We start from the raw sequence: 144,179 nt of genomic DNA, 5'->3' as shown, positions 1-144,179 counted from the left end.
TGGACAGGTGTGTGGAGCAGTGAGTGTTGTGGATCAGCGCGAATGCGCTTGGGGGAGAGAAGGGTGCAGGCGGCACCAAGTATGAGAGCACAGGTGTGTGGAATACATGGAGTATTGGAATGAGTGGTGTGGAGAGAGTTGGAGTAAGTGGTACGGAGTGGTGTGCATGGTGCGAAGGTGTGGATGGGGGAAGGGTGGACCCCTTCCACGAGTACCCGGGGCGGGTAGTGTAAGTGTTAGGTAGAGGGGATAGGTAAATTGTGGTTGGATATTGGCATCTGTGGTGCGGGTGGAAGAATGGTATTTGGATGGGTGCATTAGTGTTGTGGAAATGGCTGGGCGTGTAGCCTGTTAGTGTGTGTAGTTGGTTTGGGCACTCCACCACTGTGAGGATGTCGGCCAGGTGAGGCCGCAGGTGGGCTCTGGGAGCCGGTAGTTGTGGATGGGGCCCGAGGATCCGGAGGACGGACCCGGGTAGCCCAGTGCCAGAGGGCACCGAGTGGGGTGACAGAGCCAGGAGGGGCCTTCCCAAATTAGATAGGTTAGGTAAGGAGCAGGTAAGCTCGGGTGGCAACTACAGTGGTGGAGGTGTGCAGGTGGGTAGACCTGCTGGGAGAGCTACACGTCACAGCCCAGAAATTGTGCAAGGGCACCGGGAGATGAATCGGGGGAGTGAGACCCCAAATTGAGAAGCACCACAGTTTGGTCAATGGGAATTGGTTTTTAGAACCCATAGTGTAAGTTGGCCAATGGATTGGCAGGGAAAGACCCCGGGTAATGTAAAGTTGTTAAAGTCATTTAGGAAATAGTTAGGATTGATGAACCTGTCGCACCATACGCAGCCACTTACCTGAGGTGATGATGATGACTCCACACCTGTGTTTTCTTTGTGTTGTGTTGCAGGAAATGAGAATTGCTGTGTGGATTTGTGAGACGCATCACGACGTGGATGAGACATTGGGGTGATTCCATCTCTCCCTCCTTAGGAGGGACTGATGATGAATTGGTGATGGCAAATTTTGATGTTGAGTTGGAGATGGCAAATTTTGATGAGAGTTGGAAATGGCAAATTTGATTGGTTAGGAGGGAGAGAAGACGAATTTGGTTTATGGGAGGAACGGGGAAGACAGTAGGGACGTTTGTTGATGTGTAAAGTAGATGTTTATGGGTAGTGTTGTGTTTTGTGGATACAGTAAGGGGTAAGGGAGGGGCAATGTAGGTTACCTGGTGGGGGGGGGGGGGGCGTACGGTAGGAACGTACCTGTCTCACCTGGTTCCCATGTGCCCCCAGTGTGCATTACCTTATATTGCGTGCACTTTTGCGCCCTTACCACCTTACTCACTTGTCTTCTTTTTGTCTCCCACCTCCGAGGATCTGGCTTTGGGGCAGAGAGAGAGGAGAGAGAGGTGCTGGCTCCGCAGTTGTGGGCCTGCACTTCCGCTGCTTGCTGCCTGGATCGATACACCATATGGACCGCAATTTTGCTGGCCGCCCACAATGGACCGCAGTTCTTTTGCGGGCAAGCACCACCCGTTGATGGACCTCTGGGTCAACGTGGCACCTATGCCATACAGGTGAACCACTTATAGTTGGCCCCCCTGACGGCCACAATTTAGAAATGGACGCGGTTGGCGCCTTTCTTTATTTCTAAAGAAGCCAGAAGGCCAAGTGCACTCCATGAAGGCAAGACCAGCGGCAGAACATCGGCCGGCTGCGACACCACCGGTGACTATGAACACTTTTTTGGTGCACCGGATGGTGCTGACTGTGTGTATGGGGTGGTGCTTTTGGTGCTTGGACGGGGTGCTCTGCACATTATTAAAGGCCGTAGGGCCACAGGGCACTCGTGGGTTGGTGTATCGATGCTGGCATGCGTGCTCTCTCTATGCATAACATCTGCATGTGTTCCTCAAAGAACAGGTCCTGGATCGTAGTGTAAATATCAGTCAGTCTTGTGTAAATAATGCTCCCTACCGGCTGTATGTTTAGTTTGAGAATGCTTTCCGCGATTCGGTTATCCTGTGGGTGTGTTTCTGTTAGGAGAAGGGTGCAACGTCGCAGGGGGACATATTTACTCATTTGTGAACATCTGTAAAACTGTCGCACTCAGGGTTGAGTTAATAGTAGTAGAGGGAACTACATCTGAGTGCCACACTAAAGTAGGTAAAAATTTATCGGGTCGGGCCGCCCCGAGGTAGAGAAGGGTGCAATGTTGCGGATATGGGATTTACATCCATCCATATCCGCTTGTAAATATTCCCCTATTTCCTCAATACTTCCCAACTATCCCCAATCCCCCCATTCCCTCGTCCCATTTTCTGTAAACAACACTCTGTAGACCCGACCTCCCCCTATTTCCCCCATTAAATGTCGCATCCAGGTCCACCGCATCTCACGTAGACAACTGTAGGACATCTTGCTAGTTATTCTTAGTCTATGTCAGTTAAGGACTCGTTTCCATTGATTCTGACTCTTCGTTGCACCAGAATGTGATTGTATGGCACCGTTAGGAAGTTTAGGACCTCCCAATACCTCCCCGCAGCTCTTCCTCACGGTTCAGCAACAACAACAACAACGGCGGCGGAGCGGGGAGTGCGCGTCCTCACTCCGGCTTGGTTGGTGGGGGGTGTTGGGAGTGCACCAGGCCTTTCCAACGAGCCGCCATCGAGCATGTGCTCGACGGGGTTACCAAGTAGGGGCTCGCTGTCAGCTCCTCGTCAAGGGCGGAGCCCGGTAACCCCCGCACCCAATAGAAGCGGCGGACCGGTCCCATCTGGGGCGGAGCCAACGAGCCGAGGGCGTGTGACTCCCCGCTGAGCATGCGCAGGAAGAGGGAGGTGACGTCAGATGTGCGCTGAGCTTGGAGAGAGAAGGACGCCACCTCCGAGCGCTGTGACGCCTCCCCGCATCTCTGGACTGGACCGTGCTTGATTCTGCCCCTGAGCCAAGGTGCACCTTGTGCTATCGACTGCCTGTCCTTCCCTGCCATCAATCCCTGTGTAAGTCAGTCTTGTTCCGTTTGTCTGTGGTCTGTCTGGGATAGATAAGATTGTGTCTAAGTGCCTACCTCTTCTGTGTCTTTACCTCATTACCTTGTAATCTACCCCTTTTCTCCACCACTAATTATATCCTCCTCCGGAGGTCTTGAGAACTGTACCCCTTGCGTCGTTTCATTTATCCCAGTCGTTGTGTCCTTTCCATCATTGATTTAGCGTAGCGCGATTTGGCCAACGTTCGAGTGGAATCGGGTGAGTTAGGGGTAATCGGGTAAACTGTGCGAACACGGCGGCCATTCCGCTCGGTCAAGCAACATCTTAAGCCGTGTCCGTAACAATATATTGAAATTAAATACATTGGAAATACATCAAAATCCCACACGTTTCAGTAACAAAATGGTCGCCAGTCGGCCATCTTGGATCTAATCTTGGAAAGAAAATGACGCGCATATGTAAGCCATCATTCATTGTCAGTGTGTCAAGTTTGAAAAACATTATTAAATGCATGTCGGAGGAATGGTTGACAACGTGTTCAACATCGGGTGTTTTTACAACTAAAATGGCCACCAGTCTACCAATCGGCCATTTTTGATTGGGTCGCAAAATAAAGTGAGGTGCATGTGTATTACGTTATGTGCTGTGCTTGTGCCAAGTTTGAACAAAATGGGACCATGCATGTCGAGAAATGGTTGGGGACATGTTTAAGTAACAAAATGGCTGCCAGTCGGCCATCTTGTATCTGATCTCATAAGAGAATGACGTGCATATGTAAGCCATCATTCTTTATCTGTGTGCAAAGTTTTTGCAAGATCAGTAAATGCATTTCCGAGAAAAGATTGAGAACGTGTTCAACATCATATTTTTTACAACTAAAATGGCCGCTAGTCAGTCATCTTTGATCACATCGCGAAACAAAATTATGTGCTTATGTACACCCTCATGTATTCTCTTTCTGCCAAGTATGAACAAAATTAACCCATACATCTCCGAGATATGATTGCGGACAGACGGATGAACGAGGCCCAATCCATAAGCCCCCATTTCAGACTAAGTCCAACAGGGACTAATAACTCTTATTGAGATTTAGCAATTTTTGGCATGAGGTTGAAAAGTTTATATGTTGATAAGAATCTTGTTGATGGTATTACAAAGATGTTTACATCCTAATGGGCCCCCAATAGTTTGGAGTTTTGTTTTCCTGCATGTCTCGTCGTTTCCAGCGTTTTCTCCGTTGTTTGACTTGTGACGTACATTGACCGAGTGCAATGGTTTGTGATTTTGTTCCAGTACAAAGCAGACGTTCTGGAAAACGGAGGAGATCACTCCACGGACCACCCGATGATCGATTATACACCACCTGCGTATATCACACTCCTGTTTACAGACCTGGGCGTACTCACGCCATCTGCCGTCAGCGATGAACTCATCCAACTTTATGTGTGACATGTTGGGGTCGTGCGGTCGACCTGTGGGATCGAGCTTTTGTTCTGCACATTGTAATAATGATTAATAATACTTTACTCTGCAGGAAGTGCTACATTTTCCACGTTGTGGAACCACAGGTTTGATGTCTATCAAACCACTCTACACTGTTTCCCCCATTTCAAAGGGAACCATTTGTCCAGTCGAAGTGTTTTCACTCTTGCGTCCCTCTGTGGATGACTTTCACAACTGACACGAAAAAGTTTTGTGTTACTTTGCATTGTTTCATTAAACTTTGTTGAACACAGCTTTAACATTGTTATACATGTCACATGGATTATGATCACAGACACATTTTCCAAACTCAGCCCAGATTTACAGCAGATGAGTATTTAATTGAGATTTGTGTATTTGACAGTTGTCTCCATTAGTCCTGTGGTCACTTAGTTGTAACTTTGTCGTTATAATTCATGGAGTTGTGTGTCATTGTTGTTGCAACTCGACACACCTGTGTAGTATTTTAAATTGCAGCAGATAATTCAAGTAACTTTGAATATTATGATTGATCATATCACTGGGCCTTGGAGAGTGAAGCACCGTGTCACCGGCTCTTAGCTCCCCCATGAACCTAAATACGGTCCTTAGCTCCTCCATGAACTTAAATACGGTCTGCAGCTCCTCCATGAACCTAAATACGGCCCTTAGTTGCTCCATGGACCTAAATACGGCCCTTAGCTCCTCCATGAGCCTCGATATGTACCTTAGCTGCTTCTGCTGTCTCAACAATGGATTGAGGTTGTTGTGGCTGCTCTTCGGACACCTTTCTTATCGAGACTCGATCAGACTCAGCGAGACTCACTCAGTTCAGATCCAGGCTTATTCCGATATTGCGGAAAGGACTTTACACAAAATACATTTATACTTTACAGACAGAATACGACGCGTCGTTCCATGGGGAGAATTATCTCTTCGCAGCCTCGGAGGGTCCTGTTATATACAAAACGCATTTCTTCTGATCTACAATGGTCGGAATTCTGGAGTCACTTAAAGCCAGCCTTTCTGGCGGCAAACTCCATATGATTATCATTACGGAAGACACAAAAACTGATAAGGTCCCTCCCTGAGTCCCACTAATGGAGGGATACATTCCAACTCTGCGTTCACATCCTTGGAGGTCACTGGGTCATTTCACAGATGGTTGGCTGCTTGGTCGAGGTTCTTTGCACATTTCCTTGCATGCTTTAAGAACAAGATTCACATTGAAGTACAATTTAACTAATATTTTAAAATTGTATTATAAATATGCATTATATATTTTATCTATAATCCACATGGGTCAGGGGCAAGTTTGAATTTGACTACCTGCGATAACTCGCCGACCCTAACAAATGTAGAAGTCTTCTATACCCACCAGCAGGTGTTGCTGCATTGCAGGTAAAAGCTATTTGTTATCACGTGATCGACATAATGTTTGTCACATCAATATCGAAATGATACGATGGAATCTTTCACGATTTCTATATCTCTTACCAAACTGTCTTACCTCGGGATATCGGGGACAAGTGGATTAAAAAAATTAAGGCTCGTGTGCAAACATGCTAATACCATATGAGTCTGTTTGACGACTTATCGAAACGCTCTGCCAGGCGTTCAAGAGGCTCTGATGAAAGACTGGAAGTGGAGATGCATCATTGTGTTGTAGGTTTGTCAAAAACGGTTCCTGACCGTAACCGAGCCTCCCAGCTCGTCGAAGAATAGAGCAGGCCAAGGGCTTTCCTGGTAGGTGTTCTGCATAAAGCAAGCGTTGGATGGAGTGGAGCCGGAAGGCCAACAGGCGGCATTTCACGTCGACTAGGCCATGACCACCCTCGGCCGAGGGACAACATATGGCGCTGGTTCGAAGCCAGTGGTAGCCTCCCCAAAAAAAATGCACCAGTTTCCTCTGGATAGCTTGGAGCAAAACCTCCGGTGGTTGCAGGCAGATGAACCGGTGCCACAAAAGGGTAGTGACGAGGTTGTTGACAACTAGCACGCGACCCTTATAGGAAAGGTGGGGTAGAGCTCTTTTCCATTGGCTCAAATGCCCATCTACCTGGTCAATGATCCTGTCCCAATTGTTCTGGGCATACTGAGGAGGGCCGAGGAAGACGCCCAAATACTTGATGCCATCGTTTGCCCACACTAGCTCTGCAGGAAGGGGAGGTGGTGGTAATAACGGTGGCACAGGTAAGTCATTTTTTGGAAAGGGGAGCCACAGAGCCTTGCTTTTTCCCCCAATTACACCTTAATGATGAGGCAAGGTTGAAGTCCAACAAACACTTTGCCATGGCGTCACTGTCGCATTTTCTTTTTATAATGACACATAGGTCGTCGGCATAAGCTGACAGGGTCAAAGGTGGGTGTCCTGGAGAAAGGACAAGTCCAGGGATATCCTTTCTGAGGGCGATTAAGAGAGGCTCCAAGGCGAGGGCAAATAATAGACCTGAAAGTGGACAACCTTGCCTTACCCCTCTCTGAACATTTATGGGTGGGCAAAATTCGTTGTTAACTTTGATCAAGCTGGAGGTGTTTGCATATAACAAAGCTATGTAGGCTCTAAAATTAGCACCGAGCCCGCAAGCTTGTAACACATGACACAAAAACTCATGATCAATGCTATCAAAGGCCTTTGCAAGGTCAAGAAACACCAATCCAAAATCCTTTTTGACACATTTACCAGTTAACAAATCTCTGACTAGGAATATGTTGTCGTAGATGGATCTGCCAGGGATGCCGCAACTTTGATCAGGTGACACCAGGTCCCCAATAACTGTCTTCAACCGGTTCGCAAGGACCTTGGAAAACAGTTTGTAATCCGTGCACAACAAAGAGATCGGACGCCAGTTTGACAGGTGTCGGAGATCGCCAGTCTTGGGTAGCAGGCAGAGTACTGCTCTTCTAAAACTGAGCGGTAATTCTCTGGATAAAAGAGACGCATCCAGAACATTGAGCAGCTCTGGGCCCAAAATGTCCCAGGATGCCGAAAGAAATTCGGCGGGTAGGCCATCGATGCCAGGGGCCTTTCCCGACTCCATCTCAGCAAGTGCACCGGTTAGCTCTGGAACGGTAATTGGAGCATCCAGTTCCAGACGTTGGGCCTCAGCCACGGAAGGAAGATGAGAGGTCAAAACATTCATCATTTCGTGAGAAACTGTTTTGGCCCTGAGAAGTTCAGAAAAGAAATCGATTACATTTAATCTTATGTCACTTGGATTTGTTAGGATGTTCCCCCCGGGTCCAAAACCGAAGATATAAGTCGTGCTGGTTTCTCTACAGTTTCTAGGTGAAAGAAAGACTTAGTTGGGGAATCTGAAACCTTTATATTCTGTATTCTTCGCCTAACCAGTGTGCCCGCTGCTTTTTCATGGATCAAATCCCTTAATTGGGCCTTCTTCTCGAGTAGCAACCGATAGTTCACCACGTTGCTCTCATTGGCCAACTCGCCCTCTAACCTTAAGATATCTGCTTCCAAGCAAGCCGTCGTGATGTGTTTTACGTTGGTTCAGTGTGAATTAAATTGTTGACAAAATACTCGAATTTGGGCCTTTAGGTTGTCCCACCAAAGACTAATTGAGGAGAAAGAAGATTTTTTAGTACTCATTTCAGCCCAGAAATCACGAAAAGAGTCTGTAAATAAACTATCTTCTAAAAGTTTAACGTTAAACTTCCAGCAACTATTTCTGCATGTGGGTCGAGGAAAAGAAAGATCTAAGGTTACCATATGGTGGTCTGAAAACAATGACGGAAAACAACCTGAAGAGACCGCGACGTTCCTAAAGGGTACATTAATGTACCAGCGGTCGAGTCTTGCCGAAGACACCCGGCCATTGGCACATCGACACCAGGTATACTGGGCTATGTTGGGGTGGTGCAATCGCCAAACATCCAGTAGACCGGCCGTCTTAAAGAAACGGGATAGGTCCGCATGGGACTCGGGGTGGGGTTCTGCAGAGTTTCTGTCCTTCGAAGGGTCAAAGGTGCAATTAAAGTCACCACCAATGCACACACATTGGTCGAGATCAACTGATTTCAGGTGGTTTACCATGGAGGTGAAGAAGGCCTTTCGGTCCCTGCTCTCACTAGGTGCGTACACATTGAAAATGGTACAGCGGAAGTTTTGATGTGCAAGCTGAAGGGAAATAAGCCGGCCTTTTATGACTTCCTGAAAATAGCAAGACTCAAAAGCTAGACCTGGCTTTAGAAAAAACCCAACCCCAGCAGATGAGGCTGACAGATTGCTAAAATGGCATTGTCCTTTGAAAGTTTGGCACCAGTCATGTTCCACGTTAGGTGTGATGTGGGTCTCTTGCAGTAAAAGAACATTTGCCTTTTTACCATCAAACAAGTTTTTTACTTGGGCCTGACGGAGGTGACTTGCACCCCCACCATTCATATTTAAGGTCGCAAAGGAAATGTTTTTCATTCCGTGGTAATGAAATCGCCCTGTGCTTGGGAACACTCCGCACCTGCTCGGGTAACAAACTTTCTTAACCTGTGGAATTGAGATTTCGTCAGGTCAAAATCCTCATGCGCTTTGATTAATGACTTTGCGGTGCAAATGAATTCTGCCAAGTCAGGGAAATAGTCTTTAATTACAATGTTGCGGTGACGAAACGTTTCGTTAAGGAAGGTAAAAATGAGTTGAGGGGGCACCTGTGAGTGACCTGTCATCGCTTGTGACAGCTCGGTTGCCTCAATGTCATCCTCGGACTCGGACACCAGATAACATGTCGTCAGGTTCTGGGGTATTACCCGCTGCCCCCGCGGTCTTGTCTGGAGGCACCTTCACAAGTTTCCCAAGGTGTTCCCGAGAGCACTCGTTAACACTTTGGTGGATATTTGTATCTGGGGTTGGAGCTTGGGTTTGAGATCCCAGCAAGCTCAGATTTACCGGCCCCGTTTGTACAGTTGGAACGTTTATTGAATCCATAGTCTGCTCGGTATTTAAAGGGGGGACAAGCGGAAAAACATTTCCCAGCTCGGAAATGGTAATACTTTCACTGGAGGTTTCGCACTCGGAAACTTCCAGGTGAGAGGTACAAATTTTATTTTTCGGCTCATTTACATAATGAGACTCGCTGGTGTCATTGACAACGGTATTCATGTACTCAGTTAGTGAGGGAATGTCAGAGGGACACTCGGACACATGTGCACCGGAAATGGTGCCGCCCATGACCGCCTTTTTGCAGCACCAGCGAAATTGCTTGGCACTGGTGCTCTTCGCTTTTTAGAATACACTATGGATTCTTAGTTCATGGGTTCGGGAAAGGGGGCAATGCTCGTTGTGTCAGTCACATCGGTGGGTGTCATCACATTGGAATCGGAAAGCACCGGTGTGTCAGACGACTCAGTCGGGGTGTCAGAAGGTACGGTCGGGGTGTCAGAAGGTACGGTCGGGGGGTCAAAGGGTACGGTCGGGGTGTCAGAAAGTACGGTCGGGGTGTCAGAAGGTACGGTCGGGGTGTCAGAAGGTACGGTCGGGGTGTCAGAAGGTACGGTCGGGGTGTCAGAAGGTACGGTCGGGGCGTCCGAAGGTGCGGTCAGGGTGTCAGAGGGTACGGTCTGGGTGACGGAAGGTACGGTAGGGGTAACAGGAGATACGGTCCGGGTGTCAGCGAGCACGGTCGGGGTGTCAGAAGGCACGGTGGAGGGATTGGCCTTTTTACAATCCCTTTCGTTATGTCCCGGTTCACCACACTTCGACAAGAGGCCTTAGGACAGAATCTTTTAACGTGTCCGAATTCTCCACAATTAAAGCATGTTAAGGAGGCTGACGAAGCATACATGTGGTATTCCCGATCGTCCAACGATACTTTAAAGGATATATTTAAACCTGTATCGGCTCCGCGATCCGGGAGAATCATGTACACATGCCTCCTAAAGCTCATTACGTGTTTGACACGATCACTGCCACACCCGAGCGGAATCATTGAGATTCGGGAAACAATTTTACCGTAACGAGACAGAACGGACAGGAGTTTCTCACCTGGCATGAACGGTGGAACGTTGGATATTGTTATCTTGCTCGCCGGCGTATCCATAGGGGATACCGTAATATAATGACCCCCTTTTATGGTTAGACCGGTACTAACGACGTCATGAACGAACTTTTCTTCTGACACGAAGACAACAAATTTCTGGTTCATACGTGATGCCGCTCGAACATTACCATCTCCTATGATGGATCCCACGGCAAGGATAATGTCCTCAGTAGGAGCTCCTTCAGGCGGAACACATGCGAATGCATGCTTAGCGTTAAATTTTCGAACGCCTCGTAACGAGAGCGTGTATTCGCCATACCAGCAAAATTGCCCCCCCCCCCCCCCACCCCCTTGTCCGAATCGGACAAGAAGGTATCAAACCTAAATAATTGAACTGCGGTGGACACAAGGGACAAGAATTCAGCGCACCAGCAGGTGGCGCGAACATCCAGGCGGGGAACTGTAATGCATGCCCCGCCTATCGGCCGATCGGCCACGCCCGGGGGCAAGGCGTGGCCTCGGGACATATGTGCGGGCTCTAAGCTCGAGCCCGCCCAGTGCTGATATGCGAGCTCTTAATTAAGACTCTGTTTATACCAACGCGTTGTGGCCTACCTCTCTGGCAATCGAGTCGTGTGTGCACAGCACCACACTGGTGACCCCGATTGGTTCAGCCATTGCTGACCACCGAACGCGCCATGGCTACCAACGCCGTCGCAGTCAAACTCCCGGAGTTTTGGGAAGCGCAAGCCGATGTTTGGTTTTTGCAAGCCGAAACTCAATTCCAACTCCGAGGCATAACGGCGGACGAGACCCGGTACTACCACGTGGTCGCCGCCCTGGGGCCCGGCACTGCCGCCCGAGTCGTGTCCATCCTTCGGCGCCTGCCGGGCGACAAGTACAAGGCGCTCAAACGTCTCCTCATCGCCATGTTCGGGCTCACGGAGATCGAATGGGCCGACCGCCTCCCGGACCTTCCCGCCCTCGGCGACACACGACCATCTATCCGGATGGATTCCATGCTGTCCCTGCTTGGAGACCAGCCCCCGGATTTCTTATTCCGGGCGCTTTTCCTATGCCAGCTACCTGCACAGGTACACCTCGCGCTGGCCGGTTCCAAAATAAAGGAACCCCGCGCCCTGGCTGGAGAGGCCGACAAGTATTTCGCGGCCTGCGACACGCGGTCGGTGTACGGTGCTGCCGTAGTGGATCCCGGCGCGGAGGCTCCAGCGCCCCCGGCTTCCCTCGTGGCCGCTGCTACGCCCCGTCCACTACCGCCGCCGCCACCACCACCGCCGCCGGCACGGCCGTTACCGCCGCAAACCTGGTGCTACTACCATGCCAGGTTCGGCCGCCAGGCTAAAACGTGTCGCCCGCCGTGCTCTTTTGACGGGTCGAGAAACGACCGGCACTCACTTGTGGCCATGAGCGTCGGCCATTCCGGCAGCCTCCTGTTCATCATGGACACCTTGTCCGGGCACCGTTTCCTTTGCGACACAGGAGCGCAGGTAAGCATCCTCCCTGCCTCCACGTCCGACAAGCAAACTGCAGGCCGGGGCCCCGCTTTGCTTGCCGCCAACGGTACACCCATCCGCACATTCGGGAAGCGTTGCCTCTCACTGTGGTTCGGAGGGCAGCGCTTTCAATGGTCGTTCGTGACCGCCAGCGTGCCAATGGCTTTGCTGGGCGCGGACTTCCTATGTGCGCATGGGCTGTTGGTCGACGTGAAGTGCAGACGTCTCGTACAGGCCGAAACCTTCAGCTCGCTCGCTTGTTCGCTGAGCGGCTCGTTGAGCGGCTCACTGAGCGGCTCACCGAGCAGCTTGCCAAGCAGCTTGCTGGAAGGTTCCGTCCCGGCGAGTTTAGTTTGCACGCTTCCAGCAGCGGACGACTTTACCCGCCTCCTAGCCAGTTTCCCGGCCCTCATGCAGCCCACCTTCTCAGCGGTGGCCATTAAACATGGGGTGGAGCACCATATACCCACAGCCGGGCCGCCGGTCTATGCCCGGGCACGCCGACTCGAACCCACGAAGTTCGTGGTGGCAAAAGCGGCGTTCCACCTGGCGGTCTGACACTTCCGCCATCTGCTCGAGGGCCGCCCGTTCACGGCTTTCGTCGACCACAAGCCCCTTGTGTTCGCGATGGCCAAGGTCGCCGAGCCATGGTCGGCACGGCAGCAGCGTCACCTCTCTGCCGTGTCCGTGTACACGACGGACATCCGTCACGTGGCGGGTAAAGACAACCCGGTGGCGGATTGCCTTTCCCGGTCCGTCGTGCACGCGGTCCACCTCGGGGTCGACTATACCCAGATGGTGGAAGACCAGTCCGCCGACCAGGGCGTCCAGGCCTTGTGGATCGCCGTCACGGGCCTCCGCGTCACCGAGGTGCCGTTCGACGCCACGGGCGCAGCTCTCCTGTGCGACGTCTCCCTCGGCCGGCCTCGCCCCATCGTGCCCGCTGGCTGGCGGCACCCAGTTTTCGACGCCATCCACGGCCTGTCCCACCCGGGCACGAAGGCATCCCAGAAGCTCGTCGTGGCGAAGTTCGTCTGGCACGGCCTCAGGAAGGACGTCCGCGACTGGGCCAGGACGTGCCTCGCGTGCCAGCGCGCAAAGGTCCACCGCCACACCCAGGCCCCGTTGGCCCCGTTTACGGTGCCCAAGCGTCGGTTCGACCACGTTCACGTCGACTTGGTGGGACCTCTGCCCCCCTCGCGAGGGTTCACACACCTCCTCACCATGGTGGACCGCACCACACGGCGGCCGGAGGCCGTGCCATTGGCGGTGACGTCTGCGGCTGATGTGGTGCACGCCTTCATCGCCACTTGGGTTGCCCGGTTCGGTGCCCCCTCGGACATCTTGTCCGACCGCGGCCCCCAGTTCACATCGGAGCTCTGGGGCACAGTGGCGCAAGGGCTCGGTGTCAAACTACACTGCACCACGGCCTACCACCCCCAGGCCAATGGCCTGTGCGAGCGCTTTCATCGCTCAATGAAGGCCGCGCTCCGGGCCAACCTCCGCGACGGCAGCTGGGCCGATAGGCTCCCCTGGGTCCTGCTGGGCCTCAGGACGGCGCCCAAGGACGACCTGCGCGCGTCCTCGGCGGAGCTGGTCTTCGGGCAACCACTGCGGCTACCGGGCGAATTTATCCCCGACTCCACGGCTCCTTGGTCCGTGGCGCAACAGCGCTCCACCCTACAGAAGACCGCCCGGAGGTTCGCCCCGGTGCCGACGGCACACCACGGTTGCCCGTCTTCCCACGTCGCCCTGGAGCTTCGCACGGCGGAGTACGTTTTCGTCCGGCACGACGCCCACCGGACACCGCTACGGCCCCCGTACGACGGGCCCTTCCGCGTGCTGGAGACAGGGTACATATATTTCACCATCGACATCGGCGGTGCCCCGGATCGTGTCTCCGTGGACCGCCTCAAGCCGGCCCACCTCGATCTGGACCACCCCCCGCAAGCAGCTCTGCCTCCGCATCGAGGCCGCCCCCCCGGCGGTCAGACCCCCGGCACCCCCCCAGCCCCGCCGTCCCGCTACCCCACAGCCTTGCATGCATCGCCAGGGGGCGTTTCGGCCGGGTCATCCGGCTTCCCCGCAAACCCACCCTTCAGGTGCGCGGGAATTCTGGGGGGCACGTGTGGCGGACACAAGGGACAAGAATTCAGCGCACCAGCAGGTGGCGTGAACATCCAGGTGGGGAACTGTAATGCATGCCCCGCCTATCGGCCGATCGGCCATGCCCGGGGGCAAGGCGTGGCCTCGGGATATATATATGCGAGCTCTAAGCTCGAGCCCGCCCAGTGCTGAAGTGCGAGCTCTTAATAAAGACTCTGTTTGTACCAACGCGTTGTGGCCTACCTCTCTGGCAATCGAGTCGTGTGTGCACAGCACCACAGTACTAAAGTAAATAATAAACGTGCATTATAAGCACAAAAATGGCTTACAAAGCGCCGTCAAAGCCAGTAGGCCGCACCCAAAATGGGACCGCTCTCAATCCTCTCTCTCTCGAAGACAAGGGTGCAGAACGGATGAAAACGCAATGCCGAAGCACACAGGATGGAAAAGGAGAGGGGGGGGGGCAGGGGAGGGCAGGAGAGGGGGGAAAACTCACAACGGACTCACCAAAACACAGAGCAGTTGCTCACAGCCGCCATGACGCCACGCCCAACACAAAAGGCCTGCAGGGGGCGAGAGAGAGTGAGAGAGAGAGGGTGGGAGAGGGAGAGGGAGGGAGAGAGAGAGAGAGAGATATTCTTCTTCCTCATACTTTTGAAACTTCTCGATGACATCACTGGCCAATCCCGAGCACCATCAAATCACCCCGTGTCTCCACGACCAATGACGAAGCTCGGGCTGTGGCCTGCCCGCCACGATCCTCTGGAGGCGGGGTTTAGTTGTGATCAAGAATGTTCAGGGTTCTGTCAGCAGTTGTGTCGGTTATTCAAGAGTCTTTATTATTACATGTCCCATACAAATATAAGGCAGTAAAATTCTTAAGTATTGGCTCCTCGACTTTGCAGTAACAATAAATAAAATAACAATATAGAATAAAAAAAATAGCAACAATAATAACAATATATAATAAGAATAAAGAGTAAGTAGAAGCTCTAATAATAATAGGTAGCAGTTTTTCATTAATAAAGTGATAACAGCAACAATAATATAAGAATAATAATAGTAAGTAGAGAATAATAATGGTAAATAGCAACAATAATAATAATAAGTAGCAGTAATAATAAAGTGATGAACAGTGATAATAAAATGATAACAGCGGAAGTAATAAAAATATAAGTAGTCAGTAGTGTGTAGCAGTCAGGCAGTCAGTCAGACAGGTCACCGGCAATCAGTGTTCATTGTTTATGAGCCTGGTTGCCTGATGAAAAAAACTGTCTCTTAGCCTGTTAGTTCGGGCCTTGAGGCTGCGATACCGCTTGCCAGACGGTAGCAGCTGAAACAGTCCGTGGTTGGCGTGGTTGGGGTCTTTAATAATCCTACGGGATTTTCTGACACACTGTCCATTGTATATATCTTGGATGGAGGGAAGCTCACATCCACTGATGCGCTGGGCTGACCGTACGACCCTCCTCAGCGCTTTGCGGTTGAGGGCAGTGCAGTTCCCATACCAGGCAGTGATGCACCCAGTCAGGATGCTCTCTATTGTGCCTCTGTAGAAGGCCCGTAGGATATTCGGCCCCATGCCGAACTTATTCAGCCGTTTGAGGTGGAAGAGGCGTTGCTGAGCCTTTTTCACCACTTGACTGGTGTGCTCGTTCCCAGTGAGGTCCTCGATGATATGGACGCCGAGGAACTTGAAGCTGCTGACTCTCTCAACAGCAGACCCCTTGATGGTGATGGGGTCCAGCCTCTCTCCTCTCTTCCTGAAGTCCATGATCAGCTCCTTTGTTTTCTCGATGTTGAGAGAGAGGTTGTTTTCCTGGCACCACTGTGTCAGGTTGTTGACCTCTCTCCTGTAGGCCGTCTTGTCCCTGTCGGTGATCAGGCCTATCACTGTTGTGTCGTCGGCAAACTTAATCACCGAGTTGGAGCTGTGCATGGCCATGCAGTCGTGGGTGTACAGGGAGTAGAGGAGGGGGCTCAGTACACAACCCTGCGGGGCTCCTGTGTTGAGGGTCAGAGGGGCAGAGGTGTTGGAGCCCATCCTCACCACCTGGCATCAACCCGACAGAAAGTTCAGGATCCAGCTGCACTGGCTGGGGTTAAACCCTTGGCCCCTTAGCTTGGTGTCGAGTCTGGAGGGGACTATTGTATTGAATGCTGAACTGTTATCTACAAACAGCATCCTCACATAGGAGTTCCTCTTCTCCAAGTGGGTGAGGGCGGTGTAGAGTGTTGTGGCTATGGCGTCGTCCGTGGATCTATTTTGCCAGTAAGCAAATTGGTGGGGGTCTTGGGTGGGTGGTAACATGCTTCAGATAAGATCCTTAACCAGCTTCTCAAAGCATTTGCTCACTATGGGAGTGAAGGAAACAGGACGCCTGTCATTTAAGCACGTTACCTTGCTTTTCTTCGGCACTTCGGTTATGGTTGGGTAATGGATTGTTGTTGTTGTTGCTGTTGATGTTAAACTTGAGTTTTTATGGCCGCCCTTGTTGTAGCTTGTAAAAACGTGGGGGAAAAGCCACAGGGGGGGGGGGGGGCAATCACATACTGGGGGAAACTAATCTTAACCCCCATCTACTTAACACAGCTTCACCCTCATGTGAAGACATGTAAACAACTTAAGCTCCAGTTTCCGTATTTAATACATTGAGATGTCTCCTGCTCATCCACGGTCCATGCTATACCTATAAAAATCTGCTTCCACTATGGTATTCTGTCATCTTCCCCCACAAACATAACAATATTTATTTATGTATATATTTATATATATTTAATTTTAGAGCAAAAAATATGGCACTTAGGTGGAATTTGTTTTGAAAGCCATTAACTAGACCTATTGTCCAATGTATTGTCGTGTGGATGGCTCAGTTAACACCGAGCGTCACCACGGATGAATCAAGCTTTAATGGGGGGGTTTATCCCAATTTATGGTCAACCAATACACGAGCCGGGATGAACTTCATCGGTTCCGCATCCGGTCCGGTCTGAAGAGGACGCAGGCGTCACATGCTCGCCGCTTCTTCGACTGGGCCACTGTCTGTGGCTTGCTTTTTTGGTGGTCGTGCGGATTTTTTGGCCATTGAGTCTGCCCTCCGCATAGTCCCGGCTCTGCTCCCTGCTTCGCCTACCTGGCTCCTTCGTCTGCTCGCTGTTTCCTCGGGCACGCTCTCGTGGGTTGTGTCCTTCGCAGCGGTGTGGCGGCGGTTTTCCCGCCGTGATCTTGATTTGTAGCGGCGGCGGTTGATTGCCGCTGCATTTCCCGCTTTGCCGTGATCAACCTTGGCCTCGTGATCGTCTCTTTGCTCCTGTCTGCCCTCTGCTTGGTCCCGACTCTGCTCCTGGCTTCACCTACCTGGCTCCTTCGTTTCCTTGGGCCTGCTCCCGTGCGTTGGTACCATTGTTTCACCTCCTCAACCTTGGCCTCGTGCTCGCCTCTCCGCTCCTACCTGGCATGGCTCTGCGGTACTCCGCCGCAAGGCTCCTTCTGCTCAATACCCGCTCCACCCCATCATGCATCTCTGCCATCAAATCAAATGGACTTCTCCGACGACCCAGGTACATTCACCGTGGCTCCGGTCATAAGTTTGTATATGTACAATCAGGTCACTCCATCCCCGTCCTCTGGTCGACTCAGCGCACTCCCACTCATCGTCCCAGCGCACCTAGTCACGGCAACGCACAAAATCGCATCTCCTGCCTGCGAACCCTGGCTAAATCACCTGAATTCATCCCCGCTGTTCAAAACAACATCAAGCTCACCCTGTTCAACACCCGGTCCCTCAACAACAAATGCCTCATCCTCAACGACTACATCCTGGATAACAAACTGGACTTTCTCTGTCTCACCGAAACCTGGCAACAACCACTGGACTACTACACGCTCAACCTCACCACACCCAATGGATATTCCTACATCAATAAACCACGCTCGGAGGGCCGAGGTGGTGGAATTGCCGTTATCCACCGTCAAAACATTAGGACCAGCCTCATCCCCATCGCCTCATCCTCATCCTTTGAACACCTGGCTTTTAAACTCTCTGGTCGCACGCAGTCAGTCATGGCTGTCGTCTACCGCCCTCCCAAACCACACCCATTATTCCTGTCTGACTTCTCCTACTTTCTGACCCAGCTATGTTCCCTCTCCCCCTCAATCCTCCTCCTTGGTGATTTCAATATCCACATGGACTCCACTGACTCCACAATAACCACTGACTTCACGGATTTACTCACCTGCTTTAACCTCACTCAACATGTCAACTTTCCTACGCATATCTGTGGTCACATTTTGGACCTTGTCTGCTTCACTGGATTAATTTTGCACCATCTCTCTGGCTCCGACCTCACCCTCTCTGACCACTTAGCCATCACTATGACCATCAACATCCCCACCCCAACACCAAGACATTATCGCACTATCAACTTCCGTAAGCTAAACGCTCTTTCACCTACCTCATTCTCATCCACCCTCTCTGAAAAAATGTCCACTTCTCCCTTCATTGACCTCCACACCCCTTCCGACCTCACTGACTACTACAACCACACTCTCTCCTCCTGCCTTGACCAGCTTGCGCCTGTAAAAACCAAAACAGTTTCTTTCACCCATTCTGCTCCCTGGTTTACCCCTGAACTCCGCCTGATGAAAACTCGTGCTCGCCAACTTGAAAGACTCCGCAATAAAACAGGTCTCACAGTTCACTCCCAAGCCTACAAGGACCACCTACAACACTACAAAGATGCCCTCTCCCATGCCCGCTCCGCCTACTACTCTCAAATTATCCACTCTTGCTCCGGAAACCCAAAAGCACTCTTCTCGACAATAAACAAACTCCTCCGCCCCCTGGACACCACCACCCAGTCATTCACAGTAGACAACTGCATCTCCTTCCTTTCTTTCTTCCAATGCAAAATTGACAACATTTACAACAGCTTGACCACCGCCGCACCCGCTCCCCCTCCAACCACCTGCCCCCCCCTTATCCTGCCTTCCCCTGTCTCAATTCTCCCCGGTCTCCCCTACTGACCTCTCTGAACTCCTCATAGGAATGAAAACTGCCACCTGCACTCTTGACCCCATCCCCTCCAGCTTTGTCAAGGCCTCCCTCCCTGCTCTCTCTCCACTTATCATTGCAACAATAAACTCCTCCCTGTCTACAGGCATCGTCCCACCATCCCTCAAAATTGCTGCTGTTACCCCCATTCTAAAAAAACCTGGTCTAAACCCTGACACCCTAAACAACTTCAGACCCATCTCCAACCTACCCTTTCTGTCAAAGGTTTTGGAACGCGCTGTAGCCACTCAACTCAAACATCACCTCTCTGCCAATAACCTGTATGAAACATTCCAATCCGGATTCCGCTCCAACCACAGTACTGAAACTGCTCGCCTCAAAATCACCAACGACCTTCTCCTCTCCTCTGACGCCGGCAACCTCAACATTCCCGTCCTCCTCGACCTCAGCGCTGCCTTTGACACCATCGATCACACCATCCTCCTCACCCGACTTGAATCCACCTTTAACGTTACCGGCACTGCCCTCTCTTGGATTAAATCATACCTCTCTGACAGACGCCAGTTCATCTCCATCAATAACTGCAAATCCCCCACTGCTCCCCTCCCCCAAGGTGTCCCCCAAGGTTCAGTTCTTGGCCCCCTCCTCTTCATCCTTTACCTGTCCCCCCTCGGTCACTTAATCCGCCGTCATGGTCTCCAATTCCACTGCTTCACCGATGACATCCAGCTTTTCATCTCCACCAAGTCCGTCTCCACCGACACCCACTCTATCCTGACAAACTGCATCTCTGAAATAAAATCCTGGCTTCAAATCAACTTCCTCAAACTTAACTGTGATAAATCTGAAATAATCATCATTGGCCCAAAAACGCTCACAAAATCCACCCATAACTTTGCCCTCAACATCAACGGTATCCCAGTATCCACCTCCCCTCTCATCCGGAATCTTGGCGTCATCTTTGACCAAACCCTCTCCTTCGACAAATACACTAAACAGATCACAAAGACAGCCTTCTTTCACCTGAAAAACATCGCCCGTCTCCGCTCATCCCTCTCCTCCACGGCTGCAGAAACCCTCATCCACGCCTTCATCACCTCCCGTCTGGACCACTGCAATAGCCTCCTCTATGGTTCACCCTCAACAATCACCAATAAAATCCAATACATTCAGAACTCCGCTGCCCGTCTACTCACCCATTCCCGGACCCGTGACCACATCACTCCCGTCCTTTTTTTTTTTTTTTTTTTTTTTTGTATACAATATCGAGGCTCGTGAAAGAGCGAACATTAATCACACAGAAAGACAAACCGACACATAAAACATATAACATTGGGAGCGGTAGACAAGATGGGGAGAGAGGGGGAAGGACACAAACACAACATTTGAGAGCAGGGACCGAGAGACATGGAGACATCGAGAGATCTGAGAGAGGGCGAGGGCTTTGGGGGGGGGGGGGGCGTGGGAAGGGGGCAGTGGGAGAGGTATAAAACATATGGACACTGCCAGGACTTCCAGGAAAGAAGTTGGAATTTCAAACAAGGTGGATCTGGGGTGAATTAGCGGGGGTAGAAAAGATCAAGGTTTTGGATGGGGGAAGATAAGAGATGGTGGTGAACAGCTGTTTTAAAGACCTGGAGGGAGGAGTGGGATTGAAGGGAGTGAGGGAGTTTGTTCCAGAGGCGGGAGAAAAGAGGAATGAAAGAGTGAAGGTGAGCGGAGAGCCGAGATTTCGGCAGTTTAACCATCAGAGGGTTGCTGGCAGATCTTGTGCGACCTGTAGGAATATTTGGGGGACAGAGCACAGAGAGAGCTGGGGGTGCAAGGCCGGAGAGGAGTCGGTAGAAGACAGAAAGACCACCTACCTGCCTGCGGTGAGTGAGTGAAAGGCCCTCAGAGATAGCTTCATCGCGGGAGATTCCAATAATTCTGAAAGCTTTGGTTTCAACAGCGTGAAGCCGAGCTAGGTGTGAGGCAGGAGCACCGGCCCATAGGGGAGAACAGTATTCCATTGAGCTGCGGATGAAAGCCTTGTATGTGGTGAGGAGCTCAGGTGTGCCGAGGAAGGACTTCGCACGACGGAGGATGCCCAGTCGGCGACTGGCTTTGGAGGCCAGCTTGGAAATGTGGTTTTCCCAAGAAAGATCATGGCAGATAGTGAGACCCAAAATCTTGAGCGACAGAACTTCTTGGAGAGGATTGTTGAGAAAGTAGATGGGAGGGTTGTCCAGTCGATCTTTTCGGAGAGACATAGTAAGAGTGTGAGATTTGTCAGGATTGAAAGACATGTTCCACTTGTTTGACCAGTCTGTGATTTTGTCCAGGTCTTCAGAGAGTGAGGAGGCAGCAGACTGCCGATCTGAGGGAAGAGGAATGGAGCGGCAGAGAGTGGAGTCATCAGCAAAGAGATAGAGAGGATTTTCGAGAGAGTCAGAGAGATCATTGATGAAGACCAGAAAAAGCACGGGGCCCAGAACACTGCCTTGGGGAACTCCAGCCTGAACAGGAAGAGGAGATGAGAGAAACCCATTCAGGGCCACACGTTGACGACGACTAGAGAGGAAGTCCGCCAGCCATGCGTGGAGATTTCCATGGATACCAAAGGAGGAGAGTTTGGTGAGCAGAGCGGGGTGCCAGACCGTGTCGAAGGCACGTGATATGTCGAGGGAGACAGCTCTAATTTCCTGTTTGGCATTGAAGACCTCCATCCATTGTTGAGACAGCAGAAGCAGCATGTCCAGAGTAGAGTGACCTGGTCTGAAACCAAATTGATGATCAGAGATCAAGTCATTGGAGAAGAGGAAAGATTTCATATCAGAAGCAATGATGGATTCCATGACTTTGCTGATAATTGGGAGAAGGCTGATTGGTCTGTAGTTGCTAGGATCTGTTTTTGCACCTTTTTTGTGCAAAGCGGTGATGTTGGCTGATTTCCAAGCAGATGGCAGTTGACCTTGAGCAAAAGAGAGGGTGAAGAGAACAGAGAGAGGGTGAGATAGAGCAGCAGAGCAGGATTTTAGGACCCGTGGGCTGATGCCGTCGGGTCCAGTTGCAGAATCAGAGTCGAGGGTTGACAGAAACTTTTCCACCTTGTCAGGAGGAAAGGACACGGAGTCCAGGAGCAGCAGGGTACGACTGGGTATGGTGGGTACAGAGAGGGATGGGTTTGGGACACAAGATTTAGAGGCAAACACAGAGTTGAGGCATTCAGCTTTTTCACGTGCGGAGTCAGCTGTGTAGCCGTTTGAGGTAAGGGAGGGGATGGAGGGGGAACAAACACCAGAAACGGATTTGACCAGACGCCACCAGGATTTGGAAGAGGGAGACAGATAAGAGAGTTCGGTCTTGAGAACGGAGAGATATTGTTTCCTGGCTCTCCTGAGGGTGGACACACACTTGTTTCGGGCTTTGTGAAAGGAAATGAGATTTCCTTCCGTTGGATTTGCTTTCCAGGAGACGAAGGCAAGTTGTTTCTGGGCAACAGCCTCACCACAAGATTCCGTGTACCATGGACGGGAGGAAGGGTATGACAACTGAAGACGAGATGGGATAAATCTGTGCATGAGAGAGAGCAATTTACTTTGGAAGAATTCCCAGGATGAGTTGATGTCAGAGGTGGTAGAGATGGGAGACCAGTCCAGATGATTGATGGCTGCTTGAAGACCGTGCCAGTTGGCCTGAGTGAAATGCCAGACTCGTTGACGCTGAGCAGGCTCCTTGAGGATGGTCAGAGAGATGTCCACTTTAACAAGGACATGATCAGATGATCCGATCGGAGCAGAAGAAGAGCAGCAGACATTTTCAGGGAAGTTAGTCATAACCAAGTCCAGAAGAGAAGATGTTCCGTTGACTGAGATCCGGGTCGGGAAATTGACAGATTGTGTCAGTCCCAGTGAGTCGCAGAAGTCCTTTGCTGAGGAGCCATGGCTGGTGAGAGAGGTACCCACACCCAGCCAACTGGCATGATGACAGTTGAAATCACCACATATGAGGAAGAGAGAGTTGGGATGAGTAGATAGAAGTTGGTCCATATCATCAGACAGCGAGATGTAGATGGAGTCATCACTGTTTGGTGGACGGTACAACACACATATGAACAAGAGGTGGGAGCGAAGGGGAAGCCGTAGCCAGAGGTATTCCTGGGGGTGAGGTGGAGAGAGTGCAGTGCAGAGCGAGTGAGGAAGAGAGTTTTTGATAAAGATAGCAACCCCGCCTCCAGGACGAGGCTCAGGTCTATCATACCGGAGGAGGGAGTAGCCCGGGAGAGATACTATGGAATCAGAGACATCATAAAGGAGGAAAGTTTCTGTTAAGCAGATCACGTCTGGTTTGACAGAAGCAACCTGTATGGAGAGATCAGTTAAGTTTGAACGAAGGCCCCGGATGTTTGAGGTCCATACCGTTAATGAAGAGGAAGGGGGAGCATCAGATACAGAACAGGGGGGGGGAGGGGTAGGGTAAGATGTGGAAGAGGTGGAAGAGGTAGGGAGAGCTGTTGAAGGTGTGTCAGAGATTTCAGAATAGCTCGGAGAAAGGGAAGGATGGGGCGGACAAAAGGTTTGATGGTGATTGGGTGAGCCACAATGAGGTGTTATTTGAGGAGGGGGAAGAGCGAGGCAGAAGGTTGGGGGAGATGGAGGTGAGAGTTTGAAGGGGGAAGAAGCGGGGAGGACGCTTTGAGGAGGGGGAGTGAGCGGGGGGAAATTGAGAAGCAATGAGGGTGGGGAGATTTGAAGGGGAGGGGTGAGGGGGGAGTTTGGGAGGGAAGGGACAAGGGGAGGGATTTGAAAGGGATGGGATATGGGGGAGATTTGGAGGGGAGGGGTGAGGCAGGAGTCTAGGAGGGGAGGGGCGAGGGGGCGTCTTGGCGGGGAGGGGTGAGGGAGTAGTTTAGGAGGGAGGGGGCAAGGGGGGAGATTTGAAAGGGATGGGTGATGGGGAAGATTTGGAGGGGAGGGGTGATGGGGAAGATTTGGAGGGGAGGGGTTATGGGGAAGATTTGGAGGGGAGGGGTGAGATTGGATTTTTGAAAGTGTACGATTTATGGGAAACGAACATTTATTGCAAAATGAGTTTCTTGTGACCTTCGAGTTAAAAATACTGTTACAGACGTGGCTTGGATGTTATTCACCGAGCGGTTTTGGGATGACCACGTCTGCACAAGATTATGCTCGATATTATACCCGATTGTGCCCGAACGTTGACTAATAGCGCTATGCTAGACCAATGAAGGAAAAAGAAGACACACGGCTGGAATTAATACGACACGACACCAGGGATACGGTTCTCAAAGGTTGTTATTACAATAATGCGGAAGGTTTAGATTACAGGGACAAGAGGGAAACATAGGAAGGTGGGCACTTAAACACGCTTATATTAACCCCAACAGACGACAAATAAACGGGACAAGGCTCACTCACACGGGGGTTTGATTGCAACGAAAGCGGGTAGCGATCGCTCCAGGTGCACCTGGGCTCAGGGCAGGATCACGTACGGTCCAGTTCGGTCCAAAGATGCGGGGAGGTATCGTCGCGCTGGGGGTGGCGGTGGCTTCTCTCTCCAAGCTGAGGCGCATCTCACGTCACATCCGGCGCGGGGCCGCGTATATCCGGCGGGGAGTGACACGCCCTCGGCTCGTTAGCTCCGCCTCGTGGAATCGGCACGTTGCTTCTCATTGGGTGCGTGCGGGGGGGTTACTGGCTCCGCCCCTGACGAGGAGCTGACAGCCAGCCCCTTCGGGGTAACCCCGTGGAGCGCATGGTCTGGAGCTAATCGAGCCGGTGTGAGGACGCATCCTCCCCCGCTCCGCCGCCATCTCCTCTGTTGTTGTTGTAATTGTCGTTGTAGTTGTTGTTATTGTTGTTGTTTGGGGAAGAAGATGGGAGGAGGTATGGGAAAGGTCCTAAACTCACTACTGATGCCATATAATCACATTCTGGTGCAACGAAGAGTCATAATTAATGGAAACGAGGCCTTAACTGACATAGAATAAGAATAACTAGGAAGATGTCCGAAAGTTGTCTACGTGTGGTGCGGTGGACCTGGGCACGACATTTAATGGGGGAATAAGGGGAAGGTCGGCTCTACTGATTGTTATTTACATGCAATGGGACTAGGGAATGGGGGATCGGGGAAAGTTGGGGAGTATTGGAGAAAATAGGGGAATATTTACAAGCGGATATGGAGGCCAAATTCCATATTCGCAACATTGCACCCTTCTCTACCCTCGGGGCGTCCCGACCCGATAAATTTTTACCTACTTTAGTGTGGCACGCAATGTAGTTCCCTCTACTATTAACTCTACCCTGAGTGCGACAGTTTTACAGATATTCACAAATGAGTAAATATGTCCCCCTGCGACGTTGCACCCTTCTCCTCACAGAAACACACCCACAGGATAACCGAATCCGGAAAGAATCCTCAAACTAAACATACAGCCGGTAGGGAGCATTATTTACAAGACTATGCTGCTATTTACACTACGATCCAGGACCTGTTTTTGGAGGAACACATGCAGATGTTATGCATAGAGAGAGCGCGCTTGCCAACATCGATACACCAACCCACGAGTGCTCTGTGGCCGACGGCCTTTAATAACGTGCAGAGCACCCTTCCCGAGCATCAACAGCACCACCCCACCACCAATCGGTGCAGTCACCATTGTTCATTGGAATAAAAATAAATTCGACAACCCCTAACCCTGCAGGTGTCTCTTGCTCTTCTTGTGGTGCACTTGGTGTTAGTTAACAGTGGTTCACCTTTATGGCATAGGTGCCACGTTGACCCATAGGTCCATCCCCGGGTGGTGCTTGGCCGCAAACGAACTGCGGTCCATTGTGGGTGGCCACAAACATTGCGGTCCATATGGTGTATCGATCCCGGCAGCAAACAGCGAAAGTGCAGGCCCACAACTGCGCAGCCAGCACCTCTCTCTCCTCTCTCTCTACCCCAAAGCCAGATCCTCGGAGGTGGGAGACAAAAGAAGAAACAAGTGAGTAAGGTGGTAAGGGCGCAAAAGTGCACGCAATGTAAGGTGATGCACACTGGGGGCACATGGGAACCAGGTGAGACAGGTACGTTCCTATCGTACGCCCCCCCCCCCCCCCCACCAGGTAACCTACATGGCCCCTCCCTTACCCCTTACTGTATCCACACAACACAACACTACCCATAAACATCTACTTTACAAATCAACAAACATCCCTACTGTCTTCCCCGTTCCTCCCATAAACCAAATTCGTCTTCTCTCCCTCCTAACCAATCAAATTTGCCATTTTCAACTCTCATCAAAATTTGCCATTTTCAACTCAACATCAAAATTTGCCATTACCAATTCATCATCAGTCCCTCCTAGGGAGGGAGAGATGGAATCACCCCAATGTCTCATCCACGTCGTGATGCGTCTCACAAATCCTCACATCAATCTCATTTCCTGCAACAAAACAAAGAAAACACAGGTGTGGAGTCATCATCATCACCACAGGTAAGTGGCTGCGTATGGTGCGACAGGTTCATCAATCCTAACTATTTCCTAAATGACTTTACAACTTTACACTACCCGGGGTCTTTCTCCGGCCAAACCATTGGCCCTCTTACACTATGGGTTCTAAAAACCAATTCCCATTGGCCAAACTGTGGTGCTTTTCAATTTGGGGTCTCACTCCCCCGATTCATCTCCCGGTGCCCTCGCACAATTTCTGGGCTGTGGCGTGTACCTCTCCCAGTGGGTCTACCCACCTGCACACCTCCACCACTGCGGTTGCCTCCGAGCTTACCTGCTCCTTACCCTAACCTAACTACCTGGGGAAGGCCCTCTGGCACTCTCCCCACTCGGTGCCCTCTCTGGCACTGGGCTACCCGGGTCCATCCTCCGGATCCTCGGGCCCCATCCACAACTCTACCGGCTCCCAGAGCCCACCTGCGGCCTCACCTGGCCGACATCCTCACAGTGGTGGAGTGCCCAACCAACTACACACACTAACAGGCTACACGCCCAGCCATTTCCACAACACTAATGCACCCATCCACAATACCATTCTGCAACCGCACCACAAATGCCAATATCCAACCACAATTTACCTGTACCCTCTACCTAACACTTACACTACCCGCCCCGGGTACTCGTGAAAGGGGTCCACTCTTCCCCCATCCACACCTTCGCACCATGCACACCACTCCGTACCACTTACTCCAACTCTCTCCACACACCTGTACTTGCACACCTGTGCTCTCACACCTGGTGCCACCTGCACCCTTCTCTCCCCAAGCGCATTCGCGCTGATCCACACACTCACTACTCATACACTGCTCCACACACCTGTCCAGTTGCACACCTGTGCAATCACACCTGTTCAATTCTCACACACACAGCATCATCTCAGCTAACTACTCCCTTCTGAAACTTGCGCTTCCCAGTCGTCCCTTTAAACTATTGCGCTCCCACGTCATTATCATCCATACTAATCTACCTGCGTCCCCACTACAGGTATCAGTCACCAACTAAACTTAACGTTACCTAATGTCCTCTTTCTAGATCCCTACACACATATAACCTAACCCACCCGGGCTAGTTTTCACTGCCATACACCCCATAAGCTATTGCTCCTTTGCCCCCCACCTGTGAGGGATGGTGGATTTGCCATCCCACCACATCGGGGGTCTCTCACTACCAATTTTGCACATCAAATTTCAACAAATCAAAAATTTGGCCAATCACTGCCCATCATCTGCCAATCACTACTGCCAATCCCTTGCCAATCATCAAATTTTGTTTTTCTCTAATTTTGGGTCCAAAACACTAACCTCATCACCCAGTCGACTCACTACTGCCTCTCGGTGCGCCAATTCCTGTCCAAAGCCCGGCTTCGTAAAGCCAAGCAATGGATGCTGGTTGTTTTGTGCCAGCGGCTGGCTGCATCCTGCCTTCGGTGCAGGGAAGGAGGTTTACCCGGCCCGAGATCCCACGCATCACCTCGGCGTGGAGCCATCCAATGTCCCGATCTCGACCTGCCGGCACGTCTCAACAAAACGTGGTCGCCATAACGACCCTTCCTATCGGGCTGCCAGCTCCGCCTAGTGGAGCCTGGACGCGGCCGTTCAAAGCGAGGCCCGGCACGCACCGAGGGCCCGATTCGGCTATAAGTCGTTCTAAACTCTACCCCGTCTAACGTCGATGCTTCACCTGCATGCTTACATCCCGCAGCCCGTTCCTTGCTCACACATCCAGCCGTGCCCATGCTCCTCGTACCTTTCCTTACACACCCAGGTACACCCATTCCACTCACAGCCTTGGTCACACACCTGACCACCGAACACTTTGGCACACATTCGTTGCTCGCACACCTCACCAATACACCGCTTCGCACCCCCTCCTCGGTCACCTCCTCTGTGACAATCACAGGTGTGCCCTCATTCGCACACCCAACCACGTGCCTCACCACCAACTCCAGCGTGCATTCCCACTCACGCTCTACCATTCCAGGTGTGCATCCTTCCATCCCAGGTGTACATCCTCGCTCACCTGTCACAACTAACTCACGCTCCATGTCACTCTCACTACTCTCACCACCACTCTTGACAACGCACTCACCCTTACTCTTGACAGCACACTCTTTCCCCATGCACCTGTCCGTCACACACCTTTCTCGCGCACACTCTCCCGTTACACCCTCTGTAACACTCACCACAGGTGGACACTCTTCCTTACTTCTGACAGCGCACTCTTTCCTCATGCACCTGTCCGTCACACACCTTTCTCGCGCACACTCTCCCGTTACACCCTCTGTAACACTCACCACAGGTGGACACTCTTCCTTACTTCTGACAGCGCACTCTTTCCTCATGCACCTGTCCGTCACACACCTTTCTCGCGCACACTCTTGCGCACACTCTCCCGTCACACCCTCTGTAACACTCACCACAGGTGGACACTCTTCCTTACTTCTGACAGCGCACTCTTTCCTCATGCACCTGTCCGTCACACACCTTTCTCGCGCACACTCTTGCGCACACTCTCCCGTCACACCCTCTGTAACACTCACCACCCCGCGCTTCCATGTGCTCCCTCGCACACACGCTACGACCGACTCACTCTCGCCAGCACCCTCACTCCTTGGCACGCACTTTTTCCTCACACACCCCAGAGTCGGATTTCCTCGCACACCTCCTTTTTCGCACACCAGACCTGTCGCACACTTCACCAACGGCCTCTCACGAACACCCGGGTCCATCTCGACCCCCAAGCTTCTTAAATCCCCTGGCGCATCATACGCACGACCATATTGGTCACCACTTACACCAGGTCCTCTTCCTCTTCGCTTCTCCTCCATCACCTGCGAATCCCTCATCCGGTTAATGAGCACATCATCACGATCCAAACACAGACTTTGGACCAATTCTTTTATCTCTTCTTTTATCTCTTTCTTATCCCCTCTCCGTCGCTTCTTAATTTCGCTCATCCCTTCTTCCACTTCTTCTAATTTGTGCTTCACCTCTTTTATTCCCCGGTACGTCTCCTCAAGCTCATCCTCTAAGGCTACCTTGACCGTTTCCATGTGCGTCCTCACCTGCCGGTCCTTCGTCTCCATTACCTCTATCACCTCGTCCAACCTCGTTGTCAGTCCCTCACGTACCATCTGACATTGCCTCTGTGTCGCTATCAAGTCGTTTTTAATTTCTTTTTGTGTCGCCTTTAAACCTCCTAATACCGCAGTGTTCCTTTGAACCTGCTCCACTAACTCCGTCTGTCCCACCGTCAGCTGCTCCACCTCCTGCGTCAGGACCTCTATGCCCCCTTGTAACTTTACAGTCCCCTTTTTCACCTCTTTCTCCATGCGCTCCTTACAGTGCCTCACCTCCTCGCGCACTCCTCCGACCTCCTCACTCACTCCTCTTCTGATCTCCTCTCCCATCACTTGCATCTCCTGCCCAGATGCCACCCTCATCTGCTCCATTTCCTCCCTGTGAGCATCCAGTTTGGTTTCTACCCCCATTCTGACCCCCTCTATCTGCTGCCCCATTTGGTTAACTTCCCTTTCCGCTTGGTCCCTCATGTCCCTCAATTTGCCTTCCATACTGTTTTCTAACCCCTCTAACCCTTTTTGCATCCCTTCCATTTGATTCTCTTGAGCGGCCATTCTGTTTTCTACCCCCGTTAACCCATTCTTTACTTCTTTTATCCCGTTGTCTAACTCCTCAAAATTATTGTCTAACTTCCCAATTTTCTTGTCTAACTCCGCAAAATTATTGTCTAACTTCTCACTGGTACCCCTCGCTTCGTCCCTCATTACCCCCATTTGGTTTCCCATTATCCCCATTTAGTTTTCCAATCGCTCACTATTCTTTTCCATAAGGGCCGTCATTTGTATAAAAAAAAGTTCCAATCTTCCCAGCGGCGCTACTTCGGTCGCGGGCACGGTGACCAGCGAGGCGCCATTTTGCGCGCCCGCTTCTTCGTGCGTGACGGCGCTATTTTGCGAACCTGCCGCCCTCACTGCTTCGCTCTCCTCCTGTCCCTCATTTTGGTCCTGGATCGACCCTACCTCACTCTCCTTTACCGGACCCCAGCTGTCTTGATCCGCCATAGCGCGACTTTCAAAATTCGGTTTTTATTTTTTATTTTCGTAAAACAAATTGAAATTTCGCCGTTATAATTTCGCGCGGGAAACGCGCTCCGAATCGATTTTCCCTCCCAAAATTTGGGCCTAACTAATTTAGTCCCGGGTTCGAATCCCACTCCTGACACCAATTGTTACAGACGTGGCTTGGATGTTATTCACCGAGCGGTTTTGGGATGACCACGTCTGCACAAGATTATGCTCGATATTATACCCGATTGTGCCCGAACGTTGACTAATAGCGCTATGCTAGACCAATGAAGGAAAAAGAAGACACACGGCTGGAATTAATACGACACGACACCAGGGATACGGTTCTCAAAGGTTGTTATTACAATAATGCGGAAGGTTTAGATTACAGGGACAAGAGGGAAACATAGGAAGGTGGGCACTTAAACACGCTTATATTAACCCCAACAGACGACAAATAAACGGGACAAGGCTCACTCACACGGGGGTTTGATTGCAACGAAAGCGGGTAGCGATCGCTCCAGGTGCACCTGGGCTCAGGGCAGGATCACGTACGGTCCAGTTCGGTCCAAAGATGCGGGGAGGTATCGTCGCGCTGGGGGTGGCGGTGGCTTCTCTCTCCAAGCTGAGGCGCATCTCACGTCACATCCGGCGCGGGGCCGCGTATATCCGGCGGGGAGTGACACGCCCTCGGCTCGTTAGCTCCGCCTCGTGGAATCGGCACGTTGCTTCTCATTGGGTGCGTGCGGGGGGGTTACTGGCTCCGCCCCTGACGAGGAGCTGACAGCCAGCCCCTTCGGGGTAACCCCGTGGAGCGCATGGTCTGGAGCTAATCGAGCCGGTGTGAGGACGCATCCTCCCCCGCTCCGCCGCCATCTCCTCTGTTGTTGTTGTAATTGTCGTTGTAGTTGTTGTTATTGTTGTTGTTTGGGGAAGAAGATGGGAGGAGGTATGGGAAAGGTCCTAAACTCACTACTGATGCCATATAATCACATTCTGGTGCAACGAAGAGTCATAATTAATGGAAACGAGGCCTTAACTGACATAGAATAAGAATAACTAGGAAGATGTCCGAAAGTTGTCTACGTGTGGTGCGGTGGACCTGGGCACGACATTTAATGGGGGAATAAGGGGAAGGTCGGCTCTACTGATTGTTATTTACATGCAATGGGACTAGGGAATGGGGGATCGGGGAAAGTTGGGGAGTATTGGAGAAAATAGGGGAATATTTACAAGCGGATATGGAGGCCAAATTCCATATTCGCAACAATACGTTTAAGGACGCTGGATGGAGGATGGAGTGCAGGAGAGTTTAGGGAATGTAGAACAAAGGCACTATAGGAGATGGATATTTTTTTTGGGATGAATTGATTTGGTGAGCAAGTCGAAAGCAGCCTTTTAAAGAAGAAGAAGAAAAAGGTGTTATAAAATATGACGGAATACATAACTTGAGGGGAAAGTGTAAACATTGAAGGTTAATGAGTGAAAACTATCTGGGGAAATGGGGGAGAAACACGTGGTCGAAGAACGAACGAACGAATAAGAATGAATAAACGAATGAGAACAGAAAAGGAAATGTTTTTTTTTTTTTTTTTTTTTTTTTTTTTTTTGAGTTGAGATTTACACAAGGAAGTAGGCTATGGGTGAAAAGACTGGGAATACAGAGAACGAAAGTTATTGGATCACAAACGACGGACCACTGAGAGAAAAACAAAGCCTCAAGGTTGTACAGTGCACACTGTACAAGGCCTTGCTCGCGACACGGCAAACAGACGATCTATTTATGAAAGATAAACACCGAGAAACAACCAAAGTTGCACACAATAACTTCACACACCGAAAGATAAATACAGTTTCGACAAAATACAATTGTGAACAGACTTAACTTCGAAAAACGTGGAGACCGTGTGGAGCTTCGAAAATCCCTGCCGCCGTCTCCAAGATCTCGCGAGATCTCCAACGTTTTTCGAAGTTAAGTCTGTTCACAATTGTATTTTGTCGAAACTGTATTTATCTTTCGGTGTGTGAAGTTATTGTGTGCAACTTTGGTTGTTTCTCGGTGTTTATCTTTCATAAATTGATCGTCTGTTTGCCGTGTCGCGAGCAAGGCCTTGTACAGTGTGCACTGTACAACCTTGAGGCTTTGTTTTTCTCTCAGTGGTCCGTCTTTCTCTCATTTACGTCTCAGTGGTTTACAAGCTTCACTGGCTCCCCATCTCCCAGAGAATCCAGTACAAAATCCTCCTCTTGACCTACAAAGCCCTCCATAACCTGGCCCCATCCTACCTGGCTGACCTCCTCTCCAGACACACTCCCACCCGCAACCTCCGCTCTGCTGGTACCAACCTCCTGACCCCCCCCCCCCCCCCATCCGGACCAAATTCAGATCCTGGGGGGACAGGGCCTTCTCCATCGCTGCTCCCACCCTCTGGAACTCACTACCTCACACCATCAGAGACTCCTCCTCACTCACCACATTCAAAACATCACTCAAGACCCACCTGTTCAGCACTGCATTCAACATTCAACCCACAGCATTTAACCCCTGACTATCACTTCTCCTTCTCCCTCCTTTTGCTTTAAATATTTCCCTATTGATTCTTGTCTTTTTGCAATTGTTGTTTTCATGTTTTGTTATGCATTATGTTTTGCACTCTGTCAAAGCGCCTTTGGGCTTCATGAAAAGCGCTATACAAAATAAATGAATTATTATTATTATTATTAACTTTGCCGACTTACCTTCACGGCCGCAGGCGTCTTCAACCTGAAATCAATAATTCAACCAAAACAGATGTGAAATGTACAGGGGAAAATAATGAAAGGATTTATTTTAATAAATATCGGGACAGGGACACGCGATGATAAAACTAAATCCTAAATTGGGACGTCCCTGCACAGACTTCAGATACTGTTGTAGCTGCTTCCAAACTCCTTTCTCAGCGAGACCTCTCGATTAAGAATTAAGGAAACCTCACTGAGTTCAAACCGAGATTTATTCAAATATCGCGGAGAGGAAAAACCAACACTATTACAAACTTACATGCAACAAAACACACACAAACGACGCATCGTTCAGTCGAAGGAATTCTCTCTGGCCAAGACTCGCAGTCTTCCTGTTAAATAGAAAATCATACCCTCTTATCTTCCAGTTGGAATTTACGAAGGCTTAGTCAAGTCAGAACCCTGGCACCACTGCCATCTGCTTGTAATCATGGAGCGACTCAAAAGTTTGCCCAAGATGACAATCACATGGGAGGGAGAGAAAACCCATTGTTTCTATCCATTTAAGGTCAATCCTTTGACCTATTCCAGCTCCCTAATGGAGTGCTGAACACCAACCCCGTGCTAAGTCAACATTCTTGCCTCGTGCCATTTGACAGGGTGACAAAGGTTGACTTCACAGATGTCCGGTAATTGTTAGATCTTGGTTCCACACATTCCTTTGCACGCTTTGAGAACCCTCCTTACAAGATTCACATCGAAATGCAATTTAACTGTTTTTTAGCAATAAATTGTCCCAATACATATCAATTATATATATATATAATTCCACAATACGAAACAGTGGGAGAGGATGAATAAAATAAATGTCTCGTTGTGTTGTGGAATGTGGTGCATCTTATCTATCTGTGGTGAGTCAGAACTCGTCAGCTTCGAGCGCCGTCATCCGAAACGGCTCCATGCTTGGCGGGAAGTAGGCCTCGATGCCCCTCGCCAGCTGGTCCAGTGCACACTGCCTGGCAAGCCTCACTCGCACGATCGTCGCTCGCCAGCAAGGTCCCGTACGTGAACAACAGGTCAGGATGATCGTCGGCGCACCACCGCCTCTCCAACGTCCTTCGTAATCACATTTGTGGATCACAAGGGAAATGGTCCAAACGGGAGAAGAAGGCAAAGAGGTCCTCGCAGGAAAGAATCCAGTATCAGAGAAAGAAAATGTCTGCCGCTCCAACTGTTTTGTCCGGCCAGCTCTGACATCAGCTCGCTTCCTCTCCAACGAGTGCGGAGCTTGTTGGTCGTTGTTTGCGCCTTCCGCACTGATTGGCCGTGGTCTCATCGGTTGGTGGGCAATCAGTGTGTCGCTCCTTTACCTTTCTCACCCCCAACCACAGAGAAGCTCTCTGCCCTTCCTTTTGACCAATCACACATCCTCCCCAACTCTGCCAATCGGTGTGGTGTTTGTTGCTCGCCCCGCCCCCAGCCAATCACTAGTTCTCCTGGGTGTGCCTCCCAGCCTGCCTTGCTCGATATGTGTTGCCATGGTGTACCACTGCATGGCCGCTACCTGCTTGTCTTTCTGGTCAGTTCTTATGGTCAGTCATTGTCAGGGTGGGATTTAATTAGCATGTGCCCTAAGGGCCTATCTAAGTGTCTATAAGAGTGCGTTTCCATACGGGACAAAGGAATGATCACCAGGTCTGACACACAGGGGAATTATCTTAGTCCTTAGAACTATTTATCAGGCCCCTTTCCTCGTAATGGGGATGAAGACCCACCTTAATCCGACAAACCGCCTAAACACAGAACTTATTACAGGTGAGATCCTCTGGCACGACAGATGAAGCATGATACCTATTCAGATCTACCTAAATCTATATATTCCCCTACCCCAAAATTCATAACACAGGAACAGTATCCCCTACAAGGTTCACTGCAGGCGCTACCATTCCAGTCTTAGCACTTACTGTCTCACACTTTATTAACCTATGAAATAAATCAGGAGGGCTGTGGGAAGTCAGCCAAAGCTACCTACCTGTGTCGGGAGTGACTCCTTGATCGTAACAGAATTCCACCACCAGATTAAGAATGACAAACGTTTATTAAATACCAATTACACAGCTGGGAGGGAGCAAGACATCTACAGCATGAAAGGACAACATGCCACGTCAACCTTCCTAAAGACACATCGATTCGCAGTTCATTTATATAGAGACACGCTTTATCAGAGAATCTCCGCTAGAGTCCGGGAGGACAAAGGAACTGGCTGAGGGTCCTCCCACCGGCATCCCCAGTGGGCCATGTTCCCCACCGTCATCCGTCCTTTCGTCTTGGAGGAGTGAAGCACGCACCGTTAGGATCCGGACCAGATGTGTTTTCAAGGCTCTGAGGTGACAGGAAATATAACTCACTGAAGGGGGATTGCATTCCTGGTCCTGATAAGGCCATAAAATGTATGAGGACGTTCTGATGAGTTCCAGGTGTTGAATGTACCTTTCAGCCCACTTTCTTATTTAAACTTAAATCCAGAGCACATTTATCGTAACTCAAGCGTCAATTTGATTATACGAAGTATAGTTAATGTTTTAACAGTCTATCAGGAAAGGTCTATGTCTACAATTCAAGCATCCCACGTAAGGTTGCACATTTCACACACATATAATCCGCCTTCCTGCCCGCGGCTCGAGGCGCCGTTTGCGGATCAAGGAGAGAGTTTTACGACTAGGCTATCTGGCCTGTAAAGAACGCACGTATACAACAAAGCCATCTGTTCTGCACAGATGAAGCGTGTATTTTCTCATTTTAAACTATGGCAAAGCGAAAACCTTTTTATTAACTATGAAATAACATTTTCAAACAACATTTATAACAGAGCTCATGCAGTAACAAATCAGCTACCTGACAATTAACCTTCCTCTTGTCTCGTCGAGACAAAGTATCTCAAGAGACAACCTGCCGCATCGGGCTTTATTGAAAGACAATCGTGTAATGCAGGTATCTCCCAAGGGCATACCGTGCGCCCATAGCGCCTCGCCCGTGCATTTGGGGAACGTGTCGTGTGGTGCGTGCTTGGAACCTGAGGGCTCAGAACATGAAAGTCCATTAACGTTTTGGATCCACAATGAAGGCGTCTGGTCCAGATGAGGTTCTGCCCCGCCAGGGGGCCCGTCACTTCCCCTGCGGAACTTGCTCCCCCCACCCTTTGCAGACGCGGTCCTTGCAGATCTTCGAAGTTAATCAACGATCATGCCCATGAGATCTCTCACATGCTGCTGTTCTGGGGAATACATAATGTTGTCAGTATCTTGTGTCTCAAGTTCCTGGTCAGGGTACAGAGCGTTAAAATCCGAATCACTTGAAGCAAAGAGATCCGAAACATTTGAAGCAAAGAGAGGGACTTCCTTTATGTCAAAGTCTCCCATGGACGCCTGGTCGGCTTGCGGGTCTAGGATATCCATGTCGGGTCCCTCGACTGCCAGACCCAGCGTCGCAATCAGATCCATAGTTGGGTCGGAAGGGGGTGTACAGCTGTGAGCTTGTAATACATAAGAGGCGTTAGCCAGTACACGCAAGGGGTTTACAACACAAGTATCACAGTCATCACAAACATCAATACAGGCATCAGCCAGTTCCCACAAGGGATTTTCAACACAAGTATCACAGTCATCACAAAAATCAATACAATCTTCTGAAGCGCCGGTCACATCTGCCTTGTTGAAGGACCCATTCAGGTCGACGGCCTCTGTGGTCAGAACTATAGTCGTTGTCGGCGGCTTCTTCATTTTCCATCCTGTAAAGTACTTTCTCATACAGAGGAGGACTAAAGATTTCATTAGTGCCCCCCAAATTACTACCCCGATTATCACGGCCAGTGCGGTCAATAACCACTTCACTATAGTGCCTGTCCATCCCCAGAACCAGTCAGTGAGCCAGCTAAATTTATAAGAGTTCTCGCGCGCGATCCGATCGGTCGTCAGGGCGTGGCTAGTTTCCCTTAGTCTCACTATTGCGGCTGACACTCCTTCGGATGGATCAGGTATGTAAGTGCAACATTTTCCCTCTATTATTCCGCATACCCCTCCTTTCTCTGCCAGGAGCATGTCCAAAGCCACCCGATTCTGCATCACCATTGTACGCATGTGAACTACCGTGTCCAATAGTATGTCATGAGCCGTAGCGGTGTCGTTTGCCACCTTTTCTAGGGCCAAAGCCAATTTATCTATCCGGAAGCTGTTCATGGCTGTGCCCGCACCTGGGAAGAAGAAACCTAACACCTTTTCCCATAGGCTCCCGTGTAGTTTAGTGGTTCCATCTTCGTTCATGACTGACCTCTTATGTCGCCTGTCCAGGGACTTTGGGTCTAGCTCGTCCAGTATCTCAACGTCAGGAAGGACTGAACCAAGATAACATGTGCCCCCCCCCCCAATTATTTGGTAAATAGGGGTAAGCCTTGTCGCCGCATATAAACATTGTCCCATGGGGTGGGACCAGGTGGGTGGATAAGCACTGGAGTCCCTTTATCACCCCATTAATCCTACTAACCCCCCTAGAGAATGTTATAGCCGTTATGTTGTGGTTGTGTTTATCTTGCAGTACTATTCGTAGTGTAATCCCAGCGCTCCCTTGTCCCAGCTTCCCGGGGAGAGTGTAGGCGCATTCTGATTCTCCCATAAGCAAGTGGCCGGAACCCTGGAGGCAGACCATCCCTTTCTGTGGTTTGACCCAGACGGGGGCAGGCCTCTCGGCCACATGGGCAATCATTGAAGGGCGATAATTAAATTGCCGATTGCAACTCTTGCCGTTGCCAACCCCTTCTCTTTCCAGCGTGGTGACTAAACATGGGGAATCGATAGGTTGTGAGCAAAGGTCATTGAGGGACAGAGGTAGCACTATCATGTGTATTCCTGTGGTGCCTGCTTGGGGAAAGTGCATGCACGACCAGCAGTGTGTCCTATTTTGAATTGTCGCCACCTCTCTTGCCACTTTCCAATATGTGTTTTCACCCTTCTTTGGGGCCTTGTCCTGGGGGTGCGGCATGAGTATGTATTTGATGCATGGTGGTCGGGGAGTCGATAATTGTATGGTCGTAACTTCACATATCAATATCAGGGTGGTATTTCTTTCTAGTAAAGCGTCCGTGGTTAAAGTGTTCGGACCTTTTTCCCATTCAAATCCTGCTCTGGCGGAACTTACTGTTGGTCCAACTTTTCCTCCCCGTTTTACTTGCCTCCGACGAGAGAGGGCAACTTGTGTTGACTTCGTTCCGTTTGGATTTGTCCTTTCCGCCCTCCACATTATATATATCCACGGGGGGTCCTTTGGTGGTATTAGACAACATGGTACGTTTATCTTCTGTCCCCAAGTAACGCTTTGATAATGGACGTGAGACTTAGAGGTTAGGTTTTCATATAATTCTTCAACATATGCCACCATGTCCGCCCACTTGAGGGGTGGGGTGGTGGGCGCTGTGAAGGCGGGGTGGTATAATCCTAGCAGTGCAAGTGTAATTAGTCCTATATGTCTGTGCAGCTCCTGCCCCATCCTGTGTGACGGTGGGTGTGGGTAGGGCCAACTTACAATGTGTGGTGTGGATCCACGAGGTCTTGCCCTCGCAAAAGACAGCGGTTGGTGTAGTCGGCAATACCTGGAATGGTCCCGTCCACCTTTTCCAGGGCGTTCTTGCGGGTGAAGTGCTCCACGAACACCTGGTCTTTTTCCTCTGGTGGAACACCTGGTCCACAAGCGCCCTGGGAACACCTGGTCACCAATTTCCTAATCCACTTTTTCCAAGTGGATCCAATTTTATCCAATATTCGATTTTAAATTCAATCCAATTTTCTCTAATCCTTCTCTCAGCATCCCATTTGCCTGTTTCCTACATCAATAATAAATAAAAAATAAACGAAAATTATTTCAGCTAGAGTTTCAACTAGAATTACCACAAACAAACCACCATTAACCTCCATTAACCTCCCCCTATTATTTATTTATTTTCGCGAATAAACAAATAATAGAAATAACCTGGTCTATTTATTGGAAATATGTCTTACTGTCTGGTCAATTCCAATTCCAATTCTGGTCAGTTCTGGTGTCTGCTCACACACAATGTTTTTCTCACCCACTGTGATTCGCTCAAAATAGATTCTCACTGTTGTTATGTCTGAAATTCGTCTCATGAAAACCCATTCAAGAGTCCGGTGTAACAGACAGACAAACACATAGACACGCTGAAGACCCCAGGGTACCCATAAAACTAGCTTGTCCCCAGATCCACAAAACAAAACTTGTAACTTACTCAATTTTTTCTTTTCAATTTTCATCCCAATTGTCATTCCCTGTGCAAATTAGAACACTCCGGACTTTGTCAACAACTGAACTTCCAAGGCAACAACGATAACACACACCACCTGTCATTCACAGTAGACAACTGCATCTCCTTCCTCTCATTTATCCAAAGCAAAATTGATGACATCTACAACGGCTCAATCACCACAACCCGCTCTATCCTGACAAACTGCATCACTGAAATAAAATCCTGGCTTCAGATCAACAACAACCAACAACGACCTCAACCACCCATAACTCTGCCCTCAACATTGATGGTTTCCCAGTATCCACCTTCCCTCACATCCGGAATCTTGGCATCATCATTGACTAAACCCTCTCCTTTGACAAATACACTAAACAGATCATAAAGACAGCCTGCTTTCGCCTTAAAAACATCGCCCGTCTCCGTCCATCCCTCTCCTCCACGGCTGCAGAAACCCTCATCCACGCCTTCATCACCTCCTTCCCACACACTGCATCATTTAAGCTGACTACTCCCTTCTGAGACTTGCGCTTCCCAGTCGCCTCTTATACTATTGCGCTCCCCCGTCATTATAATCCACCAATCTGTTACGTCCCCTACTACAGGTAACTCTTCCTCAGCGAGCTTACACTGCCATATTTACCTCCATGGAACAGTTGGTGGTCCTCCCAAAGGTGCATTCCGATGTTTAATACAATGACACCTGAGCACTCAATTAGCCCTCCATCGTACCACAGACTTACAATCAGACAGACAGACAGACAAATAACAGAGGCGTGTCACCAGCCTCAGCACAGGACATCACCTCTCCAGACAGGCACAATATAATCCACAGTATCGAAATGCCAACTTCTATCTGGAGCCTCGCAAAGCCAAAAGTCGGGCATGTTCACTGCATTTCACGCAATTGCAACCTCCAACCACACGGGGTGTTCCACCCTGCTCCATGCTCCATGCATGCTCCAAGCTCCACGCTCCATGCATGCATGCTCCACCATGCAACCCGATCTCTACTTAGTGCGCCCCCCATAATCAGCAAGTTATAATAACCACAATACACCTGGGCACCCACCTCTTGATACCACAACTTAATCCATGTTACTTGCATCTCTTTGCATCCTCCCAAATGTCCTCCATTTAACATGACTATCCCCAGAGCTCGATCAAACACGTCACTGTACTCGGCCCGGTTAAATTAAATTCAAAGCATACTGTACCTGACGCTTCCGGTCGGCACCGGAAATCTGTTTATTTATTGAGTCCCCTGAATCACCTATTAAGACGTCAACGACAACTACAACCACGAAAAACAGAACTCAATATTCTCTGTTCACTAATTACGTACCTGATTTCAGTTTTAACCAACAATATATGTCCTTTCTTTCCAGATTTAAGTTCTATATCCTGCCGTTAAAGCAACACCCAGTAGATTGACTCAGCCTGTCGTTCTTCCAAGGTTAGTGAATTACCTCTGACCTCTTTCCCTTGCATATCTCGAACAAAGGTCAAATAAACTTCAAAAGGTCAAACTTCAAACGAAGAAAGGTGGTACAAACGTCGAATTGGGGTAACCAGCGCTTTCATCCCACAAATAATACAAGTCCGGCGACATCCCGCCCCTGCAAGAACTCCACATCCGGACAGACAAACGACCATTATTGAGGCTCCACATTGCAAAATGCTAACACCCTACGAATCAAACAACCGTCAACAATCCGCCCAGGAACTTCCGTGGGAGGCGTGCTTTACCATGCAGCACCCTCACTACCTGGTGCACACCTTTCGCACGTCCCTCCTCGTTCGCACACTTCATCAACACACCTCCTCGCGCCCGCTCCCCCTGCACTCTCCTGCGCGCCCACGCAACTGCAGCCCCCAGGGCCCACCCAGAGTGCCCAATCCACGACCCACAATCTTCTCAAGGCACACACCTCCTTGAAATCCATGCCTCAGAAATATAACTCCACAGACAGACACAGCAATGAAACCACAACCTCCGCTCTCCCTTCAGATCAAAGGTGTGTATTTCGCACCTCTGACCGCATTTCACACCATGACATAATTTCACACCAGCAAAACTGTAATCTTTCTCATTACACGACCCATTGACTCCCAAGGTCACATCGGCCTCAGGGATATACTCATACAATCCACAAGTCACCAATACACAATATAATCGTTAATCGCATAATTCCTGCAGGCAATTCAAGAAACCCTTTGCCAACCATTCACGGTCCTCCCACCGTGCAGGGCACATCCTTTTTGAGTAGGCAGGTTATCACCTGCACTCTGAGCAAACTCCGTATTCTAAATTCAACTTCTGAATTCAGTTGAATTGACTGAATTCTTCAATCTGCCATTGAATGAACTCTTCAATTCAAGTCAAACACACATTTCAATTCAAATTCTGGATTTAATTCAACAAATTCCAAATTTCTGCCCGACTGCCGCTCGAGAGGCAAAGGCAGCCCATCTTGTAACCATCTCCAAGAAACCGCTTCATATCAACGTTCCTCCGAGTGCTCTCCTGACCCGATTTATATCAAATCGCTCCCAAACACTCCCAAACAAATGAAAATCCGGACTCAGTTAAGGACCTCACCTGGTCCCTCGGATAGACGCTAAAATCGACATTCCCGGCCTGGATTTCCCGCACGTCGAGCAGACCACTTACAAAGCTTCACACCGAAACCCTCTGCCTTGCATATGTCATACAGACAAATACATTGGCCAGATACACACGTCAATTAATATCCCAATATACATTCATTCCTCATTCGTATACCAGTGAGTCTCCCAGACTTCGCGCGAACACCAGATCGACTCAAATCATGCCCCTCCTCCAGCCACTCCCATGTACAATCTTTGTTCATTCATATTACGTCTCTCATTCAAGGAAAAAGGATTTTTGGGACGGGTTGGACGGGGTGGGTTGAGGTGGAAAGGGTATGGCAGGGCGGGGGGTGTTGGGGTGTTGCCTAGAGCCCCGGGACTGAGCTCAGGTCTTGGGGGGGTGGGGGGTCTTGGTCCGGATCTTGGACCAGAGGCATCAGCCGCTTATTTGCTTGCTTAACTACCTCCCTGATTGTTTTATCCTGAACTTTGTCTGCTTGCTTCCTTTGGCTCTGAAGCTTCAAATTCCTACAATGCAGCTCCTGCTTCAATTTTCAATATTTCAAAACCCACTTCCGTTCTTTCTACCTGGATTTCTGCTGCTTATTTCCTCTGTCCCTAAAGTTTTAGCTCCTTTCCTGCCCTCCTGTCTAGAACTTTGTCTAGAGCTTCCTGGCTTGACCTAGTAGTCGTCACTACCCTCTTGTCCAGCTTGTCTGGTACCTGCGCGTTTCCCTATTCCTGGCCATGTTCCTTTGGCCCTCTACGTTAGCCACAGCCCTTCTTTCCCTGGCATGCAATGGCATACCCCATCTTGTCTCTGGGCTGATCCTTCCTGGAAAGTTCTCGGTCACCGGTGCAGCCTATGGCTGTCCGACCTCACTTTTCCCCCTCCTCCTTGCTAACTGTAACGTTATCCTTACTGTTATCCTGCGCAAATTCTATCCTTAACGTTATCCTTAATGTTATCCTGCGAAAATTCTATCCTTAACGTTATCCTGGTGAATTTAACAAAGGCTTGTCATTCTGAGGCTTGAAAATAGCCTTTACTTACTATTTTCGTTCGGAGAGCAGGCAGGGCAGATGGCAAGGGAGCGGACTGAGCCCGTTCGAGGGAGGGAGGTTCAAATTTGGAAAAGTAGCCCTTTAATACAAGACAATGCTCACCTTAAAACAAATCAGCGTGCCGGCGCCGGCCTCAGGCAGCCTCCCTCCTGTCGTTCGGGGTCCGCTCCTCTCGTCCTCTCGCTGCTGCAATCCGAGTCACGGCACCATGAAATGTCGGGAGTGACTCCTTGATCGTAACAGAATTCCACCACCAGATTGAGAATGACAAACGTTTATTAAATACCAATTACACAGCTGGGAGGGAGCAAGACATCTACAGCATGAAAGGACAACATGCCACGTCAACCTTCCTAAAGACACATCGATTCGCAGTTCATTTATATAGAGACACGCTTTATCAGAGAATCTCCGCTAGAGTCCGGGAGGACAAAGGAACTGGCTGAGGGTCCTCCCACCGGCATCCCCAGTGGGCCTTGTTCCCCACCGTCATCCGTCCTTTCGTCTTGGAGGAGTGAAGCACGCACCGTTAGGATCCGGACCAGATGTATTTTCAAGGCTCCGATGTGACAGGAAATATAACTCACTGAAGGGGGATTGCATTCCTGGTCCTGATAAGGCCATAAAATGTATGAGGACGTTCTGATGAGTTCCAGGTGTTGAATGTACCTTTCAGCCCACTTTCTTATTTAAACTTAAATCCAGAGCACATTTATCGTAACTCAAGCGTCAATTTGATTATACGAAGTATAGTTAATGTTTTAACAGTCTATCAGGAAAGGTCTATGTCTACAATTCAAGCATCCCACGTAAGGTTGCACATTTCACACACATATAATCCGCCTTCCTGCCCGCGGCTCGAGGCACCGTTTGCGGATCAAGGAGAGAGTTTTACGACTAGGCTATCTGGCCTGTAAAGAACGCACGTATACAACAAAGCCATCTGTTCTGCACAGATGAAGCGTGTATTTTCTCATTTTAAACTATGGCAAAGCGAAAACCTTTTTATTAACTATGAAATAACATTTTCAAACAACATTTATAACAGAGCTCATGCAGTAACAAATCAGCTACCTGACACCTGTTCTCCTTAACATGCAAACCCCCTTAAACAATCATGCAGTCAAATATTTACAATGATTAGAACTGGTCGTTCCTGCGGAGGGAGGAAACCAACAACACTCAAAAAACCTAACTTCACCACAAACTTAACCTTAAACTTGCAAAAACTTCAAAAACTCTATTGAACATTTATACAACCCCTTCCTACAGACCATGTCCCCCGGTGGATGCCACAAGATGCAACCTTACCTGCGGGGCCATCCCAATGCACCCCTAAATTTCCGCGGGCCCTGTCCTGGTGTTACAGGTGAGTGACATGGCTCGGTGGATTTCACTCACATTCATTCAACACAAACCCATAACCATTCATTCTCATTCCAAAAATCATTACTAGCACTCATTCCACTCCCCTGCAGGTGCAGGACCATGACATAGATGTCATATTCGTGTGTGCATTTCCCTCAACTAGGCAGCGGGGAGGTACCGCACAATCAAGATGGTGGGGGCGCTTCAGGCTGTGGTGCCCGCAGTCCAAACACAAGTCACTTGACTTGCAAGTTCATTGCCCCCCCCCCCTTTACCTCTGGCCCCGTGGCAGTCAAACAGCCCCTTTCCGCCATTACCCGCTGGTGGGGGTCTCCACACACCAGGCTCCATGGCCTCCTGCTTCAGTGCAGCTCACACGGGTCGCTGTGGGTCTCTTACACCAGGGTGCCCAAACAGACCCTCCACCGATGGCTCCAATTTCCACATAACACTGGCTGCCAGGGGTAATTGCCGCAGAGGGGGGTCGCAGTCATCGCTCCTCCTAGAGCTTGATCTGTACCTGCAGACACGCACACCTTCCCCACCCACAAAATCCCCAAAACACATTTCCTCCCCCACTGCCATTCAATTTTCCAACACATTTCCCAAAGAAGATGGTACCAAAGAGATGTTTCCAACAGTTGTTACCATGGCCTGCTTCATGTGAAATCCCCATTCACATTTCAATCACAGTACATCTCAAAACACATTTCAAAAATCACCACTCACTCATATTTCAATTTCCAAACTCACGACCACATAAAAACATATCACCTCTACACATAAACAAACGCCACCCACATGACACTGTGTAGCACACAGTCCATCCCCCCCTCACCGGCCATGTCATTACTCTCACCCGTCCCCAACTCCAAATTACATGTCCCCAATTTAACAAGCAAGTCCTGAAGCCTGGGACAGTAACCATCAAAACACCTACCTCAAGTGCAGGTAGTTGCAGGTTGGTCGGGTCCGAGAGTGCCATCCACCACACCTAATTTCCCCCTCACCCTTACAATCCACCCAGGGGCCTCCCGACCCATGCAGGAGCTCAATCTATCCCCTTGAACTATCTGTGGAAGGGTATGCGGGCCCATCTGAATTTTGAACACCACATCAGTCACCTGCCGAAGCACCACACCGGGGCCCTTCGCGGGTGAGGTGAGTTTTGGACACACCCCCTTCATCCTCTGGGGCCAGTCGAACCAAATAATGTCTCCGGAAAGGAACCGAGGTGTGTTTGTCCGAATGTCATACCGCACTTTCATATGCGAGGAAGCCAAGCCAATTTGCTTCCTCGCAAACTCGTGAGCCTTTTCAATGCTCTTTTTCAAATTGGTTGCATAGCTTTCCACAGATGCTTCACCCAGTTCCTCTGGTGACGGTCCCATCAACCAATCTGTGGGGACACACATCTCCCTACTGAACATGAACAATGGGCGGGGGTGCACCGAGTGGTCACATGCTGTGCGGTCCGGTATGCCATCAGTATAAAGGGGAGGTGCTCGTCCCAATCCTGCTGGTTTTCAGATGTAAAGTGGGTCAATTGGGTCAACAATGTTCGGTTAAACCTTTCCACCATCCCATCCGATTGAGGCCTAAGGGGGGTTGTCCTGGTCTTGTGAATTTGGAGGAACTCGCATACCGACTGCAGGAGCATGGATTCAAAGTTCTGGCCCTGGTCAGTGTGTAGCTCCCTGGGAACACCAAATCGGGAGAAGAATCCCTCAACTAAAACTTGAGCTACCAGCCGTGCTTCCTGGTTGGGCAATGGGTAGGCTTCTGGCCACTTGGTAAAGTAGTCCATTGCCACCATAATGTACCAGTTCCTTCGGCGGGTGGCTGGCAGGGCCCCCACCACATCTACTGCCACCCGCTCAAGTGGTGCTCCTACATTGTACACCTGGAGAGGGGCATTGCGCTTACATGGGGGTCCCTTCTTACCGCGGCAGAGGTCGCAGGAATTCACCCAATCTTGAATGTTCCTACCCGAATTCACCCAGTAGAACTTCTGCCACAATTTGGACAAAGTTTTGGCCATGCCCAAATGTCCCATCGTCCTAGTCCCATGTACGTGCCCCATAACCACTTCCTTCAATTTGTTTGGTACAATTATTATCAACCAGGAAGCTACATCGCCCGTTGGTGTGACCCATTTCCTAAACAAATGGCCATCTTTCAACCCCAACATCTGCCACTGTGCCCAATAGGCCTTTACCTGGGCCCCGTGTGGAGCAATCTCCTCCCAAGAAGGTATTTTGTCCTCCTCTAGCCAATGAAAAAGGGGCCCCAAAACAGGATCCTCCCTTTGACTCTCTCGCCAATTCACATCGCCCAATTCAGGTGGGGGTTGTGGCAAAGTTTGCCTGGTCACTCTCGCTGCATATAGGCATGCATCAATTTGATCCTGCCCAATTGGATCCTTGGCTTCCTGTTCCTGTCTATCACAAAATTGGCACTGTGCCTCCCAACAGGGGCACCGAGAGAGAGCATCTGCATTGGCATATGCTTTGCCAGACCGACCTTGCACAGTGAAATGATACTGCTGCAGCCTCTCAAGCCACCTTGCAATTTGTCCCTCCGGCTCTTTGAACCGAAGAAGCCATTGCAAGGAGGCATGATCCACTTGGATCACAAACTCCCTCCCATAAAGGTAAGGGTGAAAGTGACCAACTGCAGACAGTAGGGCCAATAGTTCTTTGCGGGTAATGCAATAATTGAGTTCGGGCCTCGAAAGTGCCCGACTGTAATACGCAATAACCCTCTCGACTCCCTGTTGCATTTGTGACAACACAGCTCCCAATCCTTCCTGACTTGCATCTGTGTCCAGGATGTAATTGCCATCATCCGTCAGGGTATACCAAAACTGGGGCCTCTACCAGATGTTGTTTTAAGTGACTGAATTCCTTGATGCAGCTCTCTGACCATATCAATCTGGCTCCTTTCTCCGTCAATTTGTGCAAGGGTCTTGCAATTTCTGTGAAGTTTGCCACAAACCTCCTGTAGTAAGAGCAGAGGCCCAAAAATCCTCTGACTTCCCTTACATTTTTGGGGATGGGCCACTCTTTTACAGATTTTACCTTTCCAGGGTCAGTGGCCACGCCGCTCTCGCTAATCAGGCAGGTCACCTCTCTTCTGAAAATTTCACACTTGCTCGGATTTAATTTCAACCCAGCACCCCTTAACCTCTCAAATACCTCTGACAATTTTTTAGCCACATGTTCAAATATGGGAGCTTGTGTTACGTGTTCCTCCCCAAACCCCGGTCACGGTGTACCTCCGAGCCCCGAGAGGAGTCACGGCAGAAAGATGTGTTATTCTGTGTGTCAAAGATCAATGGTGAAACCACACCAATTGTTACCAACAAACAAGTATTGCATTAAGGTCACACAAGAAAAACAGCACAAAAACAATAGTAATCAATTGTACAACCAATATATCATTCCTATGATGGTACCATCAGTTTCGTACAATATAACTCACTGTGCTCCAAGTGAGTGAAAATAACATTCCCAATGTCTCTGTCCCAGCTTCAAACCAAAGTCGATCCACGCTCTAGTGATCGTCCAAACGATGTTGTATCGAGACCACAATCCCGCTCGGTTGATAGTCACACTGCCAAAGTTGGGCAAAGGTACCCTCAAGAGGCGACTGGGAAATCACACCTTCGGGTATGGATGTTCAACGGCTCCCCACACGGCGAACCGCAAATTCCCACTCGAAATCCACGTTACACATGCAAACCAGGCCAACGGCTGGATGCGTTGAAATGGTTGAAGCGAGGTGAAAAGCCTGGAGCGATCCGAAATCAGGCGCGAGGCAAAATGGCCAACGGTCCATTCTCGAGACGTAACGGCACTCCAACGATTCTCTTCGGAATCAACCGCAAAACCTGTCACGCAGGTTTATCTGTCACAGCGATAACAACTCTGTCGCAGGAATCCCTTTCCCAGGAAACCCAAAGTTCACTCGTGACCCCCGTTCGCCAGCGTTTGCTCAAAACCTCAACGCAGCTCGGCTCCTTGTCCACCTCACTCACTCCGCCTCTTCTTCATCTCCTTATTCCTCTTCTTCTTCTGGTTCCCGATCCAGTATCCGGTTTCTTTTAAAACACTAACTTTTTTTTACCTTTTGAAAACAGTTATCTCTAATTCACTTAAATGATAACAATAATAGTACATGGAATCAAAAATGTTTACAGTGGATGAGAACCACAACAACGGAAGTGACGAATCTGTAACACTTCCCCCCCCTCAAGAAAGAAAGTTGGAACATAGTGAAAACTTTCTTTGCATGCAAAAACTCTTTTAACAAACAAAAGTAAAACTCACCCCCAAATGATCAATTCACATGAGCAACAATAATTAATATTCCCCAAAAGAAAGCAACAAAACTTCCAAACAACCTACGTGTCTGAGGACACGGGTGAATTGCTCTCGCGAGATCACGGCGAGGTCACGTGTTTTCGAAGCAGTTCTACGTGCTCACGCTTTCGAAGCTAAGTGATCTTTCACATTTGTGTTTTTGGCGTATCTTTATCTTTCTTTCGGTGTATGTACCTATTGGGGTGACTTTAATAGGTTTCTCGGTGTTGGTTTTTCATACCTGTGTACAGAATCGTCGGTTTTTTTCGTATCGTGTATTCTGAGGCCTAGTGTAGTGCTAGTAGTATTAGGCTACCGTGTCCTCAGACCTTGGCTTGAGGCTTTTGTTTTTTGTCTCAGCGGTTCTTCGATCGCGCTGCAACTACTGTCGGTCTCTGTTTTTCACGGTCTTTTCACCCATACTCCCTTGTTTTAAAATCTCAAAAAAAAAACCAAAAATTTTTTTCCCTTCCCTGTTCTTATCCACTTGTACGTTCTTATTTGTTCTTTCGTTCTTCATTCTTTTGCTCTTTCGTTCTTCGTTATTTGTTCTTTCGTTCTTCGACCACGTTGTTCGAGATCACGTGATCAAGTTGTTAATACATGTTTCATCTGTCACCTGAAGAACTTTATTATTATGTCATATTCTACAACACTTTTTTCTACTTCTTCTATAAAAGGATGCTTTCGACTTGCTCACCAATTCTATTCATTCAAAAAAAAAAATTCCATCTCTTACAGTGCATCTTTCATTCATTCCCTAAACTCTCCAGAACTCCACCCATCCTTCAGCGTCCTCAAACGTATTTTTGACTCGAATGTCTCAAGAAACTCATTTTGCAATAAATGTTCGTTTCCCATAAATCGTACACTTTTCAAAATCCAATCTCACCCCTCCCCTCCAAATCTTCCCCATCACCCATCTCTGTCAAATCTTCCCCCTTGCCCCTCCCCCCCAAATCTTCCCAAACACCCATCCCTTTCAAATCTCCCCCCCTGCCCCTTCCCTCCTAAACTCCCCCCACACCCCTCCCCTCCGAGACTCTCCATCATTCCTCCCCTCCTAGACTCCCCTCTCACCCCTCCTCCTCAAAGCGTCCTCCCCGCTTCTTCCCCCTTCCAACTTTCACCTTCATCTTCCTCAACCTTCTGCCTCACTCTTCTCCCTCCTCAAATAACACCTCACTGCGCCTCACCCAAACACCATCAAACCTTTTGTCCGCCCCATTCTTCCCTTTCTCCAAGCTATTCTGTAATCTCTGACACACCTGCAACAGCTCTCCCTACCTCTTCCTCCTCTTCCACATCCTGCCCTACCGCTCCCCCCCCCCCCCTGTTCTGTATCCGATGCTCCCCCTTCCTCTTCCTTAACAGTATGGACCTCAAACATCCGGGGCCTTCGCTCAAACTTAACTGATCTCTCCATACACGTTGCTTCTGACAAACCAGATGTGATCTGCTCAACAGAAACCTTCCTCCTTCATGATGTCTCTGATTCCTTGGTATCTCTCCCAGGTTACTCCCTCCTCCGGTATGATAGACCTGAGCCTCGTTCTGGAAGTGGGGTTGCTATCTTTATAAAAAAACTCTCTTCCTCACTCGCCCTGCACTGCCCTCTCTCCACCTCACCCCCAGGAATACCTTTGGCTATGGCTTCCCCTTCGCTCCCACCTTTTGTTCATATGCGTGTTGTACCATCCACCAAACAGTGATGATTCCATCTACATCTCGCTGTCTGATAATATGGACCAACTTCTATCTACCCATCCAAACTCTCTCTTCCTCATATGTGGTGATTTCAACTGTCACCATGCCAGTTGGCTGGGGGTGGGCACCTCTCTCACCAGCCATGGCTCTTCAGCAAAGGACTTCTGTGACTCACTGGGACTGACACAATCTGTCAATTTCCCAACCCGGATCTCAGTCAACGGAGAATCTTCTCTTCTGGACTTGGTTATGACTAACTTCCCTGAAAATGTCTGCTGCTCTTCTTCTGCTCCAATCGGCTCTTCTGATCATGTGCTTGTTAAAGTGGACATCTCTCTGACCATTTTCAGAGAGCCTCCTCAGCGTCGACGAGTCTGGCATTTCACTCAGGCCAACTGGCACGGTCTTCAAGCAGCCATCAATCATCTGGACTGGTCTCCCATCTCTACTGCCTCTGACATCAACTCATCCTGGGAATTCTTCCAAAGTAAATTGCTCTCTCTCATGCACAGTTTTATCCCTTCTCGTCTTCAGTTGTCATACCCTTCCTCCCGTCCATGGTACACGGAATCTTGTGGTGAGGCTATTGCCCAGAAACAACTAGCTTTCGTCTCCTGGAAAGCAAATCCAACGGAAGGAAATCTCATTTCCTTTCACAAAGCCCGAAACAAGTGTGTGTCCACCCTCAGGAGAGCCAGGAAACAATATCTCTCCGTCCTCAGGACCGAACTCTCTTATCTGTCTCCCTCTTCCAAATCCTGGTGGCGTCTGGTAAAATCTGTTTCTGGTGTTTGTTCCCCCTCCATCCCCATCCCTCACCTTAAATGGCCACACGGCTGACTCCGCACGTGAAAAAGCAGAATGCCTCAACTCTGTGTTTGCCTCTAAATTTTGTGTCCCAAACCCATCCCTCTCTGTACCCACCGTACCCAGTCGTACCCAGCTGCTCCTGGACTCTGTGTCCTTTCCTCCTGACAAGGTGGAAAAGTGTCTGTCAACCCTCGACTGGACCTGACGGCATCAGCCCACGGGTCCTAAAATCATGTTCTTCCGCTCTTTCACTCCCTCTCTCTGTTCTCTTCACCCTCTCTTTTGCTCAAGGTCATCTTCCATCTGCTTGGAAATCTGCCAACATCACCGCTTTGAACACAAAAAAGGTGCAAAAACAGATCCCAGCAACTACAGACCAATCAGCCTTCTCCCAATTATCAGCAAGGTCATGGAATCCATCATTGCTTCAGATATGAAATCTTTCCTCTTCTCCAATGGCTTGATCTCTGATCATCAATTTGGTTTCAGACCTGGACACTCCACTCTGGACATGCTGCTTCTGCTTTCTCAACAATGGATGGAGGTCCTCAATGCCAAACAGGAAATTAGAGCAGTCTCCCTTGACATATCACGTGCCTTCGATACAGTCTGGCACCCCGCTCTGCTCACCAAACTCTCCTCTTTTGGTATCCATGGAAATCTCCACGCATGGCTGGCGGACTTCCTCTCTAGTCGTAGTCAACGTGTGGCCCTGAATGGGTTTCTCTCATCTCCTCTTCCTGTTCAGGCTGGAGTTCCCCAAGGCAGTGTTCTGGGCCCTGTGCTTTTTCTGGTCTTCATCAATGATCTCTCTGACTCTCTTGAAAATCCTCTCTATCTCTTTGCTGACGACTCTACTCTCTGTCGCTCCAGTCTTCATCCCTCAGATCGGCAGTCTGCAGCCTCCTCACTCTCTGCAGACCTTGACAAAATCACAGACTGGGCAAACAAGTGGAACATGTCTTTCAATCCTGACAAATCTCACACTCTTACGATGTCTCTCCGAAAAGACCGACTGGACAACCCTCCCATCCACTTTCTGAATAATCCTCTCCAAGAAGTTCTGTCACTCAAGCTTTTGGGTCTCACTATCTGCCATGATCTTTCCTGGAAAAACCACATTTCAAATCTGGCCTCCAAAGCCAGTCGCCGACTGGGCATCCTCCGTCGTGCGAAGTCCTTCCTTGGCACACCTGAGCTCATCACCATATACAAGGCTTTCATCCGCAGCTCAATGGAATACTGCTCTCCCCTCTGGGCTGGTGCTCCTGCCTCACACATAGCTCGCCTTCGCGCTGTTGAAACCAAAGCATTCAGAATCATTGGAATCTCCCGCGATGAAGCTATCTCTGAGGGCCTCTCACTCACTCACCACAGGCAGGTTGGTGGTCTTTCCGTCTTCTACCGACTCCTCTCTGGCCTTGCCCCCCCCCCCCAGCTCTCTCTGGGCTCTGTCCCGCAAATATTCCTACAGGTCGCACAAGATCTGCCTGCAACCCTCTTTTGGTTAAACTGCCAAAATCAAGACTCTCTGCTCACCTTCACTCCTTCATTCCTCTTTTCTCCCACCTCTGGAACAAACTCCCTCACTCTCTTCAATCCCACTCCACCCTCCAAGTCTTTAAAACAGCTGTTCACCACCATCTCTTATCTTCCCCCATCCAAAACCTTGATCTTTTCTACCCCTGCTAATTTCACCCCAATTCCCCTTTTTGAAATACCAACTTCTGTCCTGGAAGTCCTTGGTGTCCTTGTGTTTTATACTTCTCCCTCTCCCCCCCCCCCCCCCCCCTTCCCATGCCTCCTCGCCCCGGGCCCTCTCCCTTCCACACATCTCCCTGCTCTCGGATGTTGTGTTTGTGTGCTCCCCTTTTCTCCCCATCTTGTCTTCCGCTCCCTCTTTTTGTGTATTTTGTTTGTCTGGTCGATTTGTTTGTGAAGTAAATGTTAGCTCTTTCACGAGCCTCGATTCAGTATACAAAAAAAACAAAAAAACAAAAAAAAAAACAGGAATTTCCACAGTTAGTTCACTCTGGATAAAGCATCAACAACGACATTGTCCCTGCCCTTTACATGCTCAATTTCCAAGTTGAACTCCTGCAAAGCCAAACTCCATCTCATCAACCTCTGATTTTTATTTTTCATTTAAGGGGTTGTGATCAGTGAAGACTTTTATAGGAAAGGTAGTAGTTCCCAGATACACCTCATAATGCTGAAGCGCTAGCAGGAGAGCAAGGGTCTCTTTTTCCACGGTGACATAATTTGCCTGATGTTTGTTAAACTTTTTCGAATAGTAGCACACCGGGTGATCCACGCCATCACCATCTTCCTGTAATAGAACTGCCCCAGCCCCCACATCACTTGCATCAATGGCCACCTTGAATGGTTCTTGAAAATCCGGGGCTGCTAGGACAGGAGAGCTCATTAATATTGCTTTGACGTGGGCAAAGGCAGCTTGACATTTGTCATCCCAAACAAACTTGGTCTCTTTCCTCGGCAAATTCGTTAAAGGGGCGACCACATCAGAAAAATTCCTGCAGAACCGCCGGTACCAACCAGCCATACCCAAGAAATCTCATAAGCTCCTTCTTCCCTTTTGGAACTTGGAAGTGATCAATGGCTTCTCTCTTGGCTGTCACCGGTTGCACCTGACCCTGACCGACTACATGGCCTAGGAACACCACCTGTGCTTTTACAAACTCACTCTTAGATAAGTTGATGGTCAACCCTGCCTTGGTCAGTTTCTTGAAAAATGCATGAATTTGTTTAATATGATCTTCCATGGTCATGGTGTGGATGAGGACATCATCCAGATAAGCCTCCACCCCCTCAAGGTCTGCAATGAGCTTATGAATCAGCCGTTGAAAGGTAGCAGGCCCGTTTTTCAATCCAAAGGGAAGAACCTTGTACTGATACAACCCATTTGGTGTGACTAAAGCCGAGATTTCCTTAGCTCTATCAGTAAGAGGAATCTGCCAATACCCTTTCAGCAAGTCAAATTTAGTTACAAATTTAGCTGGGCCTATTCTATCAATACAGTCATCAATCCTCGGGATGGGATATGAGTCGGTCTTGGTCACTGCATTAACCCGTTTTAAATCCGTACAACAGCGAAAACTGCCATCGGGTTTTGGAACCAACACACATGGTGAGCTCCATTCACTGCTGCTTGGTTCGATGATGTCATTCTCCGACATATACTGAACCTCCTTCCGAGGATACTCCATCTTCACAGGGTTCATCCGATAGGGGTGTTGCTTCACAGGAGTGGCTTCCCCCACCTCAATATCATGATATACCAAGTCAGTACGACCAGGTACATCTGTGAACAAATGTGCAAACTAAAAAATTAGGCTGGATAGTTGTCCTTGTTGTTCCCTCGTCAAATGACCTAATTTCTCATCTAAATGACTCAACACTTCCGTGTTCGTCGATCTGGAACAAGCCTGGTCATCAAAGTTATCAAACTTCACACCGGCCCCAACCTCTGGATTCTCTTGCACCCCGATGACAGGCACGACAGGTGAGACAGGAACCATTTTCCCCACAGGCTTCCTCTCATAATATTGTTGCGGATATGGGATTTGCATCCATCCATATCCGCTTGTAAATATTCCCCTATTTCCTCAATACTTCCCAACTCTCCCCAATCCCCCATTCCCTAGTCCCATTTTCTGTAAACAACACTCTGTAGACCCGACCTCCCCCTATTTCCCCCATTAAATGCCGCACCCAGGTTCACCGCATCTCATGTAAGACAACTATAGGACATCTTGCTAGTTATTCTTAGTCTATGTCAGTTAAGGATTCGTTTCCATTAATTCTGACCCTTCGTTGCACCAGAATGTGATTGTATGGCACCGTTAGGAAGTTTAGGACCTCCCAATACCTCCCCGCAGCTCTTCCTCACGGTTCAGAAACAACAACAACAACAACAACAACAGCGCGGCGGCGGCGTGCACAGGGAATGCGCGTCCTCACTCCGGCTTGGTTGGTAGGGGGTGTTGGGAGGGCACGAGGCCTTCCCCACGAGCCGCCATCAAACATGTGCTCGACGGGGTTACCAAATAGGGGCTCCCTGTCAGCTCCTCATCAAGGGCGGAGCCCGGTAACCCCCGCACCCAATGGAAGCGGCGGACCGGTCCCATCTGGGGCGGAGCCAACCAGCCGAGGGCGTGTCACTCCCCGCTGAGCATGCGCAGGAAGAGGGAGGTGACGTCAGATGCGCGCTGAGCTTGGAGAAAGAAAGACGCCACCTCCGAGCGCTGTGACACCTCCCCGCATCTCTGGACTGGACCGTGCTTTATCCTGTCCCTGAGCCAAGGTGCACCTTGTGCTATCGACTGCCTGTCCTTCCTGCCATCAATCCCTGTGTAAGTCAGCCTTGTCCCGTTTGTCTGTGGTCTGTCTGGGATAAAATATGATTGTATTTAAGTGCCTATCTCTTCTGTGTCTTTTACCTCACTCTACCTTGTAATCTACCCCTTTTCTCCACCACTAATTATACCCTCCTCCGGAGGTCTTGAGAACTGTACCCCTTGCGTCGTTTCATTTATCCCAGTCGTTGTGTCCTTTCCAATCATTGATTTAGCGTAGCGCGATTTGGCCAACGTTCGGGTGGAATCGGGTGAGTTGGGGAAGAATCGGGGGAACTGTTAGGTCGCGGTGGACCATCCGCTCGGCCCATCATAACATCTAACCGCGTCCGTAACAATATTTCTTCAGTCGGTTGACATGACACAGCTGCCGCTTTTTCCGTCGGTCGGGAGTTGTCACCACGTAATCTGTTTCATTAACCCTCCTTTCGATTGCATAGGGACCAAAATATCGAGCCTATAGTGGCTGACCTGGAACAGGAAGCAACACTAACACTCGGTCCTCAGGACTGAAATTTCTTATCTGAGATTTCTTGTCATGTCTCACTCTCATTTTATCCTGTGTCACTTTCAAGTTTCTTCTCGCAACTTCACAAGCCTTTGCCAATCTGTGCCTAACCGTTGACACATACTCTACCACTGTGACTGTGACTCCTCCTGTAGCCACTGTTCTTTCACTAATTTCAATGGTCCTCGAACTGCGTGTCCAAACACAAGTTCAAAAGGACTGAAACCCAATGACTGCTGAACAGATTCCCTCGTAGCAAACAACAATAAGGGTATTCCCTCATCCCAATCCTTGTCACATTCAAAACAATACGTTCTGATCATATTCTTCAATGTCTGGTGAAACCTTTCCAAGGCCCCTTGGCTCTCGGGATGGTAAGTACTTGATCTTACTTGCTCCACTCCCAACAGGTGTACCACTTGCTGAAAAAGTGTTGACATGAAATTGGAACCCTGATCAGACTGGATGACCTTAGGTAGGCCAACCAAAGTGAAAAATTTAATCAAGGCCTTCGCAATAACTGCCGCAGTATTTTTTCTAAGAGGCACTGCCTCTGGGAACCTCGTGGAAGTGCACATGATGGTCAGCAAATACTGATGTCCAGCCTTAGTTTTAGGTAAAGGGCCTACACAGTCAATAATGACTCGGCTGAATGGCTCTTCAAAAGCTGGAATTGATTTTAAAGGGGCGGATGGGACTTTCTGATTAAGTTTTCCTACCAGCTGGCAAGAGTGGCAAGATTGACAGAACTCCGCCACATCACGTCGCAATCCTGGCCAGAAAAAAGGTACCAATATTCTGTCACATGTCTTGTTTACTCCAAGGTACCCGGCCAAAGGTGTCTCATGCGCCAAACTCAATATCTCCTTCCGGTACGGCAGTGGCACCACAATTTGGTAATGAACTTTCCACTCATCATTTGCTGGCACCTCCGGTGGTCTCCATTTTCTCATGAGTATTTCCCCTTTCATGAAGTAACCAACAGGAATCTTCATAGCCTCTTCCTCTGTAACGGCTTTATCAATCAAACTCCGGATCTCCGAATCTCCGTGTTGTTCTTCAACAAGTCTCTTTCGGACCAGCACCGTTTGTTCAACCTCATTCCCAGATGTCTCCGACGGACACTCCATTTCCTCTTTTGTTCCAGATGCCACCTTTTCCTTCGGTTCCTTGATGTCACTCCCTTTCCTATTATCTCTTCCAGACATTTCCTCCAATATCGCTAAGGAACCCAAATCCACATGGCCTTCCTTCTCCTTCTCTTCAGAGCGCTTCCTACCCATAGCACGAATCACGGCACAGGATGGAAAGATACCCGGGATCTCCTGCTCTAACTGTGCGGTGTTATTTTCTATACTGGGCTTTTCAACCAACATTGGATTACCAGAAACTCGACCACCGGCCAAATCATTCCCGATAATAAAAGAGATTCCCTCTACAGGAAGAGTGGCTTGTAACCCCACAGTGACCGGTCCTGACACCAACTCAGACTCTAAATGGATGACATGAAGAGGAGCTTTAACATAGCCACCAACCCCCCTGTAAAAGAACACTAACACCAGTTGCCGTCTTCTCTGACAATGGCAAAATGCCTTCAAGCATCAAAGATTGATGTGCTCCTGTGTCCCTCAATACTCTAACAGGTCTCTGGTTCGTTAAGTCTCCATCCAGTGACACAAACCCCTCTGAAAGAAAAGGTTTGTAACCCTCTTGGACAAGGTCATTCTGTGATGCCGTAACTTTGGCATGGGAACCTTCACAAGGCACTGTCCTCCAAGGACGATTTCTCGCATTGGCCAATGCATTTGGAGTTGTACTAGTTTGACTCCGCTCATGATTTTTCCTTTTCAGGGCGTAACATTGGGACATCAATTGCCCAGGTTTCTTGCAAAAAGCGCAAGTAGGCCCGGAGGAAAAACTTGTGGTCCGCCTCGGGCCCCCCGGAAGATAAGTTTGTCTTGGAACTGTCGTCTTCCGATCCCTAAAAGTCGCGGTATCAGATTTGTCCCCATAGTCCTTTCTAGGCCGCCTCCATGAAAATCTGTTCTACGAACCTCATTTACCATAACTCCCTACCATTAGAAAGAGGCTACACAAATTTGATCTACATGGGAGGTGTGCCAGGAGGAAACCTTTGCTGTCCAGAAAGAACATCAGGGCAAGACTAAAGTTTGCCAATGAACACCTCGGCAAAGACCAGCACTTTTGGAACAATGTGCACTGGACAGATGAGTCAGAGGTAGAGCTATTTGGCCACAGTACCAGAAGACATGTTTGGCGAAAACCAAAGACAGCATTTCACCACAAGAACCTGATACCAACTTTAAAGCATGGTGGTGGAAATATTATGGTTTGTGGCAGCTTTGCTGCATCAGGGCCTGGGCAGCTCACCATCATAGAATCCACTATGAATTCTTCATTGTATCAGAGGGTGCTTGAGGATAATGTGAGGCCATCTGTCGGAAAGTTGAAGCTCAACCGAAGGTAGACCTTGCGACATGACAATGACCCGAAATATACCAGTAAATCCACCAAGGAATGGCTGAAAAGAAAGAAATTGAGGGTTCTGGAATGGGCAAGTCAAAGCCCGGATCTAAATCCCATCGATATGTTGTGGGGTGATTTGAAACGAGCTGTGCATGCAAGAAACCCCTCAAACATCGCACAGCTGAAAGAATTCTGCATGGAGGAGTGGGCAAAAATTTCTCCCAGTCGATGTCAGAGACTGGTGGACAGTTATAAGAAACGCCAACTTGAGGTTGTTTCTGCCAAAGGGGGCAATACCACCTATTAGAGCCAAGGGTGTACTTACTTTTTCCACATGCGAAATTTGCATTTATGTTTATTTAAATTATACAATGGACTACAAAATGTAAATGTTTCATGATATTTGTTATATTATATCACCTTTATCTATCAATATTGTTGAAATGAAGATCAAATAGCTGTATGTTGAAATATGTTGAAAAAGTCAAAACTTTACATGGGGTGTACTTACTTTTTCACGTGACTGTATGCCGTCAATGGCCCTTTGAGAGCAAGTACGCCATTTGTAATGCCGAAGGGCAAACACGTGAACTGATACAACCACTGTCCGGATTCAAAGCCTGTAAAATTATATTGTCTTCTGCTATCGGGATTTGATGATACGCACTCCGGAGATCGCGAGTGCTGTACACGGAATACTGGGCGACCTGTCAAACCAGAGAATCCAATCCCGGAAGTGGGAAGGCATCCAGGTGCGTAAATCTATTTATGGTTTGTGAATAATCGATTACCATGCGCTTGCGATGATTTTCGGACTGGACGACCAAAACTTGCGCACGCCAAGGGGATCGGCTGGGCTCGATTATGCCTTCGCGGAGGAGTCTGCTAGTCTCCTCAGAAATGAATTGCGCATCAGCCTGGGAGTAGCGCCGAGATTTGATCGCGACCGGGGCGTAATCCATCGTTAGATTCGGGAATAAGGTCATCGGTTCAATAGACATCCCTGCCAGGGCACAGACTGAGGGCGTGGCATCTCCCCCAAATGTCATCTCTAAGCGGCCGTGGCATTCGAGAAAATCGTGCCCAGTAGAATTTCGGCGCATAAGGTGGGCAATACCATTAGGCGAACATCAGGATACATTGTACCATTAATTACTGGCTTTACGCGGCATTCACCCTTAATGCACATCCACAAAGATTGTGATGCCATGAAGATACGGTGCGATCCTCCCAGGATCGGCCATCCGTGACGGCGGAGAGGCCCATATCGACGTAGCTCTCGGTCGACCAAAGCTCCTGCTGATTGTCCCTCAATCAGGACTGGTGCGATGGCTCTGGACAACCCATGAGGTCCGGGCTGCGTCGGGGTAGCCAGGGATGGTGCGCAAGCCATGCGCATCGAGTTGATGCCGGCCAATGTTGGTCGGGAACGCCGCCCGCGTGCAGATCGACATACTTTTGCAAAATGACCTTTCCAGCCACAAGTATGACAAGTCACTTCACAGGCTGGGCACGTGGTACGGAGATGATTTCTATTGCCGCAGAAGAAGCACTTAGCGTTTCCCCCCGGCCGAGGTAGTCACTGCGAGACTCGTACCTTCGGCCGCGAGGGCCTCTGCCATCTCAGGCAGCGAGTCGGAAGCAGTGCACTCCACAGCAGCATCGGGCTCCTAGCGCCGTTCCTCAGTGAGTCCCGCTGTAACGTAAGGCCGACCGTATACTTCCGATTGAGCCTGAGCTTCATGGAGCACAAGAGCCTGGTCGAGGGCCTGCTTCAGCACCAGGTTCGGCTTTTCCAGCAGACGTTGCTGGATGCTTGAAGAGTAAAGTCCAGAAATGAACGCATCGCGCATAAGGTCATCGCACATTTGCTCATGAGTTCTGACCTCATGAGCACATTCTTTGCCGAGGCGCTGTAATTCCTGGGCGAAATGAGTGAGGGATTCCGATGCATCCTGCTTCTTCGCGGCGAGCTGGTATTGCGTGTGAATGACATTCCGCGGCTTGATATAGATGGCGCGCAGCTCCGCTACGGCGAGGTCGAATGTCTCGCAATGGGATATGTAGTCGTGGACGACGTGTGTCACATGAGAGTTAAGCACCGCGCGCTTCGCCTCGTCTGTGATGTTGTTATGCCCTTGCAGGTAGCTGGTCAGCAGAATAAGCCAGTGCTTGAGCTGACTTGGAGCTTCCGCCGTTTGTGGGTTCGCTCCGAACGTGGGCAGTGGCAAAAGCTTGTGGGTCATGTTGATCTTGAAGAATGGTAGAAGATTCGATTCTGATTAAGTGTTGTAAATAATCAGATCTACAACAGTGTCTGCAAGATGAGTTTAATCTGAATCGAACTCCAGCAATATCTAAAAGAGAATTGGCAATCATAGGATCAATATAGGGCAATCATATAAGCAAGAAAGAGTATCACATTCAAGCACAAAGCAAGCGATATGCAAAGTAGTTCCTTTCCCATTCTAAGCATACACCTGGATAAAGCATGATAAATGTCTCAGGACTGCCCTTCACACTTCGGAGCCAAGTTCTTATCGTGGCCAAGTAGTGGTCAGTAGTGGTAATGGCACCTGGGTCGCAACTTGGATACAATTTCACCACAAAAACTGTCTTGGAGAGTTCCTCATGGACTTCATGGCCTCCTTGGCTGAGGAAACCTTCGAGATGAGGAGCAGCTTAGAACTAGTAGAAGCAACAGGATTAGCCGATACTTTGGGATATTGCTGGCGGAGAGTCACCAGTTGTACACCTGCCTCGTCTTCTGAAGTATATCCCTATGACCATGAGTCACCTGTGGAGAGTCACCAGTTGTACACCTGCCTCATCCTCTAAACTAAAGTATATCCCCCATGACCATGAGTCACCTGTGGAGAGTCACCAGTTGTACACCTGCCTCGTCTTCTGAAGTATATCCCCATGACCATTAGTCACCTGTGGAGAGTCACCAGTTGTACACCTGCCTCATCCTCTAAACTAAAGTATATCCCCCATGACCATGAGTCACCTGTGGAGAGTCACCAGTTGTACACCTGCCTCATCCTCTAAACTAAAGTATATCCCCCATGACCATGCGTCACGGGCATGAACTTCAGAATGAGCAAGAATGGGTCGTGCTGGAAGGGAACACTCCATGGTCTTTACCTGAGGTGGTTTGTACATGCTGGTGATTGCAGCTACCTGTCAGCAAAAATTATCAATGATCATAACAAAATATATCCGATGAAAAAAGAAAAAGGGAGATGAAAACCAGAACATTCCCAGGAAGTAGTTTTGATAATGCAACCAATGGATTCTTTTCCAAAATGCCAAAAGTTTAGAGAAAGGAGGGGTACTTCGTGATGCAGCACCCCCTACCCCCCCCCCCCCCCCCCCCGTTTTTTGAGCGGAAAGCACGTCATCGCTAACAAGTAACGACGTCACACCGAAAACGTCGATGCAGAAGCCGTGTCACGTGACGTGACGTGGCAATCGCGAGAGATCGCATCACCGCCCGATCCAGGGGTGCACTAGTTTTTCCATTTTGTTTCCTTTCTTTGCCGATGGTTTTGTACGTCTTTGTCTCCAACGGGAACCGGCGGAGACTAAATGGTCATTTTATCGTCTCGCTTATGAAACGGTTTCACATGCCGTGCGAATACCGAACGATTGAATTGCATCGCTGAAGGAAGGTTATGCGGTAGGATTTTGCGCAGAGGAACTACATTCGCCGTGTTGCGTGTCGGGCGCAGCTTGGAGGAGGAAGAAGAATATTTAAGGAGGAAGAAGAGGGCCTGAGCGTGTGTGAGGTCGGGTGCGGTTGCCTATCCTGCAGCTGAGAGGTGCAGTGGGTACGAAGAAGCCGGCATCATGGCTCAGATTCTGCCCATTCGCTTCCAGGAGCATCTCCAGGTGGGTAGGGTTTGGCGGCTGCGTGGTTTTACGATGACCGAGCGTCCGTGTCCCGGTTTGACAGCGATGTGTCCGCGGCCTTTCCAATGCTAGATTTCGCTCATCCTGGTTACTCACAGTCACACCCCCTCCGCCCTTTACAATTCCCTGGCGGAACACAAGACGCACCTTGATTGATATTTTAATGGTCGGATACGTTGATGGGATCTTTTTGAAGGAGACTTAGTTAACGAGCAGAGGCCAGGAATCCCACCTGACACGACTATGAATGACTCACAACATTGTGTGTGTGTGTGTGTGTGTGTGTGTGTGTGTGTGTGTGTGTGTGTGTGTGTGTGTGTGTGTGTGTGTGTGTGTGTGTGTGTGTGTGTGTGTGTGTGTGTGTGTGTGTGTGTGTGTGTGTGTGTGTGTGTGTGTGTGTGTGTGTGTGTGTGTGTGTCTGTGTCTCTGTGTCTGTGTCTCTGTGTGTGTGTCTCTGTGTGTGTGTCTCTGTGTGTGTGTCTCTGTGTGTGTGTCTCTGTGTGTGTGTCTCTGTGTGTGTGTCTCTGTGTGTGTGTCTCTGTGTGTGTGTCTCTGTGTGTGTGTCTCTGTGTGTGTGTCTCTGTGTGTGTGTCTCTGTGTGTGTGTCTCTGTGTGTGTGTGTCTCTGTGTGTGTGTGTCTCTGTGTGTGTGTGTCTCTGTGTGTGTGTGTCTCTGTGTGTGTGTGTCTCTGTGTGTGTGTGTCTCTGTGTGTGTGTGTCTCTGTGTGTGTGTGTCTCTGTGTGTGTCTGTCTGTGTGTGTCTGTCTGTGTGTGTGTCTCGTGTGTGTCTGTCTCGTGTCTGTCTCTCTCTCTGTGTGTCTGTCTCTCTCTCTGTGTGTCTGTCTCTCTCTCTGTGTGTCTGTCTCTCTCTCTGTGTGTCTGTCTCTCTCTCTGTGTGTCTGTCTCTCTCTCTGTGTGTCTGTCTCTCTCTCTGTGTGTCTGTCTCTCTCTCTCTGTGTGTCTGTCTCTCTCTCTCTGTGTGTCTGTCTCTCTCTCTGTGTGTCTGTCTCTCTCTCTGTGTGTCTGTCTCTCTCTCTGTGTGTCTGTCTCTCTCTCTGTGTGTCTGTCTCTCTCTCTGTGTGTCTGTCTCTCTCTCTGTGTGTCTGTCTCTCTCTCTGTGTGTCTGTCTCTCTCTCTGTGTGTCTGTCTCTCTCTCTGTGTGTCTGTCTCTCTCTCTGTGTGTCTGTCTCTCTCTCTGTGTGTCTGTCTCTCTCTCTGTGTGTCTGTCTCTCTCTCTGTGTGTCTGTCTCTCTCTCTGTGTGTCTGTCTCTCTCTCTGTGTGTCTGTCTCTCTCTCTGTGTGTCTGTCTCTCTCTCTGTGTGTCTGTCTCTCTCTCTGTGTGTCTGTCTCTCTCTCTGTGTGTCTGTCTCTCTCTCTGTGTGTCTGTCTCTCTCTCTGTGTGTCTGTCTCTCTCTCTGTGTGTCTGTCTCTCTCTCTGTGTGTCTGTCTCTCTCTCTGTGTGTCTGTCTCTCTCTCTGTGTGTCTGTCTCTCTCTCTGTGTGTCTGTCTCTCTCTCTGTGTGTCTGTCTCTCTCTCTGTGTGTCTGTCTCTCTCTCTGTGTCTGTCTCTCTCTGTGTGTCTGTCTCTCTCTGTGTGTCTGTCTCTCTCTGTGTGTCTGTCTCTCTCTGTGTGTCTGTCTCTCTCTGTGTGTCTGTCTCTCTCTGTGTGTCTGTCTCTCTCTGTGTGTCTGTCTCTCTCTGTGTGTCTGTCTCTCTCTGTGTGTCTGTGTCTCTCTCTGTGTGTCTGTGTCTCTCTCTGTGTGTCTGTGTCTCTCTCTGTGTGTCTGTCTCTCTCTGTGTGTCTGTGTCTCTCTCTGTGTGTCTGTGTCTCTCTCTGTGTGTCTGTGTCTCTCTCTGTGTGTCTGTCTCTCTCTGTGTGTCTGAGAGATCATCATCTCCACGTGACCAGCACAGCTTTTTATTTTCTTTATTATCGTCTTGAACTTGATGTCACTTTTACCTCCCCCACCCCCCATTTCCTTCATCGTGGGGGCTTCCGATATTTTATCCCCCCCCCCCCTCCCCCAACCACTGTTTCAGTTTGTTATATGTTGGAAACCCCCATTCACAATCATCACCATCGGTTATTACTCCTCATCACTGCTGTGGGTTGTCACCCTCCCCTTCTTTCTCCCCTCCCATCCTCACCTTCTCTCTCCCCCTCCCAACCTCACCTTCTCTCTCTCCCCTCCCACCCTCACCTTCTCCCCTCCTCCCACCCTCACCTTCTCTCTTCCTCCCACCCTCACCTTCTCTCTTCCTCCCACCCTCACCTTCTCTCTTCCTCCCATCCTCACCTTCTCTCCTCCTCCCATCCTCACCTTCTCTCCTCCTCCCATCCTCACCTTCTCTCCTCCTCCCATCCTCACCTTCTCTCCTCCTCCCATCCTCACCTTCTCTCCTCCTCCCATCCTCACCTTCTCTCCTCCTCCCATCCTCACCTTCTCTCCTCCTCCCATCCTCACCTTCTCTCCTCCTCCCATCCTCACCTTCTCTCCTCCTCCCACCCTCACCTTCTCTCCCCCTCCCACCCTGACCTTCTCTCCCCCTCCCACCCTGACCTTCTCTCCCCCTCCCACCCTGACCTTCTCTCCCCCTCCCACCCTGACCTTCTCTCCCCCTCCCACCCTGACCTTCTCTCCCCCTCCCACCCTGACCTTCTCTCCCCCTCCCACCCTGACCTTCTCTCCCCCTCCCACCCTGACCTTCTCTCCCCCTCCCACCCTGACCTTCTCTCCCCCTCCCACCCTGACCTTCTCTCCCCCTCCCACCCTGACCTTCTCTCCCCCTCCCACCCTGACCTTCTCTCCCCCTCCCACCCTGACCTTCTCTCCCCCTCCCAGCCTGACCTTCTCTCCCCCTCCCAGCCTGACCTTCTCTCCCCCTCCCAGCCTCACCTTCTCTCCCCCTCCCACCCTCACCTTCTCTCCCCCTCCCACCCTCACCCTCTCTCCCCCTCCCACCCTCACCGTCTCTCCCCCTCCCACCCTCACCTTCTCTCCCCCTCCCACCCTCACCTTCTCTCCCCCTCCCACCCTCACCTTCTCTCCCCCTCCCACCCTCACCTTCTCTCCCCCTCCCACCCTCACCTTCTCTCCCCCTCCCACCCTCACCTTCTCTCCCCCTCCCTCCCTCACCGTCTCTCCCCCTCCCTCCCTCACCGTCTCTCCCCCTCCCTCCCTCACCGTCTCTCCCCCTCCCCCTCGCCTTCTCTCCCCTCCACCTCGCCTTCTCTCCCCTCCACCTCGCCTTCTCTCCCCTCCACCTCGCCTTCTCTCCCCTCCACCTCGCCTTCTCTCCCCTCCACCTCGCCTTCTCTCCCCTCCACCTCGCCTTCTCTCCCCTCCACCTCGCCTTCTCTCCCCTCCACCTCGCCTTCTCTCCCCTCCACCTCGCCTTCTCTCCCCTCCACCTCGCCTTCTCTCCCCTCCACCTCGCCTTCTCTCCCCTCCACCTCGCCTTCTCTCCCCTCCACCTCGCCTTCTCTCCCCTCCACCTCGCCTTCTCTCCCCTCCACCTCGCCTTCTCTCCCCTCCACCTCGCCTTCTCTCCCCTCCACCTCGCCTTCTCTCCCCTCCACCTAGCCTTCTCTCCCCTCCACCTCGCCTTCTCTCCCCCTCCACCTCGCCTTCTCTCCCCCTCCACCTCGCCTTCTCTCCCCCTCCACCTCGCCTTCTCTCCCCCTCCACCTCGCCTTCTCTCCCCTCCACCTCGCCTTCTCTCCCCCTCCACCTCGCCTTCTCTCCCCCTCCACCTCGCCTTCTCTCCCCCTCAACCTCGCCTTCTCTCCCCCTCCACCTCGCCTTCTCTCCCCCTCCACCTCGCCTTCTCTCCCCCTCCACCTCGCCTTCTCTCCCCCTCCACCTCGCCTTCTCTCCCCCTCCACCTCGCCTTCTCTCCCCCTCCACCTCGCCTTCTCTCCCCCTCCACCTCGCCTTCTCTCCCCCTCCTCCTCGCCTTCTCTCCCCCTCCTCCTCGCCTTCTCTCCCCCTCCTCCTCGCCTTCTCCCCCCCTCCTCCTCGCCTTCTCTCCCCCCTCCTCCTCGCCTTCTCCCCCCCCTCCTCCTCGCCTTCTCCCCCCCCCTCCTCCTCGCCTTCTCCCCCCCCTCCTCCTCGCCTTCTCCCCCCCCCTCCTCCTCGCCTTCTCCCCCCCCCCTCCTCCTCGCCTTCTCCCCCCCCCTCCTCCTCGCCTTCTCCCCCCCCTCCTCCTCGCCTTCTCCCCCCCCCTCCTCCTCGCCTTCTCCCCCCCCCTCCTCCTCGCCTTCTCCCCCCCCCCTCCTCCTCGCCTTCTCCCCCCCCCCCCTTCTCCTCGCCTGCTCTCCCCCCTTCTCCTCGCCTTCTCGTCCCCCTCCTCCTCGCCTTCTCTTCCCCCTCCTCCTCGCCTTCTCTTCCCCCTCCTCCTCGCCTTCTCTTCCCCCTCCTCCTCGCCTTCTCTTCCCCCTCCTCCTCGCCTTCTCTTCCCCCTCCTCCTCGCCTTCTCTCCTCTCCTCCTCGCCTTCTCTCCCCTCCTCCTCTCCTCCCCTCCTTCCCCTCCTCTCCTCCCCTCCATACCTCCGCCAGTCTGAGCAGTTAACGTTTGTATCCCGCTCTTGGGCCATATCTGGATCCAGATGGTGAACCAAAATCGAATCGTCATTGGTCCTTGTCACACACCCAGCCTGTCTATCTCGATTTGGCTGAAGGTATCCATAACAGATATCCTTCTCTCCCTGTTCGAAAAACAAGGGTGATGCAATAATCTCCATCCACCTTTGGTGGCCCAGGTGACGAGCCTTTTCATTCATGAAACTAACCAAGTCAACGCGATGTCTTTCTATCGGTGATTCAAACCTGGGGGGTCTTTGAGGCTGCCACTACCTTTTTTTCCAACATGATTTGTCATTTCGGTGACCGCAATTGAGACAGAAATCTCAATCTGGCAAGTTGAGCAAAGCATCGCTTTCTTTGTTGGTATCGGGGCATTGTGGACTATAATCTAAAGCTTGTGGTATGACCAATTCGGTGAAGTTCCTTGTGCACAGTCATGAATGTTTTTTGAAGTTTCATGAATCTTGGCATTCCAATAAATGCATGTCCTGAAGGAGCTGGCACGGATTTAAGGGCAGAAGACGGGAGGAAAGGTGGTGTAAACGGTCCACCTGCCTTCAATGTGTGGGTAGCAGGCCTCCTTACAGAAATGCAAATAGTGATGAGCTTTGGATTCCGGCAGAGTTGTGCAGTTGGAATACCAGTCCATCAGGTGGAGGTGTATTTTACTGCATTGGGCAAAAACGCCTTGTGGACTGTAGTTCTAAATTTTCACGGTATTTATGGCTTGGTAAGATGCCCAGTCTCGAGCCCACATGGTCACCCAGGAGAAGTTATGACTCGTGGTGAGGCTAAGGGGTTGGAGACTCCCTGTTCCATTGGTTCACCATGGTAATGTCAGCGAGTTAATTTGCCGATCCTTTTGGAGTGACAGATTGAGTGTTATTTGCGAGGATTGAAAGATTTGTTCCTTCACTGCTTGTATTCAGTTCAACGTGGTTCTCTCAGGTGGCGTTTTCATCCGTGCACCTTCCAGGCTTCCCCTAAGGTTGTTGATGCACAAAGTGCAGCAGGTACGTAACAGTTGGATGATTATTTTAGATGGGAAGCCCATTGAAGTCTCGGTGGATAGACGGCTCAACTGAAGAGATTGCGGCCTGCCTGCAATATGGGGCTGTCATGGTGATAAACTTGTCAAACAGTTGCCAAAGCAGCAAATGTTAGTTGTGCCATTCACTTCTTTTTGTTCTATTAAAGATGTAATTTGGACTGAAATGTTTTATCCCCCCCCCCCCCACCCACTGATTTAGATTTTGGGTAGAAGCACTGCTGTTTGCACCTGGACATGCTGCTTCTGCTCTATCAACAATGGATGCAGGTCCTTCATATCAAACTAGATCGATGGCCGTCTCTCTGAAACAGTATCGAGCATTGGACGCATGTTGATGGCCCATCTTGTTTTTCAAACTCTGTCTTTGGCATCAAATGGCACCTCTCTGCTTACTGACTTCCTCCACTGTTACACTTTGCATTGTAGTTCCATTTTCCTCTGATCTCCCCTTCTCTTGGAAGGCTGCAGCGTTCCAAGACGGTCTTGGGCCCAATCCTGTTAATCGTTATCCATATTTCAGATTTTCTTAAATGCTGCTTACCTCTTTGCTGATGAGTCTACCCTCTGCTGTAAGATCCCTCATCTTTCAGATAGGCAAGCGGCAGCTCTTTCCTTCTGCGGACCTTGACGCAAATACAAGATGCTCCAAAACTTGGAATGTCTTTCAACCCCAGCAAATCTCACAATCGCCCTGCATCTCAAAGGACCATTTGAACCCTCCCAAAAATACTTCCTTAGTAAATCCTCTTGAAGTGATCTTTCTTGGCCAAACCATATATCCAAAGCCGATTTCCAACTGGGCAACCTCCATCTTTGCTCGGCAAATCTTAACTTTTCAATGTTTGCTCGGTCTTCATCTGCAGCTTGGAGTACTGCTTTTTCCTTGTGGCTCCAGCATCACACCCTGCACTTATTGATGCTGTGGAAATCAAGTTCCTCGATCCTCGGAATCTCAATGAAGCCGAGCCCATTGGTCTTGCATCGCAGACTGGTTAGGTGACCTCGGTTTTTTTTTTAGGTTTTTTTTTTATTATTATTTTTTAATTTTTTTTTTTACCACCTTGAACCCTCGGCCCTTTTCTTGTTCTGTCCCCCGTACATTCGTCTTCACACCCCTCCCCCCACCCCCACTCCCCGATTGTTTCTGCAGGGCACGCGTGGTCTGTCGGTATCCCATTCCAGGTGACACTTCCAAAATCCAGGCTCTGATCATCTCCCCTCATTTGTCCCTCTGCTCTCAACTGGAACCTACTTCATCAGTCTATTCAATCACATTTTTCTCTCAGGGCTTCAAAATGGCTTTTCGTCACCCTCTCCATCCTTACTCGTGATCTCTTCTAACCTCCTAAACCTTGCGCAAGCTCACACCTTCCTTTCTATGTTATCCTTTCCCTCGCTCGCGTTTGTTTTCATTCTCTAGGTCATATTCCTCTATTCTTGACGATGAACTTGTAAAATGGGTCGTGGTGTGTTTGTCTGCATTAACCGTTTGCTCTTTTTGCTGTTACTCCATTATCACCTGGCTAATTTTTCTGAAACCTGGCACACGAATGCGAGACGGGAGGCCGCATAATCACTGGTTTTGATTTTGGATCATGGGGGCTTCCAGGTGGAGTGGAGTTGCCTCCTGACACTTTGGTTCCCTACTCGTTCCTTATTTTCCAACCCATTGCTCTGAAACCCGATACAATCCTTCTACTCAAATGTCCACAGGATTACCAAGTCTTAGAATTTTTCCATTTCATATCGTTGGTTGTCCTAGTGCCCCCCCCCCCCATTCCTGCCGCTCCCCGCTCCACAAATCGTCAGATGGCTGAACTACAACCTGAAGAAATGTCCGTCATCCCCCTCACTTATTTTTGTTCCATTTCCGGTTCCTCCCAAGTTTTCCCCTCCCCTTGCTTTTTGTCCCCCGTCGCACCGCGGAGCGAAAGGGGGACTATGGTTTTCCCCTCCATGTGTGCTTGCGTGTGTGTGTGCGTGCATGCGTAAGCGAAGGTCCGCATTCGAATTTGGTGTGTGGTTGCAACCCACGTCAAAATCCCAGATGGCCGCCGCCATGTATGTCTGACGCCATGTATGTCTGAACCTTGTGAGCTGAATATCTTGAAAAAAAGCATTCTGAGTATTGCGCTGCAATACATGTCCCCTACCGGCAGTCTGTCGTCTGGAAAACTTGGGGAAATTAAAAAGGGTTATTCACCCACAGGTTCTGAATCGTTCCCAATCGCAAATTACCTCAGGGCGGGCTCACCTGTGATTCGCACTCGGGACTTCGATTTATTCACCTTGCAGACAGGTCAGCAGAAGCACGAGAAAATAAGTTGTTGATAAAGAACTTTTCGAGTCGCTAAATATCAATAATTTATTATATTTTCCGGTTCATGATCGATGTGCATATAGATGTTGCTCGGCCTGGCTCCGCCCCTCCGTAAAGCACGCGCTGTGTCACGCTGTTGACGTTCGCGAGACGAGGCTGAGGACGCGCGTTGCGGCTTGAGAACTCTAGAATAAACGAGATATCCATTTTTAAAAAATATTTTCGTTTAATTAACGATATCTGCCAAACCACGTGCCCTATCGCAAATTCCAAAAGGACATTTTAGTAGAATGACATGCTGAACAGATCTGTCAAGCTGTTGACGTTCGCGTTTTTTCCAAAGTTTTTGGAATTTTTTTTTTTTGGAATTTCCAAAATTTTTCCAAATTCCCAAAGTTTCACCCGATTTTGCTTTTCTCGTTTTGTAATGATTGGATCAAAAATGAGGGGGGAGCTCGGTTTTAAAGGTTCAAGCTTAAAAACGTCAACTCTGAAACCATGTGATGCATGACGTCATGCTCGCTGACTTTTTTGTTCGTCATGGGTATGCGATTCTGTCTGCAAAGTTTGGCCTCAATCTGTTAAGCCGTTGCAGAGAAAAAGGAACAATATGGCGGCCGAACCACCTGACCTGTGACGTCATAATTACCATTAAAATATTCTACAGACCGAGTCCCTCCTACGGTGAAAATTTGATCTCAATCGGTCCAATTATTGCAGAGAATCTTTTTTTAAAGGAAATTAAAACTTAAAATGGCACTGAATTAAGGATCATCAGAATTATCAGAATTCCCAAAGTTCAAAGTGCATAACTTTGTCAAAAATGATCGAACCGTCGTGAAGTTCGAACTTGACCTGTAACTTATGAGGAAACCATGTGCCAAGTTTGAAAGCTTTAGCGTTAAGCGTTTAGAAAAAAGTCCGGAAAACTGTTCTTTGCGTGACGGACTGACAGAGGGATGGCGTGCAAACCTATAGTCCCCTCCGGTGTACACCGGTAGCGGACTAATAAACGAACTACTAACTTCTAATCTGGTGTGTGGGTGTATCTAGGCATAAGGAAGAACGCTGTTGAAAATTTGGTCGCCACGTCAAAATCCAAGATGGCCGCCTCCATGTATGTCTGAAGCTTGTGAGCGAAATATATCACAGCATGTTTTCTGCGTCTTCCACTTTGTCAACTCATCACTTCCCCGATGGGGGACCCTAGGCATAACGCTTGTTGAGCTTGTATCATCCAGTTTGTTCCCTTCCAGTTCTTCTCTCTTTTGATATCATTCCTCACAATGTCCATTCTTCCTCTGTGATGTTATTCCTCACTCTGTCCATTCTTCCTCTGATATAGTTCCGCACCATGTCCATTCTTCCTGAGATGTTGTTCCTCACCGTGTCTATTCTTCCTCTGAGATGTTCCTCCTCACTGTCTATTCTTCCTCTGATGTCTATTCTTCCTATGATGTCGTTCCTCACCGTGTCTATTCTTCCTCTGATGTCGTTCCTCACCATGTCTATTCTTCCTCTGATATTATTCCTCACCTTGTCCCTTGTTCCTCCAAGGATCCCACTGTTGTCCCCCTCCCCATCCTGTTGGTGTGCCCCCATTTTCCTCTGTCATGTTCTAGTCCATTCTGTTCATGCTTTTTCACCATCCCTGACTTTCTAAACAAAACAAAACACCTGATAGTTGTAAGCTGCACCTTTGTCACGGTGCATACTGATGTCCTATAACGATCTGTTCCTGTTCCTGTCCTACAAAGTGAAGGAGCTATTTATTGATCGATCTCAAACCCGATTTTGCTTTTCTCGTTTTGTAATGATTGGTTCACGTAACGTACAAAAAGCGTGATTTGCGTGTTGTGCGACCTCGTCAGGATGTGGAATAGCACGAGGTTTGGGTGAAGGTTCATGTGTCCTTTTACATGAGCTTTTGTTTTGTGAAAATTTGTCCAATGTTGGGTTTCAGGATTCTTTTCTGTTCTAATTGACATTGTGCATTTGAACAATGTGCCAAAATAAAATAGTTTTGTACAAATATTGTTCCATGTGAATGGAGCTTTGGGAGTGGTTAAAGCAGGTTGTCCTGTTTTTCAGCATTCCTCGTATTTTCCTAATCGAGACCGTTTTGTGTAAATCATTTGCTGTGGACGAGGGAATTATTCCCTGTACCGGGCAGTCTTGTGTCCCCTGAGACGTGGCCACGAGGTTCTTTTGTACCCCGGTGTAGTGGCACCTGTAACGCACAAAGTTCACCTGATCCACAGCGCAGGCTGTGGGTCAGGCGCATAAACTCGCTTGGTTGCGGTCCCTTTTGATAGGTTATTTCTCCGCATTCTGTGACCTCCATCGTTGCTGATGTCGAGAGCATTTAGGGCAAATAAAGGACGTTTGTGCTGGAATGCAATGGCCGTGCCGATCACACCGAGTCCGAGTGAATAATTGATTCTGTGCGGCACGGCCTCGCTGCGCGGCATTGCAAACTAAGGAAGGCAAAGGTCTCCTCACCTGGCCACTTGGTCATTTGACCACCGTTGCTTGGTTGCGGACTCTTGTAATGCTGACTTGTATTTTAGTCAAGGCCATCTACCTATTACATGTGCAAAGTCTCGCATCACCCAATCATTTAACCCTTTGTCAAACTTCCTGTACCCACTGCAATGCTGCTTCACATGAGGCCTTTAATTTTTCAGTGAAATGTTTTGTCACTGCAGGGCTTGACTATTCGATTTTGGACTTTTTCTCGTGTCTGTACAGCTCCAAAATATCGGCATCAATCCTGCTAACATCGGATTCAGCACCCTGACCATGGAGTCGGACAAGTTCATCTGTGTGCGCGAGAAGGTTGGCGAGCAGTCCCAGGTAGTCATCATCGACATGAACGATGCCTCGAATCCCATTCGTCGACCCATCTCTGCGGAGAGTGCCATCATGAACCCTGCCAGCAAGGTCATTGCACTCAAAGGTGAATCTCCGACCTTGCTCCCTGAACGTCGTGCGTATGTTGAACGAGGTACTTTGTTTGCATATTGTAGGTGAACTCGACCCGATTTGACCTTCCACTTTACAAATGGAAGTCATTGCTTCCCAGCAAGCAAGCTACCTGTTGTGTTCGATTTGGTTGTGCAAACTACAAATCCAATGCGAGTGTTTGCATTGGGCCTGTATGATGACGTATTCTCAATTTTTGAAGGTAGTAATCTGCATGTGTTTGAGCTGACTATCTCCAGAATTGTGCTTTTACCTGTGACATGTTAACGTGAATGCTAGTGGCTCTACCGCTGATATGAGTGTGGCCTGGGGGTTGATTTCTGAGCACAGGTGTAACTGAGTTCTGTTTTTTGTTTAAATGTAAGCAAATACTGACTGGTGTCTGCAGCCATTTTTGTTACTGACTATATCCCCCTTTTGTCTTTTTATTTATTTATTGTTTTTGTTTATTTTTTTCCTTGCTCGCTTTTCTTTTAGAGGGTGAGTCCTTTTTTTTTTCTTTTTTTTAATTTTTTTGTCCTTCACAGCTGTCCTACAGACGGCCCTGCTTGTACAAGTTGGTTTTAATTGAATAATTCTGGTTTTGACTTTGGTTTTGATGTAGTTTACAAGTTCATTTTGGTATTAAACTTTAATGTTTACTCAAAACTAGGTACTTGTAGCAGTTTTTCATTATTTTTTCAATTCAAACTTCTTTTTTTTTTTTTTTAGCTTTTGCAAAAAAATATTTTAATGCCGTTGTAGATGGCATTTGAGACCATTGTACAAGGGGGGTGGGGCTGTATGGTCGTGATTGTGACGGTGGCGGTGTGGACGGGGGTTGGGTGTCGGGCCGGGCGGGGCGCGAGTTTCTCTGTCGATTCATCGGACGGCTTTTTCTCATCCTGTGAGCATGTCTTTTGCAATTCTTCCTCTTTATATATCTCTGCAGCGATGCAGAGTACTTCATTTTCAATGTGCTTGTTCCACCTTGCTTCAATCGAGCATCTCCGTTGGTTTCCTCTGCCTTCAATCGGTATCCTGAGTCGTGATTTTAAATTGTCCGATGGTTGTTTGAGGGAACGAGGGTGCTGCGTACAATGCTGGAACCTACAGTGACTTGAACCGATTTTGATTGATCTTTCTGACCATGGCCACCTTTATTCTGAACCTTTTCATTTCCATGAAGTGAGACAAAGGTCAAATTGTTTTAACTTTACATCCTCCAATTAACCCCCCCCCCCCTCCCACCCCCCATTATGTGGCTTTCCTAACGGAGGCGGCCGTGTCTCATCCACAAAGCTCCCTTCACTCGAGTGTTTGTGGTTTCGTGTCTCGTTTTGTGCATGAGCCGTGGCCTTCCTTTCCTGCAATTTTGAGCAAAGTGACCAAATCGGCTTTTGCTGTTTTAATTGGGCATTTGATCGAAGGATGTAAAATGAAAAGCTTGCTCGAGTGATCCAAGACTCTCACTTCATTAAATTTGACTTTGGTTTGATTTCAACTTGAATCTCCTTGAGGAATGTAATTGTTCTGAATGGATCTGTAGTTTCCAGCATCAAAAGGGTGGTTTCAAATACAGTACAATGAAGAATCTGATTTTTATTCCCACCCCTCTTCCCCATGATCAAACAGCTGGAAAGACTCTTCAGATATTTAACATTGAGATGAAGAGTAAGATGAAGGCGCATAACATGACTGAAGATGTGCTGTTCTGGAAGTGGATATCATTAAACACCATCGCGTTGGTAACTGACAATGCCATTTACCACTGGAGCATGGAAGGTGACTCTCAACCACTGAAGATATTCGACCGGCATCCGAGCCTTGCCGGCTGCCAGATCATCAACTATCGTACCGACGCCAAGCAGAAATGGCTGCTGCTTGTGGGCATCTCGGCACAGGTTTGCTGCAGTATTTGTAGTAATTGCTGCACAAGTGGTTCTGAACGTCACATGGTGTAATTTAAGTGTTGAGCTGGTACGTGGAGACTCGGTATCTGCGCTTTGCTCGACTGGCTCGTAGCGAGTTTTTTTTGTTTTTGTTTTTTTTTAAGATGCGGACTTTCATTGGGCAGAATGATGGGAAGGTCGGTTTGTGTTACTTGATTATGTATTTGTTGCGTCGTTAACGTTCCAACAACCCCATCAACCACCTGCAGCAAAACCGGGTCGTCGGTGCAATGCAGCTGTACTCGGTCGACCGCAAGGTTTCCCAGCCAATTGAGGGCCATGCAGCTTCGTTTGCCGAATTCAAAATGGATGGAAACACCGAGATCTCGACGTTGTTCACGTTTGCTGTGCGCAACCAGGCTGGTGGAAAGGTGCGCCGTTTGACCAGTTGCTGTGTATGATTCTTGCTTTTGTATAAATATATATATTCAGTATATATTCTTTTGATTCATTTATTTTTTATTTTTAGTTGCACATTATTGAAGTTGGCCAACCTCCAGCTGGAAACCAGGCTTTTCCCAAGAAGGCCATGGATGTTTTCTTTCCCCCAGAAGCACAGAACGATTTCCCTGTGGCCATGCAGGTAGGGTTGTTGTTGGGAATGTAGGGTCGGAGCTGTTGTATGTATGGCATACCTCACCCATTGCCACGGGTGGGTTTGTTGGGTGCAAGGCTAACCCCCGCTCTAGCAGGGAAAATGGCCTTTAAAATGCATGTTGTTGTTGTTGTTGTTTGCACCATCCTCCTTTCCCCCCTCCCCACTCTCTGCCCACCCTTCCTCCCCACTCCCTGCCTACCCTTCCTCCCCACTCCCCCCTCCCCCTCCTTTTTCTTTTCCTTAAATTTTTTTACAATCCCAACCACCCAAAAAATTGTACATTTTTTTAAAGAAAAAGTTGCTTCCAACCACAAAGTAAAACTAGATCTACTCGACATATAGAAGCAAATCAGCAAGAGAAGACCCAGTCTCAGGCGACGTTTCACCCACTTCACTGCATGATGCCTTGGGCCCAGAGCATGTGTGGTGTGGTGTGCTACTGTCTAACCCCTGCTAGTCGCGGGCGCTACGTTCCTGGAAAGTGCCATCAATTGCGAAATCACGATTGGCGGGGCATTGTTTCAATGGAAAAATGAGGGATTGGTTCCCGAATCGTGAAAATCCACAAATGTCTGAAAATCCCTTGAATGTATGCTTTTCCATTGTTTCAATGGGGAAAAGGTGATAGGTTGTAGGTTCCCAGCAGTTCCTGATTCATAGATGAAAATATTTAAAGTTTAAAATGTTTTTGACTGCAAATGCATATATGATTAGTTTCATTAAAAAAAAAACGACCACACCAGGTGCCGTTTTCAATTTACTGAAGGAATGCACTTGATCAAAAGTGCTTAACCATACCGTTCTGTGAAACTCACATTTGTTAGTTATTTTTTTATTTTTTAGATTTCAATCACGAACTCTTCAAAGATGATGAGCTTTATTGTAATCAATCCTCCACATCTACAAAAGAATAATAACATATTTAGTATGCGATCGTAGAATATGCCCTATGTAAAGCAAGCCATGCAACGGCATGCACTGATTGAGGCAGGAGAGGCCAGAGAAGGTGCTGATTGTTTTGAGGTGGAGGGAGTGGGGTGGAAAAATGTGTAATGGAGAGCTGCCTGGCATATTGCCACGTTTTGATGCAGCTCTTTGTAGGGGAGCAGCCCAGCATCCAGGTACCTCTCCAGGACTGGGTCAACATCTTGCACCCAGTCGGTAAATGCCCGCATGTCCTGGAGCCCCTCATCCAGGAACTGGGCTGTTGAGGTTGGACCTTCGCACCTCTTCCTCCTCCTCAGAGCTTTGTAATGGCCTCCATCTCGTCCTCGGTGGGTGGGTTTAGGGAACGGTACAGAATAATGGGTTTCAGCATGAAGTCCCCTTTTTGCGTTTGCATGAATGCGAGGTCCACTCCAAGGCATACTTTTCTGCACGTTGTCCTCGATCCATACTATGAGAGCCTTCAATCTTTCTATGTCGACATCCCGGACATGGGTAACCACCTTTGTACTCGATTCAGCGCTGGCTACAACACTTGCATGAACCGCCTTCCTCTTCCATATGTCGCGAATGGTGGATTAGTTGACACCATAATGCCTGCCCACAGAGGCCGCACTCTCCTTTTGAAATCCGGTCGAGCAGCTCAAATTTTTTGCTCAGGGTCATCACTTTTTTCTGCCTCTTGGTTGTCGACACATCTCTGGCACTGGTCTTGCGCTTGGGAGCCATGATTGAACAATGAGCAGAATGAGAGGAAAAAAAACAAAGGTCGAAGAATGATTGGGACTCAAGACAGTGGGTATATGTATGCATGCGGGCATTGTGGATTAGGGTTAGACTTGCTCGGGTTGTTACGGTTAGTACCACCGTGCACCGGTTAGGGTTAGTATAGCTAACCCCAACAACAACTCAGTTGTGTGAGGGGTAAGTAGTCTGTCCATTGTTTGTGGGGGATGTTATCCTATTATGTCATTGAGATGCTAATTACAGTTGGGTTAAGGTTAGGGTTAGTATAGCTAACCCTAACAACAACTCAGTTGTGTGATGGGTAAGTAGGCTGTCCATTGTTTGTGGGGGATGTTATCAGATGTCATATTGAGATGCTAATTACAGTTGTCGTTGCTATGAAGCGTTTTCATTTGATAACTTGCGAGGGATCACTTGTTTACATAACTGGTGGGGCATCCCGCGAAGCTCGGTGGTAGTGCGCCTCAAATACGTACTGTATTTTAATGCAGCCACAAAAGCCGTGAAAATGTGAATCGCACAGCCACAAATGGAGAAGCAGGTCATGCTTGTGGCTCGTAGATGTTTTTTGTGCATGTTCAGCTGCTTTGTGCATGGCTGGTAAAAGATGGGTTTTATAATTGTCATGCTTGCAGCTCATGAAATTTATTTATTATTGCGCCCGTGAAAAACCGTTAATACATGGGGCATAGGCCCACGAATGGAAACGGGTCGCAATTTATCAACCACAAATATGTGGAACTTGTGAACCCATGTATGTATACATGTATACACGTGTTTGTGATTGTGTATATATTGTTACAGACGCGGTTGTGGATGTTGGTTTACCGAGCGGTTTGGTATGACCGCGTCTGCACAGTTTACCCGATTATACTCGAACGTTGGCCGAGTCGCGCTACGTTAAATCAATTGAGGAAAGGACACAACGGCTGGGTTAAAATGACACGACACCAAGGGTACAGTTCTCAAGACCTCCGGAGGAGGTTATAATATATCGGAACGTTAGATTACAAGGACAAGAGAGACAGCATAGGAAGATAGGCACTTAATCACGGTCTTATAGTAACCCCGACAGACGACAGATAAACGGGACAAGACTGACTCACACCGGGATTGATGGCAAGGAAGGGCAGGTAGTCGGTGGACAGCACAAGGTGCACTCTTGGCTCAGGGACAGGATCCACACGGTCCGAAAGATGCAGGGAGGTCTCTCAGCGCTCGGAGGTCGCGACTGGTTCTTCTTCAAGCTCGGGGCGCATCTGACGTCACGTCCGGTAAGTGGCTGCGTATATCCGGCGGGGAGTGACACGCCCTCGGCTCGTTAGCTCCGCCCTAGATGGAATCGGCCCGTTGCGTCTTATTGGGTGCGGGGGTTACCGGGCTCCGCCCTTGACGAGGAGCTGACAGCCAGCCCCTTCGTGGTAACCCCGTGGGCGCACATGGCAATGGCGGCTAACCAAGCCGGTGTGAGGACGCACACTCCCCGCACCGCGGCCGCGCCGCCCCCGCTGCGGTTGTAGTTGTTGTTGTTATTGTTTCATGAGGAAGATGGGAGGAGGTATGGGGAGGTCCTAAACTCACTACTGGTGCCATACAATCACATTCTGGTGCAACGAAGAGTCAGAATTAATGGAAACGAGTCCTTAACTGACATAGACTAAGAATAACTAGCAAGAGGTCCTAAAGTTGTCTACGTGAGATGCGGTGGACCTGGGCACGACATTTAATGGGGGAAAAAGGGGAAGGTCGGTTCTACAGAGTGTTATTTACAGGCAATGGGACTAGGGAATGGGGGATTGGGGATAGTTGGGGGGTATTGGGGAAATAGGGGAATATTTACAAGCGGATATGGATGGAGGCCAAATCCCATATCCGCAACAATATGTATGTTGCTGCTCTAATGCATCTTAAATGAACCAACATGTGATGTGGTTGTAATTTGGGTGATCTATTGGTTCTGCGGTCAAATATATTTTTCTTTAAAAAAAATATATATATATAATTGTATAGCTTCACTGAGTTTACTAATTCTATATTGTTTCTTATCTTACCTGGACATGTTCCCACAGGTGAGCAGCAGGCACAACATTATCTATCTGATCACGAAGTATGGCTACATCCATCTGTATGACCTGGAGTCGGGCGTGTGCATTTACATGAACCGCATTAGTGGCGAAACTATATTCGTTACGGCACCACATGAGGCTACCAGCGGCATTATCGGTGTGAACCGCAAGGGCCAGGTGAAAATTCACGTTTGTGTGTGGTAACATTGTGCACCATCTCCATATATTTTGAAATCTCACCACTGTACTAGGTGTGTGCCACTCAGCACTAGGCTTTATTCCTCTAAAAGTTGAATATTTAAAGATGTTTATCAGAGTATATTTCTGTCTCTATCAAGGTAAATTTAAAATCAGAATTTTCAGGCTGCCCTTTAGGTCCAGATAGTGGTCAAATTTTGACATGTACACGACATGGCCAAGAGTATGTGGACATCCGAGCATCACACTCGTATGTGCTCGGCGAACATCTCGCTCCAAAATCATGGGCATTAATATAGAGTTGGTCCGACCCCCCCACCCCCCCTTGCTGCTATAACAGCATCCACTCTTCTGGGAAGGTTTTCCTCTAGATGTTGGAACATTGCTGTGGGGATTTGCTTCTTCAGCCACAAGAATATTAGTGTGGTTGGGCACTGATGTTGGGTGATTAGGCCTGGCTCGCAGTCGACGTTCCAATTCATCCCAAAGGTGTTTGATGGGGTTGAGGTCAGAGCTCTGTGCAGGCCAGTTAAGTTCTTCCACACTGATCTCGATAAACCATTTCTTTATGGATTTTGCTTTGTGCATGGGGACATTGTCATGTTGAAAAAGAAAAAGGCCTTCCCCAAACTGATGCCACAAAGTTGGAAGCACGCAGTCTAGAATTTCATTTTATGCTGTGGCGTTAAGATTTCCCTTCACTTGAACGAAGGGGCCTAGCCCGAACCATGAAAAACAGCCCCAGACCATTATTCCTCCACCAAACTTTATAGTTGGCACTGTGCATTCAGGCAGGTAGCGTTCTCCTGGCATTCGCCAAACCCAGATTCGTTCCTCCAGACTGCCGGAATGAAGCGTGATTCATCACTCCAGAGAATGTGTTTCCACTGCTCCAGAGTCCAATGGTGGCGAGCTTTAGACCACTCCAGTCGGCGCTTAACATTGCGCATGGTGATCTTAGGCTTGTGTGTGGCTGCCCACCCATAGAAACCCATTTCATGAAGCTCCTGACGAACATATGTTGTGCTGACGTTGCTTCCAGAGGCGTTTTGGAACTCTGTCGTGAGTGTTTCAACTGAGGACAAATTTTTACGTGCTTCACCACTCGGTGGTCCCGTTATGTGAGCTTGTGTTGCCTACCACTTCGCGGCTGAGCTGTTGTTACTCCAAGACGTTTCCACTTCACAATAAGAGCACTTAGTTGACCGGGGCAGAAATTTGACGAACTGACTTGTTGGAAAGGTGGCATGCTATGACCATGTTGAAAATCACAGAGCTCTTCAGTACGGCGCATTCTCCTGCCAGTACGGCACAACTGCATGCTTTATTATATATATATATAGATATATAGATATATAGATATATATAGATATGAAGAGCTCTATTCCAAAACGCGATAAACGCCAAAAAAAAAAAAAAGCGATTACCAGCTCAAACATTCATGAACAGATAGTCGGTCAATATCACACATTCGTTTTTTCTCAAAACGTGATATCTCCCGTTAGTTTACGCAGCCCAGTTTAGATCTTTTTTGCAAAGTGCGACAAACGCCATGCCACTTTTATTCCAAACCGCGATATTGCCTGTCGGCCAATCCACGTGGGCCGTGGGGAATTTTCCACAACATGGCGACTTCCGTTGTTTGACTGTGGCGTAATCTTCTTGGACATAATTTTCTGTAAAATGGACAGTTTTGATGGGATGGACGAAGCAGTGGTGCTTTCACCGGGAAGAAGAAAGCGTAAGTTGAATAAGGACAACCATGAACGGGAAAAAGCTAAGAAAATTCGCCATTCTGGTGCTGGTAAAGTTCCAACTGTGGCATGTAAACACACCGCTGAAAAAAATCAAAATCGTTGTCACGCTGATAAGCTCACAGAAGACGACCTCAGACTGAACTTTGACAAATTATACGGAAACTCAAAGAAAGCAGATCAGGACAGGGAATTTCTGCAGCTGATGACAATCACGTCTGTTAAGCGGCATCGCAAGAAGGTGGATACAGTTGGCAGAAGGAAAAACAGGAATGTTTCCGCGCAGTTCAGTCTGCTGACGGTGAACCACCCAGACAAGCTTCCTGTTTGTAAAGACACATTCGTCTCAGTACTGGGTGAGTTTTTGTATTGTTTCCATTGCAGATATCTTTCATCTGGAAGCTCATTGAATGTTATTCGCGTTTACTATTTGCACACCATTATGCATGCACCCAGATTCTCCACAACAGATAACATTTAAAATACAGTGAAACCTTGACTTACGAGTGCACCAACTTACGAGTTTTCCGAGATACGAGCCGTCGCTCGGGCGGTTTTTTGCTTTGAGATGCGAGCCGAGATCTGAGTTACGAGCTTACGCCACCCGCCACCAGGTGGGTTCCGGTCACGTGGTTATCTTGCTGTGCAAGCATCTCTGCCGTATATCGCTGCTGCTTTGTTTTCGCATTTTGGTTATTTTGGAAAATTTCTTAGTTTTAACCATGGGTCCTAAGAAATTGAGTGCCAAGGGCAGTACTGAGAAGAAGAAGAGGATGATGTGCTTGGATATAAAACACGCAATCGTCGAAAAACACGAGCGAGGTGTGCGTGTTGTCGACTTGGTGAGGCAGTACGATCGTAGTACTTCTACGATATGTACGATTTTGAAGCAGAAGGAGTCGATAAAGGCTATAACGCCAGCCAAGGGCGTTACGATTATTTCAAAGCTCCGGACCTCTATCCATGAAGAGATGGAGAAGTTGTTGTTTGTGTGGTTGACGGAGAAGCAGCTCGCAGGAGATACCGTGACCGAGAGCATCATGTGTGAGAAGGCACGAGACATTTACGGGAATTTGGTGCAGCAGACGGCGGGAACATCAACGGACAAGGCATCGGAAGTCATTCAAAGCCAGTCGGGGATGGTTTGATTTTAAGAAGAGGACCGGCATTCACTCCGTCGTCAGGCATGGTGAGGCAGCAAGCTCGGATGTGAAGGCAGCTGAAGATTTTATTATAACTTTTGCTGAACTGATAGAAGCCGAACGATACATCCCCCAGCAAATCTTCAACTGTGACGAGACAGGGCTCTTCTGGAAAAAGATGCCGAGGAGGACGTATATAACGGCAGAGGAGAAGAGCATGCCAGGCCACAACTTGTTGAGAGTGCCGGCGATAGCTCGCCTTCTCTTTGTGGAAGACACGATGAGATCCTTAACATCCAACAACTAATGGGACGCAAACGGGGCGCCCAGTTTAGCGGTACACACATTGATGAATCACCCTGCCTGTGATTCACCCATGACAGGTTATAGCTGGGTTGGGATTCAAACCCAGGCTGGACAGTTTAGAGTCAAGTGTGCGTACCTCCAGTCCAGGCCATCCTGCCAACTTGTATGCTGCATACAGGTGAAATATAAAGCGCGAGATATTTTTATATATACTGTATATTTAAAAAAAAATTGGTGTGGTTTTTGGCGGGCTGGAACGGATTAATAGCATTTCAATGCATTTTAATGGGGAAATTTAATTTGAGAAACGAGCAAATTGAGTTACGAGCTCGGTCACAACGAATTAAACTCGTAAGTCAAGGTTTCACTGTATTTACATAATCCACGTATGTCAGCGATCATGCATAAAAAAATTGTTAGCACCGATTCACAGCATCTCCAGGCAGATTCTACGTCGGAATCGAGGTGGTTGCAACTTTGCTGGGCTGATTAAAACAGCCACAGTCAAAATTATTTCTGTCTATCGGTTCCACAAGATTGATCCCCCTGCACCCCATACGATATTAGCCATTTTATACCAGGTATTGCATTATTCTTTTGATTTTTTCAGGGATCAGCAAGGACAGAGTGTCCCGGGTGGCCCGATATTACGCGGAGACTGCTGAGGCTCGCCCAGAAAGAAGGGGAGGCGCCCGAAAAGTAGACATCAACAACAGCAAGAGGGATCTGATCTCCAATCACATTGGAACATTCACCTGCAGGGCCAGTCATTACGGCCGTAGGGGGGCTCCAGGGCGAAAATATCTCCCCACTGACTTGAGTGTGCACAAAATGCACCAGCTGTTTGAGGCACAAAACCACGCCCAAACCAGCTACTCTCTGTACTATTCTGTTTTCTCATCCCAATTCAACCTTGGCTTTGGCCATCCTGCCACAGATGCCTGTTCCAATTGTGCCAAATACAGGATGAGAATAAAGGATCCAAACATGTCAGAAGCTGAAAAGCAAAATGAAACAGCCTTGTTCATTTTGCATCGGCGAAGAGCACGAGCATTCTATGACCAGCTGGGAAGGGACGAAGAGGACTCCATGACTGTTTGCTTCGACATGATGCAAAATCTAATTTTGCCCAAAACACCAATAGGCCAAGCCTATTATTCCAGACAACTCTACCTTTACCTGTTTGGTGTTGTTGTGCATCATGGTAAGGAGAGCAAACAGCTCAAGGAGGATGTCCACCTTTATGTCTGGCTGGAAAATCAAAACAAAAAGGACAGCAATATGACAGCTTCCGCACTGGATCATTGCTTCCGCCACCAACTCAATGGTCCGCTTCGGGAGAAAAAAAGCCTTCGCTTGTTCAGCGATTCATGTTTTGGACAAAATAAGAATATGAATATGGCATCCATGCTCTTGGCACTTCAGCAAACAATTCCTGGTCTCAGGATTGAGTACACCTTTCCAATTAGGGGGCACAGCTTTTTACCAGCAGATAGAGTATTTGGGAGAATTGAACAGAGAGTTAGGAAAGTGGACACCATCCTGCTCCCAGAAGAGTACTGCTCAATTTTGAAAACATTTGGGAATGTCTACGTGTATGGAAAGGACTGGCAGTCGTTTGATTACCGATCAGCAACCAAACATCATGTGAGGACGAAGAAAACCTTCAAAATTAGTGCGGCCCGCATGCTAGAATTCACAAATGGCCAAGTGGGTTTTAAAACCTCCTACAGTGCTGAATACTGCCACCACAGTGTTTTGAAACGGGGCAAGAAATGGGCTGAATTCAGACCTGATCCATTACCAATGCAGACCACTGTAAAAGAGGCAAAGAAGCGTGATGTGTTTTCACTCCTTGCGGAAATAGGAGCATCAGACGAAGTCCGGGCGTTCTATGATTCTGCTTTGTCAGTGGTGAGCGAGGCTGATGCAGCCAGCAGTGATGAAGAGCCCGGACAGGGCTGACCTGCATTCCAATGCAAGTCTGACATTGAGAAACGTCCATCATTGGACTTGTGGTGTTTTTTAAGAACTGTCACACTGTGGATATATAGCGTTTTGGAAAAAAACTTCATTGTTTTTGTTAATTTGTTGTGAAAAAAGATTACTAGATTTTCAGTTTGTTCTTTGATATGTTCTAATATTTGCATATTAAACATTGAAACAGAAAAAAAAGGAAGTTTGCTTTATTTTCTTTGCTGTGCAGAAATTCTCATTTTACACAAAATGCTCCAAATGGATTTATAGCGTTTTGGAAAAGAGCTCTTCATATATAGATATATAGATGTATAGATATATAGATATATAGATATATAGATAGATATATAGATAGATATATAGATATATAGATAGATATATAGATATATAGATATATAGATATATATATATATATATGTATATATGACGGGTTGGCCCCCCCTTTGGAACTCAAGAAGAGGCACCTTGAAGCAGCAAATGAGGTTTAATGAAAAATCGAGCAAACACAATATTGTGGAGCACGCCTTGAAATCGCAGGGCCCTGTCACGCAGGACCTGCAAGTCCAAGCCACACTAAAAACTCAGCAAAATACAATTTGTTATATACATGAAATAACAGAAAAAACGCTGCGCTAATTATGACCTCAGACAAGAGAGGGCCTTTGAAGACACAAAAAGGAAGATATTTCTCAGGCTTTAATTCCAAACGAGTTGGGCTTTCCAAGGCCCAAGGATGCGTTCCCATAATAAAGTTCAATGGGGTTTACATTTGGCAGTAAAACACAAGAAGCCAGGCACACAGAGATCAAGGGATACATATTACATCAAAACCCTGTTCGAGGTTAACTTACAACTATTCCCATAACTTTCTTCCTTAGAAGATGGTGAAAAAATGTCCCCAAGGTTGGATATGACCGAGCCATGAATCAACATGTTTTGCAGTGAATCTAGTTTTTTTTTTGAAGCAAGCAAAAGAAAGACACAATTAAATATATATTTCTCAGGTGCCCTGTGTCACGTGGTGTGCCCCCCATGGCCCCCCATGGCCCCCGACATATATAGATATGTATATATATATATATATACACAGACTTGGCATTTAATATGGAATATATATTTTTTCCTTGACTTGGGTTTACTTTCTTAACTCAGTATGTCAATCTGGTGAGTTTCTTTTACACTTTGGTGATTTATTTGTTAAAAGAACCATGTCACTGATTGTCTGTCGCAGCAATAAGTCAACAACAGGATTATATCACAGGTGGCGTGGCAAAATGTACGGACATGCGGGGGGGGGGGGGGGGGGGGGAGATGCATACTCTGCATGTAAATGTGTATCCTGTCGTACCACTCCAGGTGGGAGAGTATTACAAGTCCACACCCTTTACAGTACACTTCTTGTCCCCATGTTTCCAGGGCAGAGATATTTGAATTAGCAGTGGGCATTTTTTTTTTTGCTTTGTGCACATAACCTGTTTAAAATTTTAGGAGTGAGGCAGCTGTCAGTTACCTATACGCCACCCAAATAACGGTTTGGGAAAATCACTCGGGGTGACTACCCTGCCAGTCTGTGTAATTGTCCACTGCCCCTCCAACAAGGTCAGACTAGGAACATTAAAATGAACGACCGACTATGCACAGTACTTGTATGTATGTGATATTTCAAAAATCATTGAACATTCAGCTTTCATATTGCAGATATCTATCCCTAAATATTTTCTCAACATTATTGGATCACTGCTGTGATTGGCTGAATTATGATGCCATGGCAACCATCTTAGTTGGATTGTGTGTGTGATATTTCAAAAGTGATTGCTGTTTTAGCTTTCATATTGCACAGATCTATTACTTGTACCACCCAAAAGGTGAGGGACTTCACGAGTATCAGCCCATTGTTGAATTTTCACTTACGGTGGATTGTCCTCTTGCAGGTGCTGTCTGTTTGTGTGGAGGAAGAGAATCTCATTCCCTATGTGAACAACGTGCTGCAGAATCCAGACTTGGCCTTCCGCCTCGCTGTTCGCAACAACTTGTCCGGGGCTGACGAGCTCTTTGCCCGGAAGTTTAGCACCCTGTTCACTCAAGGCAATTATGCCGAGGCTGCAAAGGTGGCTGCGAGTGCACCAAAGGTAAGCTGGTGACCCATGAACGTTTCCCTGGGATAGTGATGGTGGCTCGTATGCAACCTGGGGTTGTGCCACTGACCTATGCTGATTGTTGAACTAGATCAGCAGAAAATGTTGCTGTGGATTGATATAAGTTTTATTTGTCAAGCTGACGTCTTCATTTGTCATTCCTTTGATGCAAAATGTGGCCTTTGAGTTTTGCACTGTTTTCCAACCAGGGAATCCTGCGCACCCCCGACACAATCCGCAAATTCCAGACTGTGCCGGCCCAGCCTGGGCAAACGTCTCCTCTACTGCAGTATTTTGGAATCTTGCTTGACCAGGGACAACTGAACAAGTACGAATCTCTGGAGCTCTGCAGGCCTGTGTTGCAGCAAGGTCGCAAACAGCTGCTTGAGAAGTGGTTGAAGGAAGACAAGGTGGGGGAATCTTCAGTGGTTGGGTTGTTTACCTCGGGTTTGGGAATTTCTAGCTGTCGTGGCATTTGTAAAAATACTTTTGAAGATTTGATTGAGGATATGCGACCCCCTCCGTCCTCCCCCCACCCCAATATCCACCACGTCTCAGCTTGAATGCTCCGAGGAACTGGGTGATCTGGTTCGAACTGCTGACCCAACACTTGCTCTGAGTGTTTATCTACGTGCAAATGTGCCAAACAAGGTCATCCAGTGTTTTGCAGAAACGGGACAGTTCCAGAAGATTGTCCTATATGCAAAAAAGGTGATTAGTGCAACATGCCGAGAACGATTTTAATTTGCAAGCTATTAATTTGCAATTGGTAACTTTGTAACGTCATTGCAATAGAGTTCATTAAATAGTGTATTCTGAATATGGGCTTTAAATTTGGACCCATACCCCTCTTGCTGTCATTTTCTTTGCCATGTACAGGTGGGGTACAACCCGGACTGGGTTTTTCTGCTGCGGAACGTGATGCGCATCAATCCCGATCATGGCTCTCAGTTTGCGCAGATGCTTGTGCAGGATGAGGAGCCTTTGGCAGATATAAATCAGGTTTGTCTTTGTTCTGGATCGTGGCCTACTTTAAATTGCTGTTGGGAGCAATTGCCATTCTGCTTTTTTTTTTTTTTTTTTTTTTTTTTTTTTTTGTTTCTCCATCTCGTGTAAACCCGTGTTTTGCTTCCTCCAGCTGCACGGGCTGCTTCCTTCAATTGTTAGTTGTACTGGTTCAAAAACCCCTTTTGGTAAAATTGTGAGATAGGCAAAAAAAAAAATTATTTGTTTTTGCAGGCGTTTGCTTTGGTATAGCAGTTATTCTTGCAAGATATCCGGTGTGGCCTGTTTGTGTGACAGCCATGTATTCTCGATATCCAATGGTTTCTGATTACCGCTTGTCATCGTGACTTGCATCAAGTTGCTTGTCTGTTTGATGCTACTTGGGTTGCTTGAACGATAAACAACCGTGATGCACAGGTTTCTCTTGTGTATACCAGTCTTCCCAATGATACACGTTTTTTTTTTTTTTTTTTAACTATCGGCACCATGACCTAATTGAGTTGTGGGAGGACCGAGAATGCTGGAGCAGTCGACTCATGGATGGCAGCCTTTATGGCAATTTGCAGGCGATCTCTGCGCCAGCAGCGTCTAGCGATCTTATTCTGAACATGACATAACTCCATGCCAGTTAACAATGCTGGAGCAGTCGCTTCATGGATGGCAGCCTTTATGGCAATTTGCAAGCGATCTCTGCACCAGCAGCGTCCAGTGATCTGATTCTGAACATGAGATAACCCCATGCCAGTTATGAGGATTTTTACTTTGTTTGCATCCCCCAGTTTGGGGTTTCATGCGATGCGGTCTGCCGTCCGTGCCCTGGCGGTTGTCAGCTGATACAACCGCTGGATACTTCCCAAGTTTGTTTTCACAAAATGTCTGATAAAAACTGGGATGTTTTTCACTCTAATTCCATTGAGGCAGCAAATTTTGACTTGGTCATAGATTTAGGCCATATTCAATTTTTGATTTGTTCTGTTTTTGTATTTCCTGGACCCATCAACAAAACCACATGTGACTGGGAGAATAACATCCCTGTAGTTATCTTGGGCCTAAATACTGTACTGTGAACTGATTGTTTTATTGCCCTTGCACGTCCCAATTGTTAGACTTTTGAAGGAAGCCACGTGACCTGACTAAGACTTGTTGTACAATAATACCCCAGTTTATGTCACCCCTCAAGTCATATCACAATTGTGGCATCACCTTATTAATACCACTTCTCAATATTCGTTTCAACTCCCACGTGCATCATTAGTCAGGTTCACTGTCAATAAAATATATTTCGTTCAAAATCATGGTAGATTAGCAAACCTATACATTTTTGGAAAGGTTATAGCATAAGGAAACTAAAAATCGGTTTACATTTGGAGAGATACCTGTATGGCGGCCATTTTGGATTTTCAAAATGGCCACTGTAAAATACATATTTTGTTCTATTTCTGCCTCTAATTACCCTAAAAACTTTTAAAAATATACTAAACCTATATTTTCAGGGACAAGGAATCCAATGAATATCAAATTAGTGCTATGGGGAATGGTAAGACACGAATCAAAGGTTTTGAATTGCAAAATACTGTCTTTATATTCGCGATAAGTTGCATAATCAAAATAATACATGTTATCATTTTGTACAGGCAGTTAATAACATCAAAATGTGTCGCAATAATTCATATCACCAAACATACACAGGCAGTCAGCAAAATCATATATACACATGCACTCATGCAGTCAGTATAACTTCACATCTACACAGGCAGTCAATGACAAAATATACACAGGCAGTCAATGGCATCAAACATACACGATTACAGAATATGCCATTTAGAGTTCGTCATCACTGTCCTGTGTGTCGTATCCGACAATATAGTCCGCATCATTTTCACAGTCCGTTCCACACAAGCAAAGGTCGGTCAAATTGATTGGCAAATCGAATTGGTCGAATGGTCGAATTGAATTGGTCGAATTGGTCGAATCGAATTGGTCGGAATTGGCAAATGTAAACATTGATTTTCTGATTTTCCATGTAATAACGTTTCCAAAAATGTATGTTTGCTAATCTACCATGATTTTGAACGAAAAAACATAGTGAACCTGACTAATTTTAAAAGCAAACCTTTAGTCAAGTGGTTTCATAATCTCCAAGACTGATAGATGCCAGAAGTGTGCGTGCGCGCGCTAGCGGAAACTCTACAATACGCACGTGGCACATACTCCACATACAAAAGATGTTATTTAATAAATAAAATTGAATAAACAAAATGAATCCATTATGCGCTAAATTATCCTTTGTACTAGCAACACACTCTCAATTGCAGTGATGTCCGGTGTATTAATCAGCTAAAAAAGTTTGGGGTGTGGTTAATATACGGAATTAGGAAAAAAAAAATCGGTTAAAAACAATCATTGCTGAATTTAAATTGTTCCAATTGTCATACATATACCAGTAGATCTGTATTCTACTAATGTGGGAATGTTTAAAGCTTAATCATGTTAAACCAAGTACAAGCGATCTGTGTTGCGCGTTTTTGCCCGTTGTCATGCACAGTAACCCCGACGTCATCACGTTCCTGTCAATTCTGATTGACAAACAGGAGTGAGGCATGATTGACGGGAATACCCACCTGGTCTCCAGGGCCGGATTTACAATGGCTCCAATGACGCCTTGGTGCCAGGCCCACAATTAGGAAGGGCCATCGTGACCAATTTTGTTATTTGTGATGTCTCAAAGCCAAGGCTTGCAGTTTGACATGAAGGATCTCATGATGTACCCATTGACCCCTATTCCAGATGGCATTGGTGCAGCTGATTGATTTCTGGCAAAGACAAAGAAATGGAAATGCTTCTAGTATTCACGAAGGAGTAGAAGATGTTCCAGTACCATCAGTGGAGTCTGCACTTGTGGTCCATGATTGGAATGCTTACTTCCACTACATGAAGGAGATACCAGCGTATTGGTCTGATTTGCCACAACATTTTAGACGTGATATCAAAAACAACAGATGCAGTGTTCAGCACAGATATGTATTGTGCCAATTCCGTCAAATCGATGGAACTTGAACGAAGAGTTTACAACAACAACAACAACATGCATTTTAAGGCCATTTTCCCTGCTAGAGTGGTGGTTAGCCTTGTGGTCCCCATGACAATCTTCTCCATTTCGCCCTATTTTCTGCATCTCTCCTTGTTAACCCCCTTGCCCGCATTTCTTCTTCCACCACCTTTAGCCAAGTCTTTCTCGGTCTTCCCCATCCTCTACTTCCTTCTACATTCATTTCCATCACTCTTCTCAAACAGTCACTTTCTTCAACGAACTTTCTTGCACTTGAACGAAGAGGCTGCAGTGAGAAACTGTCAAGGGTGAAAGCAGAAAGAAGCCCCCCGATTGGAAGCTTTTCTTGACAAACTAGGAGAACAAGATGTGATTAATCAATCTCTAAAGCATGGAGTCATCAGTCACATGCTAGTAAGCCCATGACCCTGAAGCAGATGGAAATTAGAACTCTGCATTCAATTCAAGAGGAAACAGGCTCCAGAGTAGTTCTATACTGCATGCATAGGAAAGACGAGGGATATAAATACATGTGATACAAGTACAACTGACAGTGATCAAGATTGATGTTCACAGATATCATTTGGTGGACACCATTATCAGTGATCGAGATTGACGATGTTCACAGATATCATTTGGTGGAGACAGCACTATCAGTGATCGAGATTGACGATGTTCACAGATATCATTTGGTGGACACCATTATCAGTGATCGAGATTGACGATGTTCACAGATATCATTTGGTGGAGACAGCACTATCAGTGATCAAGATTGATGATGTTCACAGATATCATTTGGTGGAGACAGCACTATCAGTGATCAAGATTGATGATGTTCAGATATCATTTGGTGGAGACAGCACTATCGGTGATCAAGATTGACGATGTCCACAGATATCATTTGGTGGAGACAGCACTATCAGTGATCGAGATTGACGATGTTCACATATATCATTTGGTGGAGACGGCACTATCAGTGATCGAGATTGACGATGTTCTCGTTATCATTTGGTGGAGACAGCACTATCAGTGATCGAGATTGACGATGTTCACATATATCATTTGGTGGAGACAGCACTATCAGTGATCAAGATTGACGATGTTCACAGATATCATTTGGTGGAGACAGCACTATCGGTGATCAAGATTGACGATGTTCACAGATATCATTTGGTGGAGACAGCACTATCAGTGATCGAGATTGACGATGTTCACAGATATCATTTGGTGGAGACGGCACGATCGGTGATCGAGATTGACGATGTTCTCGTTATCATTTGGTGGAGACAGCACTATCAGTGATCAAGATTGACGATGTTCACAGATATCATTTGGTGGAGACAGCACTATCAGTGATCGAGATTGACGATGTTCACAGATATCATTTGGTGGAGACAGCACTATCAGTGATCGAGATTGACGATGTTCACAGATATCATTTGGTGGAGATGGCACTATCGGTGATCAAGATTGACGATGTTGATATCCCATATCAGATATTGGTGGAGACAGCACTGATGGTGATCAAGATTGACAATGTTCACCAGTGAATGAACTCCTTGCTCTATTGAATACATTACCCAGTATACATTGTGTGGTGGTAGCTTGTTCATTTGTTAATGTGCATACATTGTCAGGTTAGTTTCACTCTATCATAGTCATAATCTTAATGACTGTTACATCACAGAGAAACATAAAATATAGAATTGGTGCATGACTTGTTTGTATTGAATCCCATGAATGTATTGCTCGTGGCTTAGCATTTTTCTATTAACGAGTGCCATTTTTAAACTTGTTATAACTGTCAGTTTGTCATCGTCATAGGTGGTATCAAATGTTAGGTATATGGTCACAGTTTATTTTAATATATGATGTGGATGAATCGTCTCATAGGCACTTCAAACAAAAGTAAATTTAGAAATTTTATAAATTGTGACGCGCAAGATATGTTCATAAGTGCAGGCATATGTAATCTAATAACTCACATGAAATATTTCTGAAGCATGATAATATTGATTTCAGAAGAACCAGCAGAAGCTAAGTTTTAATGTGGAATCTCATTTGTTTGTATCACTGCTATAATGACATAGCCTGGTGTTGGCTTAGCGGTTAGGGTGCCAGCTTGGGATCCTAGGGTCCTGGGTTCGAATCCCGGTTGATCGCTGAATTAACACCAGGGGGGTTGACTTAGCCTGTCATCCTTCTGAGGTCGGCAAATTGAGTACCAGCTTGCTGGGATGAATGATCCCGGTGTGTACCCCGGTTTAGAATAGGTGCACCTCCTTTGTAAGAGGCGACTAAGGGTTGGCGTCAGGAAGGGCATCCAGCCATAAAAACATTGCCTCAACCAGGGAACCATGATCGTCATGGGGCCCTCAAGGCTAACCGGGGAAGATGGCTTTAAAACGATCATTCATTTTTTTTCACTGCTATAATGACTGTACTACGTATGAAAGAAACATCGACCACGGTTGCATTTTGTGGGTACCTCTAAATATTGTTCCAAATTGACAAGTTTGACCCAACTCGATGTTGACATTTGATTTAATGTTCAGGATACTCTTGGGCATTAGTAAAATAGTCAGGTTTAGCCCATGGCCGAAACATTTGACTTCAATTTACACCATAGAGAAATTCATTAAAAACAAAAAAAGCAAAAGTTGTATTGAATTTTGTACCAAGTACATGCTGTTTAAAACTTCACATTTTCAAATACAAGTTTCTAAATGAAGCATATATTCGGCACAAAGTTGGTCCAGGGACACTGTTCTTTATGTTGCATCAAATTGAGAGGGTGCTGCTGCTGTAGGAAAGTTTGGTTTGTTTGAATACATTATAGTTCGTTTCCAAATTGAGAGGGTGCTGCTGCTGTAGGAAAGTTTGGTTTGTTTGAATACATTATAGTTCGTTTCCAAATTGAGAGGGTGCTGCTGCTGCTGCTGGTGCTGCTGTTGCAGGAAAGTTTGATTTGTTTGAATACATTATAGTTCGTTTCCAAATTGAGAGGGTGCTGCTGCTGCTGCTGGTGCTGCTGTTGCAGGAAAGTTTGATTTGTTTGAATACATTATAGTTCGTTTCCAAATTGAGAGGGTGCTGCTGCTGCTGGTGCTGCTGTTGCAGGAAAGTTTGATTTGTTTGAATACATTATAGTTCGTTTCCAAATTGAGAGGGTGCTGCTGCTGCTGCTGGTGCTGCTGTTGCAGGAAAGTTTGATTTGTTTGAATACATTATAGTTCGTTTCCAAATTGAGAGGGTGCTGCTGCTGCTGCTGGTGCTGCTGTTGCAGGAAAGTTTGATTTGTTTGAATACATTATAGTTCGTTTCCAAATTGAGAGGGTGCTGCTGCTGCTGCTGCTGCAGGAAAGTTTGATTTGTTTGAATACATTATAGTTCGTTTCCAAATTGAGAGGGTGCTGCTGGTGCTGCTGCTGCTGCTGGTGCTGCTGTTGCAGGAAAGTTTGATTTGTTTGAATACATTATAGTTCGTTTCCAAATTGAGAGGGTGCTGCTGCTGTAGGAAAGTTTGGTTTGTTTGAATACATTATAGTTCGTTTCCAAATTGAGAGGGTGCTGCTGCTGCTGGTGCTGCTGTTGCAGGAAAGTTTGATTTGTTTGAATACATTATAGTTCGTTTCCAAATTGAGAGGGTGCTGCTGCTGCTGGTGCTGCTGTTGCAGGAAAGTTTGATTTGTTTGAATACATTATAGTTCGTTTCCAAATTGAGAGGGTGCTGCTGCTGTTGCTGCTGTTGCAGGAAAGTTTGATTTGTTTGAATACATTATAGTTCGTTTCCGAATTGAGAAGGTGCTGCTGTTGCAGGAAAGTTTGATTTGTTTGAATACATTATAGTTTTCCAAATTGAGAGGGTGCTGCTGCTGCTGTTGCAGGAAAGTTTGATTTGTTTGAATGTGTTCTGGCTTGTTTCCAAATGACTTGTAGGAGTTGTGGAAGCACCATTTGAATCCTGAGACATGGCATCCTGGATTTGCAAATGTGATTATTCCCAGGATGGATGTGGAGATGTTCTTGTATTTTATTTCAGATCGTCGATGTGTTCATGGAGGGAAACCTGATCCAGCAATGTACGTCATTCCTGCTCGATGCTCTGAAAAACAACCGTCCATCCGAGGGGCATTTGCAAACCCGTCTGCTTGAGATGAATCTGATGCATGCACCGCAGGTACTGTCTTAGTGTGGTTTGTTTTCCAATACCACGACTTGGTCTTTGGCACAACAAATTTTTATTTTGAGTCATTTATTGTGCGTTCACAGAATAAAATTTACACGGCGTTGCAGCGTCTGACTTTAAATTTAAAGCCTTTGCTGAATCGCAACCCCATCCAGCTTACCCCCAACATATAAATGCCATTAATCTGTAGCAGGGATCTTTTATCAGTTCTTGAACTTTTTCTTTTTCCTACTTTTTATTTATTTATTTTCCTTCAAGGTTGCAGACGCAATCCTGGGGAATCAGATGTTCAGCCATTATGACCGTGCGCACATAGCACAGTTGTGCGAGAAGGCCGGCCTGTTGCAGCGTGCACTGGAACACTACACGGATTTGTATGACATTAAGCGTGCAGTAGTGCACACGCATTTGCTCAATCCAGAGGTGACTTTTTTATGGCGGTGGAGCGGCCGGTGTTTCACTGTCATTGGCTGCTTTGAATAAGCTCTTTGCTCGAGCTGTATTCTCGAGGTTCATGTATTTCTGCAATGCGTCCTTGTGTGTGATTTACCTTTCAGTGGTTGGTCAACTACTTTGGTTCGCTGTCGGTGGAAGACTCGTTGGAGTGTCTGCGTGCCATGCTCTCTGCTAACATCCGTCAGAACCTGCAGATCTGTGTACAGGTTGCGTCAAAGTACCATGAGCAGTTGGGCACTGAAGCTCTTATTGACCTGTTTGAATCCTTCAAGAGCTTTGAAGGTTTGTTCAAACATACGCATGCTGCGATTTGACAGTTTGCACAAAGTGAGGACAGCATGGGTTTTTTTTCTTTTCTTGAGCCCAAACTCGTTTTATTTAATTCATTAATTTGATGAATGAATCTTGTCGTGGTGGAAAGGACTTTTATTTTATTTTTTTGCTTGTGTGATGTAGATATAGTTAACTTGACCCAACTTGAACAGATGTTCTTTGTGATTATGCATTTGTTCTTACGTTTTGCTGTTCCGTCATTGGGTGGTGGCAGGACTTTTTTATTTTTTGGGCTCGATCGTTAACTTCAGCCAAGAGCCGGACGTGCATTTCAAGTACATACAGTCTGCTTGCAAGACCGGCCAGATCAAAGAGGTCGAGCGTATTTGCCGTGAGAGCAACTGTTACAATCCTGAACGTGTGAAGAACTTCCTCAAGGTCACTGTCACTGATTGGAACATTGAATTTGATTAATACATCCTTTTGAGAGCAACTTGGAGGATTGCAAATGACCCACCTCGTGTGTTTTATGGCTACGCAGGAGGCGAAGCTGACAGATCAGTTGCCTTTGATCATTGTGTGCGACCGTTTTGATTTTGTCCACGACCTCGTGCTCTACCTCTATCGGAACAACCTGCAGAAATATATTGAGATTTATGTGCAGAAGGTATGGCTTTGATGTGCTTTGAAGGCCAATGTTTTCTGATCCATTGAAAACTTGTTTCACTGTTTCCAATGGCAGTTTGGTGTGAGCTTTCCATTATAATGCCGTCTTCTTGGTTTTATGTTTACCTTGTGCAGGTTAACCCAAGCCGGCTTCCTGTGGTCGTTGGAGGACTGCTTGATGTAGATTGCTCAGAAGATATAATTAAGAATCTCATCCTGGTAGTGAGAGGCCAGTTCTCTACTGATGAGCTTGTAGCTGAGGTGGAGAAACGCAATAGGTGTGTCTCATAATCACACTCTACTTGCTTTTCTCTGAGGTTGCAAAAGCTTTTTAATGGTGATTAATTGTCAGAATTGGTGGCATATGATTCCATGGTCAGTAAATTTTATTTTTGACTGTTTGGATATAATGTGATTATTACACAAATGAAGTGAATTATACACAGTGCTGCACAATCATATTCCCTACCTCTTGGATGTAACCTTTGCAAAATTTAGTATATTTTCTATCGTCCAGACTCGGCAACGGTTGCTCGAGTGAGGTGTGCATGGAAGAAGTTTCGGGAACTGAGTGGCGTGCTGACGAAGAGGGGAGTGTCATTGAAGCTGAAGGGAAAGGTGTATGCTGCATGTGTGAGAAGTGTTATGATTTATGGGAGTGACATGGGTAATGAACGAAGAGCAGCAACGAAGGCTGGAAAGGGTGGAAATGCGAATGGTTCGGTGGATGTGCGGAGTATCGTTGAGAGAGAGGAAGACAAATGATGAATTGCGAAAGATGATGGGAATAGAGCCTGTGATGGATGCTGTGAAGAGAAACAGGTTGAGATGGTTTGGTCATGTGTTGAGGAAGGATGAAAGTGACTGGTTGAAAAGAGTGATGGGAATGAATGTAGAAGGAAGTAGAGGACGGGGAAGACCGAGAAAGACTTGGCTAAAGATGGTCGAAGAAGAAATGCGGGCAAGGGGGTTAACAAGGGGAGATGCAGAAAATAGGGCAAAATGGAGAACATTGTCATGGGGACCGCAAGGCTAACCCCCGCTCTTGCAGGGAAAATGGCCTTAAAATGCCTGTTGTGCTGTTGTTCTATCGTCCAGACTCAAGTTGCTTCTCCCATGGTTGGAGTCGCGAATCCATGAGGGATGCGAAGAACCGGCGACCCATAATGCCCTTGCTAAGATTTACATTGATAGCAACAACAATCCTGAGCGCTTTCTACGTGAAAACCCCTACTACGATAGTCGTGTGGTCGGCCGCTACTGTGAGAAGCGAGACCCGCACATGGCCTGCATTGCCTATGAGCGTGGACAGTGTGATGCGGAGCTTATAAAGGTGATGCAAAAAGATGGGTTGGGGTGGGTAGGTTGTGGGACTGTGTGCAACTTCAACGTTTTCTGCAACACACAAAATATTTTGCCATAATGTGCGTGAGATATTGCATTTTTGTTTGCGACAGGTGTGCAATGAAAACTCCCTTTTCAAAAGCGAGGCTCGGTACCTAGTACGACGCAAGGACCCCGACTTGTGGGCCGACGTTTTGCAAGAATCTAACCCTTACAGACGTCAGCTTATTGACCAGGTTTGTCCCCCCTCCACCGCACTTGATGATTGTACTTGTAATTGTTTTGCTTGGCTATAGTCTGCACAATAGATGTTAAAAAGTGACGGCCATTGAACTTTGTTGTGCTGCATTTTTACGTTGTTGCTGTTTCCCTCACATTCTGTTGGGTTATGGCAACTAAAGTTTAATCTTTGTTCTGAATTTGAAGTTCGTTCAAATCGTGATTTGAGGCCTTCACCATGAATTGTCTAAGCAGGTAGTACAGACTGCTTTGTCCGAGACTCAAGACCCAGAGGAGGTGTCGGTGACTGTGAAGTCTTTCATGACGGCTGACTTGCCCAATGAGCTCATTGAGCTGCTGGAGAAAATAGTTTTGGATAACTCTGTGTTCAGCGAACACAGGTGAGTTTCAGGGATAGGGTTTATGGGCCAGGGGAGGTTGATTTGTCGCTGGATGTCTTTTATATAGGCAGACGAGATCGAGTTCTTCTTTTGCACCCAAGTATACAGTGGTCTTATTTTCGTCCAGGAATCTTCAAAACCTCCTCATCCTCACTGCCATCAAAGCTGACCGCAGCCGAGTCATGGAGTACATCAACCGCCTTGACAACTATGATGCTCCAGATATTGCCAACATTGCCATAAACAGTGAACTTTATGAAGAAGCCTTTGCGATCTTCCGCAAGTTTGATGTCAACACTTCTGCGGTGCAGGTACTAACTTGGCTCAGATTATTTTGGCACATCTCTGTTGATACTTCGGTATCGCTTTAAAATGGATGTTTGTTTGTCATTGGCATTATTTCAAATGAAGATTATCTTTTGTCTGTGAAATTTACCTTTGCTTTCAGGTGCTCATTGATCACATTGGAAATCTGGACCGTGCTTATGAATTTGCGGAGCGTTGTAATGAGCCGGCGGTGTGGTCTCAATTGGCACGAGCCCAACTGCAGAAGGGTCTGGTAAAGGAATCGGTGGACTCGTACATCAAGGCCGACGACCCTTCGGCCTACATGGACGTGGTACAAGCTGCTGATGTTAGCGGTGAGTTTTGGTCGGGCATGAATGTTTTGGTTTTTATTGCTGTTTTTGATCGAGTCGGGTCTTGTTGGTCGGCCTCCATTGTGACGCCTCGTGACATTTCAGGACGTAGCTACAATTTGGGGTCGTGACTTGCTGAGAAGTGTGGCTGTTAGATTTTTCTTCCATGCTCTTTTAAAAGCAACACGGCCAAAAGTATGCAAACACCCCTTCTAATTGGATTCGGCTGTTTCAGGCACACCTATTGCTGACAGGTATTTATAATCAAGCACAAAGCCATGCAATCTCCATAGACAAACATTGGCAGTAGAACGGGCCGTAATGCAGAGCTCGGTGACTTTCAACGTGGCACCGTCATAGGATGCCACCTTTCCAACAAGTCAGTTCGTTAGATTTCTGCCCTGCTAGAGCTGCCCCGGTCAACTAAGTGCTATTATTGTGAAGTGGAAATGTCTAGGAACAACAGCTCAGCCGTGAAGTGGTAGGTCACACAAGCTCACAGAACGTCACTGCCGAGTGCTGAAGCGTGTAGCGCGTAAAAATTGTCTGTCCTCAGTTGCAACACATTACCGAGTTCCAAACTGCCTCTGGAAGCAACATCAGCACAACAACTGTTCGTCGGGAGCTTCATGAATTGGGTTTCCAAGGCTGAGCAGCCGCACACAAGCCTAAGATCACCATGCACAATGTTTAGTCAGCTGGAGTGGTGTAAAGCTCGCCGCCATTCGACAAGCATTGGAAACGAGTTCTCTGGAGTGATGAATCACGGTTCACTATCTGGCAGTCCGACGGATTGATCTGGATTTGGCGGATGCAAGGAGAACGCTACCTGCCCGAATGCGTAGTGCTAACTGTAAAGTTTGGTGGAGTATAATTGTCTGGGGTTGTTTTTCCTGGTTCGGGCTGGGCCCCTTGGTTCCAGTGAAGGGAAATCTTAACGCTACAGCATACAATGATATAGACGATTGTGCTTCCAACTTTGTGGCAACAGTTTGGGGAAGGCCCTTTCCTGTTTCAGCATGACAGTGCCCCGTGCACAAAGCGAGGTCCATACAGAAATGGTTTGTCGAGATTGGTGTAGAAGAACTTGACTGGCCTGCACAGAGCCCTGACCTCAACCCTGTCGAACACCTTTGGGATGAATTGGAACGCTGACTGTGAGCCAGGCCTAATCGCCCAACATCAGTGCCCGACCTCACTAATGCTCTTGTAGCTGAATGGAAGCAAATCCCCGCAGCAATGTTCCAACATCGAGTGGAAAGCCTTCCCAGAAGAGTGGATGCTATTATCGGAGCAAAGGGGGGACCAACTCAATATTAATGCCCATTATTTTGGAATGAGTTGTTTGAGAAGCACATACGGGTGTGACGTTGGGGTGTCCACATACTTTTGGCCATGTATTGTAGTTAGCTTTTTTAAATTTATTTTTTCGTTTTTTCTCTCAATGGACCCGAGTAGGTTTGCCATGCGAAGCTGGTTCCTGGATGCCCAGTGGTAATTGGGTTATTGAAGAATCACTTGGAATTACAGTTTACTTCTCTTCCTCTTGCTTTAATTTTGCCTCTCGTCTTTACCTGCCTGCATTTTGGCCACTACTGTAAATGTAGCTGCAGCGTACTTTTCAGTAAAACTCCGATGGATATGTACCTCCAGGAAACTGGGAGGATTTGGTGAAGTATTTGCAAATGGCACGCAAGAAGGCACGTGAGTCCTACGTTGAAACGGAGCTCATTTTTGCCCTTGCAAAGACTAACCGGCTGGCTGAGCTGGAGGAATTCGTCAGCGGCCCGAATAATGCCCATATCCAGCAGGTACACATAATGCGCTGCAACTTCCTGGTGCCACTTTTGTGCTTCTTCCTTTGACCGTTCTGTTTTGAATGTGTTCTTCTTGGCATGACTTCGCTCGATGCTACCTGTTTCCATCTCGCAAATTGCAGGTTGGTGATCGCTGTTATGATGAGAAGATGTATGAAGCTGCCAAACTGCTTTACAACAACGTGTCAAATTTTGGCCGTTTAGCTTCCACTCTCGTTCATCTCGGAGAATACCAGGCAGCCGTGGACAGCGCTCGGAAAGCCAATTCGACTCGCACGTGGAAAGAGGTCAGAGTGCATCTGTTAAAATTTCTACCTCGTGCAAGATGCAATGGCTGTATTTTTCAGTATGATGTGTGGTGGTGTTGGGTGTAAATTGCAATAATAGCGGTGTAACTGGGTTCGTACTGTGGTTCTACACGGATCCTTTTCGTGTAGACTACAAAAACCTTTTCTTTTACTGTTGCCATTTCTTTGTTTCCCAAAGGTTTGTGTAGTCCATTTTATTGTCCCCCGTCGCACCGCGGAGCGAAAGGGCGACTATGGTTTTCCCCTCCGGCCGTGTGTGCGTAAGCGAAGGACCGAATTCTAATTTGGTGTATGGGTGCAACTAGGCATATGGAAGAACACTATTGAAAATTAGGTCGCCACGTCAAAATCCAAGATGGCTGTCACCATATCTAAACCTTGAGCGGAATATCTTGAAAAATAAATGAACTACTAACTTCTAATCTGGTGTGTGTATCTACGCATAAGGAAGAACGCTATTGAAAATTGGGTCGCCATGTCAAAATCCAAGATGGCCGCCGCCATGTATGTCTGAACCTTGTGAGGAATATCTTGAAAAATAAATGAACTAACTTCTAATCCGGTGTTTTTTTTTTGTATACTGAATCGAGGCTCGTGAAAGAGCTGACATTTACTTCACAAACAAATCGACCAGACAAACAAAATATATAAAAAGAGGGAGCGGAAGACAAGATGTGGGTGTATCTAGGCATAAGGAAGAACGCTATTGAAAATTGGGTCGCCGTGTCAAAATCCAAGATGGCCACCACAATATATGTCTGAACCTTGTGAGTGGATTATCTTGAAAAATAAACGAACTACTAACTTCTAATCTGGTGTGTGGGTGTGTCCAACCCACTCGCAAATATTATCGACTCTTCCATGTTTTCTGCGTCTTCCACTTTGTCAACTGGCATCACTTCACTGACGGGACCTAGGCGTAACGCTTGTTTAATTTATTTTTGTCATGCACAGGTCTGTTTCAGTTGTGTTGATGGGGAAGAATTCAGACTGGCCCAGATGTGTGGCCTACATATCGTAGTGCATGCAGATGAGCTGGAGGAACTTATCAACTATTACCAGGTGAGGTCGGGTTTGTCCACACATTTGCAGATTAAAGGTTAAAAGACTTGCAAAACTTTAAATTGATACTTGGCTGATGTTGTGCTGGTCTACTTTACACGGCGAGAAAATGTTGCTTATTGAGCTTTTTTAATTGGTTTAATTTTTAACTAATTTTTAGCTCACCTGGAACGAAGTTCAGGGGAGCTTATGAGATGGCACGTCAGTCAGTCCGTCCATTCGTCAGTAAACACTTGCGACTTCTTCAAAACCGTTGATGAGATTGTGACCAAATTTGGCACAAATGATAATTGTTGTTGTGACTAAAGTTTCTTCATGGCATTAAAAAAAAATCGGGGTCTAAAGGGTGGATACAGTTTGAGATGGTTTGGTCATGTGCTGAGGAAGGATGAAAGTGGGTGAGAAGAGTGATGGAAATGAATGTAGAAGGAAGTTGAGGACGGGGAAGACAGAGAAAGACTTGGCTAAAGATGGTGGAAGAAGAAATGTGGGCAAGGGGGTAAACGAGGAGAGATGCAGAAAATATGGCAAAATGGAGAATGTCATGGGGACCGCAAGGCTAACCCCCGCTCTAGCAGGGAACATGGCCTTAAAATGCATGTTGTTCCCTGACGGTTTAAACAAATCTGTTTTGTTTAAAGTGTTATGATTATGTTAGCATGATTCTACATGCTGCCCTATCTTTTAACAACCATTGAAATTGGTTTAAAATACCCTGTCAGTGCAGTATACTGTTTATTCCACCAGGTGAGTGCCAGGGGTATTGCCCCTATGTTTGGTTTTAGCAAAGTGCTTTATTGCATTTTTCGATTTTGTCAAACGATGGTTTTTCACAGGACCGTGGTTACTTTGAAGAACTAATCTCTCTCCTCGAGGCTGCGCTGGGCTTGGAAAGGGCTCACATGGGTATGTTTACAGAGCTGGCCATTCTTTACTCGAAGTTCAAGCCGCAGAAGATGCGCGAGCATCTTGAGCTCTTCTGGTCTCGCGTGAACATCCCTAAGGTATGGCTCCTTGAAGGAGATTTTATTGGTTTTTGTTTTCATAATGCTGTGCTCTGTCGAATGCTTTGACGTTAGTTTGTTTTTTCCTATGCAAGTTGTGCGACTGCTCAACAGGTGCTGCGAGCTGCAGAACAAGCTCACCTGTGGCCGGAGCTGGTCTTCTTGTATGACAAATACGAGGAGTTTGACAATGCAATTCTCACGATGATGAACCATCCAACTGATGCGTGGAAGGAGAGCCAGTTCAAAGATATCATAACAAAGGTGCTCCAGCTTTATGCTCCCATGTGCTCTTCCATTAATTCTGTGGACAAGGATGTGTGGAAATATTGATGCACTTTAGGAAACAAAGGTCCTTGTAGTTGGAAGGTGGTAGTGGAGTATTTAAAGGTGATTCCTTTGTAATGCGCTTTGTGCTCGTTTAGGAATGTCAAATCTGTGAACGCAAAGCGTGGAATGTCTGGTGTCCACATGATTATGATTACTTTTTCATCCCTCCGTGCCATACCTATGCAGGTTGCCAATGTGGAGCTCTATTACAAGGCCCTGAACTTTTACATGGAGTTCAAGCCGCTGTTGCTGAACGATCTCCTGCTCGTGCTGTCTCCGCGACTCGATCACACTCGTTCTGTCAGCTTCTTCTCAAAGGTAATAACTTGGTGTTGTTGCTTGGTATCTGTATTGTGGATGCATTCGTGTAGAATCATCTGTTTAGTTCTTCTCAAAGGTAATAACTTGGCGTTGTTGCTTTGTATCTGTATTGTGGATGCATAAGTGCAGAATCACCTGTTCAAAGCATGATACTGCATAATCGACTGTCCCTGGATAGCTGGTGTAAGGTATTGCTTTTGACCTGGCAGGTGAAGCAGCTCCCATTGGTTAAGCCGTATCTTCGCTCTGTGCAAAACCACAACAACAAGGCTGTTAATGAGTCTCTCAACAACCTCCTTATTGAGGAAGAGGACTACCAGGTATGACTATTTTCCATGTTTGTACCAAGAGCTTGTTAGGTTTGTTACCTGACTCTGAATCGAGACCCCACCTCCTCTGCCCCCCCCTCCCCCCCATGGCAGGGCCTACGCGCATCAATTGATGCCTATGATAACTTTGACAACATCAGCTTGGCGCAGCGGCTCGAGAAGCACGAGCTCATAGAATTCCGCCGTATTGCCGCGTACCTCTACAAGGGCAACAACCGCTGGAAGCAGAGCGTCGATCTGTGCAAGAAAGACAGACTCTACAAGGTAGGTGGAGGTGGACGAATGGTTGGAGATGTTCTTTGTGGTTTCGTACCATTTCCTTGTAGCTACATGTGACCTGACGGTGCCCACAGGATGCCATGCAGTACGCAGCAGAGTCAAAGGACACCGAGTTGGCAGAGGGTCTGCTCGGCTGGTTCCTGGAAGAAGGAAAGCAGGAATGCTTTGCGGCTTGTCTTTTTGCCTGCTATGACCTCCTTCGTGCGGATGTTATCCTAGAGCAGGCCTGGCGGCACAACATCATGGATTTTGCCATGCCTTACTTCATCCAGGTCATGCGTGAATTCCTGTCCAAAGTAGGTTTGCGTGCACACTGGGTGTCGGGGGTTACTCACCAATTTATTTATCTGTGTTGAGTTTGCATTTTTTTTGATCGCCCATGTGCCTTTAACGAAAGTCTAATCGACTTTTTGAGTAAAATTAGGAGCAGGTTTTTCTTTATTTCCCCGAGAGTGATTAATGCAATTTGAAGCTCAACTTTTCCTCCTTTGTTTTGCTTCCGATTAATCTTTCCTCGCTCAATTTAACATTGGCAATTACCAATGCCGTGTTGCAGCTTCTGGATCCCTCCCTCTCCCTTCCCCTCTGGCAATTTCTGGAGCACTCCCCATTATTTGCTCAAACTGAAGTTTTATTTGCCTGCCTTGGCCTCCTGCTCTTGCTATGCTGGCTCTGAGCCTCTTGTGCCTCCTTTTACAGGTGGATGAGCTGAAAAACAAGGTGATTGGTTGAGCCTGTGCCCTTTAACTAACTAAAATGCTAACATGTGCTTTCAATCCATGAACTTGGTCTCTCCAAGGACTCATTGCCACCTTTGGTCTGCCTTGTCTAACCAAGTTAATCTTGACATGTAACGCACACGTCCAAGCTCTGCACACCGTATCAGGCCCATGAGCATAACGAGTTGTCCGATTTAGTCGATAGGCGTGTGCAGGAATGATACCGTAACGCCCCTCGGTCTAACCCTCATGAGCATTCTGAAACCGACTGACTGCATCTGTAGCTTTGATGGCCTCTCGTTTTCATTTGATCATGCCAGAAGAGGCTGTTCACGGCATCTTCTTTAGTTAACTCGTTTTCATTTGATCATGCTGGAAGGGGCTGTTAATGGCTTATTCTCTGGTTAACTTGTTTTCATTTGTCCATCCAAGAAGAAGCTGTTAATGGCATCTTCTCTGGTTAACTCGTTTTCATTTGACCATCCAAGAAGGGGCTGTTATCTCTGGTTAACCCGTTTTCATTTGATCATGCTGGAAGGGGCTGTTAACGGCATCTTCTCTGGTTAACTCGTTTTCATTTCATCATGCTGGAATGGGCTGTTAACAGCATCTTCTCTGGTTAACTCGTTTTCATTTGATCATGCTCGAAGGGACTGGACTGAAGGGACTGACTCTCCAAAGTATGGATGGACTGAAGGAAAAGATGAACAAGTGGAAGGAATGTATGGAGACAAAAGGTCTGAAGGTGAATATCGGAAAGACGAAGGTGATGGCAAGTGGTAAAGCTTGTGGTGAGGTGGAGAGAACTGGGAAGTGGCCATGTGCTGTGTGCAGGAAGGGTGTCGGAGTGAACTCCATTCAATGTACAATGTGCGCTGAGTGGGTTCATCAAAAATGTAGTGGTCTGCGAGGGTCATTAACCAGTGTGGCAGCTACATTCAAATGTAAGGTGTGCACAGAGGGAGCTGCAGATGGAAGAAATGTTGAGTTGGATCTTGGAGACGGCGTGAAGCTGGAAGGTGTGAAAACATTTTGCTACCTCGGAGACATGCTGAATGGAGAAGGTGGATCACTCGGCAACGGTTGCAAGAGTGAGATGTGCATGGAAGAAGTTTTGGGAACTGAGTGGTGTGTTGATGAGGGGAGTGTCGTTGAAGCTGAAGGGAAAGGTGTATGCTGCATGTGTGAAGTGTTATGATTTATGGGAGCGAGACATGGGTAATGAATGTAGAGCAGCAACGGAGGCTGGAAAGGGTGGAAATGCGAATGGTTCGGTGGATGTGCGGAGTATCGTTGAGAGAGAGGAAGACAAATGATGAATTGCGAAAGATGATGGGAATACAGCCTGTGATTGATGCTGTGAAGAGGAACAGGTTGTGATGGTTTGGTCATGTGTTGACTGTTGAAGGATGAAAGTGACTGGTTGAGAAGAGTGATGGAAATGAATGTAGAAGGAAGTAGAGGACGGGGAAGACCGAGAAAGACTTGGCTAAAGATGGTGGAAGAAGAAATGCGGGCAAGGGGGTTAACAAGGAGAGATGCAGAAAATAGGGCAATATGGAGAACATTGTCATGGGGACCGCAAGGCTAACCCCTGCTCTTGCAGGGAACATGGCCTTAAAATGCATGTTGTTGGTTGTTGTATGCTCGAAGGGGCTGTTAACAGCATCTGCTCTGGTTAACTCGTTTTCATTTGATCATGCTGGAAGGGGCTGTTAACAGCATCTTCTCTGGTTAACTCGTTTTCATTTGATCATGCTCGAAGGGGCTGTTAACAGCATCTTCTCTGGTTAACTCGTTTTCATTTGATCATGCTCGAAAGGGCTGTTAACAGCATCTTCTCTGGTAAACTCGTTTTCATTTGATCATGCTGGAAGGGGCTGTTAATGGCATCTTCTCTGGTTAACTTCTCATTTGACCATCCTAGAAGGGGCTATTAACGGGATTTTCTCTGGTTAACTTATTTTCATTTGATCATGCTTGAAGGGGCTGTTAATGGCATCTTGTTACTTGAACTCGTTTTCATTTGATCGTGCTAGAAGGGGCTGTTAGCATCATCTTCTCTGGTTAACTCGTTTTCATTTGATCGTGCAAGAAGGGGCTGTTAATGGCATCTTCTCTGTTTAACTCGTTTTCATTTGATCATGCGAGAAGGGGCTGTTAACGGCATCTTCTTTCGTTAACTCGTTTTCATTTGATCATGCTCGAAGGGGCTGTTAACGGCATCTTCTCTGTTTAACTCGTTTTCATTTGATCATGTGAGAAGGGGCTGTTAACAGCATCTTCTTTCGTTAACTTATTTCATCATGCTCGAAGGGGCTTTTAACAGCATCTTCTTTCGTTAGCTCGTTTTCATTTGATGATGCTTGAAGGGGCTGTTAACAGCAGCATCTTTCGTTAACTTGTTTTTATTTGATCATGCTCGAAGGGGCTGTTAACAGCATCTTTCGTAAACTCGTTTTCATTTGATCATGCTCGAAGGGGCTGTTAACGGCATCTTCTCTAACTCATTTTCATTTGATCATGCTATTCGGGGCTGTTAATGGCATGTTTTCTGGTTAACTCGTTTTCATTTGATTATGCTATTCAGGGCTGTTAATGGCATCTTCTCTGGTTAACTCGTTTTCATTTGATCATGCTAGAATGGGCTGTTAACGGCATCTTTTTTTTTTTTTTTTTTTTCCTTTTTTTATGCAGAGTGTCATGGGGGCAGAGTCTTTTTTTTTTTATCAGTAAAGCTCGTGAAAGAGCTAACATTTATCAAACAAACAAGCAAACAGTATATAAAAAGGGGAGCGGTCGACAAGATGGGGAGAAGGGGAGGAAGCACACAAACACAACATTTGAGAGCAGGGACATCGGGAGATGTGTGGGAGGGAGAGGGCCTGGGGGTGGGGGGGGGGGGGGCAGGATAGGTATAAAACGCAAGGACACCAAGGACTTCCAAGAAAGAAGTTGGCACCTCAAAAAGTGGATTTGGGGTGAAATTAGCGGGGGTAGAGAAGATCAAGGTTTTGGATTGGAGAAGATAAGAGATGGTGGTGAACAGCTGTTTTAAAGACCTGGAGGGAGGAGTGGGATTGAAGAGTGAGGGAGTTTGTTCCAGAGGCGGGAGAAAGAGGAATGAAGGAGTGAAGGTGAGCAGAGAGTCTTGATTTTGGCAGTTTAACCATAAGACGGTTGCAGGCAGATCTTGTGCGACCTGTAGGAATATTTGGGGGACAGAGCCCAGAGAGCTGGGGGAGCAAGGCCGGAGAGGAGTCGGTAGAAGACGGAAAGACCACCAACCTGCCTGCGGTGAGTGAGTGAGAGGCCCTTGGAGTTAGCTTCATCGCGGGAGATTCCAATGATTCTGAATGCTTTGGTTTCAACAGCGTGAAGGCGAGCTAGGCGTGAGGCAGGAGCACCAGCCCAGAGGGGAGAACAGTACTCCATTGAGCTGCGGATGAAAGCCTTGCATGTGGTGAGGAGCTCAGGTGTGCCAAGGAAGGACTTCGCACGACGGAGGATGCCCAGTCGGCGACTGGCTTTGGAGGCCAGCTTGGAAATGTGGTTTTCCCCAGAAAGATCATGGTAGATAGTGACCCAAAAGCTTGAGTGACAGAACTTCTTGGAGAGGATTATTCAGAAAGTAGATGGGAGGGTTGTCCAGTCGGTCTTTTCGGAGACATCGTAAGAGTGAGATTTGTCCTGATTGAAAGACGTGTTCCACTTGTTTGCCCAGTCTGATTTTGTCCAGGTCTGCAGAGTGAGGAGGCTGCAGACTGCCGATCTGAGGGATGAGGAATGGAACGGCAGAGAGTGGAGTCATCAGCAAAGAGAGAGAGGATTTTCAAGAGTCAGAGATCATTGATGAAGACCAGAAAAAGCACAGGGCCCAGGACACTGCCTTGGGAACTCAAGCCTGAACAGGAAGAGGAGATGAGAGAAACCCATTCAGGGCCACACGTTGACTACAACTAGAGAGGAAGTCCGCCAGCCATGCGTGGAGATTTCCATGGATACCAAATGAGGAGAGTTTGGTGAGCAGAGCGGGGTGCCAGACCGTATCGAAGGCACGTGATATGTCGAGGGAGACAGCTCTAATTTCCTGTTTGGCATTGAGGACCTCCATCCATTGTTGAGACAGCAGAAGCAGCATGTCCAGAGTAGAGTGACCTGGTCTGAAACCAAATTGATGATCAGAGATCAAGCCATTGGAGAAGAGGAAAGATTTCATATCCGAAGCAATGATGGATTCCATGACTTTGCTGATAATTGGGAGAAGGCTGATTGGTCTGTAGTTGCTAGGATCTGTATTTGCACCTTTTTTGTGCAAAGCGGTGATGTTGGCTGATTTCCAAGCAGATGGCAGTTGACCTTGAGCAAAAGAGGGTGAAGAGAACAGAGGGAGTGAAAGAGCAGAAGAACACGATTTTAGGACCTGTGGGCTGATGCCATCAGGTCCAGTTGCAGAATCAGTTGAGGGTTGACAAACTTTTCCACCTTGTCAGGAGGAAAGGACACGGAGTCCAGGAGCAGCTGGGTACGGTGGTTACAGAGAGGGATGGGTTTGGGACACAAGATTTAGAGGCAAACACAGGGTTGAGGCATTTACCTTTTTCACGTGCGGAGTCAGCTGTGTAGCCGTTTGAGGTAAGGGAGCGGATGGAGGGGGAACAAACACCAGAAACAGATTTGACGAGATGCCACCAGGATTTGGAAGAGGGAGACAGATAAGAGTTCGGTCTTGAGAACGGAGAGATATTGTTTCCTGGCTCTCCTGAGGGTGGACACACTTGTTTCAGGCTTTGTGAAAGGAAATGAGATTTCCTTCCGTTGGATTTGCTTTCCAGGAGACGAAGGCAAGTTGTTTCTGGGCAACAGCGTCACCACAAGATTCCGTGTACCATGGACGGGAGGAAGGGTATGACAACTGAAGACGAGATGGGATAAATCTGTGCATGAGAGAGAGCAATTTACTTTGGAAGAATTCCCAGGATGAGTTGATGTCAGAGGCAGTAGAGATGGGAGACCAGTCCAGATGATTGATGGCTGCTTGAAGACCGTGCCAGTTTGCCTGAGTGAAATGCCAGACTCGTCGACGCTGAGCAGGCTCCCTGAGAATGGTCAGAGATGTCCACTTTAACAAGCACATGATAAGATGAGCCGATTGGAGCAGAAGAAGAGCAGCAGACATTTTCAGGGAAGTTAGTCATAACCAAGTCCAGAAGAGAAGATGCTCCGTTGACAGATCCGGTTCGGGAAATTGACAGATTGTCAGTGCCAGTGAGTCGCAGAAGTCCTTTGCTGAGGAGCCATGGCTGCTGACAGAGGTACCCACACCCAGCCAACTGGCATGGACAATTGAAATCACCACATATGAGGAAGAGAGTTGGGATGAGTAGATAGAAGTTGGTCCATATTATCAGACAGCGAGATGTAGATGGAGTCATCACTGTTTGGTGGACGGTACAACACACATATGAACAAGAGGTGGGAGCGAAGGGGAAGCCGTAGCCAGAGGTATTCCTGGGGGTGAGGTGGAGAGAGTGCAGTGCAGGGCGAGTGAGGAAGAGCTTTTGATAAAGATAGCAACTCCACTTCCAGGACGAGGCTCAGGTCTATCATACCGGAGGAGGGAGTAACCCAGGAGAGATACTAAGGAATCAGACGTCATGAAGGAGGAAAGTTTCTGTTAAGCAGATCACGTCTGGTTTGTCAGAAGCAAACTGTATGGAGAAATCGGTAAAGTTTGAACGAAGGCCCCCGGATGTTTGAGGTCGATACCGTTGCTCCCCCTTCATCTTCATCATCGGATACAGAACAGGGGGTGAGGAGGGGTAGGGTAAGAGGTGGAAGAGGTAGGGAGAGCTGTTGAAGGTGTGTCAGATTTCAGAATAGCTTGGAGAAAGGGAAGGATGGGGCGGACAAAAGGTTTGATGGTGATTGGGTGAGGCACAATGAGGTGTTATTTGAGGAGGGGGAAGAGTGAGGCAGAAGGTTGGGGAGATGGAGGTGAGAGTTGGAAGGGGGAAGAAGCGGAGAGGACGCTTTGAGGAGGAGGGGTGAGGCTAGGAGGGGCGAGGGGGAGTCTTGGAGGGGAGGGGTGTGGGGGGAGTTTAGGAGGGAAGGGGCGAGGGGGGAGATTTGAAAGGGATGGGTGATGGGGAAGATTTGGAGGTGAGGGGTGATGGGGAAGATTTGGAGGTGAGGGGTTATGGGGACGATTTGGAGGGGAGGGGTGAGATTGGATTTTAGAAAGTGTACGATTAATGGTAAACGAACATTTATTGCAAAATGAGTTTCCTGTGACCTTTGAGTCAAAAATACGTTTCAGGACGCTGGAGGGAGGATGGAGTGCAAGAGAGTTTAGGGAATGTAGAAAAGAGGCACTGTAAGAGATGGAATTTTTTTTTGGGATGAATACATTTGGTGAGCAAGTCGAAAGCAGCCTTTTAAAGAAGAAGAAGAAAAAGGTGTTATAATATACAACGGAATACAGAACTTGAGGGGAAAGTGTAAATATTTTAAAGTTTAACAGTGAAAACTATCTGGGGAAATGGGGGAGAAACACCTGTTCGAAGAACGAACAAACGAATGAGAACAACAAATAAGAACAGAGAAGGAAATGTTTTTTTTTTTTATTAAAGTTGAAATTTTAAACAAGGAAGTAGGCTATGGGGTGAAAAGACTGGAAAAACAGAGAACGAAAGTTATTGGAGCACAAACGACGGACCGCTGAGAAAAACAAAGCCTCAAGGTTGGACACGACAAGGCCTCAAAAGACACGACACTAATTAACACGATTTTCTATACAAGTATGAAAGATTTGCACCGAAAATCTTCCTCGGGACACACGATACGTACAACACCATAAAATAAATAGTTATAATGAAAATACAAATGGGAACAATTACTTAACTTCGATGGAGAGCGTGGAAAGCTACGAATAAACGAAACCTCGCCAGCAAGACCGGAAGCGGAAGTCCAAATTGATCATGCTTGAAGGGGCTGTTAATGGCATCTTTCTTGAACTCGTTTTCGTTTGATCATGCCAGAAGGGGTTGTTAACAGCATCTTTCTTTAACTCGTTTTCGTTTGATCATGCTAAAATGGGCTGTTAATGGCATGTTCTCTGGTTAACTCGTTTTCATTTGATCATGCTTGAAGGGGCTGTTAACTGCATCTTCTGTGGTTAACTCGTTTTTATTTGATCATACTAGAATGGCTGTTAACGACATCTTCTCTGGTTAACTCATTTTCATTTGATCATGCTATTCGGGGCTGTTGATGGCATCTTCCGTTTAACTCGTTTTCATTTGATCATGCTCGAAGGGGCTGTTAACGGCATCTTCTCTGGTTAACTTGTTTTCATTTGATCATGCTCGAAGGGGCTGTTAACAGCATCTTCTCTGGTTAACTTGTTTTCATTTGATCATGCTATTCGGGGCTGTTGATGGCATCTTCCGTTTAACTCGTTTTCATTTGATCATGCTTGAAGGGGCTATTAACGGCATCTTCTCTGGTTAACTCGTTTTCATTTGATCATGCTCGAAGGGGCTGTTAACGGCATCTTCTCTGGTTAACTTGTTTTCATTTGATCATGCTATTCGGGGCTGTTGATGGCATCTTCCGTTTAACTCGTTTTCATTTGATCATGCTTGAAGGGGCTATTAACGGCATCTTCTCTGGTTAACTCGTTTTCATTTGATCATGCTCGAAGGGGCTGTTAACGGCATCTTCTCTGGTTAACTCGTTTTCATTTGATCATGCTTGAAGTGGCTGTTAACGGCATCTTCTCTGGTTAACTTGTTTTCATTTGATCATGCTATTCGGGGCTGTTGGTGGCATCTTCCGTTTAACTCGTTTTCATTTGATCATGCTCGAAGGGGCTATTAACGGCATCTTCTCTGGTTAACTCGTTTTCATTTGATCATGCTCGAAGGGGCTATTAACGGCATCTTCTCTGGTTAACTCGTTTTCATTTGATCATGCTCGAAGGGGCTATTAACGGCATCTTCTCTGGTTAACTCGTTTTCATTTGATCATGCTCGAAGGGGCTGTTAACGGCATCTTCCGTTTAACTCGTTTTCATTTGATCATGCTCGAAGGGGCTGTTAACGGCATCTTCTCTGGTTAACTCGTTTTCATTTGATCATGCTTGAAGTGGCTGTTAACGGCATCTTCTCTGGTTAACTTGTTTTCATTTGATCATGCTATTCGGGGCTGTTGGTGGCATCTTCCGTTTAACTCGTTTTCATTTGATCATGCTCGAAGGGGCTATTAACGGCATCTTCTCTGGTTAACTCGTTTTCATTTGATCATGCTCGAAGGGGCTATTAACGGCATCTTCTCTGGTTAACTCGTTTTCATTTGATCATGCTCGAAGGGGCTATTAACGGCATCTTCTCTGGTTAACTCGTTTTCATTTGATCATGCTCGAAGGGGCTGTTAACGGCATCTTCCGTTTAACTCGTTTTCATTTGATCATGCTTGAAGGGGCTGTTAACGGCATCTTCTCTGGTTGACTCGGTTTCCAATTTTTATTGAAAACATGTTCTGCAGGTGGATAAACTTGATGCTTCAGAAAGTGTGCGCAAAGAGGAGGAGCAGGCAGCTGAGGCGACACCCATCGTTTATGGTATGCTGTCTCGACCTTTGAGTACCATAGCCTTTCGAAGGAGGAATCGATTGCTTTATTGGGCGTTTAAATTATATAAATGGAGCTTGTAGCCCAGTGGGCCATTATGTAAAGTTTGACCAAAATCTCGATGTTCCACCCCCTTACGCTACCAGGGCAACAGCAGCTGATGATCACAGCAGGTCCGAATCCTGCCATGCCTCCCCCACAGCCAGGTTACCCTCCATACGGATATAGTGCACCTACACCTGGCTACACCCAACCAGGATATGGCTACGGCATGTGAAGGCTTGTGTGGGCCAAGCACCACTCCTTGTACTCTTTTACTAAGGCTCTAGCTCCTCACCCCTTCCATCCCCTGCCCCCCTGTTCCCCTTCCCTAACCCCTTCCCTCTTCTCCCTTAATCCCCTAATTCAGTCCTATTTTTTTCAGCACTGTGATAAGGAATTGAATATTTTGGTTTTTTTTCACGGATCTCCTCCCAGTCACCAATATGTATTTGTCATGGCAAGATGTACTATGGCTGCCGGTTCTGTTGAAGCGCCAAACCCCTGCGTGGTTCATCGCTTCTTGCCTTCCCGTTGTGCACCGGCCGTGCTGATTTCCACCCAGTGGATTGCCTGCCAGGGCAGAGTGGTGTTGAGGCATACCTGCAGCATTGCATTAGGTTTGCGGAGGGTTTGAAGTGATGGGGTTTCAAAACGAGTGTTATGGTATTTTGTGCAAACCCCTTTATTTTTATTTTTTTGATTTTTTTTTTTCCTGTGCTGTCGCACCAGATTGGGTTTGTGGGGGCATCCTCGGGTTATTTTTGTTTTTTCCCCCATTTTTTTTTATCCTATGAAGGGTGAGGGCATATGCAGGTTTCCAGTAGAAATGAGTCCAAATAACAGCCTTGAGTAGAACGTTTATCGGGACCCCGTTTAAATGTTTGATTCCCTTGCCATCCATTGTGGTGACGCACTCCGAGGGTGGAGTTTGAACATGGTGGTCATGTGGAGTTTGAACATGGTGGTCATGTGGAGTAGCCCATCGGAGGAAGAGGGACCATTTGGGTGCTAAGTGTAAATCTGGTAGATTGTTAATGTTTGGGTGAGGGGAGGGTGGTGGAAATGGGGGAAGGGTGGTGGTATGGGGTTACACGCTGGTTGCTGGTATACTTGTCCAAAAGATGTTAAATTGATTGTTGTATTGCAAAATGCTATGTGAAATTATTCGAATTAAACGATTTTAAAAGCAGACTTTTGCTCTTTGTGTACAATCTTGGATTTTGTTTAATGTTAATTTATCTATAATCGCGACTTTCAACAACTGAGCTAATGTTGACTTATCGATAATAGTGACCATTTGTTTCAACAACTGAGCTAATGTTGACTTATCGATAATAGTGACCATTTGTTTCAACAACTGAGCTAATGTTGACTTATCGATAATAGTGACCATTTGTTTCAACAACTGAGCTAATGTTGACTTATCGATAATGGCGACAATTTGTTTCAACAACTGAGCTAATGTTGACTTATCGATAATAGTGACCATTTGTTTTAACAACTGAGCTAATGTTGACTTATCGATAATAGTGACCATTTGTTTCAACAACTGAGCTAATGTTGACTTATCGATAATAGTGACCATTTGTTTCAACAACTAAGTTTATGTTGACTTATCGATAATAGCGACCATTTGTTTCAACAACTGAGCTAATGTTGACTTATCGATAATAGCGACAATTTGTTTCAACAACTGAGCTAATGTTGACATCGATAATAGCGACTATCTGGTTTTTTTTTGGTTTTTTTGTATACAAGATCGGGGCTCGTGAAAGAGCGAACATTAATCACGCAAAGTCAAACCGACACAAAACAAGGAGTGGTGGACAAGATGGGGAGAGGGGGAAGGACACAAACGCAACATTTGAGAGCAGGGACATCGAGAGAACCGTGGGAGGGAGAGGGCTTGGGGGGAGGTGGGAGGTATAAAACATGGACACTGCAAGGACTTCCAGGAAAAAAGTTGGAATTTCAAAGAAGTGGATCTGGGGTGAATTAGTGGGGGTAGAAAAGATCAAGGTTATGGATGGGGGAAGATAAGAGATGGTGGTGAACAGATTTTTTAAATACCTGGAGGGAGGAATGGGATTGAAGAGAGTGAGGGAGTTTGTTCCAGAGGCGGGAGAAATGGGGAATGAAAGAGTGAAGATGAGCAGATCCTAGATTTTGGCAGTTTCCCTGGTGTGACCCTGGTGTTGGGCTAGCGGCTAGGGTGCCAGCTTAGGATCCTGGGTTCGAATCCCGGTCGATCGCTGAATTAACGCCAGGGGGGTTGACTCAGCCTGTCATCCTTCCGAGGTCGGCAAATTGAGTACCAGCTCACTGGTAATTACCTGCTTGTCGTTAAAGGCGGCAAAAAGGGTTGGCGTCAGGAAGGGCATCCGGCCGTAAAACATTGCATCAAAAAGGGGACCGAAAAACAACAACAACCACGGTCCCCGAAAAAGGCCAACCCCCGCTTTGCGGGGAAAAATGGCCTCAAGGTGGTTAACCAGAAGAGGGTTGCTGGCAGATGTTGTGTGACCTGTCAATATTTGGAGGACAAAGTCCAGAGAGAGCTGGGGGGTGGCAAGGCTGGCGAGTCGGTAGAAGACACCACCAACCTGCCTGCGGTGAGTGAGTGAGTGAGAGGCCCTTGGAGTTAGCTTAATCGCAGGAGATTTCAATGATTCTGAAAGCTTTGGTTTCAACAGCGTGAAGCCGAGCTAGGTGTGAGGCAGGAGCACCGGCCCAGAGGGGGGACAGTAGTCCATTGAGCTGCGGATGAAAGCCTTGTATGTGGTGAGCTCAGGTGTGCCAAGGAACGACTTCCCACGACGGAGGATGCTGATGTGGATTATTTTCTACTCACTCTGAGATGACTGACAGAGAGAATCATGTTCTTGAAGGCAATTTATTTAATACTTGCTAAAACACATACAGTGGATGTCCACACAAATTCTCTCTCACTCGGAGAGTTCTCTGGACTATATAGTCGTGTGGGGGTTTTGATGCCGAGGAGAAAAAGCAGGTGTCTTAAAAGATCTTCAAAGTTAATTGTATCCGAGACAAGTAAACGCTGCCGCCCAGATGTCCCATTATTTCACAAGTTGTCGACTGGAAGAATGTGCGGTCTGAGATAAGATAAGTTTGCACTTTAGCCAGCAAACTGCGCAGAGTAGGTCAAAAAGGTCACCACACGAGCTTCTCTCTGCTCCAAGATCCAGCACCGTTTAAAATCACATTTCTAACGATAATATAATTTTCCCAAAGCTCATCTTCATTATTATTAGCATTAGCACATTAACAATTGTAATATCTTACTATTATCAGTTTTAGACCCAAACGGTTTGGATGTGAGTGAAAACTCAGATGGATTGAAGTCCTGACAAGTCCAAAAAGACCGACAATGCCCAGTTGGCGACTGGCTTTGGGGGCCAGCTTGGAAATGTGGTTTTCCCAAGAAAGATCATGGCAGATAGTGAGACCCAAAAGCTTGAGCGACAGAACTTTTTGGAGGATTGTTGAGAAAGTAGATGGGAGGGTTTTCCAGTCGGTCTTTTTGATTTGATTTTTTTTTGGTAAGATTTTGGTCTTTTTGATTTGGTGTGAATTTTTTTTTTTTTTTTTGCATACAAGATCGAGGCTCGTGAAAGAGCGAACATTAATCACACACAAAGACAAACCGACACAACATATAACATCGGGAGAGGTAGACAAGATGGGGAGAGGGGGAAGGACACAAACCCAACATTTGAGAGCAGGGACCGAGAGACATGGAGACATCGAGAGATCTGTGAGAGGGAGAGGGCTTTGGGGGGGGGGGCATGGGAAGGGGGGGGCATGGGAGAGGTATAAAACATATGGACACTGCCAGGACTTCCAGGAAAGAAGTTGGGTTTTCAAACAAGGTGGATCTGGGGAGAATGAGCAGGGGTAGAAAAGATCAAGGTTTTGGATGGGGGAAGATGAGAGATGGTGGTGAACAGCCGTTTTAAAGACCTGGAGGGAGGAGTGGGATTGAAGGGAGTGAGGGAGTTTGTACCAGAGGCGGGAGAAAAGAGGAATTAAAGAGTGAAGGTGAGCAGACAGCCGAGATTTCGGCAGTTTAACCATCAGAGGGCTGCTGGCAGATCTTGTGCGACCTGTAGGAATATTTGGGGCACAGAGAGAGATGGGGGTGCAAGGCCGGAGAGGAGTCGGAAGAAGACAAAGACCACCTACCTGCCTGCGGTGAGTGAGTGAAAGGCCCTCAGAGATAGCTTCATCGCGTGAGATTCCAATAATTCTGAAAGCTTTGGTTTCAACAGCGTGAATCCGAGCCAGGTGTGAGTCAGGAGCACCAGCCCATAGGGGAGAACAGTATTCCATTGAGCTGCGGATGAAAGCCTTGTATGTGGTGAGGAGCTCAGGTGTGCCGAGGAAGGACCGCACGACGGAGGATGCCCAGTCGGCGACTGGCTTTGGAGGCCAGCTTGGAAATGTGGTTTTCCCAAGAAAGATCATGGCAGATAGTGAGACCCAAAAGCTTGAGCGACAGAACTTCTTGGAGAGGATTGTTGAGAAAGTAGATGGGAGGGTTGTCCAGTCGATCTTTTCGGAAAGACATAGTAAGAGTGTGAGATGTCAGGATTGAAAGACATGTTCCACTTGTTTGACCAGTCTGTGATTTTGTCCAAGTCTTCAGAGAGTGAGGAGGCTGCAGACTGCCGATCTGAGGGAAGAGGAATGAAGCGGCAGAGAATGGAGTCATCAGCAAAGAGATAGAGGATTTTCCAGAGAGTCGGAGAGATCATTGATAAAGACCAGAAAAAGCACAGGGCCCAGAACACTGTCTTGGGGAACTCCAGCCTGAACAGGAAGGGGAGATGAGAGAAATCCATTCAGGGCCACACGTTGACTATGACCAGAGAGGAAGTCCGCAAGCCAGGCATGGAGATTTCCATGGATACCATAGGAGGAGAGTTTGTTGAGTAGAGCTGGGTGCCAGACCGTATCGAAGGCACGTGATATGTCAAGAGAGACAGCTCTGATTTCCTGTTTGGCATTGAGGACCTCCATCCATTGTTGAGACAGCAGAAGCAGCATGTCCAGAGTAGAGTGACCTGGTCTGAAACCAAATTGATGATCAGAGATCAAGCCATTGGAGAAGAGGAAAGATTTCATATCCGAGGCAATGATGGATTCCATGACTTTGCTGATAATTGGGAGCAGGCTGATTGGTCTGTAGTTGCAAGGATCTGTTTTTGCACCTTTTTTGTGTAAAGCGGTAATGTTTGCTGATTTCCAGGATGCTGGCAGATGACCTTGAGCAAAAGAGAGGGTGAAAAGAACAGAGAGAGGGTGAGATAGAGCGGCAGAGCAGGATTTTAGGACCCGTGGGCTGATGCCGTCTGGTCCAGTTGCAGATTCAGAGTCGAGGTTAGACAAAAACTCCTCCACCTTGTCAGGAGAGAAGGACACAGAGTCCAGGAGCAGTTGGGTTCGACTGGGAAAGGTGGGAACAGAGAGCAATGGGTTTGGGACTAAAGATTTTGAGGCAAACACAGAGTTGAGGCATTTGGCTTTGTCACGTGTGATGTCAACTGTGTGGCCATTTGAGGTAAGGGAGGGGATGGAGGGGGAACAAACACCAGAAACGGATTTGACCAGACGCCACCAGGATTTGGAGGAAGGGGACAGGTTTGAGAGTTCATTCTTCAGTATGGAGAGATAGTGCTTCCTGGCACTCCTGACACACACTTGTTCCGAGCTTGGTGGAAGGAACTGAGATTGCCTTCAGTTGGATTAGCCTTCCAAGAGGCAAAGGCAAGTTGTTTCAGGGCAACTGCCTCACCACAAGATTCAGTGTACCATGGATGGGAGGAAGGGTAAGACAACTGAAGACGAGATGGGATAAATCTGTGCATGAGAGAGATCAGTTTGCTTTGGAAGAATTCCCAGGAAGAATTGATGTCAGAGGCAGTGGAGATGGGAGACCAATCCAGACGATTGATGGCTGCTTGAAGACCGGCCCAGTCGGCCTGAGTGAAATGCCAGACTCGTCGACGCTGAGGAGGCTCTCTGAGAATGGCCAGAGAGATGTCCACTTTGACAAGCACATGATCAGAAGAACCGATTGGAGCAGAAGAAGAGCAGCAGACATTAGCAGGGAAGTTTGTCATAACCAAGTCTCGAAGAGAAGATATTCGATTGGCTGAGATCCGGGTCGGGAAACTGACAGATTGTGTCAATCCCAGTGAGTCACAGTCCTTTGCTGAGGTGCCATGACTGGTGAGAGAGGAACCCACACCCAACCAGCTGGCATGATGACAGTTGAAGTCACCACATATGAGGAAGAGAGAGTTGGGATGAGTGGATAGAAGTTGGTCCATGTCAGACAGTGAAATGTAAATGGAGTCATCACTGTTTGGAGGACGGTACAGAACACATATGAACAAAAGGTGGGAGAGGAAGCCGTAGCCAGAGGTACTCCTGGGGGTGAGGAGGAGAGAGGGCAGTGCAAGGAGAGTGAGGAAGAGAGTTTTTGATAGAGATAGCCACCCCACCACCAGGACGAGGCTCAGGTCTATCCTACCGGAGGAGGGAGTAACCAGGAAGAGATATTAAGGAATCAGAGACATCTTGAAGGAGGAAAGTCTCTGTTAAGCAGATCAAGTCTGGATTGTCAGAAGCAACCTGTATGGAGAGATCTGTCAGGTTTGAGCGAAGGCCCTGGATGTTTGAGGTCCATACGGTTAATGAAGAGAGGGGGAGCATCTGGTACAGGACAGGGGAGGGGAGGTGTAAGGTAAGATGAAGGATGAGAGGGGGAGGTAGGAAGAGCAGTTGATAGTGTGTCAGAGATTACAGAAGAGTTCCAAGAAAGGGAAGGATGAGGAGGATGAAAGGTTTGATGTTGAAGGGATGAGGCACAGTGAGGGGATCTTTGAGGGGGGGGGGGCAGAGGAAAGTAGAAGGTTGGGGGGGGGGTGGAGGTATGGGATAGAAGGGAGACGAAGTGGGGAGGAGGCAGCTTTCAGGAGGAGGGGGGAGGAGGCAGCTTTGAGGGGGAGGAGGGAGAATTGGAGAGGAATGGTATGGGGGGAGATTTGAAATGGGAGGGGTTGGGGGAGAGTTTTGAAGGGGAGGGGGGAGTTTAGGAGGGGAGGGACAATGGGGGAGTTTAGGAGTGTAGGGGCAAGGGGGGGATTTGGAGGGGAGGGGCAAGGGGGGAGTTTAGGAGGGGAAGGGCAAGGAGGGAGTTCAGGAGTGGAGGGGCATGGGGGGAGTTTAGGGGTGGAGGGGCTAGAGGGGAGTTTCGAAAGTGGATGATTAATGAAAGACGAACATTGATAACAAATTGGGTTTGTTGTGATTTTCAAGTTAGCAATCCGATTCAGAACGATGGAGGAGGGATGGAATGAATGTGAATTTAGACCATGTAGTGAGGGAGACGTATAAGAGATTGAATTTCTTTTTTTTGACATGGAATGAGATGGAGAGGAATTTGAAAAAAGCCTTTTAATAGGAAGAAAAACAGCGTGTTGTAATATACCATTGAATAAAACATTGAAGGGGAAAGTTTATACATATTTAAATAATATTAAAACAGAACCGTAAACAATCTTATATGCACAAAGTACCAACGAGGGGAGAGCCGAGAGGGACCACCACGAGTCACGTGGACAGGGCAAAAAGGTGGATGGCAAGGAGATAATGGGGGCGGGGCGAACAGCACACCTGAACAGAATGTACAGGATGAGACAAAGCACATGTGGAGAAAGGAAAATAAATGTTTTTGGTTGTTTTTTTTTTTTTTGGGGGTGGGGGTATTTTAAATAAATGTATTTAAAACGTGAGACAAAGAGTATTATGTTTGGGGTAGAAGGGAAAAAACAGAGCCAAGCAAAACACGATGTAGGGGACTTAAGTAAACAAGCACCGATGGGGGTACAAGGCCGCACACGAGGAGCAGAACACGATTAATTAATTACGAGTTACAGGAAATTCAAACCAAAACTAACTATAAACTAACAATAACGCATGGATGATAAAATAACGAGTTGAAATTTGACAAACACACGAATGAAAAAATAACCGCTTTGGATGCCCGGAGAGAACCAGGCCTCAAGGTCGGAAGCTTCAACAACTAGGCCGCGTGGCGTGAAATACTCGACTATTTTTTACAGGTATGAAAGGTTAACACCGATAATATAATCTCCCGAGGGAAACGCAAAAGATACACACACGTAAGATAAATACAGTTTCGACAAAAATACAAATGTGACAATTACTTAACTTCGAGCGTGCGTGAAGATCGTGGAACAGCTTCGAAAAACCGTGACCGCCCCGACAAGATCTCGCCAACTTCAATTTGTCAGGATTGAAAGACATGTTCCACTTGTTTGACCAGTCTGATTTTGTCCAGGTCTGCAGAGAGTGAGGAGGCTGCAGACTGCCGATCTGAGGGATGAGGAATGGAGCGGCAGAGTGGAGTCATCAGCAAAGAGATAGAGAGGATTTTCCAGAGAATCGGGGAGATCATTGATGAAGACCAGAAAAAGCACAGGGCCCAGAACACTGCCTTGGGGAACTCCAGCCTGAACAGGAAGAGGAGATGAGAGAAACCCATTCAGGGCCACAAGTTGACCGACCAGAGAGGAAGTCCTTAAGCTATGCATGTAGATTTCCATGTATACCATAGGAGGAGAGTTTGGTGAGCAGAGCTGGGTGCGAGACCGTATCGAAGGCACGTGATATGTCAAGGGAGACGGCTCTGAATTCGTGTTTGGCTTTGAGGACCTCCATCCATTGTTTAGACAGCAGAAGCAACATGTCCATAGTAGAATGACCTGGTCTGAATCCAAATTGATGATCGGAGATCAAGCCATTGGAGAACAACAAGGATTTGATTTTCCGAAGCAATGATGGATTCCATGACTTTGCTGACAATTGGGAGCAGACTGATTGGTCTGCAGTTGCAAGGATCTGTTTTTGCACATTTTTTGTGTAAAGCGGTAATGTTTGCTGATTTCCAAGATGCTGGCAGATGACCATGAGCAAAAGAGAGGGTGAAAAGAACGGAGTGAGGGTGAGATAGAGCGGCAGAGCAGGATTTTAGGACCCGTGGGCTGATGCCGTCTGGTCCAGTTGCAGAATCAGTCGAGGTTTGACAAAGACTTTTCCACCTTGTCAGGAGAGGACACAGCATCAGGGAGCAGTTGGGTTCGACTGGGTAAGGTGGGAACAGAGATGGGTTTGGGACACAAGATTTTGAGGCATTCGGCTTTGTCACTTGCGGTGTCAACTGTGTAGCCATTTAAGGTAAGGAGGGGATGGAGAGGGAACAAACACCAGAAAGGGATTTGACGAGATGCCACCAGGATTTGGAGGAAGGAGACAGGTTTGAGAGTTTATTCTTGAGTGTGGAGAGATAGTGCTTCCTGGCACTCCTGAGGGTAGATACACACTTGTTCCGAGCTTGGTGGAAGGAACTGAGATTGCCTTCAATTGGATTTGCCTTCCAAGAGGCAAAGGCAAGTTGTTTAAGGGCAACTGCCTCACCACAAGATTCAGTGTACCATGGACGGGAGGAAGGGTAAGACAATTGAAGGCGAGATGGGATAAATCTGTGCATGAGAGAGAGCAGTTTGCTTTGGAAGAATTCCCAGGAAGAATTGATGTCAGAGGCAGTGGAGATGGGAGACCAGTCCAGATGATTGGCTGCATGAAGACCGTGCTAGTCGGCCTGAGTGAAATGCCAGACTCGGCGACTCTGAGGAGGCTCTCTGAGAATGGCCAGTGAGATGTCCACTTTAACAAGCACATGATCAGAAGAACTGATTGGAGCAGAAGAAGAGCAGCAGACATTTGCAAGGAAGTTTGTCAAAACAAGTCTAGAAGAGAAGATGCTCCATTGACTGAGATCCGGGTCGGTAAATTGACAGATTTTGTCAGTCCCAATGAGTCGCAGAAGTCCTTTGCTGAGATGCCATGGCTGGTGAGAGGAACCCACACCCAGCCAGCTGGCATGATGACAGTTGAAGTCGCCACATATGAGGAAAAGAGTTTGGATGAGTTGATAGAAGTTGGTCCATGTTGTCAGTGTTGTAAAAACCAGAGTTACAACATTGTCTCAGATTGTGAGTTTAATTCTGAATCGATCTCGAGCAATACCTGTAAGAAAACCAACAAGCAACATATCAATATTCAGCATTCATAGGAATCAGGAATGGATTTGCAAACTAGCACAAGTAAGCCTGGAACAAAGGAATGATACGCACCATCTAATTATGCACAACATTACACACAATAAATGTCACAGGAATGATCGTAGCACTGTCTGTCTGAGTTCTTCACGGCCGCGCAGTGGACAGAAGCCGCATGACACCTGGGTTAAAATTTAGGCACAATTTCACTACAGTCAGACAGCGAAATGTAAATGGAGTCATCACTGTTTGGAAGACGGCACAGAACACACATGAACAAAAGGTGGGAGCAGAGGGGAAGCCGTAGCCAGAGGTACTCCTAGGGTGGGGTGGAGAGAGGGCAGTGCAAGGAGAGTGAGGAAGAGTTTTTGATAAAGATAGCAACACCAGGACGAGGCTCAGGTCTGTCATACTGGAAGAGGGAGTAACCAGGAAGAGATATGAAGGAATCATAGACATATTGAAGGAGGAAAGTTTCTGTCAAGCAGATCAAGTCTGGATTGTCAAAAGCAACCTGAATGAATGAAATGAATGAATGATCGTTTTAAAGGCCATTTTCCCCGCTAGAGCAGAGGTTAGCCTCGCGGGCCCCATGACAATCGTGGTTCCCTGTTTGAGGCAATGTTTTTATGGCCGGATGCCCTTCCTGACGCCAACCCTTGGTCGCCTCTCACGATGCACAGGGATACGGTGTACCTATTCTAAACCGGGGGTACACACCGGGATCATTCATCCCAGCAAGCTGGTACTCAATTTGCCGACCTCGGAAGGATGACAGGCTGAGTCAACCCCCCTGGCGTTAATTCAACGATCGACCGGGATTCGAACCCAGGATCCTAGGATCCCAAGCCGGCACCCTAACCGCTAAGCCAACACCAGGGACAACCTGAATGGAGAGATCAATCAGGTTTGAGCGAAGGCCCCAGATGTTTGAGGTCCATACCGTTAATGAGGAGAGAGGGGGAGCACAGGCTTGACTTGTCTAATAGCGACTATCTGTTTCACCAACCGAGCAAATGTTATCTCGCTAATAATAGCGTCTGTCTGTTTCAACAACCAAGCTAATGTCGACTTATCGATAATGGCGACTATCTGTTTCAACAACCGAGCTAATGTTAATTTATCGATTACTAGCAGAAGTACCCGGCATTGCCGGGTGGGGGAGGGGAGGGGAGGGGAACGGGGGGGGAGGGGAGGGGAACGGGGGGGAGTGGAGAAGAGTGGGAGGGGGAGAGGGGAGAAGAGGGGGGTGAGGGATGGGAGGGGGTGGGAGGGGGGAGGAGGGGAGGGGTGGGAGGGGGGGAGAGGGGAGGGGTGGGAGGGGGGAGGGGGAGGGGGGGAGGGAAGGGGGAGGGGAGGAGGGAGGAGGGGGGAGGGGAGGGTGAGGGATGGGAGGGTGAGGGAGGGGGAGGGGGGAGGGGGATGGGGGAGAGGCGAGGGGGGAGGGGGGAGGGGGGAGAGAGGGGAGGGGTGGGAGGGGGGAGAGGGGGGAGGGGGGAGGGGAGGGTGAGGGATGGGAGGGTGAGGGAGGGGGAGGGGGACGGGGGAGAGGCGAGGGGGGGAGGGGGAAGGGGAGGGCCAGTCAACAATGACGTTGCAGTTCTCATGGTCGGAGAGCAGCACAACAATCGCGACATCGTCCTGCATCTTTGCAAGAGCACGAAACGGATTTTGGAGACTCACCGATCCTGTGACCCACGCCCTCCAGTACCGGCGTTGCCGGGCGGGGGAAGGGAGACCCGTACTTTCCCAGCCCGCACATTCGCCCTTTCGACTCAAGCTCGTATTCGATTCGTATTCGAAATCGAAAGGGGAAATCCTTCGTATTCGAATTCGTAAACACGAAATATGAATTAAAATTTAATTCATATCGCACAAAATCGACACAAAACACGATCGCATAAAGGTGAAAAAACGCAATTGCTTTTCGCCCTGAATTACGTGCAAACGTGTGACGTGTGACGGGATGGAACATCACGTCATCGCTCTGAGCGAATCAGCGAGCTGTTCTGGCACTGGCTGAGATTAGCGGGTACTTCGCTGAAATGCGCTGAGGTAAATATGAATAAAAAATATGGATCTCGTCAAATATGGTCTTGGCCATGTTCGTCCCAGGCTCAATGGCTATGTCTATGCCAAATATCAAGCACGTGAGCCTCTCCGTTTCAGAGTCTATCGGTAACATAACACACACACACACACACACACACACACACACACACACACACACACACACACACACACACACACACACACACACACACACAAACACACACACACACACACACACACACACACACACAACCTGTGTTTTATATATACACAAAGAATTAAGTTAAGCACCCCCCCCGTTTTTTTACAACCTCGCACAGTACAAGTTTGTTGTCGTCAAAACAGTGTAATATACCCATGATATTGCTATATTTTCTGGAGAAGTGATATTATGGTCACATAAAAACATAACAATCATGCCGTTTTCAATATTTTATTCTGAATAATTTAAGGTGAAATTTTTTGGGAATTTTAGGCATATTTTCACCTCAATTTAAGTATGGAGCTATAGGTCCATCACGGACAGTGTGGATGACGTTTATGTTTTCTAACGTACAGTCATTGTTCTGAGAAGACCTCTAGCGATCTTTGCGTCAATAACGTGTGTAAGACCCACGTGATCGGATCACTGACTCAACCAATCACTTTTTTTCACTTTGATCACTCAATTTCATCAATGGATAATTGCTAATGTCATACCAATCATTATTTGATCTCACATACCTTAGAATATATGCCAATGTATACATATACACAAAGAATATATATTAGGGGGTGCTTACCTTAATTCGTTGTGTAGGGGTGCTTAACTTAATTCTTTGTGTATATATAGATTGCAGGAGGGGGTGGTGGTCGATTATGAGGGATCTGAGTGATGTTTAGTGTTGTAGGAGGAGGTGGTGGTCGATTCCAAGGGATCTGAGTGATATATAGTATTGTAGGAGGAGGTGGTGGTCGATTCCAAGGCATCTGAGTGATATATAGTATTGTAGGAGGAGGTGGTGGTCGATTCCAAGGGATCTGAGTGATATATAGTATTGTAGGAGGAGGTGGTGGTCGATTCCAAGGGATCTGAGTGATATATAGTATTGTAGGAGGAGGTGGTGGTCGATTCCAAGGGATCTGAGTGATATATAGTATTGTAGGAGGAGGTGGTGGTCGATTCCAAGGGATCTGGGTGATATATAGTTTTGTAGGAGGAGGTGGTGGTCGATTCCAAGGGATCTGAGTGATATATAGTATTGTAGGAGGAGGTGGTGGTCGATTCCAAGGGATCTGGGTGATATTTAGTATTGTAGGAGGGGGTGGTGGTCGATTCCAAGGGATCTGAGTGATATATAGTATTGTAGGAGGAGGTGGTGGTCGATTCCAAGGGATCTGGGTGATATTTAGTATTGCAGGAGGAGGTGGTGGTCGATTGTGAGGGATCTGAGTGATATATAGTATTGTAGGAGGGGGTGGTGGTCGATTGTGAGGGATCTGAGTGATATTTAGTATTGTAGGAGGGGGTGGTGGTCGATTCCAAGGGATCTGGGTGATATTTAGTATTGTAGGAGGGGGTGGTGGTCGATTCCAAGGGATCTGGGTGATATTTAGTATTGTAGGAGGGGGTGGTGGTCGATTGTGAGGGATCTGGGTGATATTTAGTATTGTAGGAGGGGGTGGTGGTCGATTCCAAGGGATCTGAGTGATATATAGTATTGCAGGAGGAGGTGGTGGTCGATTCCGAGGGATCTGAGTGATATATAGTATTGTAGGAGTAGGGTGGTGGTCGATTGTGAGGGATCTGGGTGATATTTAGTATTGTAGGAGGAGGGGGTGGTCGATTCCAAGGGATCTGAGTGATATTTAGTATTGTAGGAGGGGGTGGTGGTCGATTCCAAGGGATCTGGGTGATATATAGTATTGCAGGAGGAGGTGGTGGTCGATTCCAAGGGATCTGAGTGATATATAGTATTGCAGGAGGAGGTGGTGGTCGATTCCAAGGGATCTGGGTGATATTTAGTATTGTAGGAGGGGGTGGTGGTCGATTGTGAGGGATCTGAGTGATATTTAGTATTGTAGGAGGAGGTGGTGGTCGATTCCAAGGGATCTGGGTGATATTTAGTATTGTAGGAGGGGGTGGTGTTCGATTCCAAGGGATCTGGGTGATATTTAGTAGGGCAGGAGGAGGTGGTGGTCGATTCCAAGGGATCTGGGTGATATTTAGTATTGTAGGAGGGGGTGGTGGTCGATTCCAAGGGATCTGAGTGATATTTAGTATTGTAGGAGGGGGTGGTGGTCGATTCCAAGGGAACTGGGTGATATTTAGTATTGTAGGAGGGGGGTGGTGGTCGATTCCAAGGGATCTGAGTGATATTTAGTATTGTAGGAGGGGGTGCTGGTCGATTCCAAGGGATCTGGGTGATATTTAGTATTGTAGGAGGGGGTGGTGGTCGATTGTGAGGGATCTGGGTGATATTTAGTATTGTAGGAGGGGGTGGTGGTCGATTCCAAGGGATCTGAGTGATATATAGTATTGCAGGAGGAGGTGGTGGTCGATTCCGAGGGATCTGAGTGATATATAGTATTGTAGGAGTAGGGTGGTGGTCGATTGTGAGGGATCTGGGTGATATTTAGTATTGTAGGAGGAGGGGGTGGTCGATTCCAAGGGATCTGAGTGATATTTAGTATTGTAGGAGGGGGTGGTGGTCGATTCCAAGGGATCTGGGTGATATATAGTATTGCAGGAGGAGGTGGTGGTCGATTCCAAGGGATCTGAGTGATATATAGTATTGCAGGAGGAGGTGGTGGTCGATTCCAAGGGATCTGGGTGATATTTAGTATTGTACGAGGGGGTGGTGGTCGATTGTGAGGGATCTGAGTGATATTTAGTATTGTAGGAGGAGGTGGTGGTCGATTCCAAGGGATCTGGGTGATATTTAGTATTGTAGGAGGGGGTGGTGTTCGATTCCAAGGGATCTGGGTGATATTTAGTATTGCAGGAGGAGGTGGTGGTCGATTCCAAGGGATCTGGGTGATATTTAGTATTGTAGGAGGGGGTGGTGGTCGATTCCAAGGGATCTGAGTGATATTTAGTATTGTAGGAGGGGGTGGTGGTCGATTCCAAGGGAACTGGGTGATATTTAGTATTGTAGGAGGGGGTGGTGGTCGATTCCAAGGGATCTGAGTGATATTTAGTATTGTAGGAGGGGGTGCTGGTCGATTCCAAGGGATCTGGGTGATATTTAGTATTGTAGGAGGGGGTGGTGGTCGATTCCAAGGGATCTGGGTGATATATAGTATTGTAGGAGGGGGTGGTGGTCGATTCCAAGGGATCTGGGTGATATTTAGTATTGTAGGAGGGGGTGGTGGTCGATTCCAAGGGATCTGGGTGATATTTAGTATTGTAGGAGGGGGTGGTGGTCGATTGTGAGGGATCTGGGTGATATTTAGTATTGTAGGAGGGGGTGGTGGTCGATTGTGAGGGATCTGGGTGATATTTAGTATTGTAGGAGGGGGTGGTGGTCGATTCCGAGGGATCTGAGTGATATATAGTATTGCAGGAGGGGGTGGTGGTCGATTCCAAGCGATCTGGGTGATATATAGTATTGCAGGAGGGGGTGGTGGTCGATTCCAAGGGATCTGAGTGATATATAGTATTGTAGGAGGAGGTGGTGGTCGATTCCAAGGGATCTGGGTGATATATAGTATTGCAGGAGGGGGTGGTGGTCGATTCCAAGGGATCTGGGTGATATATAGTTTTGCAGGAGGAGGTGGTGGTCGATTCCAAGGGATCTGGGTGATATTTAGTATTGTAGGAGGGGGTGGTGGTCTATTCCAAGGGATCTGGGTGATATATAGTATTGCAGGAGGAGGTGGTGGTCGATTCCAAGGGATCTGAGTGATATATAGTGTGGAGGAATAATTTCTACTCCTGTTCTACTATTAAAACTTCAAGAAACTCGTTTTAGCAAAATCAATGTTTTATTCACTTTTGAGAGTTTTGCTGTATTCTAATAAATGTACTAATTAGATATTAATGACGTTGTCTGCCGGTCGTGGCTGTAGCTCCTTCTGTAGGTCTTTTGTTGAACCTCGTTCAGTTGTTGACCAGTCTCCAGTTGGTTGATCAGGTCAACTGGTCTTCAGTTGTTCACTCCTCTTCAGTCACTCTCCCAGTCCACTGCTTCTCCGTCACTCTCCCAGTTCTCTCTGCTCCCCAATCGCAACTTTCTCTTGGTTTTAAAGGCCCAGACTCCTTCATCCAACAGCCTTATTTGGCTCTTTTTGGCCAGCTTTCTATGTTGGGAGACTGTGAGCACTACCTTATTTCTGTTCAAGAGGTCAAATGCTCTGACCTGCTGAGGGAGAATTTGCAGCCTGTGCTCCATCTATGGAACACAGGCTAACTATTGATAGACACAGATGGCAGTCCAAGAGCGGTACACATTCTGTCTTGAATTATATTGCTCTTGTCCTATGCTCTTGGCTCATTCCTATGCTTGGTCCTATGCTCTTGGCTATGCTCCTTGCTCTTGGCTCATTTGTAAAGTAAAACATATACCACTTTTCACAAGATCACATTGAGATATATTCTAGCAATATTGTCAATAAGAATATTTATTCCCTGACAGTCCCCGGTTTTTCTCTTTTATGTTTATATTAACCATTAATCTAAACATTACCACATTAAATATTCAAACCACTAATCTGGTAATTCAATTTCCTAAGGCATACACCGTCATTCTGGAAGAATTTTGATCACAATACATTTCCTTGTTCATTGACTCTTTCTATGTTGATAATTCAATTCAACTCATTTGCATAAAGATCACAAAACATTTTCACCTTCACCAAAACGCAATAATTTCAGTTCATCATTAAAATAATAAAGCATCTGCAACATTTGGCAAAATGTTTGCCTTTAATCAAATATTGACTTTCTTTGTTTGAAAAAAAGGGGCGGATCACTTGTGTTTGAAATTCCAGCATGAAACATTTTTCTTCAAATGTCTTCATAACACCTACACTATTTGCGTAGGATTTTCTGCTGTTGTGATAGCTGGGCAGAGTCATCGACTGACCCTGCTCTCCATGCAGCATCCTTGCCACTCTTGCTGTGAGCCATAGTAGATTTGAACAAGGCCTCCATTCAGTTGTAGTCGACTTGCCTCCTCACACATCGTGAGCATGGAGCAAGTGTTGATGTGATGTTGATTTGTCAACAAGATGTGGAGCAGGGATGCCGGATGCATCCGCAATGATGATGTTGGGACCATGGTACTCAGTTGTCCATGGTCCATACCAGGAGCACACAGCAGAATCGTGCACAGCTGTTGTGAAGGAAAAGGCGCAGACATTCGCTTGCAGCTCCATGCTGGCTCCCCGGAAGTTGGTGAAGTAATGACACACGTCACCGTATCCCATAGACGTTGCAGGTAAAAATGTCGTTGTCCTGCGATTGCTGATGTGATGAATGTTCGAGGTATTCGAACAAAAGTAAGTGATCGCCCTTTTTCATATGTTGCAGTGTGATCCAGACAAATGGTCACATAATTTTCCCTTGGTGAAGGTAAACATCCATCTTACAACGGAGTATTTCTTCATCATTCTTTGAGAAAGAGGGTGTATGCCAGAATTAACTTCATTTTTCACAAATTGTCCTTTCAAACTTCTTCCCAGATGTCGTTAGCACTCCATTTGGGATGTGATCTGGTCTTCCCTTTACTCAGCCACATTTATATCTGCTCTCCACACAGATTGAATCAGATGGGGTACATTGTAACATGAAATCACTCTATTTTATAACAACTTCATACGAATAATATTCAAATCAGATATGTGTTTTTCACTACTAAACTAAGAATAGCATCCACAATTGCTTTCAGGTTCATATAATTCAAAAATTAAACTCATGCAGGTATTGTAACACAACTTCAAAGAAAATAAATGCATTAATAATGAGTATATATGATTGAAATCACAAACAGGAATATCTAATTCCCAACAAATCTTGCAAACAAGCAAACTATGCATAATGTATTATTAGCATTGTCCTCCCCGCTTTTTGTTTTTCTTTAACAGTGTAACTTGTGGTGATATGAGTTCATCGATTTTGTAAAACGGACATAGTTCACAACAAGTTGTTATGCCCTTATTTTAACTCTACTGTATTCATTTGCAACATTACTTAATTCAATCGTTGAATCTCAGTATTCATGTCGCCATAGACGTCTTCCTCTTGTGGTTCCACATTCATTTCCTCATTTGTTGCTTTGTTTATTTCCTCTTTTGTGGCTGCTTGCACTATCATAGTGTTGTTTGTTATCTTATTCAAACCCACCGTCACTAACGTTTTCAAGCAAGCCACTACTAAAACTATTGCCAATATAACCACTAATCCAATAAACAAATATTGGAGTATCTCAGCTGCTACTCCTCCCAATGTGTTTTCCAGCCATGCAAAGGCACCCCCTTTCACATAATCGTGATATTTTGCTCCCTCTCTTCTGATTGTATTGGCTATGTTATAAACGTCGCCCGAATTATCAGGTATATATGTACAACAATCTGTACCAATCACTGCGCATGTACCTCCTTTTTCTGCCAACAGCATATCTAATGCCATACGATTTTGTAATGCCATGGTTCTTGTCGCTGCCAGCTCACTTGTAAGTTGTGTCAATCCACTAGCTGTTTTATTTGCCAATGATTCTATAGCCAATGCCATTTGCCGTAGTTCATTTCCTGCCTTCCAGGTTCCATAAAATGGAAATACTACCATTCCAACCCATTCTCCCATACTAACAGTTCTTTTCGGCCTAGAATGCAGGATACGCATTGGTGACGTTGTTAACAAGCGCATGTGTGGAAGTACAAACCCAAGAAAGCATGTGCCGAACCATCCCGACGGAAGATACGGATATGCCTTATGTCCACATATAAAATATGTATTATTATATGTCCATGTGTTTTCCTTTCCCCAATAGCCTTCCCAATACAAAGCTAAACCCTTTGTGCCATTTGGTCCTAGTGGGACAGGTGTTCTCATCCAGCCTTCATCGCGACCATAACCGTGGCATGTAGAGGTTCCCATAGACCTGTTATGCGTAGGCGTTCGGGGTCTGGTGATACACATTAATCCTCTCATTTGTTGTTGAATGGTCATGTAAGAGGGCATTTCGTCCTCATCATATGCAGGTCTATAACTGTCTTTAAATTGGTCACAATTATAGCCTCCTCTCTTCCATCCCATTTCCCCTGACAATTGGCTGTCAGAATCTGATGCTATCAGGGTGTGAGGGAAACGGCTACATAACTCTTCCCAACCAAAAGGAACTGCCTCCAATGGTACTCCGATCTCACTAGAATGCGGCATTTGTGTACATATCCAACAATTACTTTCATTTGCTATTTCAGCCCTTGTGTGGGCTAAATGTAAAAAAGTATTAATCCCATGTAATCCATCGGGTTGTAAAGGTGTGTTCCTATCTTCCATCAAACTTCTCTTTTGCTGATGTCGAACCACATAATCATATATCTGTGTGTTGGCCACCAATGTGGCATTGTTGGCTTGCATTACCCGGAAATAATGCATGCAACACAGAGTCCCAACCACTAGAGAACTCATTGCTAGGATTAATATCACCATTTTCAAGGAGTATCCGAAGTAGAAGTCCCTTGCTTTCCCTGATTTGTTTGGCCTAGCAGTATAGCAGTACCCGTTATCTACCAAGGAAGTATTCCTTCACATAAGATCTCTACCAAAATTTGGTGAAAATCTGGGAGCTCCAATTATGTGAATACATATTTCTCAGGATAGGCCAGGCTGCTACCTCCAGGTACACGCAACAGGTACATGTTATTCATTTATGCAATAAACCCTAAAAACATGTATATTGTCCTAATCCGGAGTCAGATCAGATCGGGAAGTGTCAGATCAGGAGGATGAGTACAGGTGAAAATGGGCACAGAGACACGAATCACGAAAACACACAGACAAAGGCACAGTCACAAATGGAAGGAATGGCTGGAAGGCACAGTGGAACGGGGGGGGGGGGGGGCAAAGGGACAGAGGGAGGGAGGGCTAAAAGAAGGGGTAGGGGAAACGAATTAAAATGGGGAAGGTAACACCTCACCACACATGACGGGGGGTGTTAAAAAGGAAGGAAAACTAAAAAGAGAAGATGGAAAAAATTTACTGAAATATATATATATATATTTTTTGAAAAAGACAAGTGAAAATATGAAATTTCAAATGTACATCCCAGGATTCTAATTTTTAGAGATTCCGTATCCCAGTGGCATGGGATTAACTCTTATCAATTTTCATCGTGATTGAATAATGTCTAGCTGTCATCCAAGATGGCTGCCATCATAAACCCAAAAAATGTTTTCCCTAATCAGGATGTAAAAGGTAAGTTTGGAAAGAAAAAGAAAGGGGAAGGGGATGCAGAAGGGAAGAAAAAAATGGGGGGGCAGGGAGGGGGTTGGATAATGGTTGGATGGGGTAAGGGTGAGGAGTTAGGATGGAGGGGGGCAGGAAATGGAAGGAGGGAGAGGACGGGGGAAGGTTGGGGGGGGGGTGGGGCGGGAGAGGATGAAAGAGATCGTTTTGAGAGAAAAATGCGTCTGATCCCATATGTAATAAGTGGACTAGGGACTAGAAGATATTTACAAAGCAGTTGTCATGGGAACCTGCCTGCACGCATTTCAACGTCCACGGCTGGAAGTGCAAAAGAAAAATGCCTATTTTTAGACCGTCTGTCGACTTGTGCAGACAGATTTGCCTGGCGCGCGCGCTAACACGTGTCGGATGAATTTTTTATGAAAGTGCTAAACCCACTGTTGTACCACACTGGGAATTCATGTTTGAAAATCGAATCCAGCCGATTTTCCTTAGCACTGTACCACCGTTTAGATACGGTGGTACAGTGCTAAGGAAAATCGGCTGGATTCGATTTTAACGAATAACACTGTACGCTGTATAAAATTCAGTTTTTGTACAAAAATCGCTAGTTATTGAAAAATCCTCAGATAATCGTTTAAAAAAAAAAATCGCTGTTCAACTTCTGCGACAGCATATTTACTCGTCCCTCGTGACCACATCAAAGAAGAGGCTCACCACAGGAGAAATACTATAGAAGTCTCGACCTTAGGAACCCAGCAATATTTGAATCATCATACAAAAGGAACGGGCAGATATGTGACGCAGACCATTGAACTGGAATCACGTATGAAATCAAATGAATACACAAAAGCGTATTCATACACAAAATCTATTTTCAGTTTATTTTCATGACTGGACGAATGCAGCACCCTTTCGCTAACGCCCCGGGGTTCGTTAGTGGCTCTTTGAACTCGTAGAATGTACCGGAAAAAATTCAAATTACAGAAAACAACAACAAAAAAAACAATTTATTATTATTATTATTATTATTGAAAAAAAAAAAAAAATGTAATCGTCATGACTTCTGAAATCTTTTCACACCTTACAGACTCCGGGGGGAACTAATTATCCACCCACGAAGAGGTATGCCTCCATATCTCAACAAAAATACACAAAACTCAAACACTGAATAATTATCGCAGATTAACATCAGACTACACAGATAATAAACAAAAGCTTACCTTATTCTGTGGAGTTGACTCCCTTACGGACCACCAATTCTGTGGAGGAATAATTTCTACTCCTGTTCTACTATTAAAACTTCAAGAAACTCGTTTTAGCAAAATCAATGTTTTATTCACTTTTGAGAGTTTTGCTGTATTCTACTAAATGTACTCATTAGATATTAATGACGTTGTCTGCCGGTCGTGGCTGTAGCTCCTTCTGTAGGTCTTTTGTTGAACCTCGTTCAGTTGTTGACCAGTCTCCAGTTGGTTGGGGTGTATTGGTGGGGTTGGTTGGGGTTGGGGTGTATATATAGTATTGCAGGAGGGGGTGGTGGTCGATTCCAAGGGATCTGGGTGATATATAGTATTGCAGGAGGAGGTGGTGGTCGATTCCAAGGGATCTGGGTGATATATAGTATTGTAGGAGGGGGTGGTGGTCGATTCCAAGGGATCTGGGTGATATATAGTATTGCAGGAGGAGGTGGTGGTCGATTCCAAGGGATCTGAGTGATATATAGTATTGCAGGAGGGGGTGGTGGTCGATTCCAAGGGATCTGAGTGATATATAGTATTGCAGGAGGAGGTGGTGGTCGATTCCAAGGGATCTGGGTGATATATAGTATTGCAGGAGGGGGTGGTGGTCGATTCCAAGGGATCTGGGTGATATATAGTATTGCAGGAGGGGGTGGTGGTCGATTGTGAGGGATCTGGGTGATATTTAGTATTGCAGGAGGGGGTGGTGGTCGATTCCAAGGGATCTGAGTGATATTTAGTATTGTAGGAGGGGGTGGTGGTCGATTCCAAGGGATCTGGGTGATATATATAGTATTGTAGGAGGGGGTGGTGGTCGATTCCAAGGGATCTGAGTGATGTTTAGTGTTGTAGGAGGAGGTGGTGGTCGATTCCAAGGGATCTGAGTGATATATAGTATTGCAGGAGGAGGTGGTGGTCGATTCCAAGGGATCTGGGTGATATATAGTATTGCAGGAGGGGGTGGTGGTCGATTCCAAGGGATCTGGGTGATATATAGTATTGTTATGAATTTGGTAATGCAACATCTAGAGCTAGGTAGATCTGAATAGGTAGGTATTCGGCTGTCGTGACAGGGACTCTACATGTAATAAGTTATTGATGTTCAGGCGGTTGTCGGGGTAAGATGTATGAGTGTGGATCTACCTGGAGATTCGAGTGTTAAATAGTGAGGGATTAAAGGTAACGCCCCTGTGAGTATCACCTAGTAATCAAACCTTTGTCCTTTATGGCACTGCAAACCACATAAACATTAGTTAGGTCCTTAGTGCAACATTAAATAATTCCCTTTCCCTGACATTGACTTCGTAATAAATGGGCACCACCAGGCCAAGAACACCGCCACAATACACCGCCACCGTTTACACCTCCAAGGCCTACAAACCTCGCCTGCGCACCTCAAAGGCCTACCAACCTCGCTGGCACGTGTTACACCAGGACCGCGGGGTCACGGACGGGAGATGTCAGGAGTCGCATGCCGCAGAGGGCGTGACCTGGGCGAGTTGGGAGGCTATGATTGGCTGAGGAGCGCGCCAATGTGACGTCATCGGCCACCAATATAGGCGACGGTCGGACGCCATTTCGACAGTTCGAGTGGAGTCCAGAGTTGAGAGAGTTGAGTCGCAGAGTTCGTTGTTACAGTTCCGTACCAGAGTTCGTGGCAGTTGGCACAGGACACGGTTCGTTGCACAGTTCGTCGGAGTTGGCACAGGACACGGTTCGTTGAACATTCGTGACCACAGCTCGTTGCAGTTGGCAGTTGGCACTTGGTTTTGGTTGCTTCGTGCAGCCCTGCGGTGGACCGTTGGAGCAAAGGAGCTCGTGGTGTGTGTGGGCCGTTGGACCGACGAGGCCTGGTGGCGCTTGGAGGCGGACGCAGAGGGCCGTGGAACTTGGAGCGAGGTGTGCGATCGGGCCGAAAGGAGCGGTGTTGGACGGCAGCCACAAAGACGACGAAAGACCAGATAAGCCCGAATCCGCGTACATTTTGAACGACGTGACGTGTTCTTTTCGTAATTAATCTCCCTCGTTTTGTGTTTGATATCAGTCGTGTGGGGACGTCCCGATTTAGTTATTAGTATTACCGGCGCGTGTTTTTTTCACTGTTATTACTTTTAAATAATAAATCCTTATATTATTTTCTGTACATATTTGAACGCAGTTTCCTGGGTGTTTCATTTTAATAGATAAGGCTGGGGAGCTCGTTGCGTCTGGCCTCCCGCGCGTTTAACTTTGTGTTGAGCTTGAATCCGCCATTGAGTTTTCGCCTCGGGAGTGTAAAGTCTCGCAATCGGTCATCCGTGTTACCCTACGGTGTTCACCAAGGGTAGTCACGCGACAAGTGGTGTCAGAAGTGGGATTTGAACCCGTCGGACAAATTTTTTTGTCCGCGGCGAGACATCGACACGGTCGGGCGTACATTGCGTCCGACGTTCGAACGCAAAATTTGTATAGGCGAGGCGGAGAAATTTAATAATCAATTGGGCATACGGAGCGCGATATCGCGTCTTCGTCAAATTTAAATTGTGTTTTTGGTATTAAAATAAATACGCGCGCGGGAAACAACCTTCCGAAAGGCGGATGTCGGAGGTCGACGAAATGGAGGTGCGCAGCGAGGCCTCCGTCAGCGTCGGGAGTGAGCCGGAAATGGGGGATATGGAGGATAGTGTTGGAACTTTCCCCGCCGCTGGGACGGCCCCGATAGATCTCCAGACCATAGTAAATTTAATAAATGCTCAGAGGGCCGAGGATGAGCGAATCTTTGCAGTAATTCGGGGAGACATGAAGGCCCACTATGAACGACTGAATGAGCGATTGGGAAAATATATGGGAGACATGACACCACAGGGTGAGCGAAACCTGACAGAAATTCGGGGAATAAATGATAAAATTGAATCTGAAGAGGGGGAAGCTAGATTGGGAACAGGAGAGAGTACGGCCCATGCAGATGTGCATGTTGCTCACGAGCAGGGAATTGCACAGGGAATGGCAAAATTGGGAATTGCACCGGGGATGGCAATTGAAGTAAATAGGGAGACTGCAGGTGCAGAGGTGGATGGGGAATGTCCACAGGTGGATGGGGAATGTGTACAGGTAGATGGGGAATGCCTGCAGGTAAACGTGGAGTGTCCACAGGTGAGCAGGGAGTGTCCACAGGTGAGCGGGGAAGGAAATTTGGAATGTGAGAGTTGTAATGGGGAATGTTTCCCACATTCTGGCCTGGTTGTTTATCGGGACCGTGTGGATGTCACAACACCCCAACCGGGGGATGAATTTGGAATTGTGCAGCACCAGGGCGGTGGTGCGGAGCAAGAGGGGGTAGAGTTTTTGGGGGTCCATGCGATAGAGCCGGACCGGGTATTTATTGGGGATATTGATCAAAGCCTGGCGGGGCCAGGAATGATTTGTAATGATGAGGATGATTTGATCCAGCGGCTGGAGACCTGTGACAGTCCCATGGAGGTAGAGCTTGTTCAGGCCCAAAGGAGTCTGGGGGAAGAGGTGAGTTGGTCCAAGGAGGTGGTTGGAATGACCGAGGGGACGCTCACTGTACACTGCTATTTGGAAACCGAGGCTCCAAAATTGGACAACCATTTGGGGGAGTGTGTTGGCTCCGGGCTGGATTTGGATCTTGGAGGATCGGGAGATAGAGCTTCTGGAGATTTGGTCCCTGTAGGGAATTTGGATCAACTGCAGGGAGGGGCAGAACAACCGGTGGTAGAGGTTGTTCCCTGCAGCTGCGGAATGGCAGTGGGAATGAAAATTTGTAAAATAAAATTACAATGGGAAATTGATTTGGAGCAGCCATGGTTTGGATTGGTCCCCGGGCTGCGGGATCTGGATATGGAGAGGTCATGGGTGATGGCCTCGGGCAAAAGTTGCCCCTTTCAAAATTTGGGTATGCCAGCCAGCTGGGGGGCTGTGATGGCGAGATTTGGACGTGGGGTCCAGCCTTGGGTGTCGAGGTACGACCTGGGTCCCACGGGGGGTCTGGTGGAGTGTGGCGTCCCTTGTCCGTCGGGGCGCCGTCCGAGCTGGTGGCTCGGGCCGGCAGGGTCACCGGACCCTGGTGGGGGTTAAGACCTCCAGAGGGGTCCGAGGTGGTTTCTCAAGTCTGGGTTGGCATTTATTGAGGACCACTAGGGGGAGGTGTTGTGGGTCGCGCTTTGGTGGTGGCACTGTGGACGGCCAACTTGGGACTGATGTGGTGACCACCCGGGCATGCGGCCTGGCACTCTCCTCCAGGGACTCTGGGACAACCAGCATGTGGTGACCTGGCATGGTGGTTGGTCTATGGACGCGGGTCAAACCGAATGGACAGGGATGGAGATAGCCTGCCGGACAACCATTGGGGCATCTGTGGAACGTGATGGTGTGAGTGACCTTCCACAGATGCTCCGTTGTGATTTATGGACTCTCGGGTTGGGAAGAGAGCCATGGGGATGTGAATCGGGAGATGTGTAACGACGAGCCGAGCATATGGGCCATGCTCGGCTGGCATGTGTATGGCAAAGCATCCTTCTTTGGTGAGGTGAGTGAAATGTGACAAATGGTTGGCATGGGTAATCTGTGGGTTAGATGCAAATTTAAGGGTGGATTGTGAAATGCCATGGTGGACACTGTATAGTGACGCCATTATTGATCCAGGTGTGTAGACCAAAGTGTTGGAGGCTGTGATTAAATTAATAGGGTAGCAAGACACAGCTTTCAACTGGTTGCGGGGGCAACTGTGCTGATATTTGGGACGTGGGATGATGGGGATGTAGTTGTGTAGCCTGAGGGTCAACGTGGTGCCGTGCGTGTCCGAGGTGTGTGGACCATGTCTTCTGGGTGGGTCTCCTGGTGGAGCATGGCTGTTGACTGGACCTTGGTGTGGTCAAGTGTGGGTGAGCACTGGGGGGGCTGCAGTTCTGTAGTCGGACTGGGGGATGATGGGGAGGTGCAGGGGACGTGGCTGTAGGGATGCCACGCACTGCGACCGTGCCCCCCAGGGCCGAGGTTGTGTGTGCGGTAGTGTGTGTTGTGGCAGCAAGTGCTCACCACATTGGCCAGCTGGGGCTGCTGCAGCTGTGTTCCTCGCAGGGGGGCTGAAGGATGGATGGTGGGTCGCACCCTTATGGACACTCATGGGCCATGTTGGCGTTTTGACTGCTCACCTTGTCCCGGTGACCCTTGCACGGTAGAGGTGCAGAGCTGTCGTGGCCATAGGTAGTTGTGTAGTGATGATCACCGTTGGATGCGGATCCACATACCTGCCAGTGTAGTGGGGACAAAAGAGAAATTTGGAAGGATTTGGTAGGCCCAATGTGAAATTTGGGGAATTGTATGGGTGGATTGCACTTTGAACCTGACCAACCTGCAACTACCTGCACTTGAGGTGAGTGTTTTGAGGAGTACTGTCCCAGGCTTCAGGATTTGCTTTGGGAAATTGGGGACATGTAAATTGGAGTTGGGAGGCGGGTGAGAGTGATGACATGGCCGGTGAGGGGATGGAATGGGAGCCACAGTGTCTTGTGGGTGGCGTATGTTTTTGTGTTGTGGTTAGGTGTTTTGATGTGGTCGTGAGAGTGGAACCTGGAGAGTGAGTGATGATTATTGGAGATAATGAGGGGCGATAAATTGTGCTTTTTGGAAATGTGCTAATGGAAAGGTGTAAGGATTTAATGATTCGAACTGTGAATGGGATTTCACATTGGCAGGCCATGGCAAGCCTTGTAACACCTTTTACACCATCTATGAATTGTACTGAATTGTGCTGAGTTGTGTGGAGAATTGAATGGCAGCGGGGGAGGAAGTGTGTTTTGGGGACCATGGGTGGGGAAGGTGTGTGTGTCCGCAGGTACAGAGCAAGCTCTGAGGAGCGATGCCTGCGGGCCCCCCTCTGCGGCAATTACCCCTGGCAGCCGGTGGTAACTGGAAATTGGAGCTCGTCGGTGGAGGGTCTGGTTGGGCGCCGCGGGGTGAGGAAGTCCCCCGGTGACCCGTGTTGCTGCGCGAAAGCAGGAGGCAAAGGAGCCTGGTGTGTGTGGAGACCCTCACCGGCGAGGTAACGGCGGAAAGGGGCTGTTGGGCTGTCACGGGGCCAAGAGGTAAAGGGGGGGGGGGGGGGCAATGAATTTGTAAGTCGGTTGACTTGTTTTTGGGACTGCGGGCACCACAGCCTGATGCGCCCCCACCATCTTTTTGTGCGGTACCTCCCCGCTGCCTAGTTGAGGAATGCACACACACGTGAATGACATCAATGCCATGGTCCTGCAGGGGGTGTATTGGGAATAAGTGCTTTGTTGATTTTTGCAATGCCTTGATGACCTATGGAATGAGAATGAGTGGTTAAGGGGTCTGTGTAGCATGAATGTGGGCGAAATCCACCGAGCCGTGTCACTCACCTGTAACATCTGGACAGGGCCCGAGGAAATTTAGGGGGATGCATTGGGGATGGCCCCGCAGGTAAGGTTGAGTCTTGTGGCATCCACCGGGGGACGCGGTCTGTAGACCGGGGTATGTACAAAGGTTAGAGTTTTGAGTTTTGGAAAGATGGTTAAGTTTTGTGGTTAAGTTAGTGTTGTGTGTTGTTGTTTCCTCCCTCCACAGGAACAACGAAGAAGATGTACATACTTGCATGATGGTTAAGGGGTTCAGCATGTTAAGGAAGTGTAGGTAGGTAGTCCGACTCACTTCCCACAGCCCTTCCTGATTTATTTCATAGGTTAATTAAGTGTGTGACAGTAAGTGTTAAGGCTGGAATGGTAGCCCTGCGGTGAACCTTGCAGGAGCTACGGTTCCAGGGGGGGGGCTGTGTTATGAATTTGGTAATGCAACATCTAGAGCTAGGTAGATCTGAATAGGTAGGTATTCGGCTGTCGTGACAGGGACTCTACATGTAATAAGTTATTGATGTTCAGGCGGTTGTCGGGGTAAGATGTATGAGTGTGGATCTACCTGGAGATTCGAGTGTTAAATAGTGAGGGATTAAAGGTAACGCCCCTGTGAGTATCACCTAGTAATCAAACCTTTGTCCTTTATGGCACTGCAAACCACATAAACATTAGTTAGGTCCTTAGTGCAACATTAAATAATTCCCTTTCCCTGACATTGACTTCGTAATAAATGGGCACCACCAGGCCAAGAACACCGCCACAATACACCGCCACCGTTTACACCTCCAAGGCCTACAAACCTCGCCTGCGCACCTCAAAGGCCTACCAACCTCGCTGGCACGTGTTACACCAGGACCGCGGGGTCACGGACGGGAGATGTCAGGAGTCGCATGCCGCAGAGGGCGTGACCTGGGCGAGTTGGGAGGCTATGATTGGCTGAGGAGCGCGCCAATGTGACGTCATCGGCCACCAATATAGGCGACGGTCGGACGCCATTTCGACAGTTCGAGTGGAGTCCAGAGTTGAGAGAGTTGAGTCGCAGAGTTCGTTGTTACAGTTCCGTACCAGAGTTCGTGGCAGTTGGCACAGGACACGGTTCGTTGCACAGTTCGTCGGAGTTGGCACAGGACACGGTTCGTTGAACATTCGTGACCACAGCTCGTTGCAGTTGGCAGTTGGCACTTGGTTTTGGTTGCTTCGTGCAGCCCTGCGGTGGACCGTTGGAGCAAAGG

At 47.7% G+C, this 144,179-nt stretch overlaps 2 protein-coding genes across 9 annotated transcripts in view; both read left to right on the top strand.

The window, feature by feature from the left end:
• The window catches only part of EIF2B1 (eukaryotic translation initiation factor 2B subunit alpha), a 129,470-nt gene extending 124,737 nt beyond the window's left edge, over nt 1–4,733 (top strand). For all 7 annotated transcript variants that reach the window (XM_078768293.1, XM_078768291.1, XM_078768295.1 and 4 more), the window contains one exon: nt 4,285–4,733. In XM_078768293.1, the coding sequence (XP_078624419.1) occupies nt 4,285–4,440 (156 nt within the window). In that variant the 3' untranslated portion in view covers nt 4,441–4,733. The remainder of the gene's footprint in view (nt 1–4,284) is intronic.
• Nucleotides 4,734–62,457: 57,724 nt separating this feature from the next.
• Nucleotides 62,458–115,913, top strand: LOC137439392 (clathrin heavy chain 1). Of its 2 annotated transcripts, none has more exons than XM_068135114.2 (32): nt 62,458–62,879; nt 73,607–73,814; nt 75,455–75,723; nt 75,981–76,142; nt 76,241–76,354; nt 80,131–80,304; nt 87,436–87,633; nt 87,849–88,049; nt 88,198–88,350; nt 88,519–88,641; nt 95,736–95,873; nt 96,141–96,305; nt 96,440–96,620; nt 96,886–97,049; nt 97,153–97,278; nt 97,413–97,555; nt 98,376–98,610; nt 98,735–98,857; nt 99,096–99,241; nt 99,369–99,552; nt 99,690–99,882; nt 101,533–101,690; nt 101,819–101,983; nt 102,959–103,066; nt 103,903–104,070; nt 104,185–104,334; nt 104,587–104,718; nt 104,931–105,041; nt 105,144–105,314; nt 105,404–105,625; nt 114,596–114,671; nt 114,827–115,913. In XM_068135114.2, exons 1-32 carry the CDS (start codon nt 62,838–62,840, stop codon nt 114,955–114,957), a joined length of 5,034 nt encoding a protein of 1,677 aa, XP_067991215.1. In that variant the 5' UTR covers nt 62,458–62,837; the 3' UTR covers nt 114,958–115,913. The 2 variants fall into 2 exon arrangements, with proteins under 2 accessions (XP_067991215.1, XP_067991214.1); XM_068135113.2 differs by having other exon boundaries at nt 62,728–62,879; nt 99,093–99,241.
• The last annotated feature ends 28,266 nt before the right edge of the window (nt 115,914–144,179 follow it).

Source organism: Myxine glutinosa, chromosome 14 (assembly GCF_964187855.1).
Source record: "Myxine glutinosa chromosome 14, kmMyxGlut1.1, whole genome shotgun sequence".
Taxonomy (NCBI): domain Eukaryota; kingdom Metazoa; phylum Chordata; class Myxini; order Myxiniformes; family Myxinidae; genus Myxine; species Myxine glutinosa.
This window is presented reverse-complemented; position numbering and strand designations above follow the sequence as displayed.

Coding starts and splice junctions, on each gene's coding strand:
- LOC137439392 (XM_068135113.2), top strand. CDS start 62,838: ATGGCTCAGATTCTGCCCATTCGCTTCCAGGAGCATCTCCAG. Junction 101,691..101,818: donor ATAATGCCCATATCCAGCAG/GTACACATAATG, acceptor CGCAAATTGCAG/GTTGGTGATCGCTGTTATGA. Junction 104,071..104,184: donor CTCGCGTGAACATCCCTAAG/GTATGGCTCCTT, acceptor ACTGCTCAACAG/GTGCTGCGAGCTGCAGAACA.